Here is a 135,464-nt window from a genome sequence, read left to right as displayed (position 1 = left end):
AGTTAAAATAAAGGTTTGACAAAAAAGGTTTTATAAAAAGATAAATCTCACATATTTCAGACTTTAAATATTTTTTTATAAAAAGAATGAGTCAAAAAAGATAAATTACTGACATTTACAATGCACTTTAGCTTATCTTTTATCATTAATAGTAAAATTCGGTCCAATTTTCCCATGGCGTCTGTCATTGCTATGCAACCATGCACTGCGCTCTCCACAACAACAAAGAAGTTTTAGTAGCTTATGGATTTCCACCACCGAAAAACGCTTGCTGTAGCTCTACTACAAGATTTATTTACGGAGAAGAGAAAAACACCCGTAGTGTTTGGGTGCACCCCCATCCTTCTTGTTGACTGAGCTTTCAGACAGCGCCTGGAAAAAACGAGCGCGTCGCTTCAATTATGAGCACACTTACCGTGCGCCTACATTTGAACGAACTTGAGCGCGCAAAAGATGCGATATGTGAATGGCCTCTTGGCGAGCGACCTCCAATCAGGCCGCGAGCGACGTGTTAGAGACCCCTGCACTAGAGGGTGGTAGGCTACGACTCCATACTTTTTTGCTACTATGTAATAACTTTCTGCGGCCAGCGTTTCTGGAAATAAACGAGGGTAAACCCTTTTTAAGACCTGACTCAATTAAATTTAAGACCGCGGATGAAAATCTGGCCGTTTTTAAGACGTTTTAAGGCCTTAAATTTAAAGTTCAGAATATTATACTTTTTAAGACCCCACGGGAACCCTGAGTGAGACAGTACCTCAGCAGTTTACCACATAAATCACAAAGGAGGGACGAAGTCGCTACGCTGTCTCCAGGTGGCAAAGAACCTGCTGACATGGACATGGCCACGGCTGTCCTCACTGAGAGCAATCCACATCCCGGGTGTGACAAACAGAGCAGCTGACATTTTGTCCAGAACAGGGCCTCTCCCAGCAGAGTGGCGGTTGCACATGGAGGCAATAGCCCAAATTTGGACCCGATACAGGACAGCTCATGTAGATCTCTTTGCTTCCAGGGAGACGACCCATTGCCTGGGATGGTACTCCCTCATGGTACAAGAAGGCAGTTTAGGCCTGGATGCTCTGACCTTGAGGAAGTCTCATTCTCAGCGTTTTTTTTGCTATGGAAAGGCCAGACTGGGGTGCCACTTTCTAAGCAACGTTTATCACATTGGTTGGTTGAGGTTATTTCCCAGGCTTATACGGAAAGAGGGTTACCAGTTCCTATGGGAATATGGGCCCACTCAACCAGAAGTGTAGCTACTTGATGGGCCGCACTAAAAGGAGTTCCGGTGGGGGAGATTTGTGCTGCAGCATCATGGTCTACACCATGTACATTTGCAAAATTTTACAGAGTTGACGTAACTGGCACAACGCCTGTCAGCACTGCAGTTTTGATATCTGTTGCCCAGCGAGGTTTGAATAGTTTGAAGTCTGTAGTTCCTCGTGACCCTTTTGACATGAGTCATCCTATTAGACCGTAGTGACGGTCAGAGTGAGGTCGAAACAGATCGTAAGTTATGAATATAACTATGGATCTGTGAGACCGAAGGATGACCGTCACTATCCTTGTCCAACACTAGGGCGTTCAAGGTAAGAGAACGAGACGGAAGTTTAAATCACCTTTTATAACGCGTGATGTTCCGCTTCCGGGATGGACATGGGCATGACTTTGTTTACATAAGGTCTCGAGAGAAGGCGGAGTGAAGGTTATCATCCTATTAGACCGTAGTGACGGTCATCCTTCGGTTTCACAGATCCATAGTTATATTCATAACTTACGATCGAAATTAGAGGAGAAACTCACGGCAAGAGAGATTATAAAGGACACGGATAATATATATTATAGCAGTTTGGCGCGTGAAGAACGCTAATTTAATGGTCTTAAAAAAAAAGGTCTGCCTCCCTCTCTTGATGCTGATTGGTTGATGAGAGTCGCGTCTTTTAAACAGCGCAGGCGAGTAGCAGAGAGATCTGAGATGTGCTAATGGCAGAAAACCCGTTGATTCACTCGGTTCATTTTAAGAGTAAAACAGGAAAAAGCGTGATACTGTTGTGTCTTTCATTTTATTGTGTTTATGTGGTGGCTGTTGTCACGGTAACGGTCTGAAACAGTAAATAATGATTCAGCTGAAACGGATTCGGTGAGGAAGTACAAACATCTCGGCATTTGTGCATTAAATTTCAGGTATAAAATTATCTGTTTGTATAAATGTTTGTACAACAAATATAGAACTTAAAAAACCTGTACAATATATGTAGGCTAAATGTGAAATGTTTCTAATACAATGTAAACAGAAAACTGTAATATACGCTTACATAAACATGAGGGTCATGATGCATTATACATGAATGTCTGTGGTTTCAATTAAGCTAATTTAATCATTTGAATTAATCAAGAGTTCTGTAAGCCTTTTGACAAATTATATCCTTCAAAAGTGTATAAAACTTTGAAAAGATGTCAGATCCTTTGTCAAGTCATTTCACACATATATCTCTAAATAACTTTTTTTGTAGCATCAATATCCATCAACTTTTGTCATCCTGATACCGGTCATCAGGGTAACAGTGTCTAATTTTCACATCAGTCGAAGGAGGTCATACTGACATCTGCTGGTCAGAACCTTGTGTTGATTTTGATAATTGAATGGATAATTTTGCATGTGGTGGCGCACACAGTAAAACAATGTGTAGAAGTCTGACAATTTCACTGAGAATCAACTCTACTGTTGCACACATGTGCCCTAATCAGAAGCCATGGTTGTCAGGAGAGGTTCACAACCTACTGAGGGCACGAAATGCTGCCTTCACAGTTAAGGTCGAAATTTTTGCATGCGTTTTTTCGTATTCGTGATTCGGTGGCTCTGAATTGTCAAAACACCATTCAAAATGCTTGCTACGGATGCGAAAAACGCAGAAAATCGAACCTGATCCGGAATTTTTTTAAGACGGACGAAAGTTTCGGAGGCAGTGTGCAAGCGTGATTGACATAACGCAAGGTCGTATTTATTTTTTTACGTCCGAAAATTTCAGATGCAAATTTCGGACTCAGTGTGTAAGGGCCTTTAGCAATGATGAAGGCCTGAGAACAGCAAGGGCCAACCTGTCCCAGGGCATCAGCAAGGCCAAAAAACAGTACACTAAGAGGACAGCCCATACCTTCAGAGACAGCAGAGACACAAGGAGACTGTGGCAGGGAATCCAGACCATCACGGATTACAAGCCCCCACTAGAGACCTGTAACAGTGACATCTCTTTGCTGAATGAACTCAACAACTTCTTTGCACGCTTTGAAGCATCCAACACCACGCCTGCACAGAAGATACCACCTCCTTATGACGACCAGGTTCTGTATCTCTCTCCAGCCAGCGTGATGAGATCCTTCTCTAAGATCAACATCCGCAAAGCAGCTGGTCCAGACAATAGGCCTATGTCACGAAAAAATTGAAGACCGGAAGTACGTATTTTAGTAGGGATACGGCTCTTCCGGTAAGCTTTTTACAATGGCGGAGTCCGATAGATACCGCTGGACCAAATCTCTCCGCAACCTGCCTGAAGTCACATATGATGATGTGGTTCGGATGGTAAATGAAAACTCTCAAGTGGAAATGTCAAAACTGAGGAAAGGGTACAAGTTCTTCTGGGAGAACCATTGTTGTTATAGCTCTAGCCATTCGCCAGTAAGGTAAACGTTTCTATGGTAACAGCGAGTTGGACCAATCAGCAGACATTGCTGCTACGCTTAGGATTGTGGGTAGTGTAGTTTTTTTTCATAAGATCGCGGATAAAACATGTTTTTCTTAAAACATGGTTGATTTCATACAAACTTTTAGCTTCTACAGGAGCAAAAACCTTTGATTCACAACCTCATAGCTCGTGGTCAGTCTACCTCGGATGGTTTAGACATTATGGCTGATAATCTAAATCCTTATCGAGAAATACTGTTGACCGGAAGTTCTGAATCCCTACTCCGCGTTCCGGAAGCAGGAAGTGTGACATAGGCCTATATACCTGGTCGGGTGCTAAAGGATTGTGCAGGAGAGCTCAAAGATGTCTTCACAGACATCTTTAACATTTCTCTGAGCCAGGCTGTTGTCCCCACATGCTTTAAAGCTACCACAATTATACCAGTTCCCAAGAAACCATCCCCGTACGTTATTAATGACTATCGTCCTGTTGCACAGACTTCTATTGTCATGAAGTGCTTTGAATGCATAGCCATGCAACACATCAAAACCATTCTCCCCCCTCCCTGGACCCCTTCCAGTTTGCATATCGGGCCAACCGGTCCATTAATGATGCAGTTTCTACTGCTCTTCATTCAGCCCTCTCTCACTTGGAAACACAAAATTCTTATGTGAGAATGCTTTTCATAGATTTCAGTTTGGCATTTAATACCATCATTCCACAACAGTTAATACAGAAACTAAACCGGCTTGGCCTAAACATCTCTTTCTGCAACCGGTTGCTGGACTTTCTTACTGGAAGACCATAGGAAGTTCGGGTCGGCAACAACACATTCATCACCATTACATCGAACACAGGGGTACCCCAAGGATGTGTTCTTAGCCCCCTGCTTTTCACTCTGCTAACCCATGACTGCTCACCAATGTACAGCACAAATCACTTCATAAAGTTTGCGGACGACACAACTGTGGTGGGTCTCATCAATAATGATGGGACAAACTATAGAAATGAAGTGTGCCAACTGGCCAGCGACAACAATCTCTCTCTAAACGCAGAGAAAACTAATGAAATTGTTGTGGACTTTCTCACAACTCAGCTCACACCCAGCACCCTTCTCTGACCATCACCAGTGCTGCTGTGGAGAGGGTAAGCAGCACCAAGTTCCTGGGTGTGCACATAACAGAGGACCTCTCTCCTGGTCTACCCAACAGCGCCTCTATTTCCTCCGCAAACTGAGGAGAGTAAGAGCCCCGGCACCCATTATTTGCTGATTCTATCGTGGCACCATTGAAAGCATCTGGACCAGCTGCATCACTGTGTGGTTTGGTAACTGCACCACTCACAACCAGAAAGTGCTGCAGCGCATCATAGTGAATGCAGCAGGAAAGATCGTCAATGCCACACTACCTTCTCTCAATGACATTTACAATACCCGATTAACCCGAAAAGCACTCGGCATAGTGGGTGATCCCACCCACCCCTAACAAGGCTTCTTTAGTCTTCTGCCATCTGGGAGGAGGATTCAGAGCCTGTAGGCCCGAACTACCAGACTGAAGAACAGCTTCATCCACCAGGCTCTCCTGAACTCTCCTCCCTCTTAGCCCTTCCCTTAGATGCACTGAACTGCGACTCTTCGCCCCCATAACAAATGGACACACACACACACAATGCACCAGACACTTTTACAATTGCTGCTTTTTCTTTGCATACTGCTGGCACTTTATAATGTGAACATATTTAAATTTTATTGTTTGTATTGTATTTTATATATATTTTATATATATTTTTAAGACTTGTCTGTGTTACGTTGGTATTTTACACCATGGGTCTGAGGGAAACGGAATTTCAATCCTCTGTATGTCCTGTACAGTATAATTGACCTTAAACTTGAAACAAATGCAATTTGTTTAAATCAACAAGAAATTCAATTCTTCTAATATGATATGTTGTTTGTATTGTATTCTTGCAGATCTATATTAAATTAAGGTGATTAGACTGAAGAACTGCACATACACATACAGTGTGGCTTGCACACTCCCCTTTAAATCATGAAATATGCGTCGGAATATCATGACACCATTTTTCTTTGTAACTGAGGTTGGTGTCTTTAGAAGAAGAATTTGTGCTAAATTTTACATAAATAAATCACAAAAATCCGTTCGATGGGCACAGCCATACAGACTGAAGCGGAAGGTTTTTTTTTTACGCTACCATTTAAAGCTTTATTGCTTATTTGCAATAAAAATTGCAAATCTGATATTGCCATCCCTACCATTAACTTACACTTTCTGGGCTAAATCACCATAACCATGATTTAAATACTTAAATCTACCTTTATTTTTAAAGAAACTGATGACTTATTTACCTAAGTACTTTAAAATCTAAAATAACTAAGTTCATGGTGAAAGAGAAGGGTTTGTTTCGTTCATTTATTCCATAATATTCACCGCCAATGCAAACGTGACAGTCCAGAGCAGCTTTAACATAACATCTCAGATGATGTATGGCATATTCAATCTCATAACTCATAGTCTACGGTGACGGTAATCCAACATAACTGCTCATCTAACATTTAGTAAGAACACGCTGTAACATCTGTACATTATTCAATCATGCACTTAATGCGAAAACACGCTGCATGTGTGGCATACATATTCCAGTAGAGGGCAGCAGATGCTCATATCCAGCCTCCATAGCGCAGTTTATTTGGCAGGTAGACTCGAGTGAGGAAATTAGGGGCGATAGATGCCAGGGACTGGATCTCAGCTTTCTGCTTCAGTCTCTGCATCGTTTCTACCTGAAAAAAAAAAAAATCACAGACACATAGATTAGGCGACATCATTCACATTCTTGTCCTCTCCAAACACCTGTCAAAACACTTATGTCACAGACGCATCTTTGACCATATCGTCTGTTCTTTGCATAATGCCTTTGTCATGTCTTAAATGTACAGAAGCATGGAATGAGGCACCTCTCTCTCCCACGCAGGCTGGCAGGTGATGTAGGTTCTGTTCCTCAAGCTGTTGATTTTACTCTCATCTGCTTGAGAAAATGGAATAATACTTTCCTCCGGCACCCTGTACCTGTGACAGCCATTCAAATACAGACACCATGAGGCCTTGTGCATTCATAACAATGTACACACAAACATAATCTCAGCAATTTACTCTTACATATAGTCGCTGACCACTTAATTTGGCACTAGTGTTAGTTGATGCAGATAGACACAAATAGTGTTTTCAGACTGTTACTGCAATGTTAACTGCAATTGAAAATTAAAATGCTATTAGTTTAAATTTATATTAAACGCAATTAGCTGATATACCTACTTCACTAGGACTTAAGTACATCTTTATATGTATTTTCACAATTCTATTGTCTTTAAACTTTAATATGGTTAAAGTTACTGCTGAATGTACTGACAGGCATTTATGGTAGACTAAAATATACTCTAATGCCATTTCTATTGAAACTTATATGTCATGTATTTAAATATATTTGTAATTACACATTTATAATGCTGAAGCTGCAGTTGATTAACTTTAAATATAATATCAAATAACACACAACAGTTAGTTAGACAACACATGTTAGTCAACACTTCAAAATCAGTGTACTTATTTAAATCACGACAACAGATTATTAAAACATGATTTAAAATATACTTTAAAGTAAAACGTTTAATCTGACATTACAACAAAGTGCACTTTTAAAGTTCCAGAAACTCTTTAAGTACACTTAAGTGGCCTTTTATTTAATTGATATTATATTAAAGGGATAGTTCACTTTGAAATTAATTTTTGATATGTTTTAGCTTACCTCAAGGGCATCCAAGATGTAGGTGTCTTTGTTTCCGCAGTAGTTTCAATTTGGATATTTTTAGGTCAAACCGTTCTTGTCTGTCAGTCATATAATGCAGGTCGATGGTCACTGTATCAAAACACAAGCACAGAGTCCAAATTAAAACAATTCCCCATCGTCCAAATTAAACAATTCCCCATCGTAAGTACACATTGATGGCCTAAGACACGAAACGAGCGGTGAGCGGTTTGAGTGAGAAAACGAACAGTATTTATATCGTTGTTATCTCTTGAAAACAGCACACGTCTAAATGATCTGACGGCGCGGGCGGGTATGGATATATACATAGATGTCGCCTTGGCTACTGCAGTTCATTGGAACGAAACCGTAGCCAAGCGACATCTAGTGTATAAATCTATACCCGCCCGCGAGCGGGTATAGATGTACACTAGATGTCGCCTTTGCTACTGCAGTTCATTGGAACGAAACCGTAGCCAAGGCGACATCTATGTATATATCTATACCCGCCCGCGCCGTCAGATCATTTGGACGTGTGCTGTGTTACAAGAGGTAAAAACGATATAAATACTGTTCATTTTCTCACACAAACCGCTCGTTTCGTGTCTTAGGCCAGTGGTTCTCAATCCTGGTCCTGGGGACCCACAGCTCTGCACAGTTTGTATGTCTCCCTCATTTAACACACCTGATTCAGATCATCATCTCGTTAGGAAAGAGCTCTATGAACTGAACTGGGAGTGTCAGATAAAGGAGACATATAAAATGTGCAGAGTTGTGGGTCCCCAGGACCAGGATTGAGAACCACTGTCTTAGGCCATCAATGTGTACTTACGATGGGGAATTGTTTAATTTGGACGATGGGGAATTGCTTTAATTTGGACTCTGTGCTTGTGTTTTGATACAGTGACCATCGACCTGCATTATATGACTGACAGACAAGAACGGTTTGACCTAAAAATATCCAAATTGAAACTACTGCGGAAAAAAAGACACCTACATCTTGGATGCCCTTGAGGTAAGCTAAAACATACCAAAATTTATTTTCAAAGTGAACTATCCCTTTAACTGTAACTACAGTTTAAAAAAAATAAGATTTGAAGTACACTACAATTGCACATTCAGTTCAGTTCATTTTTCACAAGGGCTGTCCCTCCTTTTCTTTAAAAAAAGAAAAAGGCAAAATTCTGGGTTATAGTGAGGCAATTACAATGGAAATGTAAATAGTACATTTAAATAGTAAAGCTACAAGACGTGTTAATAACTGTAGTGCTTACTAAACATTTCTGTGTAAAAATGGATCTAATTTTACAACCTTGCTGCCATGACAAAAATAACGTTTAAATCCAAAAGCCACTGTAAAAATGATGAGAACTTCACTGCACAAATAACACAAAAATTAACAGAACAAAATATGTTTTTATAAAATTATAAGACCAGGCTAGAATCAATTCTGTTTAGCTATCATACTATGGTGTAGCAGATTAAATCAGAAAACTGAAACACATTACTTTATTTCAATACATCTGTGCTGAGAATTGTGAGCAGTCTTCTTAATTTCATGTAGACTTTAAGGAGAGTGTTGTTCTACAAATCCTGCCTTTACAAACATGACATTAGTGCATTACAAACATGCAGGATCTCAGTCCAGTAGTGTTTTTGGGATGAGGTGGAGCAGGAAACTGGCAGCATGAATGTGCTGATGCTGTCGGAATCAGAGCAAAAATACCTGAGGATGTTTCCAGCGCTTTTTTGAAGGCATGCTGTCATTCAGATGGGTGAATTCACTAAACAGCTGACCACTTTTACATGCAGTTTGTGCATTTCAATACACAAACCTACAATCCAGATCAGAATCCAGATTCAAAGTCAGTAGCTATGTAAAAAATGGCGGTGCGTGCACAACGCGAGGCTCAACGTCTCCCCAGTTTTTGCGGTTTAGCAGTGTTCTATTTATGCCTGGCTACTTTGTTAATTCATCCCAGAGATCTCCAGAACATCGGAGGCTGCTTTTGCCCTGCCGGGCGGAGGTGCTCCCAGACGGCGACAAACTTTGGTGCGGATGGATGGCGGAAGGATGAGTTTTGTGATGCGGTTGGGGATGAAATAATAGCCCATCCGCGCATCTCTAGTCTCCTGTTACACCAGAGATAATAAAACTCTGGACCAGGTTTACACTAACATACCTGTAGCTTAGAGAGCTACCCCCCCTCCCCCATTTGGGTAAATCAGATCACATCTCACTGTTCCTTTTTCCCACGTATTTATCACTTCTTCAACGTGTGGAACCTACAGTGAAGACAATCAAAGTGTGGCCAGAGGGAGCAGACTCTGAACTGCAAGACCGGTTTCAACAGACTAATGAGAAATCAAACAAACAAAAATTTAGCTTTCTGCAGACCACCAGCCAACGACCAGTGAAGTCAGTGCAGCATTGAGCAGGATTAATGCACGGAAAGCGGCAGGGCCTGATGGCATTCCTGGACGTGTTCTTAGGACATGTGCTGCAGAACTGGCGGGGGTTCTGACAGACTTATTCCACCTGTCTCTTGAACAAGCTGCTATGCCTACCTGCTTCAAGACCACTTCCATTGTACCAATACCAAAAAACTCCTCTGCAACGTGCCTTAATACTTACCGCCCAGTAGTGCTTACTCCCATCATCACCAAGTGCTTTGAGTGGTTGGTCTGGGCACATCTCAAAACCTGTCTCCCACCCACACTGGATACTTGTCAATTCGCCTATCGCAAAAATAGGAGCACAGAAGATGCAATTTCCATAACGCTGCACTCAGTTCTCTCTCATTTGGACAATAAAGACACTTACGCTAGAATGATGTTCCTTGATTTTAGTACAGCGTTCAACACTGTCATCCCATCCAGGTTAATCATCAAATTTAGAGACTTGGGTATCAGTATTTTACTCTGCAACTGGCTTTTGAACCTTCTGACCAACAGACCCCAGTATGTTCGGTTAGACCACCATTGCTCTTCTACCCTCATTCTTAGCACTGGTGTACCACAGGGCTGTTTGTCCTTTCCTCTATTCCCTTTTCACCTACGACTGCGATCCTGTACATGGTTCTAAAATCATTGTCAAGTTTGCAGACACCACGGTGATCCTACTAATTAAGAACAACGAGTCAGCCAACAGGGAGGAGGTGGACCGCAAAGCTGCATGGGCTACTGATAACAACTTGTTGCTCAACACTAAGAAAACCAAAGAACTCACAGTAGACTTTAGAAAGGAGAGACGTGGAGCATACACACCCATCAATATCAATGATGAGGTAGTGGACTGTGTCACTAATTTTAAATTCCTATGGATTCACACATCCAATTACCTTACATGGACAATCAACAGCTCTACAATGGTCAAGAAGGCTAACCAGTGCCTATTTTTCCTGCGGATTCTGAAAAAGAATGATCTCTCCTCAGAAATCCTGTTGAACTTCTACCGATGTGCCGTTGAGAGTATCCCGACCAACTGTATTACAGTTTGGTATGGAAGATGCTCTGTGTCAGACCGGAAAGCACTGCAGAGGGTGGTGAAAACTGGCCAACGCATTATAGGAACTGCACTCCCAACCTTGGAAGATATCTACAGGAAACGTTGTTACAGGAAAGCACACAACATCATAAAAGATTTCTCTCACCCGGCTTATGGACTGTTGGACCTTCTGGGAGGCGCTATAGGAGTCTCCGGACCAGGACTAGCAGGTTTAGGAAAAGCTTTTTTCCCACAGTTGTTTCCATGCTGAACTCTACCCCTTAGTAACTCAATGGTGACAGAAGATGACGGAAGAGATGGTGACAGAAGATGGCAAAGTGATGATGACAGGAGTTGGCGAAGGGATGGTGAAAGAAGCTGGCGAAAGGATGGCGAAGGGATGATGACAGGAGATGGCAAAGGGGAAATGACAGATGGTGAAGGGATGGCGACAAGATGGTGAAGGGATGATGACAGGAGATGACGAAGGGATGGCGACAGAAGAAAATGGGGAAGGGATAATGACAGGAGATGGCGACAGGAGATGACGAAGGAATGGCGACAGAAGATGACGAAGGGATGATGACAGAAGATGACGAAGGGATGATGACAGAAGATGGCGAAGGGATGATGACAGATGGCGAAGGGATGATTACAGGAGATGACAAAGGGATGATGACAGAAGATGGCGAAGGGATGGTGACAGATGGCGAAGGGATGATTACAGGAGTTGACGAAGGGATGGCGACAGAAGATGACGAAGGGATGATGACAGAAGATGGCGAAGGGATGGTGACAGATGGCGAAGGGATGATTACAGGAGATGACGAAGGGATGGCGACAGAAGATGACGAAGGGATGATGACAGAAGATGGCGAAGGGATGGCGACAGAAGATGACGAAGGGATGATTACAGGAGATGACGAAGGGATGGCGACAGAAGATGACGAAGGGATGATGACAGGAGATGACGAAGGGATGGCGACAGAAGATGACGTAGGGATGATGACAGAAGATGGCGAAGGGATGGCGACAGAAGATGGCGAAGGGATGGCGACAGAAGATGGCAAAGGGATGATGACAGGATATTGCGGTGACCCCGGCGGTGATGATGGTAGATGTCCAGCGATTCCACAGACCCAGAGCTCAGCAGGGTAGACAGCCAAGTTGGTGTTGATGGGGCCAATGACAACCGTGCGACGACCGACGGAGAAGGAGCCGATGGATCCCTGGGTGCAGATGGAGAGCCGATGGTACAGAGCGACATCACTGGCACTGGAAAGCTAGGCGAAGCTGCTGTGACGAGCAGCTGAGGCGCAGCTAGAGGGCCAGAGGACTGAGGCGGAGCCGGTGTAATAAAGGACAGAAGTGGAGCCGGAGGGAAGGAGGAACCCTCTATAGCCGTAGGGGTGGAGGGACTGAGCACAGCTGAAGGCTCGCAAGTCTGTGGCGGAAGTAGAGTGACGACAGTCCCTGGTGGGACGAGGGAACCCACAAGGTCGAGGGTCTAGAGCCCAAGGTGGGAGAAGCCAAGGCGGAGCCGGCTGGTCGACGGGACGAGGTGGAACGAAGGGATCAGGGGCCAGAGGCGGAGCCATAGGATCCTCTTGCTCGGGCAAGGCTGGTGGCTGCACAACCTGAGGCTTCACGTCACAGCAAGGTGTTCCCGGGGAAGAAGAAGGGCTGCAGGTATCCAGCAGAGGCAGGGCTGGAGGACTGGCTGAGCTTTGCGGTGAAGGCGACAGAGGTAAAATTGACGTGTTCAATAACAGTAATTCCAATTCCCAACAGGTTGATAATACAGTCTTACTACTGTCTTGAAATAGCGATGATGAAGAATAAACAGATAATATCGGATGGGATAAGGTGGGAGGCAGTACCTCCATATCCAGGTTAATCAGCCAGTCCTCAGTGTCCTCTTCTACCAGTGTCCCCTCAGCCGCTGGTGTCGCAGGCTCACACGCCTGGTCAGACTCACTCTGGGGCACCGGCTACGGGGCGATGGTCGGGGCTCTCCCTTTCCCTCTCTCGCAAAGTCTCTGCGGTCGAGGGTGGTGGTGGGCTGGGCTCTGGGTTTGGCTGTAGTCTGGATCGGGGATAGACGCTCGCTCCAGTCTAGTCCCTGGGTGTCTAGGAGGTCTACTGGCTGGAGGTAGTTGGCCTCAATCCAAAACAATGATTTCAAGGTCTCATCGTCGAAGGGTGTGCTGACGGGGAGACGACAGAACTGTTCAATGTAACTAAAAAATGAAGTCCCTTATGGAGTGACCTTTTAAATGGACATTACGGACTATAAAGGTAAGAAAGAAGTCTCTTCTTTACTAAAATTGTTACGTTTTCTGTCAGCATTTGATATTTTTCCTCTCAAACGCTGAATTTACAGTTACAATGAGCAGTGTTTCTGTGTCCAAAGTACACAAAAATGAGTTTGCGATTGGTTGTCTGTTGCTAAGCATTCAGCAGTAACATTCTAACACTGTTCCGTTTCACAAAGTACAATGTTAGCACCGCAATGCGGGGTTAACACTGCATCTTAATTACCCGGGGTTAAAAACGGCGTTTAGAAGGACAATAACCAGGGGTTAAGCGCAGGTTTTTTTTATTGAGCACTCAAATTTAATTGAGGAATCGTGACAGCCCTATCTTGTAACGAATGTCATTTCAGTTCTACTTTCTGAGTTTGAGACAGAACGACATAATGCAAGCACTGTAAAAAGTTTTGCCACAAACTCAACTCCTTCATGCTAATATAGCGAGAAAGCTTTTCACCTCAACGAGAAATATCATTTTAATATCACGAGATCTCGTCACACCCCTAGTTTTTTTTAATCAAATAATGACTTCAATCAAATTAAAGTAATAAAAATTAAGTCTTAACTGGGTCTATATCCATACACGCAGTATAATCAAGTGCACTTTCGACATTTGAAAATGATTTCAGATTTCAGAAACCGATTCAGTTTTCTAGGGTGATGTTGTACAGATAAAGTATGCCAGATCATGGTGGTCTGCTGCATTCTGTACAAGCTACCACTCAGAACTGGGCTGAAAGATGGGAAACTGCCAATTTTTGGTAGTGTGGCATTAATTCCCCTTCTAAAAGCACAAAAGAAATGTAAGGGATACTAGATAATGTACCTTGCAAAGTGGCAAGTGTTTAACATATCATGTAGGCAACATGGTGCTAACAACGGCAGTTAACATTTCTTTCTTCTGTAGTTTATTCTATTTTCCTGATTCTGATTTTCTGATGTTCTGATTTCTGAAGTCCATGACAGTTGACACATCCACTTAAAAATAGCTTTCAAGGGGAAGGAAATAAAAAACAGCAACAGCAACAAAAACCAAAACAAAAAAAACCCAGAAAACGGAAACCAGAGCAAGCCCAGCCTCAATCACAAACCACAGAGCAGAGTAATGAGTTGACTTTCCCAAACCTCTGGATGTCTGAAGGCAGGAGGCCCAACCACAGCACACTGGGGACAGTCAGACTGTGGGCCTCGAAGGCCATTGACTGTGGACAAATGACAGTTTGAGTTCCTAAAGCTGGACGGCCGACAGACATTGAACAAGCCAACATGATTTATTAAGTATATGTTCAGGTTTAAGTATATGAAATGTTACAGTCACTGCATGTATTGGTTTTAATGTGCTTTGAAAGGCCTGCAAAAAAAATAATTTACCAGAATTTTTGTCTTTTTTCAATATAGAATTTAATCAAATTTAATAATAAAATTGTAACTGAGAAGCAAAACTGTTTAAGTTTGGTGTAGAATAGATTTAATTTTTTTAATGAACAGAACACTTTATTTGGTAAAGACACATTAAATTGATCAAAAGTGACAGTAAAGACATTTATAATGTTACAAAAGACTTCAAATAAATGCCGTTCTTATGAACTTTCGATTCATTAAAGAATCCTGAAAAAAGTGTATCATGGTTTCCACAAAAATGTTAAGCAGCATGACTGTTTTCAATAATGATAATAATAAGACATGTTTCTTGAGCAGCATATCATTACATTTTAAAATATATTAAATTACATTAAATTTTTAAACCGAAAACAGTTATTTTAAATTGTAATAATATTTAACAATAGTTCATAATGTTACTGTTTTAACTGTATTTACTGTTTTTACTTTACCTTGGTGAGCAGAAGAGACTTCTTTCAAAAACATAAAAAAATCTTTCGACCCCAAACTTTTGAATGGTCGTGTATATCGTCTTATTATTTAACACAATTTTGCTTCTCTAGTAAATATGTAATATTATGTTACAATGTGCAAGAATTTAAAAGTATATAATAAAATTTGTATACATTTATTATATTATTTCTTCATTCATATTAGTTTAGATATTTTACAATGGAAAATGACAAAAAAACTGAAAATGATTTTTGTACTGCAGGATTCTGTACGTGAAAGCGAGTTAAACAGCCAAAATGTAGCCACACACTCTGCAGATGTGTCACACATACACATGTAGAAACGCTTTACTTTTTCCACAAGGGTAAATTTGAAGTTCATGAATGAGTGCTTCCTCTTTTTTGTCTTGCCACAAAGAGAGAAGAATAATTACATGTCACCGCAATGCAAAACTGTGCAGGCCTCACTGGAAATTGCACAGAAATAGTAGGAAACAGGACTTACCAGTGAGCCATACTTGTAGATGCACATGATCTCGATGCCTGGGGAAAAAAAAAAAAGGGAGAGAGGCTGATTCTGCAATCACCACCATACCCTTGCAATTATCCTTTGGGACAACTTAATTCGCCCGAGAACAAAGTAAAGCATTACACATGCACAGAGAGCGCTGGAGTCATTGATAATGACAGTGACAGAAATAGCAGGGCCTTCATGTTCATGCTAAACTGCACTAGACCTGCCACAAATGAAAATCACTGCAGGATTGGTTGTTCTCAGGGAACGATGAACTCATGCGAACGATGGAGCATGTGTGTGTTTGTGATCTTTGCATACATGTGTGTTTGTAGTTCAAAAACTTTACTGAGTATAAATGTAAATGTCATGTATTTAAATATATATTTGTAATTACACATTTGTAACGAGGAAGCAATTTAGAACAGAAAATATATTCACTTTAATTCTAATATTAAATAATACACTAGTTAAAAATTATATTATAAATTATACTAGTTAAAATAGTTAAAGTACTTTACATGTGCTTTAGTATGTTAGTCAAGACATTAAAATAAGTGCACTTCTTTAAAACTATTAATTTGACATTTTTTATTAATTGTACTTTCAAAAACATTGCATTTAAAAGTCATGACAGTGTACTCTTTTTAAGTACACTTAGCTGGAGTTTTATTTCTTTAATATTATATTATATGCAAGTAATAAAATATACTTCAAAGACTACAATGCACATTCAATACAATTAAGCACACTTTTTCACAAAGATGCTAGGGGTGTTGTGGGCAGTGTTGGGGGTATTACAATGCGAGTTACTTAATCAGATTACTTTTCAAATAAGAAACACATCTCCTTGTCCACATGTTGAGAAAAATCGTGAGTAAATGCAGAGCTGTTGTGTGCGCTGTGTAAATATGACGGTTATTGTAGTTCAGGACTAAATGTGAGGCATTTACTCATCTGACTTGCACAAAAATAGGTTCAGTATTCCTCAAAATGAATAAAACAGTGAAATGGAAACTCAGAATATTACACAAACCTGCAATCTTGAATTACACAAATATAGTTTATGTATTTAATCTCACTTTATTAACCAATGTCTTTGCTTTGTAAGATGATATTGTAACGCATTACTCTAAAAGTAACTTTCACCAACAATGGTTTTGGGTAGTTGCCACCCTAAAATCCCTCATTCTTGAATGAGTAACATGATGTAATAAGCATGATTAATACATGTGTGTGTGTGTGTGTGTGTTTGTACCATGAGGATCTGCATCCACCAGAGCAAAAACTGGGACGTGTAGCGCGTCCCACAGTTTCCTCACCATCAGTCTGCTGTTGACATCAGGCATCCCTTTACCCTGATGAACACACAAGACCAAACATTCAGGCTTTGAAAATACACACCAGCACTGATCTAACAGACGCTTACTGTTATGATGATACAGGGCGAAAGTCTGGTACAAAAATCATCGTCCAGTAGTCTCTGGAGTGTTGCATCTTTCTCCACGATCAGAATGAATTTTGCAGATGATACAATGTCTTATATGTTGCTAAGGAATGTAATACATAATACAACAGAGAGTTTTAATGTATTTGGCTCTGTTTTCTTAAAGGGATATTTCACCCAAAAAATAAAATGATGTCATCATTTACTCACCCTCAAGTTGTTTCAAACCTGTATGAATTTCTTTCTTCTGCTGAACACAAAATAAAATATTTTGAAGAATATGGGTAACCAAACAGTTGATGGACCCCATTGACTTCCATAGTATATTATATAATACAAATACTATGGAAGTCAATGGGGTCCATCAACTGTTTGGTTAATGACATTCTTCAAAATATCTTCTTCTGTGTTCAACATGAAGAAAGGACTTCATACAGGTTTGGAACAACTTTCAACATAATTTTATTTTTTGGGTGAAATATCCCTTTAAAAGCTACAATTAACTTTGGTAGAGCAGTGACATAACTATATTAATGTGAATAACTTCTGTGATTTAAAAGACATTGTGCCAAAAATCCCACACATCACTGGGCAGCACAACCATGAGGCACTTAGCATAGGTCAGAAAGGATCTCCAAAAGTCTTATGATTTAATTCCGCCTTAATTTAATTTAATTATTAATAATCTATTTTCAGGAAATATGAGATCACATACCACTGTTATGCTGACGACACTCAATTGTATGTCCCACTACATCCACTTGATAAGCCCTATTCCAACCTTGTTAAGTGTCTCGATGATGTAAAGTGCTGGATGGCTAAGAATTTTCTCCACTTAAACAAGAGCAAAAATGTTGTTTTTGGCCCTCTTAGCTCTTCGCCACTTATCTCTAGATACTTGGGGCCACTCTCCAGAAATGTTCACCCATGCACAAAAAATCTGGGTGTATTTATTGACTCTGAACTTGAATTTTGCAAAACAAGTTAGTGCTGGGGTGAAAACTAGTTTATACTACTTAAGATTAATAGCTAAAATGAAACCTATGCTCTCATTTAGAGATTTGGAGATGATCATCCATGCTTTTATATCATCCAGACTGGACTATTGTATTGTGGTGTATTTAAGACTCTCTCAGTCATTGGTGAATCGATTGCAGCTGGTTCAAAATGCCGCTGCTAGACTATTGACCGGTATGAGAAAGAGACAGAATTACCCCGATTCTAACATCCATTCAATGGCTACCTATCAGATTTCAGATCGACTTCAAGGCCTTATTAATATTTTTTTTACATTTTAAATGGTCTCGCGCCCTCTTATCTGTCAGATCTTATTATTCCGCACCAGCCAGTAAAGAATCTGAGATCAGCAGATAAATTAATGCTCCAGGTACTGTGCTCCCGACTCAAGCGAAAAGGTGATCGCGCCTTTTCGATAGCCGGTCCTAGGTTATGGAATAACTTGCCGCTTGCCATCCGCTCTGTCCCCACTTCGCCCTCTTTTAACACGGCTTTGAAGAAGCACTTTTATAGCTTGCCGTTTGACTCTGACCCAGGAGAGAACTAAATATTAATTTTATGTTGTTGTGTTTTGTATTCTCTGTTTTTGGTTTTATTGATGGCTTTGTACAGCACTTTGGGCTGCACTTGACAATGTGCTTTATAAAAAAATAAACTAAACTAAACTCTATCACTTGACTCTGGTGTTTGTCTGATAACAGTAGGCCAGGGGTTTTGTTGTGGGTGGTGGGAGAAAAGTTGCATCTAACTGAAATAATTTTTAGTTGTACTAAAGTACTAAAATGACTAAAACTAAAACTGAAATAAAAACTTGATGATACTATTGTCCTCTGTAGAGTTACTTATAGCTGAGTTGAATTAATTTCATAACTGACGAATTTTGCACCATCAACTGAATGAACCAACAATGACCTGACTCAAGCTGAATAATGGCACTATTATCTTTTTAAAAGTTGCTTTACAGCAGAATTTGAATTTGTCTCATATTTGATGAAGTTTGCATCATTGATTCTGTTATTTTCCTATTTATTAATGTGAAGCTATTTTGAAACGATCTGTATTGCATAAAGCGCTATATAAATAAAGGTGACTTGACTTGACCTGACAAGGGATTATGATGGTGTTCCTTTTAAATGGTTTAAGAGAACAGGAAGGATACTTCTGATGCCGATAACATTGGAAGACACAGGGGTAGCCTGGGGGGGCAGAATTATGAAAACATTTCAAATCATGTCACAGCAAAAATAGTATGGACAAAACTTCAGGGAGAAAAAATGACTGAGTAGATTGGGAATGGTGTGTCAGACGAGTTCTACAGATGTGAATGTTTGACAGATACGCTCTAAAAATGTTGCCAGTCGAATTTACAGATGAATGACTCTGGGCAGAAGGAGATTATATAAATCATGCTCTGGCATTCAGTGCACATTAAGTGAGCTTTACAGAAAGGTTGGCCGGCAATCTGGACTCACTGCGGAGCTGGAATTGCAGTCCACCTTTGTGCCATCTTCCTCCAGATAACACAGATCACCTGAGATGAAGCCTTTGGATGTTGCAAGCTGTGAGGATAATTAAAAGAAATGATTTACACTCTCTTTAGTGGATATGCAAAGGTCAACCTATGCAAACGAGGCCTTAAATAATACATGACAATCACTTTATTCGTTTTGCTTTTGTGTGAGTGTATAAAAGTCTACACTCTAGAGCCATATGCACATACAACATGTAGACTCCTACGAGGGACCTTCAGCAAGCACGAAATGTCATCCACGATGAAATCCAAGGTCCTCTGTGAGCCAAACAGCTGCACGTCATTATAGTATATGTCCCTGACCGATCGAAGAGAAAACATTTCAGTGCACAGGTGCACTTGACAAATCACGTCATAAAAAAAATCAAAGGTTCCACCTGCTCCCTATATCAGATGATTTATGACGCTGTTTGCTGATTTATAATCACATCATCACTTATATCCACAGGTGGTTTGAATGAAACGGTCTGCAAAAGCTGATAAAAATGTTAAATATTTAGACATGAAACAGGTCATATCTTAAAAGCGCTGGAGAAAAACTTGCCAAAATATAGTCCTGCAGTATGACATGCTGAAACACCATTTTACTTTTAGCATTTGTATGCATACAAGCATTTTTTTTACTTTTCCAAATGTATTTGTCTCAACACAAGAGCATGTAAACTGATCTTGTGAAGGTGAAAAGTTTTAACCATATTTTAACCTGTAGAGTTTGTGGACATGTTCTGTGTTGACATGGCTATCACTTACCTTTTAGTAGCATAGGAGTCACTTTGTACAAGTTTGTAAATAATAGACAAGACCTTCAGAATCAGGGCTGTAAAACAGAAACAATACAATATAGAAATACAAATAAAGAAATTAAAATACAATATAGAATTTTTCCACAATTCAATGTGCTATATGCTATGAAAGCTTGTTTCCACCACAGAATAAAAAATTCAAAAGGTAATTGCGACTTTTTATCTCACAATTCTGACTTTTTATCTCAGAATTCCGTGATATAAAGTCGCATTTGAGTGTTATAAAGTCAGAATTGTCAGATATAAACTCGCACTTGCGAGAAATAAACTCGCAATTCTGATTTTTTTTCTTCATAACTGCATGTTTATGTCTCGCAATTCTAAATTTATAATACGAAATTGGGAGATATAAAGTCACAATTGCGTGTTAAAGTCAGAATTGTGAGATATAACCTCGCAATTCTGAGTTATGTCAGTATTTTTTTTCCTTAGAATTGGACTTTATAACTCGCAATTGCGAGTTTATATCTCACAATTCTGAGAAAAGATGTCAGAATTGCGACATAAATTCACAATTGCGAGAAAAAAGTAAATTGCAAGTTTATTTCTCACAATTGTGAGTTTATATCTGGCCATTCTGACTTTATAACACGCAATTGTGAGTTTATATCTCGCAATTCTGACTTTATAACATATATGTCTCACATATATTCTAACTTTTTTGATGAGTTAAAAGCAATGTAAAAAAAAAAAAACGTTGTCATAACTTATTGATCATATAATTATTATTATTATTTTTTTTTACAGTGTATGCAGTTGCTAGGATGTTGTGGGTTTGTTATTACTAGCCCAAGTCAAGAGAGTCTCTATGATATTCTGGTCTCTATATGGCTTGGTTCCCTGCATAACTGCAAGTCTATGGGGATTTTTATTGTCCCACAGGCAGAAAATGTATGTCAAATTACCCTTTTTTTGTGGGATGAATTACACTCCTAAGTTTAATAATTGAAAGTTTGGATATGTCCTTGTCAATGTCAAAAATAGATTTGTATATTTGGATGGTAATTACTATTTTATTATCTATAATATGCAAAAGCAAGTAACCCAGTGTGATCTCACCAAACTTGGTTGCTGATGAAGGGCAGTCACATCGGAGAGGCGTTAGAGAGACATCTGCCTTCAGTACCAAACCAACAGACTTCTGAAATCTGAGAATAAAACCAACATCGCTTTTGCTCATTTCCGTTTTCTTTTGCCTTTATTCGTTTTTTTTTGGTTGACTAATATGCAGAAAGTCATAACATGCCCTGAAATATGCACAAGAAACGAAGATGGCTTCAGGAGATACTTCATGTCTGGGTGTGCGGGTGAAATGTTTTGGGGAAAAACATCTCCATGTCTCCTCTGAGAAATCTTATGATGATCATAACCAAATGTTGCTCTGGGAAATCTAAGTACTGAAAGGTTTTATTGTTGTGGGGGATGAAATTATTCACTTAAATTTTTCATTCTCATATCTGTGCTATTAAAACTATCAGTCATTTTGCTAGCATGAAGGATACCTTTATAAAAGCAGTAAGCCAAAAGCCTAGTCGTTCTCCAAGTTGTCAGGACCCTGGCCTTAGAGGGGCCCAGATGAAACGGGCTTTAAGCTTTAGGGAGGTTTGATGTAGATCTGACCAGACAGTTTTCTTTGTTCTGCACAAGAGCTATTACACTGTGCACAGTGAAAACCTCTTCAGAGGATTGCAAGTGTGTATCAGAGAGAGAGAGAGAGAGAGAGAGAGAGAGAGAGAGAGAGAGAGAGAGAGAGAGAGAGAGAGAGAGAGAGAGAGAGAGAGTTCATCCTATCATTAAATTACAGCTATTTAGAGTTGGGAAGTTACTTTATTTGAAAGGTTGAAGGTTCAGATAAAGTACTACAACCAGCCAGATAGTCAGATATTAGACAGACAGACAGATATATAACGCTAGAACGACAGAAAGATAGGATATAAACAAACCTATTTAAATAAAGTCCTGCATATCTTAATGAGGCTGTGTAAATAAACATTAGGCACACACACACACACCTGACATTGGTCCAGCTGGATCTGTTCATCACTTTCAGCACAGGAGCTTCACCTTTAGACACACTGATGACTATCGCCTGAATGACATTCTCAATGCGCGACAAAACATCCTCTCTGTGAATGGAGAGGGGGATTTATAACGCTGACAAACTTTAAAATCAATATTAAAATATAATATTTCTGCTGCTCGTGGTGTCACCTCACCTGCTGATGTCCTCCTGGCGTTTGTCAGCCATTTCCAGACTCTCGAGCAGCGTCTCTCGTAAACGATCTACCTCAGTAAACTGCTCAGCCATCTAAAGGAAGTAAGTTATCTCAAATGCAGTCGAAATAGTTACAAATGTTTTGCGTTCGCTGCAGTTGTAGCTGTTGTTTGTAAGTGGAAAACAGTTTAGCGTTTGGAGCGAGTTAACGTTAACGGATTAACGTTAGCGTCAGAAGTGATGAAGCTCTCAATAAGTCGTCGGAATGGGTGTCACTTTTATGGATATTAACGGCTAAGTGATTAAATATCGAAGATAAAACCACTGAATATGCTAGTCGGGTTTTTAGTATTTTCTTCAAATAATTTTCTAATCAACACGTCAGCTGTGGGCAGATAACGGCTGTGCGCGCGCCTGCGTATATCTGCCGCGCGCTTGTGAATCCAGGCTAGTTTGGAACGCACTAGCGACTGAAAAAAATAATAATAATACTCATGTATTCTTTAAAATTTCACCTTTTGTATTCCATAGAGTAAAGAAAGTCATATGGAGGAAACAGTGCAGGCAAGAACATCATGAAGTGTAAAAAAAGTACACTGCTTATTACGAAAACAATAGGCCTACATAGCACTTTAGTGTATCTAACGTTTTTAGGACACTTCATTGTATGTTAATTGCAATTAGTTGAAAATGTATTATAGTTAATATTAATTGCAATTATCTGAACTAAACTGTTTCTGACTCATATAGGACTTAAAGTAGAGTAGTAGGCCTAATTTACATTATTATACAGAATAGGCTAGGGCCTATTTATTAATAATTTCTTCCATTGTGTTTAAAAATATGATTTAAGTGTACTGGCGAAATTTTCTGTCATGTTGAAACTTGTATGTCATGTAATTTACATATATTTGTGATTGCAGGCTATTTGTAGGCTAATGACGAAGTTGGCCTAACTAAATATATTTAACTAGCCTATAACTTAAAATTATAATCAAGTTGGCCTACTTGTAGGCTACTTTATGTTAGTCAACACAAAATAAGTGTGCTTCTTTAAAGCAGGACAACAGACATTAAAACATGTTGATGTAATTTCTAACATGTGTTACTCTCTTGTCAACTGAATATTTGCAACAGGTCTGGACCCTATAACTTGATGTTGGTGTTTCTTTAAGTAATAATTTGAGGTTTGGTATATTATAATGCTCTTGTTTCTTAAAAAAAAAAAAAAAAAAAAAAAAAAAGATTTATTTGCACTGTAATTGCAAGGCTTTCTTTGTTTGGTTGATTTTTGCTTAGGTTGTTTATGGTTGAAATATTGATAAAAAGATGCAATAAAAAACTAACAAAAACAACATTATGTAAAATGTTCTCTAAAGTGAAATGTTTGATTTGGAATTATCACAAAGTTTTAAAAAAGTACTTAGGTGTGTTAAAGAGTCATGAATGTGTACTCTCTTTAAATACACTTTCATATTATCTGCAAGTTTAAAAAATGTATGTTATGTTTATGTTAGCAGTAGTTCATCTAAAAATATATTTAGATCTATTCTTTGAATATGGGTGCTAGTTATACTGATGCTGAGCGATGTATAAAGCTAGTCTGAAATGAGTATCAGAATTTAAATGTTAATAAGGTCGTCAAGAGAGGGATCTGATCTTGTTGACAATGTGTGAAAAAATTGTGAGACTAAGAGAGACAGAAGGTCCTTGCCCCTGACCTGACCTGAAAACCTCCATACTCCATCTGGACATCTTTCCCTCTTTTCTTGAGTGACATTGACAAGCAGTTTCCGTAACACTTGAGTTTAATCTGCAGATAATTGCTATCTCTCCAAAACCAACACAGCAACACCTCACAGCCTGCTCTAATAGATCGTGAAAAGGTACAAAGAGGCAGACTATCTCTCTTCCTTTGGGCTGAGATTGTAGTCAACCTCACGTAGTGTGAGGCTTGTGTCTCGGGGTGAGTGTTTGCTTTATTGGGCCGAAGTGCAGGGTTATAAGGCCGCAGAAGGGGGAGTTGGAGACTTCTTGAAGGGAGGGGGGTGCAGGTGATGAGGATTAGCTGAAACCAGAGGCCCCTCCGAAACCAAATACAGATCTGTCAGTCTAATCCCCACAAATAGAAAACAGAGCTGCCTCGGCTCTGCCTCTCTCCTTCTCATTTGGCACATACCCCTCCACTGCTTCATCTCTTTCACATCTGCCCTTTGCCTGTTAATGGGACCCAGAGAAGCATCCCAAAGGAGGAAGTGACTGATTGGCCCTGGCAGTAATGGACAGCTCTGCATAACCTCACAGGGTGATGAGATGAAGAATGTAGGAGGGCTTTGTCTTTAGTGATGAAGGCTGTGCAGCTCATACGGTCCTTGGCTGAGTAGCTTACTAACCTTCTGTTTACACTGACTGTATATAGTATAGTTGCGGTCAGTGTAGGGGGAAGTTACTTTTAAAAGTAGTCTATTGCGTTACAATATTGCTTTACAACCTTAAAAAAGTAGCCTAACTATTGCGTTACCTGGGAATGTTTGTTTTTTTAATAGCCTTTTTTCTTTTTACGCCTGTACAGTAGAGGGTGCCACTCAAACTTTCAATTGTGCTGCCATTCTGGATTGCAGAAGAATAGGACGCAGGAAAAGAAGGGTCAACAGTCTGGCTGCATCCGAAATCACATACTCTCTTAAGTAGGTACTTACTTTGAACAAGTAATTACTTCACGAACACGAAAAATGTATGTTCTATATGAGTGTGTGCAGTATAGGCTAAATGTAATCCAGACGTACTACATTCACCATGTTGTCATTATCATGTGATCTGCCAGCGTCAGTTGCGTCGCTTCACTGCCATTCACAAATCTTCTCCTGTGGCCTCATGGGATAGTCAAGTGTTCATCATATGCACACTTCAGAATCTCACCAGAAGTAGTAGGTCATCCGGGTCATTTTTGCCTACTCTTTTACTGTACTGTGAAATTGGTCATACTTCTTTTGTCACACGTTTTTCGCCTAGAACTACAATAGCCGTCACACACTCAATCATTCCCATTCATGTTTCTCCTCCTTACCTCTTTCGCAGATGTTTCCCATTAGAATCAACACCTACACTGATTATCTCTCACCTGATCCTTTTCTCTCTCTGATCCTCTCGGCTACTTCTAGTCACTGTTTGCCCTGTCTCTTTGTCGGATTATTGTTGAACGTTGAGCTTTCGCTTTGTCTCTTCGTTACGATCTCATCATTTTCTTGAGAATATACCCTGTCTTGTCTTGTCCTGTCCTGTCCTGTTGATACGTGAGTAAGAGTTGAAGATTCACCGTTATTCTCTGCCCAGTTCTCCTTCTGTCAGTGGACCATCTACCACCAGCTGTCTGCAAGTTATTTGCACCGGGCACGAGGACGGAGGACTGTTGTTGCTCGTTTATCTCCTGGCACGGGACCCCGGTTCCTATCATCTATCCGTCAAGGACCTTCGTTTTTGTTATCCACAGATCTGCGTCTGTTGACGGCAGTCTCCTTGTTTGAGATTATTGAAAAATAAACTGTACTGCATTACCTCTGCTTTTGGGTCCTCTATTCGAACTCTGACAGAATAATCCGACCACGATGGACCCAGCGGGGGAAGGACCGTTTCGTGCGGCTATCGAGGTGCAGGGAGTCGTGCTGGGCAGGCACGATGCAGAGATTTCTGAAACTCGTCGCTCCATGGAGAGCCTGACTGCGCAGGTTGCTGACTTAACCGCACGTCTTCACCGCTATCAGCTTGAGGCTTCCGCTTCTCGTGGGAGTTCTGCTGAACCCAGGGTTAACAACCCTCCCAGCTATTCCGGTGAGCCCACACAATGTCGTGCTTTTCTCACTCAATGCGAGGTTGTGTTCTCATTGCAGCCAGCCACCTATGCACAGGATCGAGCACGCATCGCCTACGTAATCTCACTACTAGCCGGCAGGGCACGTGAGTGGGGTACCGCCGTCTGGGAGACGAATTCCGACCTGACTAATCGTTTCCAGCTGTTCAAAGAGGAGATGGTCAAGGTGTTTGACCGTTCAGTACATGGTCAAGAGGCTTCTCGCCAGCTCGCCGTGCTTCAACAGGGAAGACGTTCGGTGGCTGATTTTGCTATCGAGTTCCGTACTCTAGCTACCTCATCAGGCTGGAATGAACCTGCTCTCATTGCTCATTTCCTTGAGGGTCTTAATTCCAATTTTAAGGAGGAGATTTATGCCCGTGAGATTCCTGAGCAGTTCGATCAGCTAGTGGAGCTGGCAATCCGTCTGGACAAGCGCTTTGAGATGCGTCGTCACGCTCGCGGTCTGAGAACTGAGCGACCAGTAACTCCGCCCACACCTTCTGTTCCTGTTCGGAGCGATCATGAAGCGGAGCCTATGCAGCTGGGTGGTATCCGGATCTCGACGGCTGAACGTCAGCGACGGATAATAAACCATCTCTGTCTCTACTGTGGCTCTGATGGCCACTTTGTGTCCACCTGCTCTGTAAAAGCCAGAGCTCGCCAGTAACCAGGGGAGTTCTGGCGAGCGCAACTTCTCTTCTCCCCTCGTCCAAGACGCGCACCACCCTCCCGGTGACTCTCCGCTGGTCCACCTTTTCTGCTTCGGGTTTGGCTCTCATTGACTCTGGTTCTGAAGCTAGTTTCATTGATGAGAAATGGGCACGTGAACATGACATTCCTCTAACTGACCTTGAAGATTCCACCTCTGTGCTCGCTCTGGATGGTAGTGTCATTTCTAAGGTTCGTCGCACCACCCGACCGGTGAGTCTCTCCATCTCAGGGAATCATCAAGAGACTATTTTTTTTTATATTTTTCAATCTCCTTTTTCACCTATTGTTTTAGGCCACCCCTGGTTAGCTAAACACAATCCCCATATTAATTGGACTAATGGTTCTATCTTGTCTTGGAGTCTTTCGTGTCATGTTGATTGTCTAGTGTCTGCTATTCCTCCTGTTTCTTCTGTTTCTGTGTTTCAGGAAGAGGCTGGGGATTTGTCTGGAGTGCCGGGGGAGTACCTCGATCTGCGAGCGGTTTTCAGTCGATCCCGGGCCACTTCTCTCCCTCCCCATCGACCTTACGATTGCGCTATCGATCTTCTTCCTGGTACCACTCCTCCTCGCGGTCGGTTGTATTCTTTGTCTGCGCCCGAACGCGCGGCCTTAGAGAAGTATCTCTCAGAGTCTATTGCGGCTGGTACTATCGTTTCTTCCTCCTCTCCCGCTGGTGCTGGATTTTTTTTTGTGAAAAAGAAGGACGGCTCCTTACGTCCCTGCATAGATTATTGGGGGCTGAATGACATCACTATTAAGAACCGCTATCCTTTGCCTCTCATGTCCTCAGCCTTCGAGATCTTGCAGGGGGCGAGGTTTTTCACAAAATTAGATCTACGCAATGCGTACCACTTAGTTCGAATCAAAGAGGGAGATGAATGGAAGACCGCGTTTAACACGCCCCTAGGTCACTTTGAATACCGGGTTCTTCCTTTCGGATTGGTCAACGCTCCTGCTGTCTTTCAGGCTCTCATTAACGATGTCCTGAGAGATATGCTTAACGTCTTCGTGTTTGTTTACCTTGACGACATACTTATTTTCTCACCCTCCCTCCAAGTGCACGTCCAGCATGTTCGTCGTGTCCTGCAACGTCTCTTAGAGAACCGCCTCTTTGTAAAGGCTGAGAAATGCACATTCCATTCTCAGTCCGTTACCTTTCTGGGTTCTGTCGTTTCCGCTGGTGGAATAAGTATGGACCCGTCCAAGGTTCAAGCCGTCATTGATTGGCCAGTACCTGATTCCCGAATCGCTCTTCAGCGCTTCTTAGGTTTTGCTAATTTTTATAGACGGTTTATTCGAAATTTTAGTCAAGTGGCTGCTCCATTTACTGCACTCACCTCGGTCAAGTCCCGTTTTACTTGGACCGAGGCGACCCAGTCTGCGTTCGACCGTCTGAAGACATTATTCACCTCCGCTCCTATTCTTATCAATCCTGATATCAAGAGACAATTCATCGTCGAGGTCGACGCGTCGGATGTGGGGGTGGGGGCGGTACTTTCACAGCGCTCTCCTTCGGACGATAAGGTTCACCCGTGTGCATTCTATTCGCATCGTCTCTCTTCCGCGGAGCGCAATTATGACGTGGGTAACCGCGAGTTATTGGCCATTCGACTGGCGTTAGGTCAGTGGCGCCATTGGTTAGAGGGCTCATCACAGCCATTCATTGTCTGGACAGACCACAGGAATCTGGAGTATATTCGATCCGCTAAAAGGCTCAACGCTCGTCAGGCTCGTTGGGCGCTTTTTTTCTGTCGATTCAATTTCACGATCTCCTATAGACCTGGTTCTAAGAACATTAAGCCTGATGCTTTATCTCGCCTGTTCGGCTCCTCAGAGGATGCTTCAGCCAAGGAGAGCATTCTCCCCCGGGAGTGTGTGGCCGGGGCTACCGTTTGGGGGGTTGAACGAATAGTCAAACAGGCTCTTAACCGCGCTACCACTCCACGACAGTGTCCGAAGCAATTACTATTCGTCCCCGAACCCGTCCGTCCGGCAGTTATCCGTTGGGGGCATTCGTCTAAATTGTCAGTTCATCCTGGTGTCAGGGGTACGCTCGCCGTCATTCGTCAAAGATTTTGGTGGCCTACTAGAGAACGTGATATCCGCCGTTACGTATCCGCATGTCCTGTCTGCGCCCAGACAAAATCTGGCAATTCTCCTCCTGCCGGTTTACTTCGACCCCTTCCGACTCCGTCACGTCCTTGGTCGCATATCGCCTTAGACTTCGTTACGGGCCTCCCTCCTTCAATGGGGAACACCGTTATCCTCACAGTGGTAGATCGATTTTCTAAAGCCGCTCACTTCGTTCCGCTTCCCAAATTACCCTCCGCTAAGGAGACTGCTCAGGCGGTAGTATATCATGTCTTCAAACTCCATGGCCTCCCTACAGATGTTGTTTCTGATAGAGGTCCGCAATTTATCTCTCAATTTTGGAGGGAGTTCTGCCGGCAGATTGGTGCCACCGTCAGTTTGTCGTCAGGTTATCACCCCCAAACTAATGGGCAGGCCGAACGGGCTAATCAGATTTTAGGTCGTATGCTCCGTAGTCTAGCATTCCAGGCTCCTTCATCCTGGTGCGAACAGTTGCCGTGGGCAGAGTATGCGCATAATTCGTTACCGTCTTCTGCCACGGGGCTGTCTCCTTTTAATTGTTGCCTCGGCTATCAACCCCCGCTTTTCCCCTCTCAGGAGCTCGGGGTTTCCGTTCCGTCGGTTGAGGCATTCATTCAGAGATGCCATCGTACTTGGAGGAGGGTAAGAACTGCTCTTTGTCGGACCAAGGCTCGCTCTCGCCGAGCAGCCAACCGTCGTCGCATTAAAGCCCCAAGATATATTTGCGGCCAGCGAGTCTGGTTATCCACCATTAATCTTCCTCTGCAGTCCAGCTCTCGAAAACTCTCACCTCGGTACATAGGACCTTTTTCCATTATTAAGGTTCTCAATCCCGTTACTGTCAAACTCAAACTTCCTCCTAGTCTTCGACGTATCCATCCCGTGTTTCATGTATCTTGTATTAAGTCCGTCATTCGGATGCCCGCCCGCCCTGTCCCTCCGCCTCCTACCCTTGTTGAGGGTTCTCCTATTTATACCGTCCGCAGGCTTCTTGATGTTCGCCCTCGAGGTCGTGGTTTCCAGTATCTGGTCGATTGGGAGGGATACGGTCCTGAGGAGAGAAGCTGGATTCCATCTCGGGACGTCCTGGACCGCTCGCTCATCGAGGACTTCCATCGCTCTCGCCAGACTTCACCTTTGGGAGCGCCAGGGGGCGCTCGTTGAAGGGGGGGTACTGTCATAAACCGGTCTCTTCCTTCTGTTTGTTTACCTTCATTCACACACGTGCACACACATACAGCTGATTCCTATTATCTCAGCGCTCGCGCTGCGCACACACTCAATCATTCCCATTCATGTTTCTCCTCCTTACCTCTTTCGCAGATGTTTCCCATTAGAATCAACACCTACACTGATTATCTCTCACCTGATCCTTTTCTCTCTCTGATCCTCTCGGCTACTTCTAGTCACTGTTTGCCCTGTCTCTTTGTCGGATTATTGTTGAACGTTGAGCTTTCGCTTTGTCTCTTCGTTACGATCTCATCATTTTCTTGAGAATATACCCTGTCTTGTCTTGTCCTGTCCTGTCCTGTTGATACGTGAGTAAGAGTTGAAGATTCACCGTTATTCTCTGCCCAGTTCTCCTTCTGTCAGTGGACCATCTACCACCAGCTGTCTGCAAGTTATTTGCACCGGGCACGAGGACGGAGGACTGTTGTTGCTCGTTTATCTCCTGGCACGGGACCCCGGTTCCTATCATTTATCCGTCAAGGACCTTCGTTTTTGTTATCCACAGATCTGCGTCTGTTGACGGCAGTCTCCTTGTTTGAGATTATTGAAAAATAAACTGTACTGCATTACCTCTGCTTTTGGGTCCTCTATTCGAACTCTGACAGCACCTTACAGAATTAGCAAAACGTTAATTTTAGCTAAATAAAAGGGATTATAAATACTGTTCATACTGTTCACTGTAAAAAAAAAACCCTTACATGTATGGTAAGAACTAGCAGCTGTGGTTGCCAGAAATTCACCATACAAATACTGTGACAATGTTTCCGCTATTTACGGATGCCTGAACATGGGTTGGAACATATTACTTATAAACTTTTAACTTTATATTTCATTAAGTTATATAATGTTAATATGTCCTCTTGAACTATACTAAATGTGCCTTTTACCTTAAAGCTTACTGATAAACACAAAAAAAAAAAATGAAAAAAATAAATAAGGTGGTACAATAGAAAGACACATATGGAAGCTTGTTTCCGCCACAAAAGAAAAAAAAAAGAAAAGATAATTGCGACTTTTTATCTCACAATTGCGAGTTTACATCTCGCAATTCTGACTTTATCAATTATTCAGAATTGCGAGATATAAAGTCAGAATTGCGTGAAATAAAGTCGCAATTGCGTGTTTTAAAGTCAGAATTGTGAGATATAAAGTCAGAATTGCGTGAAATAAAGTCGCAATTGCGTGTTTTAAAGTCAGAATTGCGAGATATAAAGTCAGAATTGCGTGAAATAATGTCACAATTGCGTGTTATAAAGTCAGAATTCTGACTTTATATCTCAGAATTCTGACTTTATATCACGCAATTGGGAGATATAAAGTCATAATTGCATGATATAAAGTCGCAATTGCTTGATATAAAGTCAGAATTCTGAGAAATAAAGTCAGAATTGCGTGATATAAAGTCGCAATTGCGAGAAAAAAAGTCAGAATTCTGACTTTATAACACGCAATTGTGACTTTATTTCACGCAATTCTGACTTTATATCTCGCAATTCTGACTTTAAAACACGCAATTGCGACTTTATTTCACGCAATTGCGACTTTATATCTCGCAATTCTGACTTTATATCTCAGAATTCTGACTTTATATCTCAGAATTCTGACTTTATTTCACGCAATTCTGACTTTATATCGCAATTCTGAGAAATAAAGTCAGAATTGCGAGATGTAAACTCGCAATTGTGAGATAAAAAGTCGCAATTATCTTTTAAAATGTTTTATTCAGTGGCGGAAACAAGCTTCCATAGACACATGATGAATCAGAGCTCATCGTAAGTGGCATGTCCAAAAAACATGACCAATACTCATAGATGGTGAACAGGGTCACTCACACATAGTCCCAACAACATCAGGGTAACACATGGCACTAAAAAACTAAATACCAGAAAATGTAACCCTAATGTACTCTACATTACTGATAACAAAATAAGAGGGAACAAAACTATTTAAATTAAATGTAATCACGGGATTACAGAAATAACTTTTTACTGTTTTTCACTGTGAATTCTATGGTAATTCATAGTTTTTACTTTCAAAAACCATGAATTTGACAGTAAAATTGTATATATTACACACAATGCAATGTTATTTACACTAAATCAACTTACAGTTAACCAATATTTTTTCTGCAAATATAAAACATGTTTTATTTATTAAATCAATTCACTTAACAAAAGAAAAGGATAAATTCCTGAAAAGGATAAGGATTTTTTTCTTGTTTAGTACTGACCATTAGAAGCTTCCCAGAAGACAGAGGTATAATTTAGTCTCTTCAAAATGTTTCACCCACTGGCTCTTAATGCATCGCGTTGCCTTCTTGAGCACCTTTTGTTTTAGGTTTGTCACTGGGCTATAGTGTGCCATTCTGAACATGAACATAGTTTTAGCATAGTTTCAGTCTTTAGGGAGTAACAACCTGATCTCAGGGGAAAACGTGGTGGAGATTTGTTATGAATTTGCATGATGTGAATCATACAAAATCATACGATTATTAGAAAAAAAGAAAGCATGAAGGTCCGCCCCAAAACACACCCGTCACAAAGGCATATGATCATATGAAAAATGTACAAATGAGATTGTACGAATTAGCCACCAATTCGACAAAATGCAATTGCCATGAGATTGTGTTGGGAGTAACAAGGACAATTAATTGGCTGATTGATTAATTACTCTTACATTTATTAATTTGGCAAATTCTTTCAAAAACCATCGTAAACGAGGAACATATCGTAAGCATAAAGCGGTCATATAAGGAGTCAGCAAAGTTTAAAGTATGCAAAACAAAGTTAGAATGTAGGCCAGAAAGGCATAAAAGTGCAGGAACAAGAACAAGCATACAAAGTTCAAATCGTTTTGTAAAAACTGTCAAAACTAAAGATCAGAGATCTAATGCCATAACATACAAACACACGAGCGGAAACAAGAATCTTCCCAAGCTTTTCAACAGCTGCCTGAGTGGCCATCTTGCACAAATATGTAAAACACACGGCAGAAATGCAGTGCTACATTTGTTGCATGTGAGAAAGGACAGATCTGAAGCCGCGTTTTCTTTTTTCTTGCTTCCCCTTTTCACAGCTGTGTCTCATATGTTCGCGCGGCCTCTTTGCTATTGCTCAGTCCCACCTGGCCGCCAGTGTTTTAACAGCCTGCCGTGATGCTGGGTACTCACACACAGGGTGTCCTGAAAATCTAGACAGGACATAACGGGTGAAGGAACGTGCCTCGCCCTACTGGACCCTCCTCAGATCTTCACTTCTTCATTTGAAGGTCCGTTTATCCTGAAAGAGTTTTACTGTATGCTTCACAGGGCCGCCCCACTGTTTGCCATCCCGCTGCCTTCAAAAGGCCGCCCCCCGCCTTGAACCAGACAACATGCGAAATAAATATTACTCTGACCCTTGTCTCCAACTTTTGGTGCCAGAGTCAAACAGAGCGAGCGAAAAGGAAAAAAAGGAGAGAAGCTTTAGAAGGCCTTTGAGGTGGGAGAGTGTCAGTATGTGTCAGTTATTTCATGCTGGAATTAGAATCTTCTAATCTCTTTCCTTTTCAATTGGAATCTTTTGATTTCAGCGTCGTTCTCCAAACTGCAAGAGCTAAAATGATTATGACTTAGGCAGACAGATTCATGTGAAAGTAGCGGACAGAGTTTTGAAATAAATTGCTTTTGAAAGAAATTACTACTTCAGTAACGACGTTTAGAATGTTACAAAAGATTCCCATTTCAAATAAATGCCGTTTTTTCGAACTTTGTATTCTTCAAAGAATCCTGCAAAAAAAATATTGTATTATGTTAAATGTATTTAGCGGCAATGCCTTTTTTTTAAAACATGGATAATAACAAGCAAATGTTTCTTAAGCAGAATGATTTTTTGAAGGATCATGTGACACTGAAGACTAGAAATGGTATTTTAAAAACAGAAAAAAGTTATTTTAAATTGTAATACTGTTTTAATGTATTGTTATCAAATAAAAGCAGCCTTGGTGAGCATATATATAATATATATAAGATACTTATTTCAAAAACGTTACAAAATCTTACCGACCTCAAACCTTTGAACAGAAGTGTAGATTTGACTGCAGAGACTGTGGGAAAAAAAGTGTCCTTCTTTCTTCACTTGATTACTCAAATTTACATCACTCAACAGTTTGAGCTTGTTTAGACTGAGAAGAACTGTGACCTTTTTTATCTTGCTTTTAAAACATGTTGCAATGTGAGTCATCCATACTGTGTAAACAACCAGGAAAGCTTCATTATTTTTGCTTCATGTGATCAGGGTATTGGCTAAGCCTGTATTGTCAGGAAAATGCTGTGTAACAACATGGCAAGTAATCACAGAATGTCTGATGTATGAAAATATTGTCATCATTTAATCACCCCCATGTATTTCCAGCTGTCTAAGCATCTGTTTTCACTACAAGGAAAGTGGATGGTAACAACGTATAGGCCTGAAGCCATACAAAAGCTTATTATGAAGTATAGACTGAAATGTAAGCTAATTTAAGTCATAATTCAATTATAATCATGCCCTCAGTTGTAGCTCTTATCTCATTTGTGGCCATGTTTTTCAAACTTGTCATGTTGCATTTGGTCAAGTGACATGCAAGATCTAATACCTTTTTAACCAAGTGCCAATACTTTTTTGTGTCTGACCTCGACGGACTGAGGTGCATTTCCCAAAAGCATCGTTAGCCAACAATGGTAGCAAGTTCCGTCATTATCAGCATAGTTCAACGAGTCTGTGTTTCTTGAAACCATTGTTCTAACGAACATTTGCAAACAGCATCGCAAAGTTGTGTGGTCTGAACGGCAGCTCTCGACCTGTGGTTAGAAGCAGAGTTTCTTGTTTGCATGACATGTTGACTTAATAAAGCCTTATCTTGAGCAAAATAAGCAAGCTGACATTCAGTACAATCTGTATATTTTATTTAGAATACATACACAAATGTCATTTATGTCTTTTAGTTTGTCAAGACATTTAAAGGAGAACTCCGGTCAATTTTAACATTGAGCAAATTTTTTTGTCAATTTGGAGTGCTGTCAATACAGAGAACAACGACAAAAATCGGTGTTGCCTACACCGAGTTATCCTCTTTTTAAAATTTGCACCCTGTTGACTTCATTGGGGCAAGTACTAAACCTGCTTTTAGCCTCTTAACATCCTTGATGTGTCATTACAAGTGCACAGGTCATGTGAGTGATTCCTTCAGAGTGATCACGAGTGAATCTGACTGCAGTAGATGTGAAAGATATGAATAAAAATTATGTTATTTAAGCCAGCGCTCATACCTGTATTTACATCCTGTTTTCGGTTGAAGTCCAAAGTAGTCAATTGTCGAGTTCACGTGCATAGGTTTAGTTACCTATGATCACGCGCGTGAACTCGGCAATCGACTACTTTGGACTTTAACCGAAAACAGGATGTAAATACAGGTATGAGCGCTGGCTTAAATAACATCATTTTTATACATATCTTTCACATCTACTGCAGTCAGATTCACTCGTCTTCACTCTGAAGGAATGTGAATGACACATCAAGGACGTTAAGAGACTAAAAGCAGGTTTAAAACTTGCCCCATTGAAGTCAACAGGGTGCAAATTTTAAAAAGAGGATAACACGGTGTAGGCAACACCGATTTTTGTCGTTGTTCTCTGTATTGACAGCACTCCAAATTGACAAAAAATGAGCTCAATGTTAAAATTGACCGGAGTTCTCCTTTAAAGCGTCATTTCTGAAGAGTGTGCATGTGCGAATGTGCTCTAGTACATAAGAACGAGCCTATGATTGAATATGGAAACAAAGCAAAATAACTGAGAAAAATGAGAAATAGGCCTAGACCTCCGATGCCATAATTTATAGCAAAACATCTAGCATTAATTTGATCTCAAACATATTCATTAAAAGTAGTTATAACTCTACCACGTGCATGACATCATTAACCAACGTGGGTGAAAGACCAATTCGCGACAATGCGATTTCGGGAAACAGTCGAGACTTGCTAGATGATTTCTTCTATGATGCATTGTACTATGGTAGTTAAGCAGCGAGTTGCATCGTTGTATCTGAAACACACCCCTGATCAATAGAAATTAGATGTCAAAGAAGGCGGAGCCAAAGAACCACACCTACCTATTACACACTCGCCACAGACCAATAGGTGAAAGGTTTTTACCAGCCGAAGCGAACTTTTCCAGAAAGTTCACTTTGGCGAGCGGTTTTGAACTCCTGAAACAAACTCCAAATTAACATTTTTGCGTGATTTTGTTCAAAATTACATCACAACAGTTTGTTCTTTGATTTTGCTTGAAGTATATCGAGGCCTTTATAGTATAAAAAGTTTAAAAAGACATTGATCCATCAACTTGGCTTGTATGGATTACCATTGCAATTGCTATGCGTGTTAACTTTCTGTTCATCTGAAGAAAGAAAGTCATAGGCCTATGTATCGACATGAGGGTGAGTAAATGATGAGATCATTTTCACTTTTGGGTGTATTATCCCTTTAAGTATTATTCAGAACATGAGTGACAGTGCCCTTTTTAACATGAGCGTAAACACTCATGCATTGTTTTCATCTTTCCTCATCTCCTTTGCGTAAATGGCTGGCTTTTGTGTACATTCCCTGCTAATAAAAGTCTGTTTTCAAGAGGGTGAGTGAGGGTGAGAGAGAGACTGTGCTTGAAAGAGAGAGATATCAGGGTGCTGTTCTGCTTAACTTCCCCCGGTCAAAAGCTCCTCAGTGTGGCTATCCAGGCCGGCAAATCAGTCTGTGCCCGCTGTTTACTGTGCCGGTCACAAGGGCCACCGGAGCTGGAACAAAGGGGGGTCTGTTCCTATTGTCCTTCCCCAGAATGACAGCTCTCTGTTGGGCCGAGAGGGGGACCGGGGGGCCCTGGCTCCCACATACAGGGATGGAGGACAGTTTTAACTGAAATCATGTCCCTTCCTTTTAAGTCCGCAATCAGACGCTGCCTCAATGTAAACACCTGCAGCCATTCACTGATTCCATCTAATGGAACCGGAAAGCGCTGTTGACATGGTTCAGGCTACTCCTAATAGCTATTTAACACTGATCGAGGTACAAACGGATATTGAGCGCAAGAAAACACAATGCAGATGGATGAGCCGCATTTATTTTCATTGCAAATCAAAGGACTGAAAGTATTCCTAAATAAGAAATGAACACAATAAGGGGCGTAAAGCAAAGAGCGACTTCCTCTCCATCCATCTTCCCGAAAGCTAAATCGAAGCAGCTGTTGTTTCACATCTGGGACCGCCCTGTTCCCCTGGCGCTGAATCCACTTTAATGAGTGTACCTGACACCTGTGCTCAAGGCAAAGCTGGTTATGAAAACAACAGGCCTATCTCTTCAACACACTTGTACACATGGCTCTTAACTGGAGAGGTTACTGTGGCCGGGTGACAGAATAAACAGCGCAGGTGAGCTTCAGAAGCATCACATTAAAATGAGTGTTTAAGAGGTGGTGAGCCATAAGGGGCATGTGGGATTGGCCCTTACACAACAGCTGTCCACCATCTGAGTCCGTACATCAGTCATTATGAGCATTTATATAAATCACGAAGGAGTTCTCTGTAGCAGCACCTTCACTGTTTCTCTTTAACAGCAATGAGATTAAAAGGAAACTTTTGCTTAGTCGTCTGTGTCTCATATTTTTCCCCCTTGAGAAAAAGACCCAAATGTCACATGTCTCCTCTAGAGTTAGGGTGTGTTCATACTTGGCAGGTTCAGGCTCTGGTGCGATTGCTCTGTTATGGCGCTTTTCCACTGCATGGTACGGCTCGGTTCGGCTCGGTACGGTTCAACTCGGCGCGGAACGGTTCGACACGCTTCGCTTTTCCACTGCGTGGTACGACTCGACCCGGTACGGCACGGTTCGGTTCGTTTTAGCTTGGTTGCTTTTCATCATCATATTAATTTCATCATCATCAACATCATCATATTAAATGCGAATTTTTCATTCCATGTTGCCCCATCTGCTCCTCGGCAACCAACGAGAGGAACGTCTGCACCTCGTCCACTGACCACGATTCAGCCATTTCTTTTTTTGAAGTTTATACTCTTTTTTTTAAGCAAATACTTTTAAAACAGGTGCTACAGCGTTGGCTGTTGTCTACTGGCTATTTAAATCTAGCGGGTTTAGTGTCTCGTGTCGTAAATACAATGACGCTGGTAGTGATGATTCTGTCTGACCAATCAGTGATCTGCAGTGTTTTCACGTCACATTTTAGTATCGGTACGGTACGCTTGGAACCTCAAAAGAGGTGGTACCATTTAAAGCGAGCCGAAGCGAGCCGTACCGTACCGTACCATGCAGTGGAAATGCGTCATAAGTGAGCCGTACCGAACCGAGCCATACCGTACCATGCAGTGGAAAAGCGGCATTAGTGCGCTGTCATCTGAACCCTGGTGCGCACCAAACAAGCGGACCGATCTGAAAAGATGGGTCTCGGTCTGCTTCCAAACGAACTCGGGAGTGGTTCGAATGAAATATGAAAGCAACATGGACCCAAGACAAACAAACGAAAAACAGGACACGATGTCACAAGATGCGACCTTAAAAAGGACAGAAAGCCCAACCATACCTGGTTTTTCTCGTCATTGTCGCAACATTTCCCATCACAGTTCGGTAGGCGTGAGAAATTATGTTTGTGTGTGATGGAGGGATTTGACTCCTTTACACAATGTATAGGGTCTTCACGAGTTGTCAGCTCCCTAATTTCCCATCATATCTACACATTTATCCCAGCACACAGCATTGTTTTGGATGTTCGACAAGTTCCGTCACAAAATACACACAAATGCTGTTTTTTGTTATGTATTTCTAGGTTGCCGCTAAAAAGGACAGTGTTGAACGCTAAGCAAACCAGGACTAAATGTATTATTTTCTTTTTTTTTTGGTCCAGAACAAAGGAACCAAGAGAACCGAACTTCAAGTGTGAACACACCCTTAGAAGCGATCTCAACAATGTCTCAAATGTGTTCAGATTTGTCAAACAAAGGTGAGCAGCATCTGAATCGCTTACGAAAGGCCCTTCAAAGACCATTGGTGAAGTGTATGTTTTAGAAAAAAAAAAAAAAGGAATTTGACAATTAATGTGGGTGATGTTTTGAGTTATTATTTGAGTTAATTAGTTAAGGATGTAACCTGGGATTTGTAGCCTACCTGTTTAAAAACAACTATATATTATTCCATACATACATAATTTCATGTTTGTTTTTATAAAGCACTGCATGAAGAGTTATAGTTTAAAGATGTAATAAAACAGAAGCAACAGATATTTTCTTCCATATGTGACACACATCCAAGTGTAATGAATTATCAATAAAGAATTTTTTTTTGGTTCTGTACATTGGTTGTTGATTTGATGTTGAGATATGAGCTTCACAAACTACCTTGTAACCAATCAGGGGTGCGTTTCCCGAAAGCATCGTTGGCCAACTATGGTCGCAAGTTCATCGCAATGTCCATTGAACTCTATTGGTAACGACGGAACTTGCGACCATAGTTGGCCAACGATGCTTTCGGGAAACGCACCCCAGGTCAATGTGTGATCTCTGAGCTGGTGTGAGTGAGTGGAGGCGGGGCTAATTTGCATATTCATTGAACCGCTTATACTAAATGAGGCAAGGGTGTACATGTATACATTCAAGCTATTTTAAGGTATGAAGATTTTTTTTTTCAAGGAAAAAAACTTTTATATATGTCTGTGATCAAAGATCAGTTTTAAGGGATACAATTATTGACTACAGTGGGACTTTAAGAGTTGACGTCATTCAAATTAAAATCTTAATCTCCACAAATCCAGTGTCTTATGAATAAAGGTGTTCCCATCTCAGATCAAACTATCAAAGGCATGTGTATACTTGCAGTTGTGTAATAGGCGTGCAAATTATTCAGTAACAAGGAATTTCAGTCTGTTGAAGTTCATCTTAAAAACTGTCTAAAGGGTTTTTGTGATATTTGAGCTTTATAAATCAGCAAGAAGGGGATTACTAATAAAACAACTACTTCTATAGGCTAATGTTCTTCGCCAGTGTTTTGTCGATGCACTGAACAATGCCTACTGATCCTAACCAAAAACGCCATGGTTACCTCCTCAAGCACAAACTTCACATTTAGTTTATAGTCGTTCGAAACATAAGTCACCAAACCTCCCGTAGTTCACAGCCAGTGTTTTATCAATGTTCACTCCTTGCTTTTGAGATGTTCTGATTGTAATCTGTACCCTAAGGCAAGATCTTCAGCTAATAACAGCATTATAATTCACTCTCCTTGACATGTTGCAATATCTTTACGCAGCGAGACGCGCGTCAGGGCAACATGGTGTCGCCGCAGGTGCATTTCTGAAAACGGGCATCCATGAAGCGCGTAAGCGGCCTCCACGCATCATTAGACAAGCATCTACGGAGATAACCCTGCCGTTATCAGTCGCCTGCGTCCTCATACCTCCCACTCTCCGTTTTGCTAGCGGAGTTTACGCATCTCCGCTTCGCTCCTCCTCCAGTTTGCCATCTGTACTGAATCCGCATCGCGCTCTGTGCGTCCGCAGGTTGAAGAAACGCAACAGGTTATACGCGCGTTAATGAATCTGAGAGCGTTCTCGAGAGGGCGAGATGTGGGAACAAAATAACTGATTATACCAGCGATAGCGTTTCACTCATCACCTATTTGGATTGGCTCGTTTATTTGTGTGAAACTCTGCGCGAAAGTTCATCATGGTTTCATTGCTGGATTTAAGCGCTCTTGTTCTGTTGCTCGTGTGGGGATATTGCGTCCTGGCGGACACGGTCTTTACAAACTTTACTCTGGACAACGAGGTGCACTCTAGTTTCATCCACCGGCGCTTGAAGAGCCAGGAGCGCCGGGAGATGCAGCGGGAGATCCTGTCAATCCTCGGGTTGCCGCACCGGCCGCGGCCGCACCTCCACGGCAAGCACAACGCCGCGCCGATGTTCATGCTGGATCTGTACAATGCCATGTCCACTGAGGGAGACGAGGAGGGCTTCTCGTACCCATACAAGCCCGTTTTCACCACTCAGGGACCGCCAATCGCGACACTTCAGGACAACAACTTTCTGAACGACGCGGACATGGTCATGAGTTTTGTTAATCTAGGTAAGATTGGCACGCGCGCACTGACAGTCCTGGGATGTCAAATGCCATATTTTAACCTTCTTTAGATTGTCCTGGGAAACTGCACCCGCCTGTGATTGTCCCACTGAAACCATTTAAAATGCATCAATACTTGTTTAGGCTACAGTGCAAATTGTGTACAGACTCTTATTGGGTCATAATGTGTAATGATAATAGGCTAATTCATTACTGATGGAGTTTCATCATTTGAGTAAAAAGAAACACTATTGGACTTTGACAAAAAAGGGTCAATTTAATGAACTTTATTAAGGCGCTCTGCGATACTTGATTCTGATTGGTGAACTGATTGGTCAAATATTTTTGTTTATAAACCGGATCGTTCTAGTCTTTGCTTCTGATTGGTCGTTGTGGCCTTGCAGCTGTGTTATTTTCCACAATATGGAACAGCTATGACGCGAAACACCTGTTCACCAATCACAGCATTCTGTTATGTCAGGGACTATATCTTCTAGCGGATGGAGGCCCCTTCATGAGTTTGCTGACTAAAACAGTCAGGCCACAATATTTATGTAGTAAAATCCATAAAGCACTTTAAGGCTTTTAAAATTATCCCATAATTTACTCACCCTCAAGCCATCCTAAGTTTATTTTATTCTTTCAGTCAAAAACAATTTTGATATATATATATATATATATATATATATATATATATAATCCTGGCTCTTCCAAGCTTTATGGTACCTTAGATTTTAAAGCCCCAAAAAAGCCCACCATAAAAGTAATCCATACGGCTCCAGTGGGTAAATAAAGAGCTTCTGAAGCGAAGCAATGGGTTATTGTAAGAAAAATATCCATATTTATAACTGTATAAACTATAATCACTGGCTTCCGGTAACGGCTGTATGCAAGTCGAGTTCTGGCTGAAAAGTCTTTTAGTCATATACACCTAGGATGGCTTGAGGGTGAGTAAATTATGGGATAATTTTCATTCTTGTGTGAACTATCCCACGCTAAGGACTTATGATGGAAATAAAAATGAAAGCGTTTTAGGAGAAAATCACATCCAGGGGCCTTTAGTCCCTTTGCACCCTATTATTGAGGCACCACATATTTTGTGATCAAACTTGATAGTTTTACAAGAAACAAAATAAAGCTGCATAACTCTTAAAGACGTTTGTTGAAAAATGTTTTTGTCAAAGAACTTGTCACAAAGTGTGGTTCCAATAGCACAACTGATTTCGCAAGACAAAGAGCATCTAATGAAATTGCAGAGCTTAAATGTGAAATCAGATTACATCTGATAGTCCGGTCAAACAATAGCACTTTTTAAGTCAAAACTTGCATTAAAACATTTACTCCGATTGATCTTCTGTCTCTTCATGTTTTTGGAATTGACAGGAAAGACCTGCCTCAGAAATCAGATAATAACAGGGCTGAGTGAATAATAACAGGCCAAAGAATGGGAATTTTCCCCCCTGAGAGTCTTAGATATTTTATTTGTTACTAGGCCAAAATAGCATGCATAGTTCTCTCCTCCATTGTTTGTTTGATTTTATTAGGCCACTTATCTGCGGAAAGTCTTAACCTTGGCATGATTTCCAAGCCTCTGATGCTGGTGAACGCAAACCTATATTTGCATTGTGTGTTTTGGGCAGTGATAATATGGCGCTGTCGCATTCCCAAGCGTCTGCTGTCTCAGCGCCAGCTGTGTCCTCCGCTAATATTCAGGTGTTCAGGGTTGGCTGTCTGGGAGCTCAACAGTCTCTTTATCTTCAGCTTTTTTTCTCTGCAGTAATGATATCAGCTGACAGAGGCACAAGTGTTTTGCTAAGTGCAAAGTACGTCTCATGACTCGTTTGCTCAGCAGTGAGGAAGCCTATGGGGCCGCTCACACATATTCTTGCATTCAAAAGCGACAATGGAATAACCCTTACAAAAAAGCAAAATGATCATGGTAGCCATAGTTTCTGCCAATAACATTTATTGTTGCTACTATAAAACTGACACATAATATATAGGCCTACATAGTGTTCAGAATATTTTCACTTTGATTAATGTCTGTTTTTACCACCATGGTAGCTACAGTAGTTCCACTGTTTTATTATAAAAACAATAACTGTAATAATGATATTTTGGCAACACATGAACGGTCCCAGGTCACCATTAAAGTAGTTTTTAGTCATCCACCTTTACCTCCACGTAAAGTGTAATCTTTGACACTGCCTAACTTGGCTTGGCTGAATGTTTCATAAGAACCTGGCTTGTCTTATCAGCAAGCCTGTTAGTTTCCTCATTAAAGCGTCATCATCTGCACACTAGCACAACACTGCCAAGCGAAGTGTGATTTATTGTCTGATAAGAGCAGTTATGTTGTTAAGGGTGTGATTTGTAACGCTGTTTATTGGCAAAATGGGTTGGATGTAATAGTTTAGTGGCGATCTGAATTCTTCTTAAAGTCACCATGATACGGCAGTATTTATTATAAATGATTTATCCATGCATATCATATATATATTTTTTTTAATTCATGTGTCCTCGTAATCTTTAATCAAAATAACCTCTTGCAGCAACATCTCATCTCTTCTCTGATGATGTGTTTAGTGATGGAGTGAGGGTGGGGCAACCTGTCACTCACAGGAGACCCACCAATAGCAAACCACAACCATCCAATCAATTCCCCATGGACAAAATCAAGCCCGCCCTACATTTGTTCTTGTTCCAGAAGCTGTTTCACACTGATATACGTCACAATAGGGAAGAAAAGAATATAGCAACTTCCATTTCATGCCGACTTTACACTATAAAGCCATCTTACCCTCCTCTTGTTCCAAACCTGTATGACTTTCTTTCTTTCAGGTTTGGAATGACACGAGGATGCGGAAATGAGAACAGAATTCTAATTTTGGGATGAAGTATCCCTTTAAATGCTGATTTAAAGTTAGATATCAACCCTCTTAGTATTCCTCAATCAATTCATTATAAACAATATAACAAGAATAAATAAATACAATTATAAAAGAATGCCTGTTTACACTTTTGTAAAAATTGTATAGGGTCGCTAACGACCCAAGGTGTGAACATTGTAAGTATACTTTTTTGAAGTGATGAAGTGACGTTTCACTCATAGTTTCCGCAGGCAGAAAACAAAAGAATAGGAAGAATCATCAGCAAAACTTGAAATGGTTCAGTGATTTACTGCAGAGCAAGTACTGAACACAGTCAAATATTAGTGTCTCTGTCACTTGATGGTGGATCTGGAGAAGAAGCTGTCAGTGATCAAAATATTGATTTTGAAGATTTTAAAAATGATAGTTTTGAGAATATGTTTGAGATAGCGAATATGAGCAGATGCTGAATATACTGTAAAATGAGCTCTGACGAGGACAGTGATGATGGTATAAAACATCTGCTCAAACTGAACCCTTACAAGCTCCAAAAGTTAACAAAATTTGCTTTATTTTATTCTTCTGTAATTGTTACTCTAATATCAGGAAAGTTTTATATTATCACAACAGGTAGAGATCCATCCATGTTAGATATAGATCAGGTTCGCTAAAGTCCCGGATATGTAATAATGATTGGCGAAACATTCATTTAAGGGTTTAAAGGAATGATTAATCTGAAAATGACTAGTGTGTGTGTGTGAATGTGAGTATATGTCTACAAAGAGGGAGGTGACAGTGTTTCCTATTCTGAAATGTGTAATTATCCAGAGGACTGCTGTATTGTGCCTATTTTGGACAAGCACTGACACAGATGGATTTGACCACAGAGGCTTGCCTCTCTTTCTTTCTGCTCTGCTTTCTCTCTTCCCGAGGAGAGACATCAGCTTTTAATCAAACAACCTGCTGTAGTCGCTCCGTTCAACCAAACCAAACTGCCACAGCACACCTTTTATATTAAATAAGCTACAATGTCAACAGAGACTTCACCCTTGGGCATTTTGCAGAAAGAATGTGCAGACGTATATATTTACTTAATTTTCACAATGGTGGTTACATAGTTCCTATATTGTATTAGGCCCAGAGAACACTGCATGAATGCCATACGATATAAGGGTTTTGCTTCTTTCGCTGAATCTGCGATCCATAAACCTGACAGTCAATCATAACAAAGATGTTTCACATAAGCAAAACGAACACAAGGAAAACAAAAGAGTTCACAGAAAAACCATATGTGATCCAAAAACATCTAAAGATTTTTTTAATGTTTACTGGAATGGGGTTTTCCCCAAATCCGATAAAATTATGAAATTCACTATTTTGATTTTTTTTGGTATTTTTTTTGTTAGAGATCCTCTCAGTGAAGAAAACGTCCCTATCTCTTATAGCTTGCAAAGTTTTATTCTTCAATCAGAAACCTTATTCATGCATTTTATTAAAAGAAAGAAAGAAAAATAGAGCACACTTTTACAGGATCTGATTTTCTGTGTCATGGCTTTGCTAAAACAAATGCATGTCTTCACGATGCATTCGCAGCGTGTTCTCTGTGAGAGAAAAGCTGCTTTGTGAGTTCAGTGCCTGAACCTTGTGATTTGATCAGACTTATTGAATCTTTTCGGAGCCGATTTGAGAAAAGGCGAGCGATTTACAATTTTATGAACACATGCCATGTTTCAGAAGCAACAGAAGTGTCAGTATCTGTGTCTTTGCTTCCTTAGTGCCAAGCCAGTCAGTGATTATTGTGTATGAATGCCATCATGCTTATGATCTAGAACAAATTCCAACTCTTTACATAACTGAATGCATATTTAATATTTAAAATTCTTTTTTAAATGGATTCATCTCAGCCAACAGGAAACACTCTCAGAACTGTGGCTAATGTTCTGGCAAGGTTCTCTCAAAGTTATGATTATTACAGTAACGGTTATAGAGTGAATTAGTGCTAGTCCACTTTTTCAGCAGTGCTGGTTCCGGAAGTATTTTTTTCCATTCATGTCTCGAATTTCAAAATAGTCTTTGTTAAAGCGTTATAAGCCATGAACCAAGCCAACCAGCTACAAGGTGAATCATAACACTACAAACTTTGATTTGAAGCGAAAAAGTATTTGAAAATCGAACAAAAATAAGACTGTGTGACAGCTTTAGAGATGGAAAGAACTACAATCCCATGATGCATTGCGAACAGCATAATCATTCTAAAAATAATGGAGAAATATAAAACTACTCATTTACAAATGTTGATTATATATATAAAAACAATATATGTTAAGTAAAAATGTCTATGTTTTATATTCAAATATTTAAGTATTTTGAGAACGTAGAGAGACCGACACGATCATGTAATTTTCAGTGCTTCATGGGAGTGGGCGGAGCTAAACAGCTCTTTTGCCTTGTTTTGCTTGTTTCGACTGTCTGATTGGTGTAATTTTCTATAGCAGCATGGGTAATGTAGTTTTTCACCACAAATTCCGCTGTTAAACATGAAATTAAAACTAAGTTGAAATAATGCTAGTTAACGACTTCAACAAAAGCAAATATTATCGATTATCAACCTCATAGCTCACAGTAGGGCTGTGTAAGGTGTATACTGTAAGTCATCATTAAAAATCAATTTCTCTGTGCAGAAAATGAATGGAGTTTTTACTTCCGGAAACCCGACTGTTGCGCTCTATAGAATATTCGTTGAAGGTTATCTGTTGTTTAATAATGCTCTCAAAACAGTACCACAAAAACGTCATTTATACATCATTCATGAAAGGTTGGATGTTCATTAACGCTTTTTAAATGTTAATTGTAAAATTAACGTTCTCATAATGTTTGCAAAATGATAAAATGGAATGTTCCCTTAACGTTCGTTCATTTTGAACATTCATAAATAACATTTTCATAACTTAATATAAACATTTGCAAAACGTTCTTTGAACATTAGCTGGGATACAATGAAAACATAAGTGAATGGACATTTTAAAACAGATTTACTCTGTTAAACTGCCTTTGTCTTCTTACCTACATATACATTTCAACTTGTTAGACTACTTCTTCAGATGAAGCAACCTAATTGTTTCTCATAAATGACTGAAAGAAAGTGTACACCTTTTGCCCTCCATCTTGATTATTCGTACTCTTGCCTTCTGAATGAAGCTGGGTGGCATTCGCCCCTTCTAAAATATTATGACAACAGTTGTGGATCTGATTTCACAGATACTCCTCTGAAGCACGGTGGGGAGGTCTGCTGAACGACAGGCTCTAAAGAAGCTTTGTTTGACATGGCCAGACCCTCTTTATACCTACAAATGTTTCATAAGTCTGGGGCACAGTTTACGACAGACATGTGGGTGTCTCGCTGCTCCAAGAGAATGAATCTTTTTTCGTCTGTCAAATAAAGTGGGTTTCAATCCAGCGCAGGTGTGACTCACTTAAACTGTTTGTAGTAACACTGGAGGCAAAGGCTTTGTACTTGGCTTTCAGAGTTTTATAGAGCCAGCCGTTTCTGAGTTACATGTTTGTGACTTGAGTAATGTTTAAGATATAGTTTTGTTGCCTTTTGATGATATTCAATATGTCTATCCTTGTGAAAAAGAAGTGTGCTTAATATTATTGAAATTTTAACAACTGTACTTGCAGATAATATAATATTAATGAAATAAAAGGACACTTAAGTGTACATTTTTTGTCATTTACTCACCCTTATGTTGTTCCAAACCTGTATGAGTTTCTTTCTTCTGCTGAACACAAAAGAAGATATTTGATGGATAACAGTTGATGGACCCCATTGACTTCCATAGTATTTTTTCCATATATGGAAGTCAATTAGGCCTTTTTGGTTGTCTATTCTTAAAAATATCTTCTTTGTGTTCAGCAGAAGAAAGGAATTCATACAAATTTGGAACAATTTTGGTATCTATCGCTTTAAGTGTGCAAATCTTACTATTGAAGTTTTAATCAGACTATTTTAATATTCATCATAATACTGAGTATATCTCCCAGCTCTAGTTGTGTAAGTCAGATATGTTGTGTCATTTGAGTTCCCCTTAAAGGGCCTGCGTCTTGTTAGGTTTAGTGATAACAGAGATGTTACTATGCGCCGTGTGTAGTGTGTAAGTGGGTGGGTCTCTGATTAGTTTGGACCCCAGGGCACGGGACATTTTATCTCTGAGTCAACTTAGTAAAAATCCCAGCTGTGTAAATGGCTTACGGCATGTATGTAAAATGTAAATGCAACACACCGCACGCAACACTAGTGAACAGTCAACACTGCGGAGGGCGTGTGAACGCTCAGGGATCTAGAACATTCAGTGTGTGATTTACTGGCACTCGGATACTAATTAAATAAAAGCACATGATAGCTCAACTCAATGTTGATGCCTAGCAGAATGTTCAGGCTGCTCTTTTCCAAGGACTTTAAGTAGATGGTGACTATCAAGTATCTCAAAACATTTTTAGAAAAATGGTCTAAACATCTTTGATGATGCATTCTTTACGTCTTTTGCCTTTTGTGTGATTAATGATGTACTGGTAAAAAAAGAAAGAAAAAAAGATAGGTCTATATTAGAAGGTATAGTGTCTTCAGTGTCCTTTGTGAAAAACAACTTTTAAAATTCACTTATTACAGAAATAATAAGATATACTTAAGGACTGAATGTAATGTTTTCAAACACTTAATTTCATGTTAATAGCAATTAAATAAAAATGTATGCAATTATGCAATTAGTTGAACTTGAGAGTGCTTTTTTTAAAGTAGGACTTAAGTACATCTTTATTTGTAATTACATAATTACTTGTATTGTCTATTGAAATACAATTAAAGTGTATTGCCAAAATGTACTGACAAGCATTAACTAAAATATACTTTAATGTCATTTTTATTGAAACTTGTATGTCATGCATTTTATATATACTTTTATTTACACATTTGAAATTATGAAGTTGCAATTTATTACATTAAAAAAATATGAAATGCAAATATAACATTTGTTTTACTATGTTAATCAACACATCAAAATAAACTTACTTATTTAAAGCACGACAAAAGATTAGCCTATTAAAACACAATGATTTAAAATTTACTGTAACATTTTTTCCTTTTTGAAATTATTACAAAGTGCACTTTTAAAAAAGTGTGTTAAGAAACAGTCGTGAAAGTGTACTCTCTTTAAGGACACTTAAGGATCCTTTTATTTCAGTAATAGTACAGAATATAGCTGCAAGTACAGCTTTAAAAAATATATATCTTTAAAGATTTGAAGAAAGTGTACATTTCGAACAATTAAGTGCACTTCTTTTTCTCCAAGGTTCTCATACTCATGAGCACGGCGGATATCAGCGCTGTCTTTAATTGAGTCTGTCAGACCACTTTGTAGTTCATTCTTCTAAAGTCGAGGTTACATTTTTAGATGAGGTGTCCCTATCCTGGCGCGTCAGGACACATACAGGCATGTCCACAGCCACACCTGTAATTCTGGCTTGTATTGACCTTTGAAATAACTGAAATCATTTGGCGAAGTGATACCAAGTGAACTACTTTAGCCATGCGTTTCCCTGAAAATAATTTCGTCAACCAATCAGATTCAAGCATCCAACAGCCCTGCAGTATATTTCGTCGAAACACAATTAACTATAATGAATGATGAGAATCAGATCTTAATGTAGCCTACAGTATCTTATAAGGCAATCACAATGATGTTGCCTACTTGTTGAAACATTCCTCAATTTGGATGTGCGTCTATGTTTTGGAACAGACCAAGAATTTAGCTTTGACCAACAGTGTCTCAAAAGCCAGGTGCATTTCAACAGTTTAGTCAAAATCAACTTCCAGCAGTCTGAGAGTAAGATGGAGAGGGGTGAAATGAGTTTGACCTGACCTGACCCCTGTCGTTTCCACAACCGCACCCCGACACTTTCCACACATCGGCCGACCCCGTGCTGAGAGTCCCGTCGGCTGGGAAAGGCCCGTCTGCTACCTGCCACGAGAAAGAGACGTCATTACCCCATCAGTTTTTTTATGGGTCTGTTTTCCGTCTCTCAGCCTCACTAATGCGTTATTTAGAGCGTTAGTCATCGCTCGCTCTCATGCAGTCCTCTGGCTAGCGTGCAAGTGGAATCTCAGATTGATGGATGGATGGATGAGAGAGAGGAAGGAAGAAAGACTTAATACCACACTTGTGTGGGGGGTTGGTAGCTATTAAGCCTCTAATAGATTCCTCTTCTTTTAATAGGTCACATTTACATCACAGTCTCGGGAAGATTCGTAAAATAAAACACAGCTCCGGGCATCATGAGCCACACTTCGAAACATAGCGAATAAAGGTGAATGAATGTGTGTTTTAACCATTAATACTTAGCAGATGTTTAGAGGTGATTAAGAAACTCTGATGATTCACCGACTCTGATTCACCCTCATGTCACGAAACACCAAAAAGTACAGGTTACTATTTTTTAAAATACCATTTTCAAGAAAATGACTCTTTACAAGTCATGTTGTGTTACCATCATGTAAGGGTAATAACATATTTTCCTTACACCTTGAATACATTTGAGTTATAAAATCTTAAAGTCCCCCTGTGGTGAAAATCAAGTTTTTAATGTTGTTTATATGTCTGTGTGGTGTTTTTAATATGCTTTAAGACAAACCATGTATGAATTAAAAAGTCAACACCTTTGCTGAGCTTTTTCTGTAGTGAACCAAAGTGATCTCAGTGATCTCAAAAGCTCGGTTTGAAATCGCTGGTGTTTCTGACGTCAACGTGTGATCGTCAACGAGTGGATCTCTGAGCTGGTGTGAGTGAGTGGAGGCGGGGCTAATTTGCATATCCATAGAACCGCATATACTAAATGAGGCAAGGGTGTAGTAGAGTTACATTCAAGTTATTTTAAAGGGGTGGTTGATTATGATTTCACTTTTTTAACTTTAGTTAGTGTGTAATGTTGCCGTTTGTCTGAATCCGATTTGAATATAAAAGGCTAAAAGTTTTTTACATTTTCAGTGCATGTCTGTGCAAGCTGTTGAAGCTCGTCCTCTGTGCCGGGAGCAGAAGCTCATTTGCTTTTAAAGGAACAGACACAAAACGGTGCGTTTTTGCTCACCCTCAAAAAGTGACAACTTTAACATGCTGTATAAAAATATCTGTGGGGTATTTTGAGCTAAAACTTCACATACACACACTGGGGACATCAGAGACTTATTTTACATCTTGCGAAAAGGGCATTATACCACCACTTTAAGGCATGACAAAAAAATCTTTCAAGGAAAAAACATTTAATATGCCATTTAGGATTGAGAATCAGCAAAGCAGGTTGCTGAAATATTATATCACAACAATATAAATAATGCCAAACTACTTGATAAGGTTTTTTTTTCTTCTTTAAATTAGCTTTTTTTCCTTGTTATGATATTAGGGCTGTTGTATCACTCTGACATTTTTAACGTTATTCCTTTAACGTAGATATGTAGGCCTACTCAAGACATTGTATAAATGAATTGCATGTATTTTTAGCAGCCTTAACATTCTGCTATATGACAATCTTCCTTTTTTGAGTGAACTGCCCCTTTAACCTTGTGTTGTGAATCTCCTGAGTTTTGGTGAATGTAGATATCTGTGTATTTGTGTGTGTATCAGTGAGCCTCTCGTTAACACAATAACTCTATAATGTATCACTACAACAATGGTTAATACTCATGGAGGTTGCTTTCTGCCTCAAACAAACATGCACACACTCAGGGACACTCAGGCTCTTGGCTGGTTTTTAATGTTTTATAGTGATGATAATCAGAAGCCTTGTTGGGGAAGTATGACAAGGTATTGCCAGATAGGCAAATCTGTTAATGTGTCTTACTCAATGCACATTCACAAGTGGACACATCATACCATTGTTTTGCTGTGTTTTATGTGGCATGCTTGCGTCTTGGAAGAATAAACTTGTATTTATCATTTTTCCCGGACTATTAACATTTTCTGTCATGGAAAATATTCAGGGGGGAATCTAGGATTTCAGGACAAAAGGAGCCTTAGTTCCTTAGTGAACATGAGCTGATGTGGCACGGAGTATAATATTTCACAAGTTTGAATCTCACTTTAATGACAGTTGTTTTTAAATAAAGAAATTACAGCATTTGTTTTTGCATGTTGTAGTAGTTTGCAGCAGTCATTATTTACTCATCCTCATGTTGTTTTAAACCCAAGTGACTTTCTTACATGGGCCATAAAAGGAGATGTGTTGCAGAAAAGCTGCTCTTTTCGCACAGTATAGTTGATTCACACTGTTGAGCTTCAAAAGATTGAAGACAGATTTCTGAGAGAAGGCTGAACTGATTTACTTATTTTACAATTAAAGTTCATATATGTGACCCTGGATCACAAAACCAGTCGCACGGGTATATTTGTGGCAATAGCCAACAATACATTGTATGGGTCAAAATTATCGATTCTTTTTTAATGCCAAAAATCATTAGGATATTAGATAAAAATCATGTTCCATGAAGGTTAGTAAATTTCCTACCGTAAATATATAAAACATTTATTTTTGTGAGTGAATGTAGCAGAATCGCGAACATAAATGGACAACTTTAAAGGCGATTTTCTCAATGTGTCCATTTTTTTGCACCCTCAGATTCCAGATTTTCAAATAGTTGTATCTCGGCCAAATATTGTCCTGTCCTAACAATACATTAATGGAAAGTTTATTTATTCAGCTTTCAGATTATGTATAAACCTCAATTTAAAAAAATTTACCCTTGTGACTGGTTTTGTGGTCCAGGGTCACATATTTTAAAAGTACAAAGTTGCATCTTCATCATTACAAATGTATAGTTACAAATATATTTTAACTCATGTCATACAACTTTCAATATGATATTGAAGTATACTTTAGTTTGCTGCAGATTCACTTCAGTGTTGATAGTGCTGACATAGAAATGCATAAATCCGAGTCTGAGGACGTGAACAGCTCCGGGCAGAACGTCACGGGTTGCCATCTCATAATTATGGTTATGACATGACGACTCTGTAGCAGGACAAACCACTGACACTAAAATGTGGGACGATTTATATGTGATGTCATTTCACTAATAAATGTTCAGTGCAATTGTGAGATGGTCAGTTATGAGATAGCTGTTTGTGCTAAAACATTATGCAGAGTTCCTAAGCAAAGAGCCTTCCTTGCAGCAGCTGTCTTATTCCTTTCTTTTTTGTGCCCGTTTTCCATGTCTTTCTGTTCTTTCTCTGTCTCTTGCTCTGTGGAAGGGCCTTCCTAGCATTCCTGCTCTCAGCGGGCTGCCCTTGGGACACTGCCAGAGGTTAATACAGATGTTTCTGTGCATCTGCTGGCCAAAGCAGCTGTACAGGGAACTTTATCTGCTCAAGGTCCACACACACACACACACACACACACACACACACACACACACACACACACACACACACACACACACACACACACACACACACACACACACACACACACACACACACTATTGCAGCACTTCTTTTCCAACACTCTTTTCCAAGCGTACAAACTGTAGGTCTAGACATGTCAGTTCCTTCTGTGAAGGACTTGTGTTTGCTGATTGTTGATGTGACTGGTGCAGATGGACAAGTCTTGGGAGTTATAACAAACGATAGAGAGTGAGTGAGAGCCATTGGCCTGCCTTGGCACCAAATAAAAGGGAAGATTTTGACAGAATTTGTTTCCTCTTGTTGAGTTTGATTAGGACTCTTGCCTTGACATGTTGTCTTGTATAACTGAAGTGTTACTTTTCTAGCGCTTGGAGATCACGATTGCTGCTTTCTATATTTAAATGTGCACTATGTAGCTTTTTTTGTTGTTCAAAATTAACAACATTTAAATAATGAGTCAATACACCCTCAGTCTTTCTTCCAATAAGTTTAATTTTTTTTGTCTTACCCTGATTCACTTTGGTAAATATGGTATAAGTGTTTATATTTGAGACCTGTTGGGATGATTTTTGCGGGAAATTGTGTTCATACGTCACTCACCAGTGCTTGTTTCGTCATGTCATATTTCGTTTTATTACTCAGCAGGCGAGTAAGGTATTTTATTGAATAGATAAATTACCATATGTAGCTCTCTAACAGTTCAAAGTAAAGCATTATCTATTGTGAAGGTTCATTTCATTATGGTTGTTGTTGTTCTGGAATTTATTATCAATTCTATTAATGGATAACAGTAACATCTTCAGCTAGTCAGCTTGAGATCCTTTCCATCTAAACTTGTTTTATCTTTTAAGCCTAGTAGTGAATGTTTTATGAGCAGTAAGATAACCATATTAATCCACACAAACACACAGAGCCAAAGCACAACCAAAACAATGTTCTTCTGCAAAATGCATGCTTGTTTGTTTTTTAACCGCTAGAGGGTTAAAAGTTACATAGTGCACCTTTAATGTCTTCATGTTTGCATTTGTTTTAATCACTTTTTTTTCTTTGTGTTTCTCTGTCCTTTTCTTTTTGTGAGAGGAAAAAAGCTTAACCTGCCCATTTGTTCTTGGTGCGAGTGCAGTTCCCCGCCTGTCCCGTCTGCACACAGATCCAGAGCATCAACATTGTGTAACATTGTTACAGAGAAGCAGGCCACAGATCTTGCTGTGCTAGGAAATATCAGACAAAGTGCAACAAAAGATTCCTCAGCTGTTTTCTTTAGTCCATTCAACACAATACAAAAACTACAAGAGAAGAATGTGGAGAACAAATGAGGAATATCAGTGCATTGATGTCAATTTTCAGTTGTTTTAAAAGCTTGACAGACTCTTTAAAGAAATAGTTCACCCAAACATTCATGTCATTGGTTACTTACCATCATGTCTGTGCAAAGTTAAAGTCTCCTTGTGGTGAAAATCAAGATTTTAAAGTTGTTTAAATATGTCCATGTGGTGTTTTTAATATGCTTTAAGACAAACCATGTGCTAATTCATAAGTCAACACCATTGCTGAGTATTATCTCCTTAAAACTGTAGTGAACCAAAGACAGTTTTTTTCTGATGTCACAAATTACCTTGTAACCAATCAGGTCAACGTGTGATCGTCAACGAGTGGATCTCTGTGCTGGTGTGAGTGAGTGAAGGCAGGGCTAATTTGCATATTCATAGAACCGCATATATTAAATGAGGCAAGGGTGTAGAGTTACATCTTTTTAAGTTATTTTAAGGCATGACACTTTTTTTTTTTTCAAGGAGAAAACGTTTAAATATGTAATTTTGGTGATGTAAGATGAGTTTTAAGGGATAAAATGATTGAATACAGGGGGACTTTCAAATAATAAAATATAACAGAATATTAGAACAAGCCAGATTCACAGTTAAAACGAAGACGAATGATGCCATAGATTTTTCCGTATCAATTCCAGCACGAGTCCTCTTCCTTTGGAAGTGCAAAGTGGAATTGCAGCACTGAAAACAGTGTCTTCTCGACATGTCAACAACACAAACCAAACTCTTCCATTCTCAGCTTTATCTGAGGGTCAAAGTAGATGTTGTTCACGGGCAGCCAATGAAGACCACAGGCTGGCATTATGCAAATTTGGTTCAGTGTCATTGTTACATATGTTACATGTAGTTACTATAGTAATAACTATAAATATGCATAATTATATGCAACTAAACCAAAACCAACCCAATCCCTGATCCTAACACCTATGTAGTTACTTAAATACTCAGTACTTCAATGTATAATTAAAGACACTTCATAATAAAGTGTAAACCAAATTTGTTACATTGTTACTTACGTATGTAACATAAGGAAGTGAGACTGGAATTGCTGACGACTTGTTTCGGCAGTTCAGAATCAATTTTTTTTTTTAGGAGACAATAACATAGTTTGTCGTGCACTTTGATCTTTAAAACTTTTCAGACCTTTTGCATTCACAAACAGCTACATTACATACTACGTGAAAGGTAATATTGGAAAAAGTGTAAAATGGGCACTTGAAGAGTCCTAAAACCCAGCCAGTGACCCGATAACTGATCACAGGCATTTAAAAAAATAAACACAGACGTAGACGCGCGCACACACACACACACACACACACACACAAACACACACACACACACACACACACACACACACACACACACACACACACACACACACACACACAAACACACACACACACTCTCTCTCAAACTCATTAACTCTTCACAGCTGAGAGGCAGAGAGCCAGAGATAAAGGATGTATTAGTAGCTCTGTTTTGTCCTTGAACTGATGCCAAACCAAACCCTGAGATCCACACTTCCTTTGGAAGAATAAAGCTTTTTAAAATCAAAGGCTTCTACAAAGAGACATTTTGCCATACTATCACCTCAAAAAACACGAGAATATACTAGAAAAAAAATATAATTTGTTCCAGAGTGACATGTTGTGACAGAGCGTCCGTATATTTGCGTGTATTCCTGCATGTGTGTGTATAAACAGGATCATCTTGTACACAGAACCCCATAATGCATCACAGGATGTAAGCACATGCTATGAGCCAAATAAAAGCCCATTACTGCACTGCCGAGCAATAACTGCGAGGCATCATTTATGAGAGCCTGAAATGTGCGTCAAATTAGTCTGAAAAAATGAATACGGCAAATATTACATCAGTTTATCAAGGAAATGCTTAAACCGCAGGCAGCTTGGAGCTAAACAGGAATCTTTCATTAATTCACTAAGAGTGTCAGGAGTCAAGTTTGATTCCTCTGCTTGTTTCTCTTCTCCCTCTCTTACACGTGCGCTCTCGCACAGCTGAGCTCATTCTCAATCAGCGTTCGCGCTCACACTCTTCTCACACCTGTTTCCCCTTTGCCCTGATTTCTTGGCTATTTAGATCTCTTGTTCTTTTCCCGTCTTTGTTGGTTTATTGTTTGTTTGTTCATGCCCGTTACAGACACATCATCATAGTGAATTACTGCTGCTTATTCTTGTCCTTTGTGTGTATGTCAGACGAGAGATTTCACCTGCTATCCTGTGTCAAGCCTGATAGTCTGTGCTGCAGTTTCTGCCTAGTGGAGTCTGTGCTCGTCGTTACCAGCGTGCACTTCCTGACCGCAACTACCTGTGCCTTTCATCCTGCCTGGTTGCAGCCTGGTCCTTGGGTTTCGACATTTATTCTGATTTCCAATAAACCTCTGTTAACCAGCTTTCGCTTTTGGGTCCTTTCCGAACTGTGACAGAATAAACTGACCATTATGGACCCAGCGAACTATACGACCATCCGCTCAGCTGTTAGCTGCCGCCAAGCACGCCATGGATTCACTCGTTGCCCAGGTGTCGGATCTGACTGGTCAGCTACACCACCTGCGGCAAGACCAGTCCTCATCTGGGTCGCGACACACCTCCGAGCCTCGTATCAACAATCCTCCCTGCTACTGTGGTGAGCCTAGTGAGTGCCGTGCATTTCTTACCCGGTGTGAGGTGGTGTTTTCTCTTCAACCTGTCACGTATGCCTCCGACTGTGCCAAAGTTGCGTATGTGGTGTCCCTTCTTACTAGCCAAGGACCGGCGGGAGCTGATTGCTGTGAACAGTTTAAATTAGATGTAATTTAGAATTTAGATGTTGAAAGTTTTCGGTCGCGAGGCTTCTCGCCAGCTGGCAGCACTTCGACAAAAAAGACGCTCCGCAGCTGATTATGCCGTTGACTTTAAGACTTTATCTGCCACCTGCGAATGGAATGAAGCAGCACTCACAGCACGCTTTTGGGAAGGCTTGAATGAGAAGCTGAAGGATGAAGGATTTTTGCACGAGAGTTTCCCTCATGCCTGGATTAGTTGGTGGAATTAGCCATTCGTTTAGACAAACGTTTCAATTTACGCCGATGTTCTCGTGCTGACGTCACGGGATTCTGGGGATCCCCATTCACTCAAACAGCGTCACCTGAACCACACCCATAGCCTGAGCCAATGCAGCTAGGGAGAATACACCTCTCCTCCGCCGAGCGTCAACTGCGTATTTGAGAGAGGTTGTGCCTTTACTGCGATGGTACTGGACATTTCGCTGCCACATGTTCGGTAAAAGAGAGAGCTCGCCAGTAGTTCGGGAAATATTGGCGAGCGCGACTCCACTATCCCTGTCCTTCAAGTCTGTTCAGTCATTCCCGTGCCGCATCTCTCCCTCCCCATCGCCCGTATGATGGCTGGTACCATCGTTCCTTGACATCACCATTAAGAACTGATATTCTTTACCACTGATGTCATCAGCCTTCAAGATCCTGCAGGGGGCAAGGATTTTCACGAAGTTAGATCTCCGTAACGCGCACCACTTGGTGTGCATCAAGGAGGGGGATGAGTGGAAGACGCCGTTTAATACTCTGTTTGGGCACTTTGAATATCGGGTTTTTCTGTTCAGGCTGGTAAACGCCCCAGCCATTTTTCAAGCGCTCATAAACAATGTGTTGAGAGACATGCTCAACATTTTTGTCTTTGTGTACCTGGATGATATCCTGATTTTCTCCCTATCTCTCCAGGTACACACCCAACATGTGTGCCGCGTATTAGAGCGGTTATAAGAGAATCGTTTCTATGTTAAAGCCGAGAAATGCGCGTATTTCAGTCAGTTACCTTCCTTGGTTCGGTCGTGTCTGCGGAGGGCATAAGCATGGACCCCACCAAGGTTCAGGCTGTCACTGACTGGCCTGTTCCTGATTCTCGCTCAGCGCTTCAGCGGTTTTTGGGATTTGCAAACTTTTATCGCCGCTTTTTTCTAAATTTCAGTCAGGTCACACCTCTGACTGGGCTCACGTCCACAAAGTGCCGTTTTGTCTGGTCCGAGGCTGCTCAATGTGTCTTAAGTGCGTTTTATGCGTTTGAGAGTCTTAAGAGATTGTTTGCGTCCACTCCCATTCTAATTTCGCCTGATCCGGAGAGTCAGTTTTTCGTTGAGGTGGATGCGTCAGACGTTGGGGTGGGAGTGGTGCTTGATCAGGTCACGTTTTACTCGCATCAGCTCTCGTCTGCCGTATGTAACTATGACATGGGGAACCGGGAACTTCTAGCTATTCGCTTGGCCCTGGAGGAGTGGCGCCATTGGCTGGAGGGAACATCCAGTCTGTTTATCGTCTGGACTGATCATCGTAATCTAGAGTATATCCGCTCCGCCAAGATATACTCTAGAGGCTTAACTCTAGACAGGCTCGTTGGGCCCTTTTTTTCAGGCGTTTCAATTTCAATATCTCTTATCGGCCCGGGTCAAAAAACATTAAGCCTGACGCCCTTTCTCGCCATTTCTCCTCTTCCGAGGTCCGCCCCACCATGGAGACCATCCTACCGGAGGGATGTGTGGTTGGGTCCGTCACGTGGGGGGTGGAACAGCTGGTGAGAAAGGCTCTTTCTCACACCGTTGTTCCCCGAGTGTCCGCTCGTTCGACTGTCCCTCGTTGGGGTCACTCCTCTAAATTGGTCGCTCATTCGGGAGTGGGGCATACTATGGCAGCTGTCTGCCAGCGATTCTGGTGGCCTGCAAGCGGAACATGAGGTACGTCGATTTGTTGTGTCATGTTCTGTCTGTGCCCAGCAGAAGTCCAGGAATTCGCCTCCCAACGGTCTGCTTAGTCCCCTCTCTATTCCCTCCTTGGTCCCATATTGCCCTGGACTTCGTCAAAGGGCTTCCCCCTTCCAGCGGCAATACGGTGATTCTCACTGTCGTTGACTGGTTTTCTAAGGCAGTTCAAGGCCCTCTCCCCAAGCTTCCGTTGGCTAAAGAGACTGCGCGGGCGGTTGTGGACCACGTCTTTAGGATTCACGGGCTTCCATCTGATGTGGTTTCGGACAGGGGACCCAAGTTTGTCTCTAACTTTTGGAGGGAATACTGCAGACAGATTGGTGCCACTGCCAGTCTGTCATCAGGATTTCACCCACAGACTAATGGTCAAGCTGTGCGCGCTAATCAGGATCTCAGTCGGATGCTCTGTGTTTGTCGGCTCATAACCCCACTTCCTGGTGCGAGCAATTGACATGGGCGGAGTACGCTCATGATTCTCTGGCGTCGTCATCCACTGGCCTGTCCCCATTTTCTTGTTGTCTGGGCTACCAGCCACCTCTGTTTCCCTCTCAGGAACCGGAGGTCGCCGTTCCCTCGGTCCAGGCCTTTATACGCCGATGTCGTCGCACTTGGAGGAGGGTGAGGTCAGCTCTGTGCCGGACCAGGGAACGCGCTCCTCGTATCGCCAACCGTCACTGGTCCAAAGCTCCCAGGTATGTGTGTGGACAGAGAGTTTGGCTCTCCACACGCAATTTACCCCTTCAGGTGCTCGCTCGGAAACTGGCTACTCGTTTCATTGGGCCTTATGTCATCACTAAGGTTATCAGTCCGGCGGCTGTACGGCTCAGGTTAACACATTGTCTCAAGCGCATCCATCGTGTTTCCATGTCTCGGTTATTAAACCTGTGGTCCGCCTCTGGGCTACCAGCCACCTCTGTTTCCCTCTCAGGAACCAGAGGTCGCCGTTCCCTCGGTCCAGGCCTTTATACGCCGATGTCGTCGTACTTGGAGGAGGGTGAGGTCAGCTCTGTGCCGGACCAGGGAACGCGCTCCTCGTATCGCCAACCGTCACTGGTCCAAAGCTCCCAGGTATGTGTGTGGACAGAGAGTTTGGCTCTCCACACGCAATTTACCCCTTCAGGTGCTCGCTCGGAAACTGGCTACTTGTTACATTGGGCCTTATGTCATCACTAAGGTTATCAGTCCGGCGGCTGTACGGCTCAGGTTAACACATTGTCTCAAGCGCATCCATCCTGTTTTCCATGTCTCGGTTATTAAACCTGTGGTCCGCCTCTGCTCCCCTCCCTCTCCCCCTCCTGCCCTTGTTGCTAACTCCCCTGTCTTTAAGGTTAAGAGTCTGCTGGACATCCGACCCCGGGGACGGGGCCATCAGTATCTTGTCGACTGGGAGGGATACGACCTGGAGGAGAGAAGCGGGGTCCCGGGAAGGGATGTGCTGGACCGCTCGCTTATCAAGGATATCCTCCTCTCCCGTCAGTCCCCCTCGGGGGCGCCAGGGGGCGCCCGTTAGGGAGGGTGTACTGTCAGGAGTCAAGTTTGATTCCTCTGCTTGTTTCTCTTCTCCCTCTCCTACACGTGCGCTCTTGCACAGCTGAGCTCATTCTCAATCTGCATTCGCGCTCACACTCTTTTTTATCCTTTTCTGCGTCCGCCTAAATGGCCGGTGACTGGCAGACAGCCTGTGTTGACATTTATTCTGATTTCCAATAAACTTCTGTTAACCAGCTTTCGCTTTTGGGTCCTTTTCGAACTGTGACAAAGAGTTTCTGGATCTAATTAAACTAAATAAACAGTGGAGCAACAGTACAATCCAAACACACTGTGATTTGTGTGATGGGGCCTATGCTAATGCGGATCATTGTTTATTTTCCGTTTCTGTGTTAGCATACGTTATTGATTGTATTTGTATGCATATTAAAAAACAAGATGAGAAAGATGCATATGGGTGGTTTCTGGGCGATGTATTGGTTTTAGAAAAATACCTGCTGTTTAATAGCATGTAATTATTCATTCATTTTCTGAATTGCCATTGTGAATGAAATGTGCTATATAAATAAACTTGCCTTGCCTTGCCTTGCCTTGCCATTCAGAGCTTGAAAGATCTGCAAGGTGTTTGACTGAAGTGAAACTGTGTCTGTATCTGTATCTGTATCAGTATCTGTGGCCAGGACGTCATTTACCATATTAATCTTCTTTGCTAATATTACGCATACTGAGCATATCTCTGCCACTAAACAGCTGTCACAAAGCAAATGGAATCAGTAATGATCACAGATGATATTTCTTTAATATCTCAATTATTTCTCCTAGGCAGTATTGAGATTAAAAGCAGAGCAATGAGATTTGGTATAGGTAGAAAAATTATTATGTATATGTTTTGTAATTACACATTAGTAATGAAGTTGCAATTTAGTACATTTAAAATATATTAACTTTAAATGTAATTTCGAATAACACACACTTAATTACAAAAAAAAAAAAATTTTAATGTGTCCTTCTTACTGTGTAATTATACATTTAAAGGCCCACTGAAGTACCTTGGAAGGCGCAGCTTTGAATGATGCGTTGACGGAGGAACTCCTGTGATCCACTGAAACAGGAGGCTAAGGCGGGACATATTGAATGGTTCCTCCCCCTTTTCAAATAGCCAATAGCGTTTAGTTTACCTCACAGACTGCAAGTTGTATTTGACAGCACCATGGAAGCGAATCCAAGCGCTGACGATATGTTGGATTCAATATTAGAGGTGTGAAAAAATTCTAGCCATTTCATTCTTAACCAACGTACAGTTGGAAAATGGAAAAAAACTTGAGCGTTTGAGCAACTGAATACACATAACCAACCCATATTGCTCTGTGACGTGTCAACCGTCGCTTTGGCCAGGTGGTATTTATAGCATAGGGGGCGGTTGTCGCAGAATGCTTTAGATACTAGAGAGCATTTGATTGGACAGAAGATGTGATGAGAAGCTGAAGTTCGCGGTGATGTCATAAACATCCGTGATCCATTTTAGCCGAAGTGAGAGACTGTGAGTTTTGAATGCTTATATCTCCTAAATGCAAATTTTGTCATTGTTTTGTAACACACCAGCTTATCATAACCTTAAGGCTAACATATTCATACTAAAAGTTAAAAAACGTAAATTTTGATTTCAGGGGGCCTTTAAGTACTGAGTAATATTTATTAACACCATGTTAATTAATATTAATTAACTTACTATAGGGTTTTAGGGTTAGTTGCGTGCAATTATGCATTATACTGTTACAACTACTGTAAGTATATGTAAACAAGGACACTGAAATAAAGTGTTATCATATAAAATGTGCATTAATATGTTAGTCAACACATCAAAATAAGTGTACTTCTTCCAGTTCAATTCAGCGGCAGAGTCTAACATACAGCTCTGCGAGAGGGACAAACAAGAGAAGAGGAATGTAACATTAGTGTCAAGGACCGTGAAGGACAGAATGGAGAGAAGCTGAGAAAGAAAGAAAGAGTGAGGGATGAAGGAGGAGTTTTCAGGTGTCCTGCTGAGAAGAGGAAGAACACAGGTCGGGGCGGCGGGTGTGAAGGCTTCTGACGGGCATGTGCTTTAATCTGTTGTGTCACTGCGGCCTCTCCTCTCATCCTGCCTCAGAGGTGTCAACCTACTGAAACCTGTCACACTTTGACAAGGCCCTTTTTTTGCCCCACCTGCTCCCCGTGATCCCTCAATGCTTTGCTACAAATTAACCACAAGGCCTGCGTTTAAATCATACACACACAATCATACACACACAAACTTCCCTAAGCACCATTTTGAAGCGTTCAACTTCTTCAAGTTGGCGAGGGAGGTTTATTTGGATAGACTCTTGACCATTCGATTTTGAGTCTACTCAACTTCAGGCAGATTCATAGACCACAATGCAACGTGATTTTGACGTCAAATCATAACGCGCTTAATTTACCCACACAACCCTAGTGTATGATATTGGAGTTATTTTGCCATTTAACCAAATAATACTTGTAGCTACCTTAAGATGACTGTTTTTTTTAAGTTATGGTTTATTGTATTGTTATCATTTTCGTTTGAGTAATTTTTTTATACTAATATTTTAATAGTAATATTTTCTCCAACACCCTGAATTTTGAATTTAAAAAGCTCTGTTCTTCCAAAGAATAATAAATCAGCTCCATTGCAGGTTCCAAGTGATCAAGTGTTAAGTGTGTTCCATTTAAACACATTGCAAGGGTTTCGCCAGCAGCGGGCACTCGTTCAATAAAGTTAAAACACTTTCATTTAACCCTTAAATGCTTGAATGTTTCTCCAATCATTATTACATATCCGGGACTTTAGCGAACCAAATCTATATCTAACACGGATGGATCTCTGCCTAATTCTCCTGATATTAGAGAAGAATAAATATTTCTCAAAAAAATTCTCCTAACAATTACAGAAGAATAAATATTTGTTACCTTTTGGAGCTTTTGAAAGCAGTGCTTAATTTTAGCCGGATAATGTTCCGGATAATGTCAGATTATAGATTTTTTAAATGTTTTTAAACGATCCAGCATAAAAAAGTGCATTGGATGGTGACAGTGTGTGCACACTGGTGTGAAGCAAGCGGAGCAGAGCAGGTGTTTTCAGTTCATTCCTATGGAAGTTGAGTGAGCGTTTTCAATTCATAAGAACTAAATGAAAAGCGCGGGTTAATGCAGATTTATTTAGAGGTTATGTTTTGCTATGGGCCCAAGTTGTCCGGACAGTGTTGGTCACAGCGGCTTTTAATTGCTGGTTTTGATCCAGTATTTATTTATTTACAAATTAAGCACTGCTTGGAAGGGTTCAGTTTGAGCAGATGTTTAATACCATCATCACTGTCTTCATTAGAGCTAATTTCCCAATACATTCATCATCTGGCTCATATTTGCCATCTCAAACATATTCTTAAAACTATAATTTTCAACATCTTCAAAATCAATAGTTTGATCGCTGACAGCTTCTTCTCCAGATCCAGCATCAAGTGACAGTGACACTGCTATTTGATTGCGTTCAGTACTTGCTCTGCAGTAAATCACTGAACCATTTCAAGTTTTACTGATGATTCTTCCTATTCTTTTCTTTTCTGCCTGCGGTAACTATGAGTGAAACGTCACTTCATCATTGTGTACCAGACATTGCCACCTTGAGGAATAAAGGTGAATTGCACTTCTTCATTCATCAAAGATTAGTTTATGGTCATGCAGAAAAAATATACGTACACTGTTACACACCATGGGTCGTTAGCGACCCTATACAATTTTACAAAACAATTAACAGGAAAACAGGCATTCTTTTAGAATTTTTTTTCTTGTTATATTGTGTATAATGAATTGATTTAGGAATACTAAGAAGGTTGATGTGTAACTTTAAAAAATGAATGATGAGGAGGGTAGTGAATGACGTCCCGGGTCACTAAAGACCTGAGGTATGCTTTTAAGGGTCAAAGGTGGGGTAAGCGATATTTGAAAAACGATGTTTGAAAAGTTAGTCTGACCGACACATGAACAACAACAACAACAAATGTGTGTAGCCAATCAGCATTATGGGGCGTATGATGGTGGAGGAGAGAGAATGAGCAAGAGGGAGATCTGAAAAAAGACTGCAGAAATAGAGATGAGACACAATACAAAAGAGAAAAGCTCAGAAGAAATCACTGAAGGGTTATGACTGGTTGACTGAACCTTGTTAATATTAGAAAAGCTGTCCAGCGCTGGAGAGAGCTAAGCGGGAAGGCCTGATAACAGACGCGGATGTTGCTTTGATTTGCTCCACACGTGAGTAACACTTGGTTTGAGTGTCATTGTGTGTCTGGAGCTGCTGTGCTGTTGGCAACTAACAACGACTCTTGTTTGTAATTACTATTGTATGTAAAAAAAATGTCCTTGTCATTCTTTTATCATCTGCACTTTATTTTTCTTGAAGCATTATTCTGTTGCGCTTCGGCAGGGGATTCCCTTGCAGGGGGATCGGGGTTCGAGACCGACTCGGAGCGGGGCGGTTAGGAATGGAGTGTGAGTTTTGGAGGCGGAGCAATGAAGAGATGGGTGTGTTTGTTTGGGTTGATTCCAAATATCAACAATATCCAAAAGCGTTTTTGAAATATCACTCACCCCACCTTTAAGTAGATCAAATGTGGGAAATTATTTACACATTACCTCATCTCATCTTCTTCCGCTTATCCCGGGCATTTACACATTACCAATCTGTATAAATGCTGCTCTTTTCAAATAATTACACTACAGTAATTACACATAAGTCTCTTATTCTCACCAAGGTTGCATTTATTTGGTCAAAAATACAGTAAATGTTGTATAGTGAATATGTACAGAGCAGATCTGAATGCCCCAGAATGCTTGTTGCGAGGTGGATTTGAAACACTGGGTGTTGTCGGGCGGTCAGGAGGATGTTGGTGAGCCGTTTAGTGTAGGTTGTAAGCGGTGAAGAGTGACATCATCTCTGCAGTTCTTCTGTGTGTGTGTGTGTGTGTGTGTGTGTGTGTGTAACAACAGCTGCTCTCAGTTTAAATGCTCGTAATCCCACAACTAAACAGGGTGTGCGTGTGTGTGTGGAGGAAGTGCTTGGTGAGATGCTCAACAGCTCCAGTGCTTCTTTCCTGTGGCCAACACATGTGAGAGACTGAGACCGGCTGCCAAATTGAGCAGTTTGATCATGTGCCCTTTAGAACAGCTTATTACGGCAGAAAAAAATGCAGACAGGAAATGTACCTCATACTTTATAGAGCAAAAACAATGTAGTGACAGTAATTTAATAATAACAATGAGGGGAATGTAAGTGTTTGTATATGAGCAAGAGAGAAGGAGAATTAGAAAGACACGAGGGATAAATAATGTGTGTTTTCATTTGTCTATGTTTGACGGTGTGTTTCCAATTAGAGGTCACATTCATCTCATAATGGCTTTGAGCGCACATACACACATGCGCATGCATACACACAAGCGCATACACACACAGACACACACACACACACACACACACATGTGGGATGAATGGGTTTTGGTCTGGCTGTATTGATGTGGTTCAGTGGAGGAAGGAGAGCTTGATTTTTATAGTAATTAAGTGCAGCACATCACAGGAAAATACATTTGTAACATAAAAGAGTTTTTTTCTGTTACTTACAGATATTCTCTTTAGTAGACTTAAAAAAATTAAAGTCATTGCATTATGTAAATAAATGCTTTAGAAGTATTTTTTATGTTTATTTTCATAGTTCATAGTTCAACTTGATTGCTTGATCAAGTTAACTTGTTTGGCAAGCTAACAAACCGATGTTAGCGAATTAAACCTTATTGTAAAGTGATTCAAGGATGATATGGCCCAAAAAAATAGTCTTGATAAATGTCAAATCTTTATTTCTTTAAAGTTTAAAGGCAGATTTTTGCTCCATAAGTGAAAGTTGTAGAAACCAGACCATTAATTGTGGTTTTAAACTACTCTTTATAACAAACACTTGCCAAACAAGTGAACATTTCACAAATCTGAGGTAGAATTCTTTTACACTTTTCCAGTCATTTTTCCTTAACAGAATATCTTAAAGGAGGGGTGAAATGCTCATTTTCACTCAATCTCCTGTTAATCTTGAGTACCTATAGAGTAGTATTGCATCCTTCATATCTCCAAAAAGTCTTTAGTTTTATTATATTTCTAAAAGAAAGATAGGCTGTACCGAGTCTTTCCGGAAAAAAACGAGCGGCTGAAGGCGGGCCGTGTGGGCGGAGCTAAAGCTGTGCTAACGCACCGAGCTAACAACACACAGAGACATTTGAAGCAGTTTTACTCACCGCCCGGTTCCAACGCACGACCACGAACCTTTATCATTGTGACTGCTCGATCCTTAAGCATTAGACGATCTGCAAATCCGTCGATCTGGGCTTTGTTTATAAAACAATCATCGTCGAAATGCAGGGAACAAACAGTCTTGCACAACCTCCGTTGATGCTCTGGAAAAACAAACTCCAGCCACTGGTCCCTTAACGCTGGGTTCTTTGGGAATCTGTGCAGGGTTGTCTTGCCCTGGCAACCAAAAACCCACTTCTTTGGTGACATTGACTTCCCTAAAGCCGAGCATAGCGCTTTAATGGGCGTACTGCTTTCGCTCTCTTGCTCTCTTGCTCTGGTCTACGGTTGCGCGCGCGTCCTTCCGGAGAAGTGCCCTTAGGACCCGTATAGAGCTGGTAAGTCCCGCCCCTTCCGCTAATCCCCGCTGGACCTCTAGGTTGAAAAATCATCAATGCAAGTGAATGGGAGAAAATAATTATTTTCTGGTCCCGTTTGAATTTTGCCATGAATGTGAACATATGTTGTCTGTGAATTTTTTAAATAACTTTTCGCGTTTGAAACGTCAACACCACTCGCACACGGACACTAGCTCACGGATCCCGCTAAACATGGCTGTCTTTGGTGCACTTCACTGCCTTCTTTCAGGGAGAGGACAAAATCGTCGAGGTTGGTGAAAACAACGGGTAAGTCAACTTTATGGGGTGACGTCACATAGGCGACATGTAGTCTTTCTCGTTATGTCTTTTCCACAACTGCTAGCCGAAGAATCATACCATATACTGTCAAACTCGTAACATGAAAAGTTATATAAAAAATTCACAGACAACATATGTTCACATTCATGGCACAATTCAAACGGGACCAGAAAATAATTATTTTCTCCCATTCACTTGCATTGACGATTTTTCAACCTAGAGGTCCAGCGGGGTTTTACGGATGGGCGGGACTTACCAGCTCTATAAGGAAATTCCGCTACATCTGACATCACACATGCCCATACTCGAAAAAAACTTTCCGAAACTTGTGACAAACCGGAAGGAGCATTTTTGGAACAGAAATACTCCTTCAAACGTTTTTTGAAACTTTGTCCATGTTTAGCATGGGAATCCAACTCTTTAACAGTGTAAAAAACTCAGTATGCATGAAATAGCATTTCACCCCCCCTTTAATAGAAAAATAAATTTCAAGTCATGAAACAGGTTTGTGTTGCCTGACTTTCATGACGAATCGCTCTCATCATATTTTGATGTCATACACCGATCGGTCTGTGCAGCGCCTCTTCAAGTCGAACACACCTATTGATTTCATTCAGGAACGAAACACAACGACCATTTACTCAGAGACAGAACGTTTGATTATTCTTTGACTTCATTTGGGTATATTTTCACTGGCGGAGCAAAAATGAACAAATCCACTTACAATTTCATTATTTAATATTAAAGGCACACTATGTAATTTTTCGCCACTAGAAGTTGTTTATTCAAAACAAAGGCATAGCTTGATGATACCTTTTTTTCGCGAAATCATGGGAGTTGTTGTTTTCACCTCTACAGCCGGTGGAGAATACGATGGGACTCGGGCAGAAATCATATTCAGGGATGACCGGTAATGTATTAAAGATTTATTAATGTTACGAAAGCTGTTGGAGCGTAACAAGGCCGCTGGAGCGATTGCTAATGAGAGACGAGCGCGACACACGGCTCGAGAGCAGTGGAGCTTTTATCATGCCGCAGGTGCTTCCGCTTCTTCCGGTCATGCGTATGTGGGGAAACGCAGCGCTGTTTTATCATATTAGATACATTTGAATGTGATGAAAATTGTTATAATGCTACTCTGTGCGTTAGCTCGGTAGATACTATATGAGACACTTGTTGCACACTGCAGTGAGATCGATATTAGGCATGGTAAATATGGTACTCGCGGTAAATCAAGAAAACAAAATTTAAACAAAAAGACTAACTATGTTGAGCTGTATAACAATGATTAGTTTTCTGTCAATGAATGTCTCCAAACAGTTCCTCACCTGTCTAATAAAACACATTATATATTAAATCGAGGAAATCGAGGGTAACGCGGGTATGATGTCATTGATAGGCGACGCACGGACACAATCCGTGTCCTGGTTAAAATTGCTTATTTCTCTGGATTTAAACATTCTTAGAAACATTTGGGATAGTGTAAGTACATAAATCAACAAAATATATAACATTGTTCTCGTGGTTTTTGGATATTTTGATCCAAAAATCTTACATAGCGTGCCTAAGTTATTAGAATTGTTTATTGAATTGTTGTATAAAAGCAATTTCACACTCGAAGTCCTGCTGTTTGTATCAACACGGCTGCGATGATCTGTTACTCTTTCTTCTCATTCATCCATTTTTCTTTCTGTTCTATCGTGTTGAAGCAGTCCTGCACTGCACAAATATATTTATTTACAGATAAACTATATAGAAAAATCTCTAACCCCTGGTCTAAACTGTATAGCCTAGTCTAAACAGTACAGACATATCAATACATTTTTCATTTTATTGTGACTATCGCTGACATTTACAGTGACAGAATAATAAAACCGTATCCGCAACTATTACTTCCACAGAACGACACAGGACTTTTACTGTGCTCTTTAGGTATGAAAGGATTAATGTTATAAGTGTGGAGCACATGCACTCAATCTGCAGAGCTCCAGGTGGGCAAAAGGTTTAGCAAGCCTCTGGGGTCTTGATCATTACCTCTCATACAAACCAAGCGTATGCTGTGCACGTGTGTGAGACTGCAGAAGCAGGAGTAATGCAAGTAAGTGCTAATGGGATTGTTTGTGTTTGCGTGTATTGGGATGAAAAGGAAAAGCAGTGGAAACGGGCAGCTGTTCAGATGCCTGTGGATTGAGTTTCCCTAGCTGCTCATATAAATGCTCTCTCTCTCTCTTTCTCTCTCTCAGTAATGTTTATTTTACACAGGTAGGACGACCATGCCGTTAGCCACTTGTTTCCTCCCAGAGGAAGTCATAAATGTGCCCGCTTGGGTTTAACTGCGCCCAGCCCTGCTGCTAATGACTGCCATTCATATGTGGAGGAAGAGAGATAGAGGAAGAGATGGAAATGAAGGGATGATAAGCAAAGAGGTGATGTTTTAGAAGCTGCAGGCATCACGGAAAGCTGAGGAGATTATTCCAATGGATTTGTTCTGGTCACCACCCAGAAACAACATGATGTTTCAGACTAGTTTTTTATCCAGACCTCTTACCCTGTCTAGAGGAATGTGAGGAGTTTGCACAACCCACAAAAAAGTTCCAGTTTAGCTCAGGCAGAAGAAACATGCTAGATAAATGAGAAGACACCAAGCGGCAACTTCACCAAGGGGAGAATTGGTGTATAACTCATCCGTTTAAATTATATAAAGCCATAAAATTCTGCATAATTAAGCCTTTTTGCCCATTTTCGGTTATGCGGGAGTGACGCGCTGTCATGATGGCGACGGCCGGCTCCGCCCACTTTGGGCTTCAAAAATGCTCTTCAGAAACCTACGGGTGACGTCACGGACACTACGTCCATATTTTTTTTACAGTCTATGGAAGACAGCAGATCCTTTCTTCCGGATTGTGATGTACATCCGAATGTAAAAAGAAAAATGTAGGGCAGGGACTTGGTTCTGTGCATCAGCTGTTGATTGGATTTATAGATGTGGCCGTTGCATTCAAAAGTGGAAGGAGATGAACTTTAGCTTGCAGAGGGGAGTTTTAAGCAGACTAAATGATTGGAGAAGATCTGCATAAGCCACAAGAATCTGACGTTTTCATCGGAAGATTAAGCAATGATATATATCTAATATATTTTAGTAATTTTTTTTTTTTTTTTTTTACAAATTAAACATTCTCATGCATGAATCATTCGCAATAAGATCTATTACATGCATTTAGAAAATATATACAGTACAGATTTTCATGTGGACTTTTAAGGCACAATATGTAAGATTTCTGGATTAAAATATGTAAAAACCACTAGAACAATGTTATATATTTTGCTGACTTCTGTACTTACATCATCCCTAATGTTTCCAACAATGTTTCAATCCAGTGCAACGGCCCGTGTCATTGCGTCGCCTGTCAATGGCGTTATATCCGCGCTACCCACGATTTCCACTTTTACTTCCGTAAAAACCATGGAAACACCAAAGACACTTTAGTATATTGTGCGTTTTATTAGACATGTGAGCAACTTTGGGCACCTTTATCAGTTGGTCATTTTGTTTGAATCTCTTGTTTTATTGATTTACCTTGAGTAACATGTTTGTACCACGCCTCAGAGACAACATTATTTTGTCAAGTGGCTAACATAGCATATGTCACAATATGAGGTAAATCTGGTCTTGACAGTATCATTTATAAAACATTATTACATTAGCTCATCCATGAACACTATTTCTGAGTCCTGTTGGATTGCTTTCCATCGGCTGTGGAGATGAAGACGACAACTCCCATGATTCCACACTCATCAAGCTATGCCTTTGTTACCCAGACAGCAAAGATTTGGCCCAGATTCGGGCCACATCCGAATGTTGCTATGTTGCTGTCTGGGTATTGTTTTGAATAAGCGACCTCTATTGTTATTGTTTTGAATAAACAATTTCTAGTGGCAAAATTTACATAATGTGCATTTAAAATGGTTATATTTGCTGAATATAATATATGTACCCCTAGTGGCACAGAAAATAACTGCAAATCAAAACAAACAATTGACTTGTCACTAAGCCCTGCCATAAATACATTAAATACACTGTGAATGTTTTATAGAAACATTAGGAACAGTTCTTACAGTACAATAATGGTATCAGCTGGAATCACTTTCAAAGTGATTGTTTTCAAAGGCTTTTTCAGTTGACAGAGAAGCATTTGTCTTGATTCTGATTTATAGTCTTAATTTGTATCATGTTACTGCATATTCAACATGTCCTGCCCCAATAGAAAAAAGTGTTCGTTGAACTGTTTTACTGGGTATTTCAGAAAATAATGCACTACAAAAGAGCATCACAGGACATTTGTGAAAGAACAGAAGATTGCAGGAGGCTGGAGAGGAGGCTGCTTCACATCTGCTCCACACAGTCGATAAAGTCCTCTTTAATATGGAAGTCTTGACAGAGAGATTGAGGGCCGGCTGTAGACCAAGTTCAGAGCGGGTGTGTCTGTCCACAGTGGGAGCGCACCTGCGGCGGGCCACGGGTTTGGGGTATAGAGCTTTTGAGGGCTTTATGGATGGGCGACGCACGCTTACTTGTGTCATCACTTCTGGCTGCTCTGAGCCTGGAGATCTTATTTATTGGTTACAGGGTGGAACAGAACAACTGCTGCAATCATTCACTCTGTGTGTGTGTGTGTGTGTGTCCACGTTTGCAGATGTTTCTTGGAGTAGATTTGCAATGATGTATCTGAAGCCACGTGCATTGTGTTTGTAGCCGTATGTTGTGTGTGTGTGTGTGTGTGTGTGTGTGTGTGTGTGTGTGTGTGTGTGTGTGTGTGTGTGTGTGTGTGTGTGTGTGTGTGTGTGTGTGTGGAATCTGGTATTCCCTACAATATGGGGACCAAATGTCACCACAAGGATAGTAATACCAGTACATTTTGACCTTATGGGGACATTTTTTCTGTCCTCATGAGGAAAACAGCTTATAAATCATACTAAATTAAGTGTTTTGAAAATATAATAAATTGTAAAAATGCAGAAAGTTTTCTGTGATGGGTAGGTTTAGTGTAAGTGGATAGAATATACAGTTTGTACAGTATAAAAATCATGATATCAATGGATAGTCCCCATTAAACATGGAAATCATTGTGTGTGTGTGTGTGTGTGTGTGTGTGTGTGTGTGTGTGTGTGTGTGCTGTGTGTGTGTGTGTGTGTGTGTGTGTGTGTGTGTGTGTTTGTTTGTGTGTGTGTGATCTCACTTAATGTGAGGCCGCACATGTGCTCAGACAATGACGCCAAATGAACTAGGGAAAAAATGTGAAGAGACTCTTATTAAATAGCTCAACTATGACACTCCTCTGGTCTTGCTCTGCTGATGCCATTGATTAACAGGTGGCCGTTTGAATCATTTGTTTCTGGTTTGGTCGAAAGCATTCAGAACACTGTGTAATTTTGAAGACACTGCCAAATTGCCCATCACCTAGATTCCTGTTCTCATAGGATCTTCTCTAGAAATGCATGAACACAGTGGATCCAAAAAGTATTTGAACAGTATTTAACAGTATTGGTCTAGTATTTAAATGATCATAATATGAGTTTCCTAGTCAGAAATCGGATATGAAAAGCCTCTCAAGTCATATTTATGACTGGGAAACTCTGAGATAATTTGTGCAGCATGCCTCTATGGGTGTCTGTGCTCTGGTCTACATTATCAGGAGCGTGCGTGTTTGTTTTTTCAAGCACATTCCTGTAGGTATGTTTTAATGGTGTAAGGGTGAAGCAATGACAGCTTGGTACACGTCATCCATTAAAATCTACAGAGAAATGGAAAAGCACTTAGACCAAACTTTTTGATCTTCCCAGACAGAAGTAGAGAAAGACTCAGGAAAGAGAGATGTGTGTAAGAGTCAGCGAGATACAGAGATAGAACATATGTCCCATCATATTAGGCCATGGTGCTCATACAGACAACGTCAGTTTGAATCTACCAAGCAACCGTTCCTGTTGATATTTGTCCCTCTACTCACCATCATTCCTCTCCCCTCTCATTTGAAATCTGCCTGAAAGTGGACCTTGAAGGCCAGACTTTATGCTTTAATGTCAGATGGAGTTTGATTGGCCGTTAACATTCATCAGCTGAAATGTATATCTCTTTGAAAGTGAATCCATTTATTTCTGTTACATACGATATTGTCCACTCGTGTGGATGCTAATATAGTTATCATTATAGTTATCTTTACGTTTATCGCTCTTGGTGTGAACGAGCCTTTAGAATCCGTATCAGCATGTGTTGAATGAGACAGGTTAGTGCAGCTGTCAGATGTGCAAGAACTCAATTTCTTGCTTTGAACCCATGAGAGTATTACATAATAAGAAAGAACCATCTTTGTCAAAGAGGCTTTACTACTGTAGAGGTCTAGGTGTCTCTGTTAGAGCTGTTGCTCTGTGCCAAGCGGGCACAGGTGGCCCTGGTGTTACGTCTGCCCTGCGAGGGGGCACCCTGGGGGTTCAATGGAAGGGCAGCTCTGAATTAGAACGGTGTGTAAACAATTCCAGTCCTCTGAGAAGAGCGGGACAATGAGACACGGAATGCCCCCTGCTAATCGTCACTGCTGGGTAACTGGATCCATGCGCGCTCTCCCTCTCTCGCTTTCACCTTACTGCACAGTAGGGCCTTTGTGCTGTTTGCTGCCATTCTAAAGGCGGTATGAAAGGAGGATGAGGAAAGGTAGTGGATGAAGAGGGCAAAGGATGGGTAGAAAAGATGATGAAAGGATCTGAAGGAGGAGATGAGGGAAGATGAGGGGAGAAAGGGATGAAGGGACAGAGAGTAACTGAGGATAAATGAGGTGAGCAGGTAATAAACCAATGCTTCACGACTGCTAGGTGTCGACCTGAAAATGGGGGTCTGTTCTGTTACAGTCATCAGGGTAAGGTAATGCTAAATGCAACTAATAACAAGCAACCATAAAAATAATGGATAAGTAGGACAGCAAAACAGACTTATTAGCTTCTGAAAATAAGGAGAAACCACTTGCCATATCTTTTGTTGTGGATGCCACAAGTTTTGTGGACTGGGATAACCTTCTCTCCCCTTCTCTCTCCTCAGTTTGTTTTAGCTTTTTGTAGGGCTGCAACAAACGATTATTTTGATAATCGATTAATCTAACGATTATTAGAACGATTAATCGACTAATCGTCGATTATTTCGCCGACTAATCAGTAAGTTTGGAACGATTATTCAGCCTTTTCAATTAGTTAAAACACTGAGTTATACATATTCTAACTATAATATAAAAAAAAGAAAATCACTTCAGCTTTTGAAATGGTTTGTTTAATGAATTTTGAGCCAACTAAACAGGTCATTCTCTTTAAGTTTTCAGATTTCTGTCCAACTCAAATCACACACAAATGCTCTAAGCATTGGTTAAATATTCGGGTTCTCTTTCAATAGAAAAAAAAATAAACAAAAAAAATTATCAGCTGCATTACAGACAAACTTAAACTGCAAACAATTATTATAAGAACACAATTTAAAAAAAAATTGACTGCTGAGCTGACAGAGACATTCTCATTCACCTTTTAATTTACAGTATAAAAAAATAACTGACATGATATTCTTCATAACATCTCTTTTTGTAAGTCTTCATGAATATGGAACAAAATACAGGCAAGTGATAAGACTGTAATAACTAGTTACAATAATAAAAACAGCCCTGACTCCTAAGCTCGATCAAGCTTTATTCTATGCAAAAATAATCATCACATTACTGTAATTATATTATTATTGTTAATATTATTGCTATTATTAGTAGTATTGCATTCTCTAAAAAGAGATTTACTGCTAGTTATTTAGCTTCAGCTGGAGAATATTCACCTCTCACTGGCTCGTCTCGTGCCGGGTTTTTCCTCTTTAAGTGCTTTAACATGCATGTTGTGCTCCCGTGAAAAGCAAGTTACGCCTTGCATGTATTGCACACGACAGCATTCTTGGTTTGAAGTTTTGTGAAACTTTCACACACCTTGCTAGTTCGGATTCGTTTGCACTCCGTCAGAATTCGCGCTGTGTTTTCTGCTACCGCATTTGTAACGGCTGCATTACACTCTAGCGCTACAGCGCCGTAGCAGTCAAATCGCGATATTGCAGGCCCTTACATTAGGTCACGTGGGATCAAACGACTACTCGACAACAAAGATATTTGTCGACAATTTTTTATTGTCGACGTTGTCGACAATGTCGACTAATCGTTTCAGCCCTAGCTTTTTGTGTCATTCATTGTTTGAAGGAGATGTGCAGGCGTGCCCAAGGCATGGCAACGTGATGCGCCATCTCATTCCCTTTTCATGGAAAGACATAATTTCGAGGGAACTCAATGCCATTTCATGGTGTTGACACTATGGGAATGTTAATACCAACTACGCCTTGCTGAGAGAATATATGCTGCAGCTAATCTGTGAACTGCTCACAATCATAGTGAGCTAGACATAACAACTCAGTTGAACATCAACACTTCACTGGGCGCATCCTATGCGACTTATACAACAGCCTCATTCCCTAAAAGCCAGTGACAACAGGTGCTAGGGAAAAATACCAGAGCTCCATGCTCCAATACTGACCTTATCCCTCTTTTAGCAAAGGAACTCCAGCACAGGTAGCCTGACTTCTCAAAGCGGCACAGGCACCTGCCTAGAGCTCAGGATCAGAGCTTTCCAGGGAATTCCATAAACATAGTCACCACTATGTTCCAGTAGTATGCTTAGTCCATAAACAAGGGTCACTTTCTCACCACAGAAAGTGACCCTCACACAGGGGAGCATACAACCCTACTTAAAACCCCAATAAATAATTGGGAAGGGAGACAAAATGAGAGAATGGGAACTAGAATGCCTGCCTAGATATCTCTCATTCCTCCAGCTCTACATCTTACTTCCACCTTAGGGAGCGGCACACAAGGCACATCTCAGCATGTCTAGCTTAAACTGCTGTACAGGGAAGCATGCAAGAGGATGGTTAGTAATGCAGTACGGCCCATCCTCAGCCCTGCCAAGCTCATACCGACCGTCTGTTCACCAAAGAAGGCAAACCCATCCACAGATGAGTGTAACACCAAACTTAAACCTTAACTAATAATTGGGGAGGGAGACAGAATGAGAAATTGGGACGCTATGTGACCAGCCCATAATAATTCTCATTCATCATCTCTATACCCTAAAAATAGAGTAAAGATACTTTCAGAAGATCCGTAAGGAATAGTTTTTCTTTTCTATTCACTGACTCGGGTGACAGACTGGAGAGTGAGGGATATTTTCACGAAGTGATCTACCTCTTACTATTGACCCTCCATGGACCATCAGGGAAGACACTGATAAAAAAGTGTATCTGTCCATTCTCAATCTTAACTAAAATATTTGTATTACTCTGTATATAAGCGTACCAGCGTGCCTAATACTCCAGATACTGGAGGAGAGCAAAATACAACATATTCCAGCTCTCAGCAGCACCTATTTTGAAGGACCGTGCTGACACAGAAAATGTATTCCCGTCTGTCCAAGTCCCATTTACAGACGCACTACACAGGCGACAGAGAGAGCGGTCCTCTCGGCAATGGTTGCCATATGTGCTGAGCAGGGCGGGGCCAAGAGCTGTGGGAACAGAGTGAGGTGTGTGGCGGGAGTGTTAATGAGAGTTCTCGAGTCCCACGAAAGAGCTCCGGAAGGATAAAAGGAGAAATGACGACGGTGGAAGATGAGAGAGGACCAGGCCTGGGAAATTTATGTTGTTGTTTTAATATGTTTATATGCGGCAGTTGTCTGTAACAGACTTACTTTTGTTTTGTTTTGCTTGTTTATATTATTATTAAAGTTATGTTGAACGTTCGCCAGTACCTCCTTCCCTGAACTATGAACTTTGTTACGATATGGTTGCACCCCCTGTCACACTGGAGGGAGGGCAACCCAAAAGTGAAGGGGTTGCATCATCTCACCGCGACCACTCCTTCACTAAACTGTTGCCTCAGCAGTTTACTGCTAACACCTCCAGATATATAAAGGAAGGGCAACCGAAAAGTGAGGATCTTTTTACCGTGACCAGCCCTTCTATGAAACAGTTGTCCCTCAGCTTTTTTTACCAGCTGTGCTGGAAGAAAGATAGCCGAAGAGTGAAGGGGTCGCATCATGTCAATGTGACCACTCCTTCACTCCTTCATTCTCATCGCTCTAAGAGAATCAAGCTAGAACAGAGATTCATATGGCAAATGCAAATGCGCTCCAGTGATGCAGTGCCATAAGAGCCTCCAGCTCCAGTGAGAGCTGAACGCACTGCATGCACACGCTGTATTTTATCCCTAGAGAATCAAGCAAGAACAAAAGTTCCCTTTCGTTGTCACTCTGAGTTACGTCGGATGACGACGAATGGGGTTTCGCTTAGAAATCCTATCATCTTCGAGTATATAAAACGAGCCAATGGCAATGAAATGCCATGGGTCTGCGGAATTTGCATAGCGTAACTCCGCCCCACCCTGGGGGTATATAAGGAAGTGCGCTGGCAACATGCAGATATGTTTTTGCTTCGGAGCCAAGTTGATGTACTTCACTCCACAGCCAATCCTGAGATTCATCTCTTCATTTCTCTTCGAGACGAGCCTCTCTCCAAGTGTTGGTGTGACAGCGAATTCCAGCGAGTGCACATTCCCTGCTTATCTGTGCAGTGATTTGCCAGTGTTTGTGTGTTCTCTCCCTGGTCGCTTCAGCATTTGTGGAGAAATCTCCTTTCTAAAAGAGCTTGCACGCGGCAACGTCTTTTTAAAGATGCCTCGCCCGTGCACTTCTGGTTGCGGTCTATTTGTTTCTGACTCTGATGGACACAATCGCTGTCTTGTGTGTCTGGGCTTAGAGCACGCTAAGGCAGCGTTTGTGGATGAGTCATGTTCCCATTGCGGGAACATGCCCATCGCACGGTTACGGTCGAGACTCAATGACCTTCATGGTAGAGTCCCCTCATCCGCACCCCGATCTACGGGCTCCGCGAGAGCTAGTACTTCGGCTGGCGGCCAGGGTGACCTGAGGATTACGGTGTGGGACAAAGCGCCGACTATTCCACGCTCCACACCGTCCTCTAGTGCCGTGCAACCCGCGAGTGGTTCAAATGAGCCCGCAGTACAGTCCTCTGACTTGCCGCGGGTCTCATTTGGCGCTCCAGAGGAAGATTCAATGTCGATCGCTGCATCACAGGGTGGGCAAGAGTCCTTGGGAAGTGAGGATTCGGCTGTGCTGCCATCTTCGGGTGTGCCAGCATTGCCCGAGTCTGATCCCGAGATGACTGCCATGCTTTCCCGGGCAGCCGCGGCCATTGGGCTTGAGTGGTCCCCGCCACCTGGTCCGGTGCGCTCGCGGCTGGACGATTGGTTTTTGGGTGCCGCCGCTGATCCTCGTCAGCGCGCGTCCCCAATGCCTTTCTTCCCGGACGTGCATGAGGAGGTCACGAGGTCCTGGAAGGCACCATTGTCTTCTCGTGATCGCTCGGCGACCTCCTCCGCCCTGCCTCCTCTCGATCAGGCGGCCGCCAAAGGGTACACTGGGGTTCCCCAGGTTGAACGCTCTGTTGCGATGCAGCTGTGTCCTCAGAGTGCTTCTTCTCGTGGTGACCCAAAGCACCCCTCCAAAGCCTGTAGGTTCTCTTCCACGCTTGTGGCGAAGGCCTATAGAGCTGCGGGGCTGGCGGCCTCCTCACTGCATGCCATGGCGACACTCCAGGTCTACCAGGCCCAGATGTTGCGTGACATGCACGAGGGGAGGACTGACCCAGCGCTCTTTGATGAGCTGCGTGCCGCCACCGACCTTGCTCTCCGGGCGACGAAGGTGACCGCACGCTCCCTGGGTCAGGTGATGTCCACTTTCGTGGTCCAGGAGAGACATCTGTGGCTCAACCTGGCCGATATGCGTGAGGCCGAGCGGACCCGGTTCCTCGACACTCCCATATCCCAGGCTGGCCTCTTCGGCGGAGCGGTTGAGGACTTTGCCCAGCAGTTCTCGACCGCCCAGAAGCAGACTGAGGCTCTCAGACATGTCCTGCCCCGACGGCCAGCTGCTGCCTCCACCCAGCCGTCGGCACAGGTGCCTCAGTCTCCTCGCCGCCGAGGACGCCCTTCTACGGCTCCCGCCCCTCCCGCACGGCCCCAGCAGCAGCCTCCATCTGGGTCGCGTCGTGGAGGACGCCGTAGGAAGGCGCCACAGCCCTCTCCCGCCCCGTGCCCCGCTAAACGCCAGGCCAAGCGGCTCTCCTGAGACGGGCTGCTCAGAGATGGCGTTGAGTTCTTCCCAGGAGCCGGTAGCAGGGCCGCTCCTTCCCCCGGTGGAGGGCCGGGGGAGAATCCTTGGTTTTTCCCACCCCGCAGCTCGTCCCACGACGGGCAGCACCCTTTTGTGGTCAAAGAAAGAACTCACTCCCCCATCTCTGAGCACACAGAGTGTCCGGATGACAGTGCACGCCGCTCACGAGCCTCGCCACTCTCGTCCCCCTCTGTCGCCAGCTCCCTGCAAGAGCACGCCCCAGTGGGACGCTGGTCCTCCCCTGGCCTCCTCTGGCAGGACGCGGCTAATGACCGTGCCCCCGCACCGGGCTGCTATGCCACCCATGCCTGGGCCGGTCATTCCGCCTCGCTGCACCACCGAGGGTACGTCTGTGGTCCGTATGACCCCGCTGGTACAGTTCCTGGAAGCCTGGTTAGAGCTTCCCAGGCTGTCCCGCTGGGTCGCGAGGACCATCAGGCTCGGCTACGCGATTCAGTTCGCGCGGTCTCCTCCCCGCTTCAGGGGAGTCCGCTTCACTATGGTCGGTGGCAATGCCCCGGTTATGAGAGCGGAGGTCGCTACCTTACTGGCGAAGGGTGCAATCGAGACTGTCCCTCCAGCCGAAATGAGGTCCGGCTTTTACAGCCCTTACTTCATTGTACCGAAGAAATCCGGTGGGTTACGGCCAATCCTCGACTTGCGCGTCTTGAACCGCTCCCTTCACAGGATGCCGTTCAAGATGCTCACGGCCAAGCGCATTTTCGAGTGCATACGGCCGCAGGATTGGTTTGCAGCGATCGACCTGAAGGACACCTACTTTCATGTCTCCATTCTTCCTCGACACAGACCGTTTCTACGGTTTGCTTTCGAGGGGCAGGCATACCAGTATGCGGATCTCCCTTTCGGGCTAGCCCTGTCTCCTCGCGTCTTTACGAAGGTCGTCGAGGCAGCCCTTGTTCCCCTTCGGGAACACGCGGTTCGCATCCGGAACTATCTCGACGACTTGCTAATCCTAGCTCACTCTCGAGACCAGGTTTGCGAACACAGGGACCTTGTGCTCCGGCACCTAGCTCGTCTGGGCCTTCGGGTCAACTGGGAGAAGAGCAAACTCTGCCCCGTGCAGAGGATCTCTTTTCTCGGTATGGAGATCGACTCGGTCGACTTTGGCATGTCAATTGCCTCGAGTTGTTGGCTGTACGTCTTGCCCTGCACCGCTTCCATGCGTTGCTCAGGGGTCAACACGTACTGGTCCGATCGGACAATACCGCGACTGTAGCGTACATCAACCGTCAAGGTGGTCTGCGCTCCCGCCGTATGTCACAACTCGCCCGCCACCTCCTCATATGGAGTCAGAAGCATCTGAGGTCGCTTTGTGCCATTTATATCCCGGGAGACCTGAACCAGGCGGCCGACGAGCTGTCTCGGCTTCGGCCTCTCGCTGGAGATTGGCGACTCCATCCCCAGACGGTTCAGCTGATTTGGGATCAGTTCGGGGACGCACAGGTAGACCTGTTTGCCTCCCACGACTCGTCCCACTGCGACCTGTATTATTCCCTGACCGAGGGCACGCTCGGCACGGATGCACTGGCGCACAGCTGGCCGCGGGGCCTCCGCAAGTATGCGTTTCCCCCAGTGAGCCTTCTTGCGCAGACCTTGCGCAAGATCAGGGAGGATGAGGAGCAGGTAATTTTGGTTGCCCCATATTGGCCCAACCGCACCTGGTTCTCAGAACTAGTACTCCTCGCGACAGCACCTCCCTGGCCAATTCCTCTGAGGAAGGACCTGCTTTCTCAGGGACGGGGCACCTTATGGCATCCTCGTCCCGATCTTTGGAACCTCCACGTGTGGCTCCTGGACGGGATGAGGCAGGTTTGAGTACCCTACCACCAGCGGTGGTGGCTACCATCACTTCCGCTAGAGCATTGTCCACGAGACATGCCTATGCGTTGAAGTGGAACCTCTTCGTCAACTGGTGTTCTTCTAAAAATCTAGAACCCACGAAATGCCCCATCAGTGTCGTGCTTTCCTTCCTGCAAGAAGGGTTGGAGCGTAGGCTGTCTCCCTCCACCCTGAAAGTGTATGTTGCCGCCATTGCCGCACATCACGACGCAGTTGATGGTAAGTCCTTAGGAAAGCACGACCTGATCGTCAGGTTCCTGAGGGGAGCCAGGAGACTGAATCCTCCTCGTCCTCCCCTCGTACCCTCTTGGGACCTCTCAGTGGTTTTAACTGCCCTGCAGAGTGCTCCCTTTGAGCCTCTGCAATCAGTGGAGCTTAAGTTCCTGTCAATGAAGACAGCGCTCCTGGTTGCATTGGCCTCCATCAAGAGGGTAGGGGACCTGCAGGCATTTTCGGTTGACGAAGCGTGCCTGGAATTCGGACCGGCTAACTCTCACGTGATCCTGAGACCCCGGCCCGGATATGTGCCCAAGGTTCCCACCACACCCTTTCGAGACCAGGTGGTGAACCTGCAAGCGCTGCCTTTGGAGGAGGCAGACCCAGCCTTGGCACTGCTCTGTCCAGTACGCGCCCTCCGTGCTTACGTAGACAGAACGCAGTGTTTCAGGACCTCAGACCAGCTCTTTGTCTGTCATGGTGGGAAGCTGAAGGGAAAGGCTCTCTCCAAGCAAAGGTTGTCTCACTGGATAGTGGACGCCATTGCTTTGGCATACCAGCAGCAAGGTCGACCATGCCCCCTTGGTGTGACGGCCCACTCCACCCGGAGTGTGGCATCCTCCTGGGCTCTAGCGCATGGCGCCTCGCTAACAGACATCTGCAGAGCTGCAGGCTGGGCGACACCTAACACATTCGCGAGATTCTATAATCTCCGAGTGGAGCCAGTTTCTTCTCATATACTCGCTTCATCTGGTAAGAGATTCTGCTCAGGTGTCTTCGCTTGCTCGCCATTGCTCTCCATGGACGGGATACGTGCGATATTTTCCTCAGGTGAGCCTAATAAGCCCTGAGTCTCCTCCAGCACTGACGACGTCAACGCCAGAGTTATGCCACCGGCAGCTTTCGCGCTTGGCTAGGTGCCTCCATGTGCATGGTTCCCCTCCGGGCGACCCCCACATGTGTATTCCACTGTAAGCCTCTTTGAGCATGTGTCTTTCCCTTGGCAAGCCACCTTGCCACCCCTGGGGTTGAAATATTCCACCTGCGGCTGGACACCCCAGTGTTATTCCGTATGCAGCCCTTCGGGGTCATATGTGTATTCCAAGTCCCCCCCTTCGGGTTGGGCATGATTGCATATTTCCACTGGATATGCTTCCCAGTGTACCTTGGTATTCCTGTGTTAAGTAGGACTCCTTCGTCCGTGCTAGTCTCACGACAGGGAGCTCAGACTTACGCAGGGCACTGGAAGACAGTCGAGAGGTGGCGTGATTACACTGGGAACCCCATTCGTCGTCATCCGACGTAACTCGGAGTGACAACGAAAGGGAACGTCTCGGTTACAGATGTAACCCTCGTTCCCTGAGTAGGGAACGGAGACGTTACGTCTCCCTGCCACTTCCGCTGTACCGCTGGAACGCCTGAGTTCAGTCTCGGCTCCTCAGCGAAGACATATCTGCATGTTGCCAGCGCACTTCCTTATATACCCCCAGGGTGGGGCGGAGTTAAGCTATGCAAATTACGCAGACCCATGGCATTTCATTGCCATTGGCTCGTTTTATATACTCGAAGATGATAGGATTTCTAAGCGAAACCCCATTCGTCGTCATCCGACGTAACGTCTCCGTTCCCTACTCAGGGAACGAGGGTTACATCCGTAACCGAGACGTTCTTACTGCAAATTCATCACAATGAGTGCATCCAGCTCCCTCGAACACACTCCAGATTCTCATCTTTAACGCACACAAAAAAAGCAGCTCCTGACGATAAAAAAACTGATGACGTCTAATGCAGGCGCCCTTTTATACGCATGGGCACTCCATATGACGTCATAGTATTGTAGTCGGCCAATAAAGATTGGTGTGTTTTACACATGCTTCAGACACTGGTCACGCCTGGATGCATTCCCATAGCGTCAACACTATGACACTGCATCCATTTTTCTCGAAAGGGAACTTTAATTTCTTGAAAACATTTTTCTTTTCTTTTATTTAAAATGTCATTATTATTATTATTATTATTATTATTATTTTTATTATCTATTAAATATAAACAGTTTTGATGATTAATATATGAAAAACTTTCCAAGTGGTGCAGCCAACATGTTCATGTTCAAAGTTGGCCAACATGCAGAGAAATACAGGGAAGAAATAACATCAAACAGGATATGATATCATCTTGAGGACCCCTGCAAACCCTCATGACTATGTCATGGTCAAAAAAACGCTTGAAATACAAGGTAACTTTACCTTTATTGAATGAGGCAATGTTACTTTAGGAAGAAGAATGGCATGTGGTATGACTCCACAAAAACTTAAATTATAAAATTATATTTATGAATTAATAATTCATGATATTTGTAAAAAAAAAAAAAAAAACTTTACCTTTAATACTATTTTATTACTATTTTTTATTTATTATATTTTAAATTTTCTTGCATATATTCAACTTGTTAGTACTTGCTATTACTTTTTATTTGGGTATACCACATTTTTGGAGTATACCACATTTTTGGAGTCATTAAATTTGAACTCTCTTAAATTTTTTATACGTTTTCAAGAAACATGAATACAAAAAGGACATTTCCAAGACCTACTGTAGACAAGAGTTGTTTCTTTATTAGGAACAGCTTTCATAATAAATATCATTGACCCAAATAAATTTTGTACTGTGTTGGCTTGGCCTTTGATGTCCAGTGTAAAACCATTTGAGAACCAGAATAGATCACATACTCCGGGAATCAGTAAAGAGAGAAATACAACTTAATTTTCACACAGTTCAGTCTCTTCAGACCATGATTCAGTGCTCTCAGTAGAGCTATGAGGATGACAGCTGCTCTCACTGGCTCTGATGCACTGACTGCAGAGTCAACAAGGCTGCTATTGTCTGTGTGTGTGCAGTACTCTCACACAGTGATAAAAGACTGAAGAGGAGCCAAAGAAAGACAGAGAGCTATCTTCAGTCCTTGACAGCGCTTATCAATCACTGAAAAGTGAGAGTTCGGCACATAAGACAACTTCTGTGAGCACATTACACACCAAATACTGCAAGCTCACCTACTGTATCAGACAGTGAAGAAGATCATTACGTGCAACAAGCAGAATAATTTTCTTTACAAATTTTTCACTATCATTAATTCTATAAAACCTACTGTTTCTTTTTTTTTTTTGCTACACAATTTTATAAGGCCTCTAAATGATCAAAATATCAAATGTCCTATTCACTCAAATCTACTGCATGCCTTCTTTTGTCTGATTAAAAACGTTTATACTTTTTAGCAAGTGAAAGGCCTTTTAACATAATTCTAAAAATGTCCCCCTTCAGGTCGTGATACAGTGTTTGAGCTGTGAAATATTTACTAATTCTTATAAAGTAAACATAAGAATAATATTTCAAGATGAACACTTACTGGACTGAGACAACTTAGGTTTATTTGACTATCCACAAATAGTATTTTATAAAAATCACATTAAAATGTAAAAATCAAATATGATCTATCAGTTTTTTGAGGAACGGTTTTGTTTATCTCTCAATCATCATTGTTTTGCATTGAAATATATGTTTTGCCCCCACAATACAAACTACAGAGCTTTGATCATATAACTATGAAAATAATTGAACTATTATCTTACTCATACATACTATTGGGAGATATACTGTAAATTGACAACTGATATTATTTATATGAATTTTATTTAAGTAATCTGCTATATAGTTATAAAGATCTTACACTATAGCTATCAAAATTTTCTATCATATTGATTCATTTCTTGCAAAATCACTGTAACCTAGAGCTTCTGTCAGGTCAGTTTGAAGATATCCATTATTGTAATGTTTGGAAATAAATGTGAACTAAAAGCATTTTTCTTATTGAAAAGCCAATAATTGGCAAAGTTGTCATGATTGTACACTGTCTGAAAAGGGTGCAAAAATTGTACAACTTTGTACCTTCCTAAAGGTCCTAAACCCGTGCATGTTAAAATGCGTGTTCAAAGGTCCTAAACCCTGTAACGCCACTTTGACTGATGGGCAGAATTCTGCAGTAGAGTTCGCTTCAGTGCGGGCCTGGCAAAAGTGTGCATGCAGGGTGCATATCGGCTGCAAATGAGGCACTCTGAAACCTAAAATGACAATGAGTCCTTTTGGACTCCACAAGACTGCAAGTGCACATAAAGTGTGCCATTTGGGACAGGGCAGTAGTAATAAGTATCAGAATGTTACCCACTGTGAACCTTTATGTGAAAGGTACAGAGGTCCCTTTAAGGGTACTACCCCAGTGACAAGCTGTTGTACCACTAAAGGTAACATTTCTGCACATTTATTTTGAGAGTGCATCTTTTTAACCTTTTGACCCCCAGTGCTTGCATTTTGCGTTAGCTTTAACGTCTGTGGTCTGCCAGGGACTGTATTTAGCTGAGATGGACCACTGGGTTTTACAATGAATGGGAGGAATTGGATCGCCCAATTTGGCAGCTCTGGTAAAAGAAGTACCGCGCCTTCCAAATGAAAGAGCCACTCAGCAGTCACCACCTTCCGGACTCTCTCTTGAATCCAACACGGAAGTGACTTAAACTGCAATTCATCGACTGGCCGCTAGAGACAGGCTCCAAAGGAGAGTCAATCCCATAGACCCCGCATATTAATATGCCCAACTTTACAGTAGAAAAAAATATGTTTACAGCCTGGTACTGAAAGGGATTTTGGTCTATATAGCTAATTTTGCCCTTCATGACAACTGTGAGGGGGGTGATTTTTTAAATAACTCATCCGTTTAAATTATATAAAGCCTTAAAGTTCTGCATAATTAAGGGCGTGGCCACTTGAGTGACATGTGGATTGCCGCTGATGTCACTACTAGCCGTTTGTCTGCTGTCTGTTAGCCATCATGTCACCTCAGCTAATCCCGCCTTTTTGCCCATTTTTGGTTATCCGGGAGTGACGTGCTGCCAAGATGGCGACGGCCGGCTCCACCCACTTTGGGCTTCAAAAATGCTCTTCAGAAACCTATGGGTGACGTCACGGACACTACGTCCATATTTTTTTTACAGTCTATGGCAGGGCCGGAGTGAGGCCACTTTTCAGCCCGGGAGTTTCAGGCCCAAGACCAGACCACTTTTTCCATGGTGGAATTCCAAATTAGCACTTTTTCCAAATTGGATAAATGAAGCAACAGTTCAGCTCTTACTATTGTGTAGTTTGTATTAATACCATGGTTCAACAAATAATGTAAAGGTTAAATAATAATTCACTTAGACTTTATAAGAAGCAATTGCGACTTTATTTCACACTATTCTGACTTTATATCTTGCAATTCTGACTTTATAACACGCAATTCTAACTTTATATCTCGCAATTCTGAGAAATAACGTCAGAATTGCGAGATGTAAGCTCGCAATTGTGAGATAAAAAGTCGCAATTATCTTTTAAAATGTTTTTTTTTTTCTGTGGCGGAAACAAGCTTCCATACCTCCTGGCCTCTTCCTCCCATCCATCCTCCCTGACGCGTACCGTTACGGTAGGGCCGGCCCAGCTATCGGTAGACGCCGGCGGTGCCGCGGTAGCCTACCTGAGAAAACCTTTTGGAAAAGACGGACTATGGACCCAACCAATTCTATAGGAGGGGAGGGGAGAACTCCCTCACATGGTACAACCCATGCAGAGGCTGCACGCTGCGGTGTCAGAATGCGGAACGTGTGTAGCCTAATCTAACTAACGTGACAAATGTGAAGAAAAAAAATCCTCGACCGGCCCAAAGGTGAAGCGGCCCACCGGGAATTCTCCCGATTACCCACCCCGGGCCTGGTCTATGGGTGAAACTTGCGTTTAGCTCTACGCTCCACATTGCATTGGCTGGACCAACCTAAGTTTTACAGTTGTTTTAGCTATTTGAAGAAACAATGTTTATGATACTATTCATGTCAGATTTTATTGCTGATTTGAAATGTATCCATATTTCCACATTTAATTAGATAGGAGCTGTAAAATATCTGCCTGATTGAACATTCCTCAAAACATTTTCTTTTATCTTCAACCAAAGAAGGAAGATCATACCAGTTTGTAAACACATGAGGTACACGAGTAAATGATGACAGAACTTTCATTTTGGGATGAGCGATCTCTTTATTTCAAGTTCCTTGGCTACCAAAACACTCCAGGCTCAGTGTCAGATTCTGCACTCTTTACGAAAAACATTCAGTTTTCACAATGATAAAATGTAAACACAATTTGATCAGCCAGTTTGAATCAAGTCCCATGCTCACAAAATGGGAGAGATGTCTTCTGCCTCACAGAGTCCAGATGATGGAGGAAAGAGTAATAAGGAAAAAGTGAGAAAGGGCTTGAGATAAAGAGACACATAAAGCTGTCTGCAGGACTATGTCTCAATCAGTGGCTCTGGAGAGTTCAAACATCTGTCTAGAAATGTGCTCTGTGTTTATGCATGACAAACCAGAATGGGGTGGCTTGACTTGCCTGCAGGCAGCAATAGTGCAAACGAAGGTGACATTCGAGTTCAAGAGTAAATGAGTACAGTGTAAATGTCAAACTAAACTTTCACTTTGGTGGAAATGTTTTGACACTGTTTCGAAGCGCTGATGCATTTCTTTCACTGTTTATCTTGTCCAGTTGAACATGATAAGGAGTTTTTGCCTGTGAGGCGCCATCACAGAGAATTCCGATTTGACCTGTCCAAGATTCCCGAGGGTGAGGCGGTGACTGCGGCTGAGTTCCGGATCTACAAGGACTTTGTTCCAGAACGCTTTGACAACGAGACCTTCCGCATCAGCGTCTACCAGGTGCTGGAAGAACACTCAGACAGGTACATCTACATTCTATACCGTATCATTCATGTTAAGGGCTCCAAGCAAGAAGCAAACACACATCTGTCGTCGGACACTAGGTGGTGCTATAATAAGGTCTTTCACACATTCTGCTAACACCAGAATTAACTTTTTATTACTCTGAATCCTTGGGTCAACATCTAAAAATAATGTTCTTGTCAGTTTTGTTTCCACATATAAAATTTCTCTTCCACATATAAAACCCTACTTATTCAAACACCTCTTAGGCCGTTCATCTGATCTTCATCGAATTTTGCACACAGCAGCAAGGGACTGTGCTGGCAAAAAGAATTTTGATTTGAAGAAGTTTTGCAAACTTAACACAACTTTTTGAAACTTTATACATAAACCACAGGACATTGAGGACGCACTCCAAGTCATGTAAAAATTACACAACTGCTGCAACTGAAAATCCTTAATAATGCCGTTACCGTATGATCGGTCAAGTTTAAAATTGGTGTGCATCTTCTCTGGTGGACATGCCAACTGATCCTCTATTATGACTATTATATATAACGACTACAAAAATGGATCATGTGAAAATTAGTACGTGTTATAAAAACTGTCTTTAATGTTTTTGCTAATAACTCTAGTGCTAAAAAAAAGAGAAAAAAAAAAGTCTTTCCTCTGAATCATACAGTGCCCCCGAAATCGGTTGATCATTATGCATCTCTATATTCACAAGAAAACTTTTCTGGCATTTTGCATTTTTAAATCAGCCTCAGAATTATGAAAAATGTCTGCAGATTCCATGTGGGCCTGCATTTAGTTTTTAATTTTTATGGTGGGTGTTTCTTGCCTGGGAATTGGTTCCAAGGAAAATCCATTCCTCTTGAGGGCTGTAACGCTCTCAACCCCTCTGGTGCATAAACGTTGGACACATTTGATTTGTGTTTCCTTTCCATCTATTTCTTTTTGCCGCACACATAGTGCTCAGTCTATCTAACCATCCCAATGCAAACTTTACTGTTGACCACACCATGTTTCCTATTCCGACTCAGCGGCTCCCCTCTCAAAGAATCAGTTGTGCGCCACAGGGCTTCCCTTCACCGCACGTTCGGGACCTTCTAGAATATCGGCATGACCCATGCTGTGAATTGGGTTCAAGAGCGTCTAGCTCCTCCTACGTGCTGCTCGACCCCTCCTGAAGGCCTCAGTTGCCTCGACAGGTCTGTGGGGAACAACACTCCTCATTGTGCTCCCATCAGGGAGAGAAAAGAGACAAAAATGGAGTGATAAAGGAGACTGAATTAGACTTAGGCAGCAGATGTTGAGCAGAACAGGTGTTTGGATCACACACACTGAGCACCTGAACTACTCTGGGGCTTTGAAACTTCTGAAGTGTGTTCATGTAGTTCCAGTCTTTCTCTCCCTGCAGCGTTTCCCCTTGTCTTTTGTTGTATAATGCTTCTCGGTCCCTTTCTTACGCTGTCTTCTTGACTTGCTCTAAATTCCTCTGTTTGATTTAGAGCAGGGCAGCAACACTGTGAGATCAACAGCCGTTTATAAAGCCATTATTGTCAATTAAGGAAATGAAGTGCTCCCCAGGGCCTTACCATCTGGAGCGAATGCGCTGTTCATCACTCTCCCATTTCTCCACTTATTTCACTTTCCCCCCTCTGTTTCCCATTATCCACCACCTTCTCCATCTTTCACTGTAAGGGTCATTCAAATCAGTGTCTTTTCCATTTTGAAAACAATTCAGTCTTCAATTAACAATGGTTTACTGTACACAATCATGGTAACAGATTTCACAGGTTACGAAAATCCCCTACTGATAATATATAATATAATACGGGTTAGTTTTAAGTTTTTAATTCTGCGGATACAATATTTATTTAAAATATTATGTTAATTATAATATAACACTATTATCCACTAAAAGCTCACTGGCCACTTTATTAGGTACACCTCGCTAGTACCGCGTTAGACCCCTTTTTGCCTTCAGAACTTCCTGCATTCTACGAGGCAGAGATTCAACAAGATGCTGGAAAATCCCTCAGAGATTTTGGTCCATGTTGTCATGAAAGCATCAGGCAGTTTCTGCGGATTTGTCGGCTGCTCATCCATGATGTGAATCTCCTGTTCCAGCACATCCCAAAGCTGCTCTATTGGACTGAGATCTGGTGACTGTGGAGGCCATTTCAGTTTAGTAAACTCACTATCATGTTCAAGAAACCAGTTTGAGATGATTTAAGCTTTGTGACGTGTGTGTTATCCTGCTAGAGGTATCCATCAGGAGATGATACACTGTGGTCATAAAGGGATGGACATGATCAGCAACAATACTCAGGTCGGCTGTGGCATTTAAACAATGCTCAATTGGTACAAAGGGGCCCAAAGAAAATATACCGTTCACCATTACACCAGCCTGAACCGCTGATACAAGGCAGGACAGATCCATGCGCCAAATTCTGACTTTGCCATCTGAATGTTGCAGCAGAAATAGAGACTCATCAGACCAGGCAACATTTTTCTAATCTTCTATGGTCTGATTTTGGTGAGCCTGTGTGAATTGTAGCCTCAGTTTGCTGTTCTCATCTGACAGGAGTGTCACCGGTGTGTCTTCTGCTGCTGTAGCTCTTCTGCTTCAAGCTGTGACGTGTTCAGTGATGCTCTTCTGCAGATCTCGGTTGTAACTAGTGTTTATTTGAGTTACTGTTGTCTTTCTATCAGCTGAACTAGTCTGGTCATTCTCCTCTGACCTCTTGCATCAACAAGGCATTTTCACCCACTAGAACTGCCGCTCACTGGATATTTTCTCTTATTAGACCATTCTCTGTAAACCCTAGAGATGGTTGTGTGTGAAAATCCCAGGAGATCAACAGTTTCTGAAATACTCAGACGAGCCCACCTGGCACCAACAACCAGGCCACGTTCAAAGTCACTTAAATCACCTTTCTTCCTCATTCTGATGCTCAGTTTGAAATTCAGCAGATCGTCTACATGCCTAAAAGTATTGATTTGCGGCCATGTGATTGGGTGATTAGGTATTTGATTTAAAGGGCAGGTGTACCTAATAAAGTGGCTGGTGAGTGTGTGTGTATACTACATATATATATTATAGTATACATGATATGTGTTTTTAGACTTGATACATTTGCTTTGACATAAAACTAATTTCAGTTAGGTTAAGACTTTGTCGTGTTACTGTATGGAAGTTACCAGATGTTATTGACAACTATTATGAGAATCGAAATGTGGCTTGACTTTATTATTTGTTCATACAGATAGTAGCCTATTCAAGCTGCTATTCAAGCTGTTGTGTGAACAGCAAAACTCTAAAGTCACACCTGTAGTAAATAGGGTGTCATGTCTGCTGGTCTTTTCTTCTGTAGACACAAGACTTAGAGCGTGTCTGTGGTGATTTATAAACCAGTATTTGAATCAGTTGGATACCACTGAACGTATTTTTCTTTTGGTTCACTCCAGTTGCCCTCCATCTCTGGACCTCTTACTGAGGTTTACATGAACTTCGCATCTTTAATTGGATCCAAATATCATTCTAGGTATCTGTTACTATGGAGCATATAAATATTTGGGGCTTCTCTTGGAGGATGAGGATTATTTTATGAGGTTAAATAATGTAATACTGACACCCTGACGAAGGCTTGTATGCCGAAACGCGTTAGAGTTTTTAAAGGTTTATGATGACCAAGCCATAAAATAAAGGCTTTTTAATTTTTCTTAAAGAGAGTGCCTTGGAGTTTCCTAATTTGTTCTATATTATGATTATCCCATCCAAAGAGCACCTCAAGCTAACATTTTGAGTCCTGGAAGCGCTCCTCTACAGACATTTGATGAATGTAATACTGTATATTAAATGTGTATGTAATGTATTGACATAATTAATTTAAATATTAAAAATTAAAATGAATGAATTAAGTTAAATAATATAAATGTAATACTTTACATGTATAATAGTGTATGTTCTGTATTCCGGAATTGGATGTTCTTAAAAAGCTATTTGGTGAAGTCAAAAGAATAGGGCTGCCAATCAATTCAATATTTCATCTAATTAATCGCAAATTAATCACACATCAAATTTGGCTGAGAAATTAGCCCCAAAAGATAAAGTCATTGAGAAAGCATCAAGTAGACATTACAAAAAGTAGCTTTAGAAAGAAATATTTTATTCATTTGCCTTTGTTTGCCTGTTTGGGATTTTCATAATGGACGTTTAGTTTGCCTGTCTTTGTTCCTATGTTCCTTCCATTATTGTTACTCATTATGTTACTAATAAGAGCACACCTGTTTTGTATTTAGTTTGTTTGCCTGCGTATTTAGGTCTTTAAGTTCTTTCCACTCATTGTCTAATGGTGAACGTGTTTTAGTACACGCTATTGCTTTGTTTTTTTCTGTTATACTGTTATAAGCTAATGCTACCATTTTCTCTAAACCTCCCTTTTCGTAATCTTTTGCAGACCAGCCCGTGACAAACACAGCTTTTATTACACAAACTTTTAGGCCATGATTTTTGTTTTATAGGCTGCATCTGAATTGATATCCTGATATATTTACAGACCGTTTACTGCAGCTCAGAGGTGGTATGAAAACATTTACACATTAAGTAATGCCATGAGATACATGGGTTTTATAAGGGTATTAAAGGGATAGTTCACCCAAAAATTAAAATTCTGTATTCATTTACTCTTCCTCATGTCGTTTCAAATATGTATGACAAAATAAGATGATGATATGAGGGTATTAGTTCAAACGGCTGATTCATGGAATCAGGAATGAAGTAAAAGCTTTAGTGTGTGTGTATATATATATATATATATATATACTGTATATACACACACATAAGTTGCACATAGTATTAAGGGGCTGGCACATCTTTCCCCACATTTCCCTACTTGCTTTAATCACTCAGTGCATGCTATGTTTCGTGTGATACGCTGTCATATGCACTCTCTCCATTAGGGATTCAGATTTGTTCCTGCTGGACTCACGGGTGATCTGGGCAGCAGAAGAGGGCTGGCTGGTGTTCGACATCACAGCTACCAGTAACCACTGGGTGCTGAACCCGGGCCGGAATCTGGGCCTGCAGCTGGCTCTGGAAAGTTTAGATGGTAAGTGGAAGTGCAAACACCACAGGTCACTGGTTCAAAATATGATACATGAACATTGTGTTGCATCACAGATTGCAAAAATGAGACCGTTTCTGAGCCCACACTGCACAGCACTCGATTTGTTTTGCCTTTGCTTTTGTGCGCCGTTTAGGTTCAGTGCAGTTCAGTTCAGTAAATGTTTACAGTGTCTCTGAAGGGCAATTTATTACATTGCATTTAAAAGCCATTCAAAGAAAAACATCTACAGTGGGGGTCCAAACGTTTGAGACCACTGGTGAAAATGTACTTGTTTTTTATATATTTATATATATATATTGTATTGTTCTAATTTGAATGACTTGAAAATGAAGTACACTTTAAAAAGACTTTTTTAAAAAGTGTACTTATTATGAAACTGAATGTAATGTTTTTGGACACTTAATTGCTTATTATTTGCAATTAAATGAAAATGTATTATAGTTTAAATTCACATTTAATGTAATTAGTTGACCTTTAGTGTTTTTGACCCACTTAAATAGGAATTTACATGCAATTTCATAATTATTGTCTTTGAAATATGGTTAAATGTACTGACAAGCATTTATAGTAAACTAAAATACACTTTAATATAATTTCTATTGTAACTTGTATTTCATGTATTTAGTGCTGTTAAATCGATAAATTGCATTTAATCACATCTAGCATAAAAGTTTGTAAAAATATAATAATAAAGTATATATATATATCAGCACTAATTTAAATATATTTAATTGTATTGTTATGACGAAGTTGCAATTTAATACATTAACTTTTTTAAACTTTAATTGTAGTTAAAATTATGATGTATTGAAGTATTTTACATGTACTTTAGTATGTTAGTCAACACATCAAAATAAGTGCACTTCTTTAAAGCACGACAAAAGATTATTAAAACATAATTACTTAAAACTTTTAATTTGACATTAATACATTTTAAAGGTGTACTTAATTGTGTTAATAAAGAGAGTACACTTCCATGACTATGTTTGTAGCTGTGTTGATCACTAATGCTTAGTCTAGAGTTTCAGCAGAAATCACTATTAATGGTAGCCTGGCAAGCCAGACCTACATCAAGATGTTAGGTCTGGCAACTCACCATAGACACGGCTCAATCCGATGGGCGGGATAAATGGCTGTTTTTCAAATTCCCTCTGCACGCAATAGGACAGCGCTTCAACCAACCAGAGCGTTTTCCCAACAGCGGAGCTAACGTTAGTTGATAGATTCAACTTTTGAATCTGGCCGGCAAAACTACGAACACATCTTCCTTTTTTTAAGAATGACTTAAGTGCCGTTCTTTGCTCTTTTCTCAAAGAAAAACTTAACTCCAAGTCCTCCAGAGTCGCGGACAAAGCCGATTCGAAAGACTGTTCTCCAGCAGCCGCCATTCTTTGTTTTCAAGTAGCAGGGAACCGTCGCAACTCTGTCGTCTTTATGTTAAGCCCGTCCCGCCTACTCTATACACGACGTGATTGGCCTGACCCAATTTAGGTTTTTACAGCTCCGAAAGAGTTGCTAGACTACCCTGGCTGCAAAATAAATTTTGCTGCCGCTAGGGTGCGTCTAGATTTCTAGGCTATATTAATGGTGAAGTTTAGTCTAATATCAATGCTTGGTTTGGATGTCCACTGTAAAAAAAAGTTGCTGCCTTAAATTTGTAAGTACAATCAAGTTGGATGTTTTAGTCAATTCAACTTAAATTACATTAAACTGACTTTACAATTTTTTGTTGAATCTTGTATAACATAAAAAAACGTACTTATTAATCATATATTTTTTTATAGTGTAAGTTCTAAGCCATGCAGAATTGAATCTACTATGCTTTTCACTCACTCACTTTATAGCCAGCCGCAGTGGGAGTGTGTTTTGTACCGTAGCTGCGTGATAGGAAGGTGTGTGTGTGTGTGTACAGGATGTTACAGGTTTTAAGTGTTAGCATGAAAACAGGTGCAGTGTATTATGGGGCTTGTGTAGATCAGCGAGCTTGTCGAGACATGCTTGCGGGACGCCTGCCCTGTCGCTGTAGGCAACCGGCAACCCGACTTTACCTCGGCGCTCAGACAGAGAGAGCATTCCTTCCTCTTACTTACTCACACACACACACACACACACACACACACACACACACACACACACACACACACACACACACACACACACACACACACACACACACACACACACACACACACACACACACACACACACACACACTAAAGCCGCTGTGTAGGTAAAAGGAGTCCAGGATGGCACAGAAACAGATGTAAGTGCTGGAATTCTCTGAGTAAACAGTGAACTAAAAGCGCTCTTGAGAGCGGGAGAGATTACACAAAATAAACACCAGAAATTGCATATTCTTGGAGAACACACACACTTTCTTACACAAGTCTCATGATTTATAAGACTGTGACCGACAAACTGATTATTATATAATGCATTTTACGCGATTTATTAGGCCACATAACTCTGACAAAGTAAAGGATTGCTAAACTGTCCCGTTGAGTGATATATGGGGTGTTTAAACAGTCTCTCTGAAGAACCGATTCACAGAAATACATTCGAATACATCTTTCAAGGGGCCCGTATAACTTCACAGAGCTGTGACTGCTTCTCTTTTGGGATTTGTACCTGTCAACATTTTTATTAACAATTCCAAGATGTATTTCTTTCCTCTCAGATCTCAGAGGGAAAACAAATTAGTAATTGATTTCCGATAGTGGTAAATGAGTGTTGTATGTGTCTCCCCCTGCAGGCCAGAGTGTGAACCCATGGGTGGCCGGGCTGGTGGGTCGCAGCGGCCCCCAGAGCAAACAGCCCTTCATGGTGGCCTTCTTCAAAGCTACGGAGGTCCATATCCGAAGCATCCGCTCCGCACAGGGCGGCAACAAGCAGCGCAATCCCAACCGCTCCAAAACCGCCAAGGGCCAGGAGGCACTGCGTGTAGCCAATATTGCAGGTGTGTGTGTGTGTTTTCAATGCTGAATACAGAAGTGTGAAGGCAAGTGAAAACGTAAAACAAATGTAAAGATGGCAATAACAGAACCGAAAGAAAGGTATTTAAAAGAATACTTCCATGGAAACTTTCTATGGTTCCAAATGAAAGTGGAAATAACATGCTAATTTTTTCTTAGTGATGAAACTAGGGCTTTGTTCGAAATCGCCCATCGTACCCTCGTTCACTATTCCCTACATTACTCCACTAAAATAGTCCAATTGAAGGAGAGAATGAAAACGAGTGAGTGAATTCGGACACGGAGTGAGCCGGAAGGGCTGCAGCTTTTGCATATTTTGTGCTTGCTGTTGAATAATCATTTGAAACTCAGCAAACTGGCAGCTCCAATAGTAATGAAAAGATTTATCTGGAACTCTGTTATGGAAACTAGCATGTATAAACCTTATTAAACAATTTTAATAATCAAGTAAAAAGTAATTTATACCTGTAAGATATTACGCTGTCGCCACATTGGACCAGCGGTTTTGGAAAATGGATGAATGATTCGCCATCTTCTGGTCTGACATTGGTCAGACTCTCACAGTGCATTATGGGTATTCTCTAGCCGTTGAGTGTACATCAGTTGTACTCTCGTTATTGCAGTGCACTGTGTAACGTCCACTATGGTTTTGGACACCGCTACAAATGGGTGTCCCCTCAAATATTGCCCTATTTAAGGGTATGGGGTGATTTCGGACTCAGCCTAGAGAAGTGCGCTTAATAGTATTCAAATCTTATAAGTATATTTTAAAAAACTGTACTTGCACATAATATAATGATAAAGAAATAAAAGATCACTTAAGTGTACTTAAAGAGAGCACACTTTCATGATATTTTTCTTAACGCACTTATGCACTTTTAACAAGTGCACTTCATAATAATGTCAGTTTTACTTTAAAGAACATTTCAAATCTTTTTGTTGTACTTTAAAGAAGTGCACTTATTTTGATGTGTTGACTAACTTATAATTTTAACTGTAATGTGTTATATCAATACAGTACACTTTAACCATATAAATACAATATGAAATTGTAAAATCCTTAAATCCTACTTAAGTGGGTCAAATAAATATCTTTTATGCTCAGCATTTTCTTTTTCAGGTAAACTATCCCTTTAAGGCAAAGGAGAAGCAGAGATAAAATTTGCGTGAGAGTGTGTGTCAGTGTTCATATGGTTCCTATTACTGTGTAATTCTCTGCAGGTTATTTTGCTCAGTAATAGCATTACAGTGTTAAATGGATATTAAATGAATCTGGGTCGATGTTCTGCATATGTATGAGGGTTAGGGATTCGGGCAAACTCCAGAGACCTATTCCTCATATTTCTCCATGTCTCTCACAGTTTAGCCTTAGATTCAACACCCCGTCACACATTTAAAGTCTGACAAAACCACTGCTCTAGCATATATTTGACTCTAAAAATAACAGAAATGGACTTAAATGTGCAAACCCTTATCGTAAGTGATTATCATTTCTGTAAAAGGTTTCTATAGCTCTACAGCAATCTGTCTTTCTCTTTCTTTTCAGAGAACAGCAGTGCTGATCAGAAGCAGGCCTGTAAGAAACATGAGCTGTACGTTAGTTTTCGAGACCTTGGATGGCAGGTGTGATATTCCTCTTTTTTTGTTCTTGCCACATCTCCTATTGTTATTTCCTTGCTTTCTCTATCTATCCTCCTTTTGGCTCTACTCAACAACACATGGGGTCAGAAAGTGATTCAAAATGGGAATTATATACACTACCGTGCAAAAGTTTGGGGTTGGTAAGATTTATAAGGATTTTAAAAAGTCTCTTATAGCATAAGTCTCTTATGCATTTATTTGATCAATAATACAGTAAACACGGTTAAATTGTGAATTAATAGTTTCTATGTGAATATATTTTAAATATTTTTAGTCCTGTGATCAAAGCTGAATTTCCAGCATTGGTTACTCCAGTCTTCAGTGTCCTTCAGAAATCATTCTAATATGATGATTTGATGCTCAAGAAACATTTCTGATTATTATCAATGTTGAAAGCAGTTGTGCTGGTTAATATTTTTGTGGATACATTTTGTCAGGATTCTTTGACAAATAGAAAGCATTTACTTGAAAATAGGAATCTTTTATAAATGTCTTTACTGTCACTTTTGATCAATTCAATGCATCCTTTGTGAATAAAAGTATTAACTCCTTTAAAAACCAAACAAAAAAACGTACTGACCCTACTTTTAGGCGGTAGTGTATCTTACAGAGCTCTGCACATGACCTGTGGGAAAAATAAATAAATAAATAAATGTTCTTTGTTTTAGTTAAATCAAAACAAGGGAACAAATTAGTTCAATGTGGCCACAGAATATTAAAATGAGGGAAAAAATAAATAAGGTGATTATTAATTAATTAATTAACATGTGAACGAATTAGTAAATTGTGACCATGATCGTGAACACGATTCTCTAAAATGACAGAACAAATTCTTCATTCATGGCCACAATATATATATAAATATATACACTCACCTAAAGGATTATTAGGAACACCTGTTCAATTTCTCATTAATGCAATTATCTAATCAACCAATCACATGGCAGTTGCTTCAATGCATTTAGGGGTGTGGTCCTGGTCAAGACAATCTCCTGAACTCCAAACTGAATGTCAAAATGGGAAAGAAAGGTGATTTAAGCTATTTTGAGCGTGGCATGGTTGTTGGTGCCAAACGTGCCGGTCTGAGTATTTCACAATCTGCTCAGTTACTGGGATTTTCACGCACAACCATTTCTAGGGTTTTCAAAGTATGCGGCAGTCCTGTGGGCGAAAATGCCTTGTTGATTCTAGAGGTCAGAGGAGAATGGTCCGACTGATTCAAGCTGATAGAAGAGCAACTTTGACTGAAATAACCACTCGTTACAACCGAGGTATGCAGCAAAGCATTTGTGAAGCCACAACATGCACAACCTTGAGCCGGAGGGGCTACAACAGCAGAAGACCCCACCGGGTACCACTCATCTCCACTTCAATAGGAAAAAGAGGCTACAATTTGCACAAGCTCACCAAAATTGGACAGTTGAAGACTGGAAAAATGTTGCCTGGTATGATGAGTCTCGATTTCTGTTGAGACATTCAGATGGTAGAGTAAGAATTTGGCGTAAACAGAATGAGAACATGGATCCATCATGCCTTGTTACCACTGTGCAGGCTGGTGGTGGTGGTGTAATGGTGTGGGGGATGTTTTCTTGGCACACTTTAGGCCCCTTAGTGCCAATTGGGCATCGTTTAAATGCCACGGCTTACCTGAGCATTGTTTCTGACCATGTCCATCCCTTTATGACCACCATGTACCCATCCTCTGATGGCTACTTCCAGCAGGATAAAGTCACAAAGCTCGAATCATTTCAAATTGGTTTCTTGAACATGACAATGAGTTCACTGTACTAAAATGGCCCCCACAGTCACCAGATCTCAACCCAATAGAGCATCTTTGGGATGTGGTGGAACGGGAGCTTCGTGCCCTGGATGTGCATCCCACAAATCTCCATCAACTGCAAGATGCTATCCTATCAATATGGGCCAGAATGCTTTCAGCACCTTGTTGAATCAATGCCACGTAGAATTAAGGCAGTTCTGAAGGCGAAAGGGGGTCAAACACAGTATTAGTATGGTGTTCCAAATAATCCTTTAGGTGAGTGTATATATATATATATATATATATATATATATATATATATATAGGACCTTGGAGAGGTCCCAAGCAGGCACAGAAGGGCGCCGAGTGGGGTTCATCCTCCTGGCCCCTTTGAGAAAGCGAACGACAAGGTTGCTTTTCCCTAGCGATTGGCCAGCCACAGGGGCGTGGTAGGCTGTTATAGCCGCCATGTACACTTTGAGCGTGGAGGGGGAGCGTCTCGCATCCAACAGCTCTTGAAGGAAAGAGAGTACAACGGATACTTTACATGAATGGGGCTTGAGAACACTGACTAATTCAGGGCATAGAGGTACCTCATAGAGGGCGCTCTAGCCTCAGTAATATTATCTAGGACTCTCTCTGGGAGGTCCCAGGATACCCGTTGAGGGGCCACACATGGAGGGCCCACAGGTCTGGGCGAGGGCACCAAATCGCCCCGTTCGCTTACATGAGATCCTTCCTCATCGGTACAGGTCATGGGGCTGAGTCCATCATTTGTGCCAGTTCTGGGAACCAAACCTGGGTCTTCCAGAGGGGGGCTACCAGAAGGACTGAGCATCTGCTCATTCTGATCTGCTTGATGACCTGCGGCAACATCGAGACAGGAGGAAATGCATAAAGCGGGCGCCTGGGCCAGAAGAACATTGGACAATGAGTGTTATTCTCTGAAGCAAAGGGGTCGACCTCCGCTCTTCCGAACACACTCCAGATCAGACAGACCATCTGAGGGTTGAGAGACCATTCCCCGGGGGCAGTGTTGTCTTGGGATAAAATGTCCGCAGCCAGATTTTGGATGCCCGGAACATGGGCAGCCCTCAGAGAGAGCAGGTTGGCTCGTGCCCAAAGGAGGAGGTTTCTGGCCATGCCATACAGGTTGCCTGACCTGAGGCTGCCCTGGCAATTTATGTAGGACACCACTGACATGTTGCTCTCATTTTGAGGCAGTTGATGCGTAACTCCTTCTCCGGGCCCGACCAGAGGCTGGTGACGGGCTTGCACTCGCAATCTAGGTTGGAGGCATCCGTGAATATCACCTTTCTCCTGGGGGCCACACCCATGGTTACGCCGGACTGGTACCAGTTCGGAGCCTTCCAAGGAGCCAGGGCTCTTATGCAGCCGTGGTTCACTTTGATGAGCAGGCGCCCTGAGCGCCATGCATGGCCAATTTGAGCCAATTTTGTAAGGGGCGCATGTGTACTAAATCCAGTTGGAGTACTGACGATGCTGCAGCCATGAGGCACAAAGCTCTGAAATTTCCTGAGGGGTGAGTGAGCACCCGCCCTGAAAGACGCTACCAGCCGCTGGATAGAGTGCTGGGCTCTCATCCGCGTTGAGTCAATAACTGTACCCAGAAAGGTGACGTTCTGGCTGGGTGACAGTTTGCTTTTGGAGACATTGAATCCTGAGCCCTAGGCATTCCAAATGGCCCAGGAGCCAGGACCTGTGAGTCAGGAACTCGGTCTTCGACTGAGCTAGAATGAGCCAGTCGTCGAGATAGTTCTGTAGGGCTACTCCCCGCTGTCTCAGGGGAGAGAGAGATGCGTCCATGCACTTTGTAAATGTACGGGTTGTTAGAGACAGGCCGAACGGTAGGACCATGTATTGATACGCCTGCCCCTCGAAGGCGAATCTCAAGAATGGCCTGTGGCGAGGTGTAATTTGTATATGAAAATATGCATCTTTCAATCCACTGTGAAAAACCAATCCCTTGGGCGAACTTGCTTGAGGATTTGTTTGGTAGTTAGCATTCTGAATGGCCGTCTTATGAGGGCTTTGTTCAGATGTCTAAGATCTAAAATGGGCCTGGTGCCACCGTCCTTCTTTGGCACAAGGAAATAGCAACTGTAAAACCCTGACTGGCTTAGTGCGGGGGGAAATTTCTCTATGGCCCCTTTTGCAAGCAAGCTTATCAAGTCTCGATGACCGTCTGAAAGCGTGGGGGTCTGCGCGCGAATATAGTGTTTAAAACCCAACTCGACACTTCGGGGATGGTCTGCCAGGCCTTGGCCTGATTGGATAGAGGTAGAGTGACAACTGGGGATGGGCCGCCTAGTGAAGGGGGACCGGTTACCCGGGTGTTCTGTGCTTGAAACAGAAGAGCGACAGAAGAGAAGCGGCTTCCGAAAAGAAGAAAGCGCTAGTCCGCTGAAAATGCTCGTACCAGCTGAAGGGCTTGATTCGACGGCGAGGCTTTGAAGAGGCAGAGACGTGAAGGTCGCTGAAGGAAATTAAATCTGATTTTACGGTGAAATGGTGGGCTTTTATAGCTATAAGCCACACTCATTCTGGCGGGCTCTGACACACTCAGGTCTCATTGGATCGCGCATTAGAGCCGCTTCGCCACACAATGTGCAGTTGCTGCAGCACAGCCGATCGGTGAGCTAGTTGCTCTGATGGTACTTTTAAGGCTTCAATATTCTCGAGGAAAGGAGTTTCCCCACTGCGTATAGCTACGCAATTCGAAGTGACCGTTCTTGAAAGGGAACTTATATTAATTAATCTGTTTGAGATTTTTTTTGCTATAAATTATCAGCATCTGATAGTTTTTGTCAGTTATTGGCATCTGAGGATTAATTCTAATTTTTCTCGTGCTTACGTAGGCTACTAAAGCACACACATGTGCACTCTTCAAAAACAGTGCATTAAATCTCTTGACTAAATAAATGACATTTGTTTGTATTCAAAATAAAAGATACAGATTGTACTGAATGTCAGCTTGCTTAACTCAAGATAAGGATTTATTAAGTCCACATGTCATGCAAACAAGAAACTGCTTCTAACCACAGCTTGAGAGCTGTCATTCAGAAATTTCAGACCACACAACTTTGGATGATGTTTGCAGATATTCGTTGGAACTGTGGTTTTGGGAAACAACGATTCATTGAACTATGCTAATGACGACAGAACACGCGACCATAGTTGTCTAGCGATGCTTTTGTGAAACGCCCCTCTGGTTAGGGCTGATAGACCACAAGCTTACAATCAGCAACAAAACAGCTAAAATATTCCAAAAACCAGCTTAATCGGGTTTAACTTGATTTTTTTCCAGCAGGTTTCCTTCTCCTTCTCACTCGACATTCCACTTTATCTCTAACTGTGTTTACGGCTCAAACGGTTTTACGAGTCTGTGTAGCTCAGGCCGTTCACTCCATTAGGCTCAAGAGTACGAGCAACAGCAGTCAAGCAGAGATAGGAGAGCCTCATTTCTGTTTACACACGATAGTCTTGCCACCTGTGGCGTATCTGTCTCTCCTACTGGATCACAGCACATAAACACTCTCTCAGAACAGCTGGCGAGGACTCGGAGACCCCAATTCTACTATGTGAATTTACATTCCCCCCCCAAATTCCCTTTTGAACCCTAACATTTTACACATACCTCAACACAATTACACTTTATTGTGATCACAATCGGAGCGATCTGACATGCATGGTGAAAATGAAGAGCATCTGGTTGGGAAAGGTCTAGCTCAGGCTTTATGACTGAAGGTGGATGTTGTCTTAACAGATCTATTCTCTGTTCATCTCCCAGGATTGGATTATTGCTCCTGAGGGTTACGCTGCTTATTACTGTATGGGAGAATGTGCCTTTCCTCTCAATTCCTACATGAACGCCACAAACCACGCCATCGTACAGACATTGGTAAGCCTCTAAGGTCCAAAATGTACTTTTTGCCACAGCTGCCAATGATAAATACAATGCTGAATCTTTTTATTTTTTAAAGAAATTAATAATTTTATTCAGCAAGAATGCATTAAATTAATTGATGAAAAGTGACAGTAAAGACATTTATGTTATGAAAGATTTGTTTCAAATAAATGCTGTTCTTTTGAACTTCATGTTCATCAAACAATCCCACAACAATATTATGCTGCATGACTGTTTTCAACATTGATAATAATACATTTTTTTTTTTTGAGCATCAGATCATCATATTAGAATGATTTCTGAAGGATCATGTGACAATGAAGACTGGAGTAATGATGCTGAAAATTCAGCTTTGATCACAGGAATAAATTACATTTTAAAATGTATTCAAATAGAAAACAATATTTCACAATATTACTGTTTTTACTGTATTTTTGACCAAATAAATGCAGCCTTGGTGAGCAAAAGAGACTTCCTTCACAAACATAAAATCTTACCGACCCCAAACAATTGAACCAGTAGTGTATGTTTGTCTTTATGGCATTTGGATTATTTAGCTATTTTGTTGTTGTAAATGAGACAAACAAGAAGATGCAGGTTAAGATAAAGTTAAGGGTATGTTTACACGACAATGATGCACTAAAAACGGAAAGGTTTTTCGCGCACAGACGAAACGTTGTCAAAACGTTTATACAGGTCACTTTTGTACAAATTCACGTTTTTGTAGTTTACACAGAGACGATAACTGTATTTTTTTTCAAGAACTTGCACTGTGAAACCCGTTTTCAAAAGTTTGTGTTTTTAGACCCCCAAAAAGCCATTGTTGTGTACATGAACGGCCAAAATGCATAAACGTCCCTTAAAGTTGCCATTCCTAAAACTACCAATTAACGACTCAATAAAACCAAAAAAGTGTCAATTTTTAACCTTGCATCTAGCAATACAATAACTCTGTAAAGTACAGATAGTAAGATGCGTTATCTTCTATCTGTGCAAGTACTTTTGTTTTGACCTTGGAACTTTTTTTTTCTCAGGTTCACTTCATCAACCCCGAAACGGTTCCAAAACCATGTTGCGCCCCCACACAACTCCACGCCATCTCAGTCCTGTATTTTGACGACAGCTCCAATGTCATCCTGAAGAAATACCGCAACATGGTGGTCAGAGCGTGTGGCTGCCACTAGAGTCCTATCATACACACACACACACACACACACACACACACACACACACACACACACACACACACACACACACACACACACACACACACACACACACACACACACACACACACACACACACAGTATAGACAATACACACACAGTCACACAACTGACTGCTCCTCATTTGTTATAAAAAAGGAGCATCCATAAGAAGATCTCAGGCCAATTCCAGGATTTCTTTTACCATGGACAATGTGCAAAGTTTTCTTATATGTACAACAATTAATGTTTTAAATATGGTATAAAAAAAGGAAATAGAAAGGAAATTACCAGACACAAATACCAACATTTGTATGCACACATATACATGCTCACATGTACACACTTTTATATGATACTTGTGCTTTCTACTGTGTAAATAGTTTTTCAACAAAAGAAACAAAAGTGTATTTATTTTCCTGGTCTTCCAACATGGAGTCTAAACATCCTTGTCTTCTGGTCTGTTTTTAATGTGTCTTCCACACTTAACAAAAAAAGAAAAAAAAAAGAATTGGTTTTGACCATACATTTTTTTTTTTTTTTTTTTTTTTTTTACAAATGTTGATTAATTCAGACGTGTCATAAAATTCCAACTTATGGGATTACCAGCTGCCATATAAAGTTACCACTGATACAATAATACATCAGTGTAATGTATACAACAAATATCATTCATTTTCATATTTTTAGGATTTTTAGGATTTTATTAATGGATTTGCCAAACTATGCTAGTGTAGTTTCTTCACCCTTGTGAAAAAGAAGTGTGCACTTGAAGTGTACGTCAAGTACAATTATTTGTTGACTAAAAAAAGCACATGTAAAGTATTTTATTAAAATTGTAACCATAGTGTGTTGTTAGATATTACATTTAAAGTTAATGTACTTTAAATGTATTAAATTGCAACTTAATCACGAGTTAAGTTGAGCAACACTTTTTCCCAACCAATTAAGTTGAGCAACACTTTTTTGCCAAATTACAAATATATTTAAATATATGACTCAAGTTAGAAGTGACATTTAAGTATATTTTAGTTTACCATAAATGCTTGTCAGTACATTCAGCGGTAACTTTAACCATATTTCAAAGAAAATAGAAGTAATTATGAAATTACATATAAAGTCCTACTTAAGTGGAAACTCTAAATTTGCTAACTGCATTTCATATAACTTAAATTAAGTGCCCCGAAATCATTACATTCAGTTCACCTAAGTATATATTTTTTCCGTAATAAATACTTGTTTAAAAATAATGCTGCTACTTCTTTTTTTTTTTTACTTCTTTTTCACAAGGACGATTTTTTGAACGATAAACAGTTTGCTAGGGCATTTGTTAGACAGGTCCAAAATGAACTTTTTGCCACGCCAACAACAAGTGAAATAAGAAAATGTACTGGCCATAATTACTTAGTTATAATAAGAGGAATCATTTCATTGGTTGACTCCTCCACTGCCTTTCAAGGCTCACCTGGTTCCTGTCATTTTATTTTGCCTGTTGTTGAAGGCACAGAACATTCCCCCACAGATGGGCATTTATAAGGAGCATGTGAGGTGAGGATATCATTCCAGACTCTGATAGTGTTTTACTACAGGCTTGGCCCAATAAATAAGTTTGAATAAACACAGGCCGTCCTCTGAGTACAGCGAGCACCTCATACCCCAGCAGTGACCCTGAGACCCACGAGGACACACACACACACACACACACACACACACAACATCTCTGAGTTTACTCTCCTTTCTCTGACAAAAAAAATCCCAAAGGAATGCTAATGGCATTTCTATCCATATATAAGTTGCACTGGCCCTTATAGGATAAACAAGAATCCTTTAAAAATATCTTAGAATCAAATAAGATCCTGTTGGATAAACTGAAATTAGGAAATTATCCAGGATTATCTTTTTTTTACAGCCATTTTCTTCTCACTCTCTAGTCTAGTTGGTCAACAGGTGGTGTACAAATGCTAAAGAAAAGTGAAACACTAACAATCATTACTAACAGGGCCGGGTTTACTTCATATTGTGACAGGCAAAATAATGTTTTCATCAACTTACAGGTTATAAAGTTTATTGTAGCTGCAACTATGTGGGTGCTCAGGGTTGGCCAAAATCTCATGTTATAAAATGACAGGATTGGCTATGACTCAACAGCAAATGCTAGATTAAGACACACCTCTCCTCTCCTCAAATAAATAAAACATTAGCTTTATATACAGTAGCCTATATATTCACGTATATACAAAGACAAAAACAGTCCAAATTTGCGTGCAGCACTACATTCACAAATGAGGTGGGCGGAGTTATGAGGTTTGACTGACAGTTTGAGGATCCAATGGAGTCACGAGGTTTAGTCACAAGCTTATTTTAATACTTTTCATTGGTTACGTTTTTGCAAAAACCACAGACAGATGTGAAGGCTGACCAATAGTAATGATTTATGAAAAAAAAAACAGTTATTAAAATGTTATTAAGTAATAAAGTAATTTTCTTACAGAGTTTTAACATTAGCGTGAAATACTAATAATAATAATAAATATTTGTAAAATAATAGTAATTCTTTTTTGTAATACATTGGCTGCATCCGATATCGCATACTCCCCTACTATATAGTAGGCGAAAAGTAGTATGTGACAAAATAAGTATGTCCGAATTTACAGTACCCGGATGCCCTACTACTTCCGTAGAGAGAGATCCTGAATTAGTGTGTATATGAGTGAGTGTGTATATGATGGATAGTTTACTATCCTATGAGGCTGTGAATGGCAGTGACGTGACACAACTGACGCTGGTAGGTCACATGATCATGAAAACATGGCGAATGTAGTACGTCCAGATTACATTCATACTACACACATGCATAGGGCATACTATATAGAACATACTTTTTAAGCAGTCTTGAAGTAATTATTTGTTCAAAATGAGTACCTACTCAAGAGAGTGTGTGATTTCGGACGCAGCCATTGTAATTGGTCCCCCTGGTTACAACGGGGGGCACGTATACAACGAGTATAGGCACGTGCCTAAATGCCTATGCATAAATCCGGCCTAATAGTAATGCTTAACCTGTAAACACGTTTTGAACACAACTGAATTAAATATGGGGGGAAGTGAGAGCTAAAGTGTGGCATTTGCATGCAGGATGTTTTGCGTGCTAATCACTAATGTCTGTTTGTGAAGCATTAGCATAATCTTGCTCCAGCAGTGCTTTAGTGTTGCTTTAGCTGTCGTGCCGACAACAGATTGTGCACACGTGTGCTGTGAGTGAAAGATAACTATTCATAAGCATGTGAGGGGGAAAAAGTTTGTAATGTTAACTGAAAAAATAAATCTACAGTAAACCATGCTAATTGGTTTATATGTGGTGAAAATCTATGTTATACATTTAGAATAAAATATTTTTAATATTATTTTGTAATAATAAAAATATCACTTTTAAGCGCATGTGTGTGTGAGAGAGAGTATGGAAACCTGTTTTCGCCTCATTAAAATATTAAAAGGTAATATAAATAAAAAATTGTCACATATAAAGTCATAATATGAGATATTGTCACGTCACTCGTTCAGGAATAAGGACCCAAAAGGAATTCAAAATAAACAGTTCTTTAATGGAAATAAGGCAGGCTGCGTAGCTGTCAAACAGAATGTCTGTTGTTGTAGAAAATAGGATGAACACAAAGTCTCTTAATGTATCAACTGAAGAACAGTCCCGTAAAGGTACTCAGCATACAACTCAGCATTCGGCAGCATCAAGTCAAAACTGGGCTTGGGGTCCGTCTCTCGTCGTCAGATACAGAGTAGCTGGGCAGAGAAAAGCTTCAGCATTAAACAGTCCAGACAGCGCGTAGCTTCCAGATACACATGTACCAAAACCAGGCTTAGACTGGACAGGACTAGACAAGACAAGACAAGATTCTCCCAGGTAAGCTCCGTGACGTAAGAAACATTGACAATAATCCGGCAGAGGAAAATGGGAAAAGGGGTACTAGAAGTAGGAACGCTGATTAGAAGAAAGTGGAAGCAGGTGAAGAGATAGATTGAGTAAAGAGAAGAATGATGGAAAACAGCTGGCGTAGAATGAATGAGCGTAATAGTAAGTGGGTGTGTCCGGGCAAGTAGTGTGTGAATGAAGAGCGAGTGTGTGTGTGTGTGGTGGGTGTGTCAGAGAGATGAATGAATCAAAGAAACAGACCACAAGGGGGAGACAGAGACAGAACAGAATACCGGGATCATGACAGTACTCCCTCCTCAAGGAGCGCCCCCTGGCGCTCCCGAGGATTGAGACTGGCGAGTGCGGTAGAAGTCCTCAATCAGCGAGCGGTCCAAGACGTTCCGGGAGGGGATCCAGCTCCTCTCCTCAGGTCCGTATCCCTCCCAGTCGACGAGGTACTGGTGGCCACGACCCCGTGGATGGACATCTAATAACCTACGTACGCGGTAGACAGGACCCTCATCAACGTGAATAGGAGGGGAAACCTGGCGAGGGGGGGCGCGGACGACGGGCTTGATGCACGAGACATGAAACACTGGATGGATGCGCCGGAGGCTGGGAGGCAATCTAAGCTTAACCGCGACAGGACTGATGATCTTGGAGATGGAATATGGCCCAATGAATTTAGGAGCCAATTTGCGGGAAGGAGATCGTAACGGAAGGTTAAAAGTGGAGAGCCTTACCCTTTGACCGCAGGTGTATCTAGGGCTCTTAGTACGACGACGATTAGCAGCACGACGAGTGCGAGAACGAGAATGACACAGTGCCGACCTCACCCTTCTCCAGGTCTTCTTACAACGTTGAATAAACGCCTCGACGGACGGGACATTGGTTTCTGTTTCTTGGGATGGAAATAGAGGCGGTTGGTACCCAAGACAGCTGTGAAAGGGAGACAAGCCAGTGGCGGAGGACGGAGAAGAATTGTAAGCATACTCTGCCCATGGGAGTTGATCTGCCCATGAGGAGGGGTTACGGAACGCAAGACTGCGGAGAATACGACCAATAACCTGATTAGCGCGCTCGGCCTGACCATTGGTCTGCGGGTGAAAACCAGAGGACAGACTGGGTGAGGCACCGATCTGACGACAAAATTCCTTCCAGAACAGTGACGCAAATTGAGGTCCACGATCGGACACGACATCCGAGGGGAGTCCGTGAATCTTGAAAACATGATTCACGACTACTTGAGCGGTCTCTTTAGCGGACGGAAGCTTGGGAAGGGGAATGAAGTGAGCTGCTTTAGAAAAGCGATCTATGACAGTAAGAATTACAGTGTTGTCTCTGGACACCGGCAGTCCAGTAATGAAATCCAGCGCGATGTGTGACCACGGGCGAGAAGGAATGGGTAAGGGTCTAAGCAGACCAGCAGGTGGCGAATTACTAGACTTAGTCTGAGCACAAATAGAACAGGCGGCCACAAATCGACGAATATCGCGCTTGCGGGTAGGCCACCAGAATTTCTGACGGATTGCTGCAACGGTGCCCCTGACTCCAGGATGAGCAAACAGCTTGGAGGAGTGACCCCACTGCATGACGGCTAAGCGAGTGGAGACAGGAACAAAGAGTAGGTCTCGTGGACATTGGCGAGGAATAATAACCCGAGAAAGAGCTCGTTTAACTATACGTTCGATTCCCCAGATGGAGGAGCCAACGATGCAACCCTGTGGGAGGATCTCTTCCCTAACAGGGGTTCCCTCGGGGGAATCGAATTGGCGTGAGAGAGCGTCGGGCTTAATGTTCCTAGAGCCAGGGCGATACGAAATGGAAAAATCAAAACGATCGAAGAACAAGGACCAACGTGCCTGACGAGCATTAAGTCGTTTAGCAGATCGAATGTACTCGAGGTTTTTATGATCGGTCCAGACAATGAATGGGAGGGGGGAACCCTCGAGCCATTACCAACGATTATGTGTCATTACTCACGATTACCAACGTCATAGTTTCGCTCGGATGGAGAGAGACGGTGAGAATAGAATGCGCACGGGTGAATCTTATCATCAGTGGATGAACGTTGTGAAAGAATGGCTCCAACGCCCACCTCTGATGCGTCAACCTCCACGATAAATTGCTTGGAGGGATCGGGGGGTCGCAAGAATGGGAGCTGACGTAAACAAGAACTTTAAACGATCAAAAGCGGACTGGGCTGAGTGCGTCCATTCAAAACATGACTTGACCGACGTGAGCGCGGTAAGGGGGGCGGCGACCTGGCTAAAGTTGCGGATAAATCTTCGATAAAAATTTGCAAAGCCCAGGAAACGCTGTAGGGCGACTCGTGAATCGGGAACCGGCCAATCAGTGACAGCACGAACCTTGGCAAGGTCCATGCCGACCCCGTCAGCAGAAATGACCGATCCTAAAAACGTGACAGACTGGGCATGAAAGGTACACTTCTCGGCCTTTACAAAAAGACGATTCTCCAACAACCGTTGGAGTACACGGCGTACGTGCTGTACGTGAACCTGGAGAGATGGGGAGAAGATTAGTATGTCATCTAAATAGACAAATACGAAGATGTTTAACATATCTCTTAAAACATCGTTGACCAGGGCTTGAAAAACTGAAGGAGCGTTGACGAGGCCGAACGGAAGAACCTTATATTCAAAGTGCCCGAGGGGGGTATTAAACGCGGTCTTCTGCTCATCCCCCTCTCTTATACGCACTAAATGATACGCGTTACGCAGATCTAGTTTCGTGAAAACCTTTGCGCCCTGAAGGATCTCGAACGCCGATGACATAAGGGGAAGAGGGTAGCGGTTCTTGACCGTTATGTCATTGAGCCCACGATAATCTATACAAGGGCGCAAAGAGCCGTCTTTCTTTTTCACGAAAAAGAAACCTGCGCCAGCGGGAGAGGAGGACGGAACAATAGTTCCCGCGGCGAGGGACTCAGAGAGATATTTCTCCAGAGCTTCGCGTTCTGGCGCGGACAACGAAAATAGTCTGCCCCGCGGCGGGGTCGTGCCAGGGAGGAGGTCAATACAACAGTCATACGGGCGATGAGGAGGGAGAGAAGCGGCCCGTGAACGACTAAAGACCGCCCGCAAATCCAGGTACTCCTCCGGGACTCCAGACAAATCGCCCGGATCCTCCTGAAACACAGAAACAGAAGAGACAGGAGGAACAGCAGACACTAAACACTTCACATGACAAGATAATTTCCATGAGAGAATGGACCCCTTGCCCCAGTCAATATGTGGATTGTGTTCCACGAGCCAAGGATGGCCCAAAACAACAGGAGTGTAGGGCGAATGAAAAATAAAAAAAGTAATTGTCTCTCTGTGATTTCCTGAAATCGTGAGACTCACCGGAATGGTGGCGCGGCTGACTTCTTCCAGCTTGCTACCGTCGAGGGCAAAAACAGGCGTACAGTCATTCAAATTAACTAAAGGAATGCCCTGTTCAATGGCCCAGGTCTCATCCAAAAAACTTGCCTCCGCTCCCGAGTCGATAAGGGCTTGACAGGTAACAGAGGATCCTGACCATTGGAGAGTGGCAGGGAAAGTAGTGCGTGAACTTGGCGGAGGGACAGAAACTGTAGTGCTCACCAGAAGCCCTCCCCTTACTGACGAGCGTTGGCTTTTAACTTGCATGATGCTGCGAAATGACCGGAAGATCCGCAGTAAAGGCAGAGTCTGTTAATGATGTGACGCTCTCGTTCAGCCGTAGTGATGCGAATTCCTCCCAACTGCATGGGTTCGGGAGCCGAGCTGACGGGAGGGGTGATAGGAGAGACAGAGGGTGAGGCGAGCAGAGTCCTCTCCATGCCGCGTGCTCGACGCCGAAGCTCGAAACGTTTATCTATGCGGATGGCTTGGTCAATGAGAGCGTCAAGACGGGTCGGCATCTCACGGGAGAGAATCTCGTCCTTGATGTCTGTGTTGAGCCCCTCAATGAATCGAGCAACGAGCGCTGGCTCATTCCATCCGCAGGTAGTGGCGAGCGTACGAAACTCTATGGAGAAATCTGGAACTGACCGTTTGCCTTGACGGAGGGATGAGAGTAGACGAGAGGCCTCAACGCCATGTGAAGAACGATCAAACACTCGAGTCATCTCCTCCTTAAATGTCGAGTAACAACTAGTGCAATCTGAGTCGGCGTTCCAGACCGCCGTACCCATTCACGAGCCCTCCCGGTGAGAAGAGAAACAACGTAGGCGATCCGGGTGCGATCCAGCGAATAGGTAAGCGGCTGTAGAGAAAAAAACACCTCACATTGAGTAAGGAATGAGCGGCATTCTGAAGGGTCGCCGGAGTAGCAGGGCGGATTGTTTATTCTGGGTTCTTGCGTTCCAGAGAAGCGAGGGTGAGGCTCCGAGCGAAGACCGTGGACCTGCTCCGAGAGATCCGACAGCTGACTCGCCAAGGATTCGACTGCTCGACGGGTAGTGGACAGCTCGTCCTGTTGGCGGCCCAGCATGGCTCCCTGGAATTCCACCGCTGACTGGAAGGAATGATCGGTTGCTGGGTCCATAGCTGGCCGGATTATTCTGTCACGTCACTCGTTCAGGAATAAGGACCCAAAAGGAATTCAAAATAAACAGTTCTTTAATGGAAATAAGGCAGGCTGCGTAGCTGTCAAACAGAATAAAATAGGATGAACACAAAGTCTCTTAATGTATCAACTGAAGAACAGTCCCGTAAAGGTACTCAGCATACAACTCAGCATTCGGCAGCATCAAGTCAAAACTGGGCTTGGGGTCCGTCTCTCGTCGTCAGATACAGAGTAGCTGGGCAGAGAAAAGCTTCAGCATTAAACAGTCCAGACAGCGCGTAGCTTCCAGATACACGTACCAAAACCAGGCTTAGACTGGACAGGACTAGACAAGACAAGACAAGATTCTCCCAGGTAAGCTCCGTGACGTAAGAAACATTGACAATAATCCGGCAGAGGAAAATGGGAAAAGGGGTACTAGAAGTAGGAACGCTGATTAGAAGAAAGTGGAAGCAGGTGAAGAGATAGATTGAGTAAAGAGAAGAATGATGGAAAACAGCTGGCGTAGAATGAATGAGCGTAATAGTAAGTGGGTGTGTCCGGGCAAGTAGTGTGTGAATGAAGAGCGAGTGTGTGTGTGTGTGGTGGGTGTGTCAGAGAGATGAATGAATCAAAGAAACAGACCACAAGGGGGAGACAGAGACAGAACAGAATACCGGGATCATGACAGATATAAAGTACATTGTGAGAAACAGTCGTAAAAATGAAAAATAGTTATTGTGGTAAATAAAATCACAATTATGAGAATTAGTTGCAAAAAAGTGATAATTGTGAGACATATTCACACTAGTCACTATTATGAGAAAAAATGCTGCAATTTTTATAATTGCAATTACTGTGAGAGAAATAGTGAGAAATAATTGTGAGAAATAGTCGCAACTGTGAGATATAAAATCACATTTTGATAAAGTCGCAATAATAAAAAATAAATGTGAAATTATATAAAGTCGCAATTGTAAAAAATGCCACAATATATATACACAAATCACAAATCCTCTCCCGTATGCACACTTCAGGATCTCACCGGAAGAAGTAGGGCATCTGGGTATTTTTTGCCAACACAATACATGTGATATTGTGAGATGTAAATGTCACAATTACGAGAAATAGACACAATTGTGAGATATAGTCATATGTGAGAAAGTAAAAAAAAAAAAAAAAAAAAACTTTGAAACTGAGATATAAAGTCGCAATTGTAAAAACACCACAATTATGATAATTGCAATTACAAGAAATAAAGTCACAATTGTGAGTTGAAAAAGTTGAAAACGTGATAAAGTCGCAATTGTGATAATGGCAATTGCGACAAATAAAGCCGCAGTTGTAAAATATGAAGTCACGTTGCAACATGTAAATTTTTACAATTTTCAGAAATAAAGTCACAATTGTGAGATATAAAGTCATAATCAGAGATGTAAATGTCACAATTGACCATTCGCTGTCATAATTGACCCTACACATGGAGTTTGATTGACAGGTGACCTGACCATCCGCCATCCGCCATTTTTGTCCGACAAAGCAGTCAGGAGAGTTACCATTAGTAGATTAACTTTGGAGGATTTGAACTTGAAAAACGAAGTGTACTGACGTCTTTCCGCGGTTAAAATAACTTAACGAATTCCTTCATGTTTATTTGATGCTATAAATTAACTAGAAGGGAGAGATCGGTTCACGAGCAGCTTTAACTGAGGCTCTACAACAGCGATCTGTCAGACACATTAAAGAGCCACAAAACGGTATTTATTGTTTAAATTTCTTTTAAAAAATGACCAAATTTGAATGTTGAGACTGTTTCACATGAAAAGTAACCTGCTCTGTCCTGTCTGTCAGCGCGTTGTTAGTGTCCTCTTTGCTCCGCAATGTATTTTACACATAGACTGTGTGAGAACATGGTGGGGCGTGGCTTGTCGGACATAGTAACAATAACTAAAGAGGGCGGGTCTTTGCGAACGGTCAATTACGAAATATATAGTTGCTGTTGTGAAAAAGACTGTGCGATTTAAAGTTACAGTTAGCCAACTTTTTTTTTACTTTTACTCTGTGGCGGAAACAGGCTTCCACACTAGTCATATAACCCAGAGAGAGTGAAAACGCCTAATAAACAGAGAGCGATGGAAAGACTGAGGCTGTGACAGGAGAATCTCCTCAGAGTCTCCAAACCCACACCTTTATCAGGACAGCCTCTCCGTCCCGTCCCACTCACCTTCTCTCTCCCTCTCTCCGACATCCTGTTTATAGCGGAGACTGTTTCAGATTAGCGCTAGCTCCATGCCACCCGCAGACATCCAAATGCAGACCATGTGTGTGTGTGTGCGCGAGGTCACGGGGCACACTCCCCACTTTCTCTTTCTCTGAGGCCAGGGGCACAAGCTTGGCCTCTTCTTTCCTCTCATGTATCCCGCTCTCCACCGCAGCCCTCCTCTGCTCTCCGCAACATGGGGTCAGAGGTTAATGGGGTGGTAATATGGGACTAAGAGGGGAAATCTCTACGTCAACCCCCAGAAACCATTAACATTGCAGTCTCGCAAACACTGTCATCTTTCAGCACGGCTAACCTGGACTTCCTCTTGGTGTCATGTTGTTTTATGACCTCCTCTTCTGCAAACCCATGGGTCTCCTGCTCGCTCACAAACCCGATGAGGAGAATGAAAAATGGTGAGTATTTATTTCCACCTCAAGGACTGATCCTTGACCTCTACAAGTCCAAGGAAAGACGCGCACACACACACACATACACGCGCACACATGGACATGACTGGCTAAAAAACATTATTAATCTCTCAATTTACAAATGAAGAGACATTTAAGTCAGGACTTTCACCTGCAAATGAAATATATACATAAAAGTACAATATTTTGAGGGTGCTAGTGTGTTCTGCTACGCTATGGCTAACATGTTCTGTGTGTTTGTTAGCGCATTGCTAGGTGGTTGTTAGGCCTTTCTGGGTGAGTGATTGAGTAACTTACTAGCTTAAGCCAAGGATTTTTATTATCCAGGTGAACGTTCTGAGTATTAGCACGTAAACTGATTATTTACAAAAAAGTAATTTTAACTGAGAAAGAATGTACATAGGCTATACTATAGTAAAAACCTTTTAATTGCATACAAGGTAAAAAAAAGAAGAGAAAAAGATCCACAGTTTAGTCACACAGACTGCTGTTGTGCTCACTGTGAGAAGAGTTTTGAAAAAGTGACCTAAGCATTGAGAAATGTGTCTTAGCTAGCGAATGTAAAAACCTGTAACCACAAAGCACACTGTCTTAGCAAGCCGACCGCAGCTGAACTTGAAAAGAGTTCAGCTCACAGTGTTCTGACATTTGTAAATCTTCAGCTCACAGTGCTCTGACATTTTTTAAATCTTCAGCTCACATGGACTTATGGGATAGCAAAGTGTCCACTGGCTGCACACTTCAGGATCTCAGCACATGCAGTAGGTCATCCGGGTATTGTCTATCTACTGTATCATGAACACTGAGCATTAGACATCCAATTCATTCGCCATACCTATTTTTGCATATTCAGACTTTGGTTTTATTCCTTTTGTCCAATAAAAATGTGCGTTTCCAACTTGAAATTACGGCATTTGCTACATGATGTGAACACAGCATTAGATCACCTTTAAAACAGAGAATTCTAAATTCAAGAAACATTTGCAAATTTTAAACATACTTTCCCATAATCTATTGTACTACATTTCCATAGTTAGTAGAAACCCATTGTCCTAAAAAGTATGTAATCAAACAGCTAATATTTGGAAAGGTTCTCTCAAAGTTATGATCAAACGTCCGTCCAATTACATTAATAGAACAGTTGTTCAATGTTATCCGGTCTTTATTAATGTTAGCACAAAAGTATTTATGGAACTTTTTTTTCCTGAATTTCTTTTAGTTGGGCGTTCATTTTCAACATTCAGAACATTCAGAAATAATGTTTTCATAACTTAATAGGAACGTTAGCAAAACGTTCTTAGAACATATTTTAGTTTTAGGACAAAAATAACCAGCCAAATCTTTTCACAAGGCCACGTTACCAACAATTTTGTGTATAGAGTGGTCAATGCTGTCCTCTACTGGTCAACACGCCTCACTGCATGTTCCTATTCTTTACTCAAGATACAACAGTATTTAAGTCAATAGAAAAATAAATAAAAGAAAAGAATGTATAAGATGTCTTTTTTTTTTAATACACTATTACTTTGATGTAACCATCAAATGAAAAGTAGTACCATAATCTCCCTGAACCATAAATTCATCACATAAGTGGTGCTTTCAAATGATTGTTTGTATGAATTGCATTGTTAATGTATTTGAGCAACTTGGAACCGGACAAATGAGCATCATGTCACTAGTCAGTTAGTCTGTTCTGTCCTGCTGCTGTTTAATCTCCTCCCTTGAAAGTCCCTCTATCCTGTGTCCTGTCTCTCCCTCCCTCTCTGTCCATCCGTCTCTCCCTCTATCCCTTCTTCTCATACCGGCTGCAGTCTTTCCTCCACCGACATCAGCACGAGTCCTGTAGTATCAGATAGGAACGATGCAAGACTGTCTGCTCAGGTACAGTATTCAACCTAATCTCTCATCTTCTTTGTGTCCCTCAAACAGCTGCACGCCCCTCTTTTATCCTGGGATCCGCAGCATCCCTTCTGCTGCTGGGATGTTCTGTCGGACCGGCTCGCTGCTGGGCAGTGTGTGTGATCTGTGGCTTTGAGGAAGCACTAATGTCTTGGAGTTAAGACACTTTGCTTTAGCTGCATGGGTTTTCTTCTCTGATCTGAGTTTACGTCTTAAGTCTCTTGTAACTTTATGAAGACTTGTGGAATTCTGAGGGAATTGTTATTCATAATATTGAAATAAGCATTACTCCATAATATCATGTTCTCTTTGCATGTGAGTAGTTTGAACAGTCAATTTTGCATGAATGTTGGCATGATTATACTATTTACATTACATAATAAAAAAATAAGTTTTGCAAGATAATGAATGTCATTATAAGATGCACAATATTGGTGATAATATACTGTATCATGAAGGATACTGTTCAATTTTTTATTATTATACATATTTTTATATTATTATCAGTATTATTATTAGTAGTACTAGTACTGTTATTTTTTATTTAAAAGTCTATTTTAAATTGTTAAATTCAATACTAAACAGTTCAACAGTTCAATGCTTGGTACTAGATATTATATATTTTTTTAAATAATAGATTTCATGCCATCTCGTTTCATGTAAGATTCTAGATTAGAGCTCATGCTGCTTTAAAAAGACACACACACACACACACACACACACACACACACACACACACACACACACACACACACACACACACACACACACACACACACACACACACACACACACACACACACACACACACACACACACACACACACACACACACACACACACAATAAATATATATAATTTTTTTATGAATTATTTAAAGTATTACATATAATATCACATAACAAATGAGACATGCATAAATTGTAGTTTGTTTTTAGAGTACTTAGAAATATGTACTAAAATTGAAGTGTATTTTCAGAAATGCCTTTGTCATTTTTTTATGTAATTTATAATTATATGTAGGTTATAATCATCCACACTTGCATTTTGGAGCTTTAGCAGATGGCAGGTACATTGTTTTAATGAAATCAAACTGATGCTCTGATTTGGTCCTCTGGTTGAGACTCCTGGCCACATGTCGATCAATAACACTGCTGGATGGGAAGGGTGGGGAACATGCGGAGTGCTAAGTGCTGTGATAGTGCTAACTCATCTCTTTGGGACAGCATGTCGTCTGGCCTCTAGTGCTTTCAGTGGCGAAATTCTATACTTATGGATATTGATCTTCTTGTGCAGCAAGAAACAATCTGTTCAGAGCACAGGCATCACTGGTGAACCTCACAAATCCTGTCAAGAACATGTCTGGGTCAAATTTCACCCCCAAATCACAAGAATGATATAATAAACTATATTTTCTTAAAGAAAATGAAATGTGTTATTAGAAGGTATAATGCGCCTTAAGCGTCATGAAATAATGGCACAATGCAAACAAGTCTTACTTAGGGCGTAATATTCTTTCGGCAAAGAATAGTTTCTTATTTATGACTTTATGATCTGGTCATGTTTTTGTGAGATTCATCCTAAAAGACGGCATGTTTCATCAATTGAACGTGTCCTCGTTGAATAAAGGTATGAATTTCTTTAAAACAATCTATGTTTGATTTGACAGTTTATCTCTGCTTGCATCTAATATCTAATCTAACTGATATTGCTAGGGCAAAAATATATTATACTAATAAGCTATAAATACATCCATTCTTATCTTGTTATTGTGTTTTTGTTCACTGCAAAGATGTAGGTTTATTTTCAGTGTTATTTAGATTTCTTAGTCCTTCATGTATCCTGTCTCAGGACACACATGATCCCAGTGAGGGATGAGGAGGCAGAGTCTCAGAGGAAGGCCAAATCACGGCAGGCCAGACAGACTCGAAGAGCTACACAGGTATGATAATCACACGATGATGTGTCCTTGCAAAACATGCATGGGGCAAAACATGGCATTTCTGTATGCTTTCATTAGGATTGCATATTCTCTAAAATGTGTCACGTACAGTAGCCTAAGGGGTTAATTTACGATCATCGAGTCGTTACCACGAAATAAACCAGGACAGGACCCCAATGCAAAGCTTAAATTAAAGCTTCCTCTATCAAGTTACGTAATTTAAATGCAATATAACAAACAAACAAATACTGGCAGGCGAACACTGCAACGATGTTATTATTTTGCAACCCAAGTTCTTTTTTTATATGGGCTAAACTGGCAAAAAAAAAATGATATAGGCCATAAAAAATGTATCATATGTCTATTTTAAGTTCTTACTCATCCAGTTCTTCGTATTGTAGGCTATTTCTTACCGATTTGTTGTTTTTTAGAGAGTCGTGCTTTTAACCATCAGAAAAATAAAAGTTAATCATCTGAAGCCATTTTTACCACAGTCAGTAACTATTACGAATCGCACGATGGCGCCAATTTGCTAGTTTAACTTTCATTCATATAAAAAAAGATAGAGCAGTAACTTCAACAGTAAGAACACAAGATAATTCATGAAAGTAGCGTGGGATGTTGACAACAACAATGAAAATGTGACCGTTCAGGTTTGCGTTTGATCAGTCTGAATCATAGTCGTTACTTTTGTACACCTGCTTCAGATACATTTTCTCAGTTTTAATGGTCTTATTTTTAGGGAGTCACCCTCTCAGAGTTGATGGAGGCAAAAAGGACCTTCAGCCCGTCAAAACTGGACATGCAAACAGGTGAGGTGTGCATATCCACAGAGGGAACAAGTGTCCAGAAAATACTTCCTGAAGAAGACACGACAGAAACCAGCCCGTCCCTGAGGCAGGAACAGTCTGAGGTGAACATAAAACAGCAGAACCACATGCAGTTTACTCCCGAAAAACTATAATGAAATCTATCAAATCAATACAAAACACTAAAATCATATTTAGTGACCACAACAGTGTTTAGAAACACAATGTATTAATGTAGTAGATGCAAAATACTTTTCAGTTTTTGTATCAGTCTGCTGGTGTTTGTTTGTTCAAAACTGAACAAATGATCTTTGACACTGAATCATTCACTCATCCTATTCAAAAACTTAATTGGGTAAAAAAAAAGCAACTAATTGAATTTAAAATAAATTTAAGTATATTATTTCTGTAATATATTACATTTAATATAATGTACTTTATAATGTACATTATATATTTCAAAAATGTACTTATTTTTCACAAGGGTGATAAGTTTTTCAGAAACCAAATACTATGTGTATTGATGAAACTGCTGTGGCTTTGTTTGGATTGATTTATTTATTGTGGTAGTATTTTAGTGATTGATTGATTTATTGATTGTTTCTCCAAGCAAGGAAACTGGAAAAGAAGACCAGGAACCAAACCTGAAAGGTCTTCCTTTTGCGTCTCATCAGTTAATGGAGCGTGTGCTTTCACACCCAGTCTGAAGAATCACAGCACCTCGATAGGTACTATTACACCTTATCTGGGAAATGTGTAATACTTAATAGGTATCATCATCATCATCATTCTAATATATGATGTTTTCTCTGAGTGTAGAGTCTGAATGGACAGATGAAAATGACAACATTCTTTATGGTTCCTATGATGCATCTCTAACACAGCAGCTGACTGAAGACTGTGATCTCACTGCTGACCTGATCGGCCTACTCACTGAGGTACCATTATCATATCTGTGTCTTTCAAACATGTATTTATATATTTTTATATATTAATACACTGCTCATGTGAGAAGCACAAGGTTGTTGATATCAAAGATTCGATTACTTATTTGTCATTTACTGCTACAATTTTAAGTTTACAGTTTTAATTCAAAGTAAATTTTCACAAATATCATCATTTTTCATAATCATAATATTTCATGGTCGATTCCTATTGCCGATTTTTTACAAGCAAATGGTCTGATTCCGATTACGGTGGCCTATTTCTTTTTTCTTTGATTAAGAAAATGTATTTTGTTGTTCATTTGCTCTATTACAGGCCAAACTGGCCTTAAACAAACGAACAAATATCTAGCCATTTTAAATTAGAGGCAACCACTGCATTTTAATCATGATTCAAACAAAGATGCTACACACATGTAACATGAGCAGTTTTTTTTATTTTATTTAAATTAGACTGTATAATTTCAAGATTTAAAGCAAAAACAGAATGGGCTGACTTTAGATTTGTGAAATTATGTTATATTAAACATACCTGCACAAAACAAACAGCAGACGGACTGAATGAAAATGCAAATCCACTCTCTGACAGTAGGTGGCGCTTATGGAAGAGCAGTGATATAGCGATTCCTTGGTTCCGCCGAACACAAAGCAGCGTGGCGCTTATAAACATGACTTAAATAGGCATTTATACGGAGGAAAAAGGAAAAGAAAATGCCATCGAAACTTTTCTGGAGACAGTCAGTTCCCTTCCGAGACACATTCATATAAACCCCCACCCCCACTTCAATATTTATATTTTTCATCCAGTATTTCAAGCATCGCGAACAGTGAGCTTGCTCTGCCTGATACAGTAGGTCATTTTCTGTGCTCTCCTCTCCTCTTTGCGTTTGTCTTCAGCGTGTCCCGTCTCTGGCCTGTGTTAACGTTCTGTTTACACACTTAGTGATATTTCCACACAAATGAAATTTTGGGAAATTATTGCAGAGATCGGAACAGAGATCGGCCAAAATAAAATGCCTGGATGTCGATCATGTGTTTGGAGCAAAAAAACCCAACAAAAAAACAGGTCGACCGGTCCATCTCTACATTTTTCTCTTTTTACTAATTTTACAGAGCTTTTACAGAGAGTTTTTGGACACTATAGGTCATTTGTCCTTGTGAAGAGACGTCTCATCATTCACCACAACACAGTCTCTGATCTGAAGCAACAGGATTTATTTACAGACCTTGCTGAAGATAGATGAACTTGACTTGAATGTGAACAAAACGGTCAGCGCATGTAAAGAACTACATTCAAATGGACTTAAAGTATAAACTAGTTCATGTATTAAAGGTCCCGTTCTTCGTGATCCCATGTTTCAAACTTTAGTTAGTGTGTAATGTTGTTGTTAGAGTATAAATAATATCTGTAAAATTATAAAGCTCAAAGTTCAATGCCAAGCGAGATATTTTATTTAACAGAAGTTGACTACATCGAACGGCCCGTTTGGACTACATCCCTCTACTTCCTTCTTTAATGATGTCACTAAAACCGTTCTTTGACTAACCTCCGCCCACAGGAATGCTCCCTCAACTCTACCGAAATTCGTTTATGTACTTGCGCACTTCTAATAACTTACTGTGTTTACTCAGCTCTTACGGTGATTTTCTGAAGTAAAACTGACGCTTCATCTTTTGTGTGATGTACAATAAACTTTATTAAACTCATCAGTATATGTTTGATCATCATTCGGACCTGGTCCGACTTGTAGGCTATTAATAAATAATGGATACATACAAGCAGATGACAAATACGTTATAATAACTGTAATTAAACTACTAAACTATACCTGTTTCATCTCTATACAGCACTCTGACTCTGTAGGCATTATTGTCCGACTCGAAATGAACACGTTACTGAGAGTTTCTGATATTATCATCATTCCGTGAGATGAAATTGTCCTGACAGACTGAGCGCGAGCTCATGAAGCTCCGCCCCCTGGGTCGTCCAGCAGCAGCTCATTTGCATTTAAAGGGCACACACTAAAACAGTGCGTTTTTCTGAGCCCCAAAAAATTACCATTTAAACATGCTGTAAAAAATGATCTGTTGGGTATTTTAAGCTGAAACTTCACATACACACTCTGGGGACATCAGAGACTTATTTTACATCTTGTGAAAAGGGGCATAATACGGGACCTTTAACTATTACATGGTTATAATGCTTTCACACCACAAGATGGTGCTGCTACATAGGTCTATGTAGTCTAAATAGTATGAAATCTTTGGCCTTGTAGAAAAGTCCTGTTATGAAGTAATCCATTATCCTTAAATTTGCACAATATTCCCCTTTACATATTTTTTAGGAGAATTAGTTTTTTCCTGTCACTTCTGTTCACGTACAGATGGTAAAGATCTATCAGGCAGAGCTGAGCTCGAAGAAGCGATCTTGCTGTCCGCCCTTAATGTACCCGTGAAGAGTGTGTGAGGTATCCTGACATTCCATACCATGTAGGGCAAAACTACCCGTCTCCAGCCTCGGTTCCCACTCTTTTCCTACTTCTCTAAGCCTTCAGGACTATAAGCTTAATACCTCACATCAAATGAAGGACAATAATGAAAACAATACAATAAGAAAGAGACGTACAAGGCAGTAAAATGTAAAGTAAAAGGTGGAGTAGAGCGAGACCAAGGACCAAACCTATATGTGGCAGTGAATTTATCCCTTGGAAAGGTACAGTGAATCCCTCTCTCATTCCGTCAGCTGCCTCTCCTCTGAAATCGAAGCGTTGAATCACTCTGGGGAAGCCGCTGTGTAATAGGAGAACGCTTCTGTGCAGCTGCGGCCTATATATGTACGCTGATAATTAACACCGATACCCATCAGATTGGAGCTGCAGTGCCTGCTTCAGCATGCCACATCAATGTAGTCAGTGTAGTGGTGGTCATAATACTGTTGACTGTAAAGGGATGGTTACCCTTGAGCTGGTGTGTAAATGTATGTGTATGTTTAGTGCATCTATTTATATGTGCTTTATAGGCAGCAGTGCTCATTGACAGCTTGATGGAACATGTTTCAATGTGACGCTATCAAAGTGTGTGCCAGTGTCAAGCTATTTTAATTAGCTTTAGTTATTCCAATTTTAAACATGCCTTCAGCAAACCACATTATTATATTAGCCTATATTTTATTATATTATATTATATCATATTATAATTAATGTAGTGATGTGTGTCTATGTGTGCCGATATTAATTTTAGTTATTTAAATCTTAAAACATGCATTCAACTTACCAAATTAGGGCTGCGACAACTAATTGTTAAAAACGATTATTATCGGTAATGAAAATAATCGACAATGAATTCGATTATCGATTAGCGAGCTGTGCTCGAAAACCACCAGCCAGTCACGTCGCTTTCAGTAGTGAAAAACCCATTTCTATGGACAAAAACACATTTGGAAAATAGCTGAGGACACAGAGTGAGCTGCTGCTGGAATGGGACATGATCCAAGTTGTCCGAAACACGAGAATGCTTTATAAGCGCTTCAAACAAAAGCATAAGCGTTACTGCATCTTGCACTGTCGTGCCTTGACGCGTGTGCAGTTTAAAGCCTCTGACTCGTGTTTTCCTCAGCACATAACTTACATTTTATAGTTAGATCCTTATCTGTAAATGTTAGAAAGTCCCATGAGTATTTCATTTAGCATATTCTGACAACAAGCGAGTCTTGTTAAACTTGTTAAAAGTCTTGTTCATCATGCCTTGTACAAGTTAACATTTTGTGCTTTTGTTTTTGTTTATTATCATGTTTAATTTCGACTTCGACTTCCATATTACGGAAAAAAACCTCTATGGAGGTCAATGGGGTCCATCAACTCTTTGGTTACCGACGTTCTACAAAATTTCTTCTTTTGTGTTCAGTAGAAGAAAGAAAATTATACAGGTTTGGAACAACTTTAGGGTCATTAAGATTTTTGGGTGAACTATCCCTTTAATTGTCCATGTACTATATAAAAATAAATTAGGTCTTGTGTATGTAGTGTAAAAGAAAATACAAAAAATCAAAGATTAGCTTGAAGTTGAACTTGAAGTTGAAGTCATATGACTGTAAAAATGATTTATGCCAGTTCAACTTTTTCTCAGTGTAGTGTACATAATACAATTTCTGCTCCATAATAAGACATGGACAATTTTATGATTATGTTATTTACTGTAATAAAAAGGCACAAGCTGAAAGGGAAGGCTAGACTTAGGTTTGTGATGGAATGTAGTGAAATATATGCTGAGATCTTGGCAGTGACCCAGAAAGATGCTGTGCTTATAGCCAAAACTCTGCCTCTTCTCATAAAAGAGCTAAATGATCTGACCAGACCAGCTAAAGTGTGAACAGTGTGTGTGTGTGTGTGTGGACATCAGTATCTGAGTGTGTACTGTATGTGAGTGTGTGTTTTATGTATGTATGTATGTATGTATGTACAAGCAGCCGAGTTTGTTTGGATTCATAATATTTGGTTGTGATTGTGTCTATATTTGGTTAGTGTGAGTCTGGTGTGTTATAATGGATCTGTCTCTGTATGATTCTAGGAATATATGGCACAAAGTGTGTGTGAGTGCTGCTGTGTGTGTGTGTGTTTATGGTGTAATGGCCTCTTTGTGACCCCAGCAGAGAGCAATGGAAGTTTACTTTCTGCTAGAAACATTTCCATACTTGCATGTCTCCTTTCATATTTTCCACACAGCCCTGATGTTTCCTGCTGTGCTTACACTTCTCCTCAATCTTACATTGGAAGTGCTGTGTTTCTTTTTTGAACCTCCAGGTGTGACATTGTTTTAGCTAGCAATAACACGCTACACCACCATTTCTACTTGGTGCTGAAATACAGCTTTCCTAAAACCATGTGTTTTTACAGACATATAGTTTTCTTATTGTGAGAATGTGAGGGCTATAGCTATGGCTGATGTAGCTATACACATTATATCTTAATGTTTTTAACCTGTTGCTTTGAAATATTGATTAATTTAGTTTATAAATACTCATATTCATTTTAACATAACCAATAAATACACATAAATCATTTTGAATATTAAATTAAACATAATAATAATTTGACTTAATTCCTGATTTAAAAAATAAAAAATAAAATAAGAAAAGGCAGAACATGTGCACAGCTAAATGGAAAAGACTGGTTTTCATGGGCCGATTCTAAAGTTATAAAGCATTGCTCTTTACGGCATTCATTATTAAGAAATATTTCAATGCATTAAGCCAAAATATTTGAATATCAAAAATGTCACATGCAAAGAGTAAAGACTTAGAAATTGATTTCTTTAGATGGACAGTTGAACTGATTCACAGAAACATGCACTACACTACAGTTTCGGGTCAGTAAGATTTTCAGGTGTTTTTGAAAGAAGTCTCTAAGCTCACCACGGCTGATCAAAATACAGTGGAAATAGAAATATTGTGAAATATTTTGACAATTTAAAATACTCATGAGGATGAGGATCAGGCAAGGCGAAGTGGATCTAAAATGCAGCGTAGTCTTTAACAAAACAAAAGTGTAAAATCCAGAACTAAAAATCTAGAACCTCAGTACTAAGGGGCTTGTTCACACGACACTGTTTTCAACTAAAAACGTCAAATTTTTTAACAGCAGTGTTTTGGGTGCCTGAAAATGCAAACTTTTGAAAACAGGCTTCAAAGTGCACGATTTTGAACTATTCTTCACCCACTTCTAATAGTTTAAACAACAAAAATACGAATCTCTGAAGACGATGACGTCATGCACATGCGTATTAAGTGTTCAGTCAATAGTGTTTCATCGCCATCTAATGGCCTGGCAGCAGAATACAGCGTTTTAGTCGTTTTCGCGGATCTTTGTGAATGGCGATCGTTTTGACAACGGTGTCGCCTGTACGGGGTAAACTCAAAGGAAAAACTTCTCTGTTTTAAGCATATCGTTGTCGTGTAAACGTACCCTAACACTACACATCAAACATAGACGTTAACGACACCTAACAATGAATTGAAAAAATACAAAGAGACAGGGAATCAAATAAAAAGGAACAGGTGTGCACTAATCAGAAACCATAGTAACAAAGACAAAAAAACAAAACAAAAAAACATGACCTACAAAACCAAACAGAACATGACTATGAAACTATGATCAAAACAAGTATAAATAGATTTTAAAATGTAATTTATTCCTGTGATGGCGAAGCTACATTTTCTACATCATTACTCTCAATCATTCTACTATGATGATTCGATGCTCAAGGATTTTTTTTTGTGATATTTTTGTGAAACCGTGATGCACTTTTTTCAGGATTTTTTGATGAATTGAAAGTTTGAAAAGAACCATTAATTTGAAATAGAAATATTTTGGAACATTATAAATGTCTTTGTCACTTTTGATCAATTTAAAGCATCCTTGCTGAATAAAAGTAATAAATCCAAAAAAACAACTTTTGATCGGTAGTGTATTCTCAAATGACATTTTTTAAGTCAAGTTTCAACCAGAGATCATATAAAAAAACACAACTCATTCAAATGAAAGCTGTGAGACAAGAAATGATTGCAGAATAGTGAATTTTCAGCCATATTAAATATGACTGATCTTTGATCTGAGTTCAACCTGAAAAAAGCCAATCCATTTATTTCAGCAGCTTTTTTGTTTTCATCTCATTGATCTCACTGTTGGGATGCGCATCTAAAAGATTAGTTTGTCCTGATTCAAGAGGACAAGTAGAGGACAAGCACTGAACCTGAGTGCTCGCGGATATGAATGTTCCATTTGGAAAGTCATAAAAAGAAGAATAGGTCAAGTCTGCTTAACCCGAAACGCAGATGCAGCTATTGAAACTTTGGCTTCCATACTGAAATCCACTCTCTTAAACAAGTCTCCCAAGGCCCATTTCCACCGACTTACTCTATCCAGGCTAATGGAAAAGCACAGCCATTGTGGCCGATGTGATGAGGTGCTCTGTATGGCTCAGGTTCATCTCTGCAGATGGCTTTGAGTTCTCTTGCATTATTAGACAGAGACAGAGAGGAAGAAAGCATGGGAACTGCTTTTAGAGTGCGGACCAGGTCCAAAACGTGTGATTGAGAAGGATTTGAAGAAACTCTTAACCTTAATATTAAACTTCAGCACATAATTCATCCTGCATCGTTTGTGCTAGAGACATTAATGAAAGCGAATACCACACATTCTGTGTCTTCAAGGATTGTATAACCACAGGTTTGATTGTGGTTGTACAATCAAAGATTGTATTACTATTGTATAATATAATCAAGGATTGTATAACCACAAAGCAAAAAAAAAAAAAATTCCAAAAAGAAGTTATAATGTCAAGTTATAATGATAAAACTATAGATACTGTATACTCTACAAAGTTGCCAACATGTAATTGTTTTTATTTTTTGGTTGATTTTTTTTAATATTAGCATCAGTGTCAATAATCTGTCATATTTAATTCGGCACAAAGTGAGTGCAGGGCAAGAGATTTGAACTTTGCTTCACTGTGACAGAGCGTTAACTTAAAGGGCCTCTGACATTAAGCTTCCTCATTCAAATGTCATTTCAAGCCAATTCCATGACACATATGGCACGGAAAATGCTAGTGGGCAGTTGGGGCAGGGCCACTGTAAACAATTTTTGGACCTTTTACAAAATCTTGAATTCATCATTGTTCATGGGTGTGTTTTTTAGTATGTGTCTGTACACTTTAAAGTATGCATTTACAGATTGCACACACTGTAACACTGTCAAAAAGGGTATCTGTGATTGTCAAAAATTCACTGTAAAGAATACAGTCACAATGATTTAGATGTTATGTTTCTTACGTCAAAACTGCATGTAAAATATAATTTACTAATATAATTTTTAATATGACAACCTACTTGAAAATCTGCATTTTACTTTAAAATATATTGATAAGTACCATAATAATACAGGTGACAAAACAGAGGGTCACATGATGAATTAAAATAAACATTAACTAAACAACATAAAATGTAACGTATTAACAATTTGAACGAATTATACTCAAAAGTGATGTATCGCACAGGGACTTCTGAGAACATCCATGGACTTTTTTCTAAGTAAAAAAAAAAATTAAGCAAAAATTTTAATTGAAAACATAAAACATTTTACCAAAAACCATCATTCTAAGTAAAAAAAAAATTGTATTTTTGTATTGTCTTTGTTACGGAGACACAAAACTGGATGGAGATGATAGAGAAGGATGGTGAGGTTTAGAAGGGATAAGTGGAAGGTAGGGTGAATATGATATTGTGGAGGGAGCTTGAGCTGGTAAGTTACTGGGTTGATTTGTTTAACAATGGAGAAGGGACAAATATAACAGAGACTTTTTGCAGGGGAAAGAGAGCCGAATGTCCCTTGTGGAGAGCCACACTTTCTGCCCAGGCTGATAGCTGGAAGCATTGATCTCCGGGCATCGGTGTGGCTCTTCTGGCACCGCACAGCCCGTTGCAGGTGTTGGTAAGCTAAGTCCTAGACCCTCTTGCTATCCGATAGTCTTCCGGACCATGGGAACAGAGGAGGTTGGTATCTGAGCATGCACTGAAAGAGGGTGAGCTTCGTGGAGGAATGGCGGAGTCAGTTCGATGCGTACTTAGCCCAGGACAGGAAGTGACTCCACTGGTGCTGGCAGTGATGACAGAGGGTACAGTGGATGCAACCAATCTTCTGAATTTTGTGTTCGGTTTGAACAAAACAGTGTTAACATGTAGACGTGGCAGTAAGTCCTGGGACGTCTATACTGTAGCTTGGCTATGGGGTGAGTGTCTCTCAGCTATGGTGTCCATGACAGCTAGGACTTGAAAGCCTTGGTAATCTGAAACAAAAGAAGACGACAGCCAGAAGGTGCACAGTAATATGCTTGATAGTGGTGAGGGCGGGAGGGTTGCGAGCAGTTTGAGCATGCTTTCCGAGCAGTTACCTATTAATTGTCATTTAAGTGAAATTGCTTAAATATACAAGCTTTATAAAAATGATCATTCTAGAAGAAAATTTCAGATGGCACTTAGAGGCTTTTGCATCTGAACTCTTCATATGTCTGAACTAACGCTGCGCTCGATGAGTTTGAACAATGCCTTCCACACATGAGAGATAAACTGTGTCATACACAATATCCTCTGGAATCCTCTTTCCAAAGATGTGATTGAAGAGGAGTTCTGCAGTTTCCATGGCCTTGGGTAAGCTTTTGAGAGGAATCAGAGAGAATTCTCTTTGGAGAAATGAGCTACAGAGACGAGGACTCAGGAAAGAGGGAGACCTGTTATAAAATCCTCTCCCAGGTGTGACAATGGACCATGGGGAGCAGTAAAAGTTTCACAGGTGGTAGGTGTTGGGGGATCTTAGCCATGGCACATTTCTGACATCCCTAGACATACCTCCATACGCGGCCAGTCCTGGATAACCAGTCCTGGATAAGCGAGAGGGTCCTGTTGGTCCCTGGGTGGCCAGTGCCCACTGATGACTGATCTCATGAGTGGAAGATATTGAGAGGTGGGAACAAATGTCTTATTCACAGGGCAACCCAGCGGAGCAGGCTCGGTGGTGGCAGCCTCTGCAATGCAATCGCCTAGGTACCACTGGATAGGACTGAGGATGATTTCATGAGGTAAGATGGTTTTAGGTTCCTCTGAGGGCTTCCCAGTTAAGTAGAGGCAAAACAAAGCATCAGCCTTGACGTTTTTGTCCCCTGGACGAAACGAGATGGAGTAATTAAAGTGGGTGAAGAAGAGGGCACAATGTTCTTGACAGGGATTTAAGTGGCAAGCTTTTCGAAGGTACTGTAGGTTACGGTGATCCATTAACACCTGGAAAGGATGATGGGCCCCCTCCAGCCTATGCCACTCTCCAACACATGCTTGATGGCAAGAAGTTCTCGGTTGCCGATGTCGTAATTCTGCTCCACTGGGGGAAGCTTATGGGAGATGGCACATGGATGGGAGGCTTTCCCTACTGACGAGGCAAAACGGCTCCCATGCCAGAGGTAGAGGCATCAACTTTGTTTGGGTTTGTTTGGATCTGAATGGATTAGTAGATGAGCCGACTTGAACACTTGTTTGAGTTGTTGGAAGGAGTGGGTTGCTTCAAGTACAGAGACAGAGACTTCAAGTACAGAGACAGAGACAGGACAGAGACTTGGTATTAGATTTGAGCAGGGATGTTAACAGAGCAGGGATGTTTCAAAGCAGGGATGGATCTATAGTTCTGGATGAATTGGTGATAGAAGTTGGCATAGTCTAGGAAGCATTGAAGTTCCTTGATAGTGGTGGAAACGGGCCAGGATTTAACTGCTTCCACCTTCCCCTCGTCCAACTGTATTCCTTCAGGGCTGGTGTCGTATCCCAGGAACTGGATGGCCATCTGATGGAACTCACACTTTTTTCTGCTTTGAGGAATAGATGGAACTTCCACAGCCTTTCCAACACAAGTGCAACATGGTGATGATGTTCGGTCTCATTCTGGGAGTACACAAGGATAACATGGATGTAGATGATGACAAAGTGGTTGAGGTACTCCCAGAATACCTCATTCATAAAGCCTTAGAATACAAAGGGGTCGTCGACCAGGCCATATGACATAGCCTGATATTCATAATTGCCTGTGGGTGTCACAGAGGCGGTCTTCCATTAACCCCCCCTGCCGTATTCAAATGAGGTTGTACACATTGCGAAAGTTAATTGACGAAAGACTTTGGCTCCTCTCAACAGTTCCAGGGCAGCAGGGATGAGGGGAAGAGGATACTGGATACTGATTTTGTTAAAGGTGGCGATAGGTGATGCAGGGCCTCAAGCCTATGTCCTTCTTAGCCCCAAAGAAGATTCTTGAATTAGCAGAGGAGGTGGATGATCTGATGTTGCCATGTTGAAGTGCCTCTGTAATGTACTCCTTCATGGCCTTCTTTTCTGGGATGGAAAGTGGGTACACTGTAAGTAGTCAGGAAACTAGTGTTGGTGATATATATTGTAGCACAGGTGAGTATAGCAGGTGAGTGCATGACGTCGTTGTTTTCACAGATTCACGTTTTTGTTGTTTACATAAACTTGCACTTTGAAACCCGTTTTCAAAAGATTACGTTTTCAGGCAAATGAACGGCCAAGATGCATACAAAGTTTTACGTTTTTAGTTGAAAGGTGTTGTATAAACAGCCCCTGAGTATCCATTTGGGTGATCAGACAATGGCTACGTTTACCTGCACAACTTTTGTTTCAATCGGACTGAATTCATTCCGATTGATGAATCTGAATGTCGTGTTTACGTTAACGCTAAACATGTGATCGGGTTGACGTGTGCGTTTATGTCACAAGCTTCAAATCGGAAAAGATTTTTTCACATGCGCACATTGCACAAATAGTTTCCCGCTGTTTACTAACTATTCTCTTACATTGGTTCTTTATTTGTTTTAAACCGCAGACTTATTATTTATCCATTACTTTATTCTGGAAACAATGAGCATATGTGCCGTGCTGCTTATATTTATTACGCAGTAAAAATGCCCCTCCCCGCACCCAAAACCATCTGTGGGTGAGAATCCGAAACAAGGACTGGTGGGACGTTGTCCTGCTCCACTTCACAGACTCTGAGTGAAAGGAGACTTTTAGGATGACGGGACACTCATTTATATGACACTTTATTCAACAGGAACGCTATTTCTTCGTCATTGCACATGCGCAGTCCTTTCAGTTTTGGTTTTCAATCCGATCACGTGTTTACATGTTCTCTTGATCTGATTAGAAAAGGAATAAACCACCCCTTTCAATCCGATCGAAATTTAATTCACATCAAGCTCAATCGGATCGATTAAGGTGTTCACATGAAGGCTTTTCAGTCCAATTGAGCCGTCAATCTGATTACTAATGGATTATTTGGTTGCATGTAAATGTAGCCAATGAGTGAACTGAGTCCTTATGTAACAGAGGTGCTGGGTGAGACAATGAGCTGCATGTGTGTGTACTTTTCCTCATATTGTTCTAAACCTATATTTCTTTATTTTTAATATTTCCTTATAACTGTATTTCTTCTGTGGCAAATAATTTGGTCCAACTTTAAGTGCTTTTAACTTCTGTGTACTTAAATGGTTAGGTACAATGCAATTATTATGTTCATGTTTTCAAAACACTTGTGCTGCTGTTGCGATGGGATACGTGTAGGTTAGGGACAGGTTTAGTGGTATGGGTTGGTGTAAGGGTTGGTTAAGGGGGAAGTGAAGGTCAACAGTGTAATTACAGAAATTTTTAAACATTACATGCAGGTATTTTAAA

General features: G+C 41.1%; 2 protein-coding genes across 2 annotated transcripts; one reads left to right on the top strand and one right to left on the bottom strand.

Annotated features, from left to right (window-relative positions):
- Positions 1-6,098: 6,098 nt before the first annotated feature.
- Positions 6,099-23,056, bottom strand: spo11 (SPO11 initiator of meiotic double stranded breaks). Its single transcript, XM_081385932.1, has 13 exons — positions 22,665-23,056; positions 22,461-22,574; positions 21,508-21,596; positions 20,396-20,462; positions 19,835-19,943; positions 19,587-19,673; positions 19,274-19,310; positions 17,080-17,189; positions 16,909-17,008; positions 15,642-15,679; positions 14,430-14,506; positions 6,658-6,769; positions 6,099-6,483 (listed from the first exon to the last, which is right to left on the bottom strand). The coding sequence occupies exons 1-13, from the start codon at positions 22,754-22,756 to the stop codon at positions 6,364-6,366; spliced, it is 1,152 nt and encodes a 383-aa protein (XP_081242058.1). The 5' UTR covers positions 22,757-23,056; the 3' UTR covers positions 6,099-6,363.
- Positions 23,057-41,127: 18,071 nt separating this feature from the next.
- Positions 41,128-106,903, top strand: bmp7b (bone morphogenetic protein 7b). The gene is made up of 7 exons (XM_081385957.1): positions 41,128-41,703; positions 89,632-89,824; positions 94,773-94,921; positions 97,692-97,895; positions 99,458-99,534; positions 105,123-105,233; positions 106,274-106,903. The coding sequence occupies exons 1-7, from the start codon at positions 41,304-41,306 to the stop codon at positions 106,421-106,423; spliced, it is 1,284 nt and encodes a 427-aa protein (XP_081242083.1). The 5' UTR covers positions 41,128-41,303; the 3' UTR covers positions 106,424-106,903.
- Positions 106,904-135,464: the final 28,561 nt, after the last annotated feature.

Source organism: Scardinius erythrophthalmus, assembly GCF_964197995.2.
Source record: "Scardinius erythrophthalmus genome assembly, chromosome: 15".
Lineage (NCBI taxonomy): Eukaryota > Metazoa > Chordata > Actinopteri > Cypriniformes > Leuciscidae > Scardinius > Scardinius erythrophthalmus.
The sequence above is the reverse complement of the archived record's forward strand: the minus strand, read 5'-3'. Positions and strand labels throughout refer to the sequence as shown.

Coding starts and splice junctions, on each gene's coding strand:
- spo11 (XM_081385932.1), bottom strand. CDS start 22,756: ATGGCTGAGCAGTTTACTGAGGTAGATCGTTTACGAGAGACGCTGCTC. Junction 21,597..22,460: donor TCCAGCTGGACCAATGTCAG/GTGTGTGTGTGT, acceptor TTTTATTCTCAG/ATTTCAGAAGTCTGTTGGTT. Junction 20,463..21,507: donor TTCATCAGCAACCAAGTTTG/GTGAGATCACAC, acceptor TCTGTTTTACAG/CCCTGATTCTGAAGGTCTTG.
- bmp7b (XM_081385957.1), top strand. CDS start 41,304: ATGGTTTCATTGCTGGATTTAAGCGCTCTTGTTCTGTTGCTCGTGTGG. Junction 89,825..94,772: donor CTGGAAGAACACTCAGACAG/GTACATCTACAT, acceptor TCTCTCCATTAG/GGATTCAGATTTGTTCCTGC. Junction 99,535..105,122: donor TTCGAGACCTTGGATGGCAG/GTGTGATATTCC, acceptor TTCATCTCCCAG/GATTGGATTATTGCTCCTGA.